Source organism: Motacilla alba, chromosome 3 (assembly GCF_015832195.1).
Source record: "Motacilla alba alba isolate MOTALB_02 chromosome 3, Motacilla_alba_V1.0_pri, whole genome shotgun sequence".
NCBI lineage: Eukaryota > Metazoa > Chordata > Aves > Passeriformes > Motacillidae > Motacilla > Motacilla alba.
This window is the reverse complement of record NC_052018.1, coordinates 90,133,366-90,277,544: the sequence shown is the minus strand read 5'-3', so window position 1 is coordinate 90,277,544 and position 144,179 is coordinate 90,133,366. Positions and strand designations below refer to the sequence as shown.

The 144,179-nt window shown below is 41.5% G+C and overlaps 1 protein-coding gene and 1 long non-coding RNA gene across 3 annotated transcripts; both read left to right on the top strand.

Moving 5' to 3' along the window:
• The first annotated feature begins 15,113 nt into the window (after positions 1 to 15,113).
• PKDCC (protein kinase domain containing, cytoplasmic) lies at positions 15,114 to 51,259 on the top strand. Of its 2 annotated transcripts, none has more exons than XM_038132496.1 (7): positions 15,114 to 16,418; positions 30,389 to 30,511; positions 33,553 to 33,824; positions 37,648 to 37,697; positions 38,532 to 38,639; positions 48,270 to 48,443; positions 50,002 to 51,259. In XM_038132496.1, exons 1-7 carry the CDS (start codon positions 15,756 to 15,758, stop codon positions 50,085 to 50,087), a joined length of 1,476 nt encoding a protein of 491 aa, XP_037988424.1. In that variant the 5' UTR covers positions 15,114 to 15,755; the 3' UTR covers positions 50,088 to 51,259. The 2 variants fall into 2 exon arrangements, with proteins under 2 accessions (XP_037988424.1, XP_037988423.1); XM_038132495.1 differs by having other exon boundaries at positions 15,124 to 16,418; positions 37,618 to 37,697.
• A 16,234-nt stretch (positions 51,260 to 67,493) lies between these two features.
• Positions 67,494 to 111,952, top strand: LOC119699858. The gene is made up of 3 exons (XR_005256569.1): positions 67,494 to 67,659; positions 89,266 to 89,417; positions 111,155 to 111,952. It is a non-coding gene; the product is annotated as an uncharacterized LOC119699858 (long non-coding RNA).
• The last annotated feature ends 32,227 nt before the right edge of the window (positions 111,953 to 144,179 follow it).

The following is a 144,179-nucleotide window of genomic DNA, read 5'->3' as shown; positions in this document are numbered from 1 at the left end:
GTCATTACAGAAGCACAAAATGAACCCAGTCTGTTCAGAAAGGGCAAAAATCTGTGCATAGATCAACTTTCAATAAGCAATGGAACTAATTTAAGCCTGCTTAATGGTGTTATCTTGAAGTTCCAAAAAGTTGCAAGAGGCCTTTAGTGTCAGATGGGTATAAGGAGAGAGTACAGGGTGCTGTTTCAAGGCTAAATCCTCTATGCCTGTCTCTGAAAAATCAGGTCTGAAGAGTCTCAGGTGGAGTATTAATCCTGATATGTTCATGGGGCACACTGGGCCAGTCTGGACCCATTTGCTGGTGTCCTGACAGGTCCTCTGGAACATACACATTGGGAGTTTTTATTATCCAGACTAACAAGAGTTTGCTGACTCCATTAGTCTTTCATCTTACCAGCTTTACAGTAGCCTGTCAGAAAGGAGCTTTTGACTTGCAGAAACTTTAGGCTAAGCTGGGGCCACCAGCCCTGGTTGGTATTTGCCTGTGTTGGCTCTCTGTACGCTCTACCAACGCTCGTGCTGGTGGGGAGAGCAGCAGTGAGGTGGGGTGGCTGGGACAAGGGAAGGAATTGCTGCCTCAGGCTAGGCTCATCTGTGCCATTTACAGAGCTTACAAACATGCTGCCTCGATGCAACTCGATGGAGTTCTTTCCATTGACAGAAGACTTTTGGAGCAGGTCTTTGTCCAGGATCAGCAGGGAAACTGCCAATTTACTTGTGCTGTCTGACTGCCCTGCCTATTGCATGAATCCTGCATATAAAAAAGAGATCATACCCGAGTGGTGGTTTCCTCCTCTTGTTTAAATGAATTCAACTGCTCCGCTTCCATTTCCCAATCGGAGCTTCGCATCAGCCAGCCCTGTTTGTGCAAAAGCCAGCAAGAATGTTTCAGCCGGTGTGGGGTATTAATGCAGGAAGCCAGCACTGGGTTGGTTCTCCTTGTTCCTCTTGCTATAGAGTTTCACAGCCTGGGATATTAGTAAATATTTATGTTTAATTACTTTCACTTAAGGAAAACAACCACAGCCAAGAAAACTACAGAGCAATTTAATGGGTTTTAACTTGCCACACTAAACTGCCTTCTTAAACGTAATGAATTATATGAAGTCATCCGGTTTCAGACTCTCTTAAAGAGGTAATTTAATTCAAATAAGGTTGCATATTACTAGCTTCAGTGTCTGAAAACATTTACAGCGCCAGTAACTATTCCATTGCCCTGAGTTGTTCTGCAGCCTGAGAGACAATAGCAACCTAAGCTTAGAAAAGCGTGCTGTGGTTTGGTGCAACTGGCAGATGAAATTGCTCCTTTCATTGCCTCAGGCAAGAAGTGCCAGGTGAGTGTGTTGGAGTCTCCTTTTACATAAGACAGTCTGTGTTAAAACAAAACCAGGAAAGTAAATATGACATTAGCTGCTCAACAGCATTGTTAAAAATCTTTTCCATGAGAAAACATCTTACAAAAGGGCTTCTTCCTTCTGGCTCCTAGACACCAGGCTGCCTTTCTCACATATGGTGATTCAGGTATATGTCCTTTGGTCCATTGTTGCAATAGAACATAAAGATGTTTCTGTTCCCTGGCAGCCCTACAGAGCTCATATTCAGGTAGAAAAGAAGGGGAATGTTGGGTTACTTACACAACTCTTTTTATTCCCCCTGACGAGTACCTACTAGAAAGAACTAAAGAAATACCTGCACTATTCCACCCACAGACCCCCACCTGCTGAACTATGTGTAGGATTAGAAATCAGGGCCTTTTTCCCCTCAGAAGACATATAGTTATCATTGGATTGAGTTTGGCAGTTAAGAGTCAGAAGGTCTTGCCACAAAAGCTTTAAAATTTTGTGAGGCTTTCAGTGTCCTTTAAATGGTCTTCCTTTAAAGTAATTGCATACTCTAAAGCTCCTTATGGGGCTTAAGGGCTTTATTTGCCAGGACAATTGCGCACCTTGTGAAAAAACTGTAATCCAAATCCCAAACTTGGTTCTGCCAACTTTCCAGATGTTGATAGCTAAACCTGCAAAAGCTCCTGGACGGTGATTACTAAGTATGTAGCCTGCATGTATGCCTGTCAACAGGGTAGGCAGAAGATACTCACAGAGAGCCCCTGCATATATCTCCAAAGTCGGATACACAACTCACACTGCAACTTTGCTCCTCTGTTAAAAGCACATGTAACGACTGCAACACTGAGCAAAGATTACTGTACTAGAAGGTGCTGCACGTGCAACAGTCCCCCCACAAAAACATTGCCATCATCCTTTAGCTGCCCACCATGATCAGCTGTGGAGATAATACTTTGCCAGATTTTGAATAGGACTTGTGAGATCGCACAACCTTCAGTGGAACCAGCCTTGGTTTCAGAGCTTTTGAGATCCCAGTGAAATCACATCCAAGGTTATTTAACACCATGTTTTCCAGTCATCTCCTAGTTCAGACACCACTTCCCATCTATTATCTGAGAACACAGTAATTCCTCTTGATTCATACTCCAGCCTTGGAGCAATTCAATGCCTTTCAGACAACTGATTGAAGAGTGAACCATTGATCAGTCTTTGTACGGATAAAAAATACTAGCTTTTGGATGGCTTAAAATCCTGGAAAATCACAGAATGGTGAAGGGTTTCCTTCCAATACTTGTGGGATAGGGACTGTATCCTTCCTGGAGTCACACAGCATCTGCCTGAACCAAACTGTAAGGTGTGCAGGCACTGCAAACTACATGCCTGTTAATTTGTTCTGATTGCAAGCTCTTCATGTCCATTCACATTCAGCTAGCTCTGACTGCTGATTAATTATGTGCTTCAACTTTTGCTCTCATAATACAAAAGTCATTCCTGGGAGAGCACTGCTGAACATGCCTGATGAATGTACAATATCTTCTTTAAAAGAAGCCATGTATGAAGTTGCTCAGGTGTTCTTATAGAAGACTTCTGATAGGATTATAAGTGAGCATACAGCAACGGAAAAAAATATTCATTAGAAAGGATTACATTTAAACCTTTCAAGATGACTGATGTATTTTCCCTTTTAACTCTGACTTGAGTGAGCTGTTGAATGGAGCTCAGAGATTATTTCTTGTCAGAACCTATCAAAAAAACCTGAGATCATAAAGGCATTTGAGCATGTTGAGCATGAAATTTTCATTGCCCTCTATGGTGCATTTTAACAATGTCTAAAAACCAGTATTCACTGCTAAGGGTACTTAGTCATCTTTTAGGAGAACTAATTTCATTTAAGCTCATGGTCAGTAATCAGTCTGGAAATGAAACCATTAATTTTAATGCAGTAAGTGCATGTATACATTAAATTTTATTGCTTTGTCTGAATTTAAAAGGGCAAAAGTAGGGCAATTTCAGGTCAGTGTAAAGTTGCAGGTGCCTATAATTTACTGTTCACTTCTTAAGAAAGGAGAGCTCAATGTTTCAAACTTTTAGTCCTGCATATCAGTGAAATAAACTTCCATGCTGCATATTTCAGGAAGATTTGGATCAAGCTTTTGGACTGTACCATTTGTGTGCGAGGACACTCTCACCTAAAGACACAACGTGTGTAAAGTGCACAACAGACATGACTGTGTGCTGCCATTACAACCAGGAACAACACAGATTTCATGAGTCCTGAAACTTGCTACCCGAGCTTGATATACCTAAAGATCTACTGAGCCAACTATAAAGACATTAAAGAAAGCATAATAATAAGAGTGCAACCAAAGCCAAGAATATTTCCATTTTTTCAAAGGCTTCCAAACGTTTTATATGTAGCAAGATCATGTGCAGACTCAAGGCATCACATTTCAAGTTAGAGTCAGGCATTCATCTGTAACTTTGAATATATGGGTTGGAATCAAACACAATATTTTCACGTTACTTGAGTTTAGGCTTTCTTTGTGTTTTTATGTTCCTGTTCAAAAGAAAGGAAATCCCTGATACCAAGACAAGTAATCTATGTTCTGAGCCAATAAATCCTCAGGGAATTTGAAACAGGTAGATTGTAAGAGGCCCTTTTTGGAGTCGGAAAAGCAATGGGTGACATTGGACTGATCTTAATGAGAGTTGCAGGTGCTCAGCTTTTAGGAAGAGGTTGTGTGTTGGCACAATGACAAAGATGGAAGATTGAATGGTTCTTCTGATTCACAGCTCAGTAATACAGACTTCTTAACTGGAAACGGCTGGAAAGACACCCTTGGAATGCTCTTGGTGCCCAAACACATCCTAAACACTTAAGGTACATCTCAACATTATTAAAATAATAGATGCAAATAAGGTGCTGGCTGGTAATCAACAACAGCTCCTCTCCCAGTCCTTATTGATCGGCTTCATGTTCAATACAGATATCCTGTGGCTTTGTTGTCATCCTGACTGCAGGAAAAAATAGAAATAAACCCAAAAAACCCCCCCAACCACCAGCGCAAATGCATATCTTTGCATCTATTTTTAAGAAGAACAATTGATCAGGGAGAGCCTGAGATATTTCTCTTAGCCTGCTGGGAAAGCACAACTTTGACAACACATCCAGCTATGGGCTGGGCCTAAAACAGTATCTAAAATCACCTAAACTTTCTTGTTTGTCTCTTGACTTCTGTTTTCAGTCACAGCCGAGTGATTCAATACAAGTTCCCTCGAATAAGCATGCAAGTAAAACCAGGTATTTACATTTGAAGTGGATTGTCATTAAGGTTTCAAGCTGTCAATAGGACCAGCACAGGAAAATGTTATTATTAGACCCAAAAGTCTTTAAGGGGATGTGTGAGAAGAAAGGCTAATATCAGGGGACCAGTAATCTGTTCCCAGCTGGCTTTTAATTCCACTTAGCAAACATGAGTGATTTTGACTGTTGAATGAAGAAGCAAGCTACAGAACCTGCACCAGGCATTTAAACTACAGCTGGCTGGAACACGATTTGCCTGAAGGCAACATTTTTAAGTTCAAAGGTAAACATTTGGCTTTTTATAGAGAAAATTAGTTGTACAACATACTTGATTGAGTATACTGCTACCCAGTCCAACTTTAAATATATTAAAAAAATAACCCTTCTTTCACTGACAGTGTGCAGTTTCCTAGAGAGCTGCATAGTTGCTAGTAAACATCGGTCCTCTGGGCCAGGTCTAGAAGACAGAGGTCAGAGCTTCTATAACTTAATATTTTCCAAGGCACTCTAAAGGCTTCCTATTACCTTTCCATGTAAATTGTTTACAGCCAGCTCCAAAGAGGAGCTCTCCTGCAAGACTTTGACCATGCTCATAAACTGATAAAAAAACCTCCCCCTGGAAAATTCCCCTGGTGAACCTCATCATAATATTTTATTCTCTTCGATCTTAAGCATATGCACAGGGATCCTTTCTGGCAAAAGCACAGGCAATAAATAATACTGAGCAAGGAGAGGTCTATACATTGAACTTATTAAGCAGTGATGGTGGCATTTTGTAGCTCTTCCTGCTGTTGGACTAAATGGAGCTTTCTAAGGCTGCTCCAATGTCAGCACACACTTTCCTGCAAAGCTGTCACATAGCATTTGCATGCAATTTTGGGCCTTTTAGTATGGCCTGCTTAGGTTTTATTTCTCATAATTGTGGGACTTTTTTTTTGTTTAAGTAAACTTTTTTAAAGTGAGGAAAGCCTATGCTTTACAATGGGGTATTGAGAACCATGTGTTCCATGGTACAGAAAGATATGTTATGATTCTTATCTTCGTGAGACTGTGAAAAAATAGTTCTTTGTCCTCAAACTCATTAAAAAGTTATTTAATAAAGAACTTGAAACCATTATCAATATTTACAAAAGAAATGCTTGAGAGCTGAGTTATGTGTTTTGAAATTCACAGAAGGCTCAGTGCATTGAAGCAACAATATATGTGATAGGAAGTATAGCTGACATTTTCCAAATATAAAAACCAGATGATGGAAGGTTTAATTTCTGTGAATTGGGGCAGTAGCTGAGAGCCTAATAATCTCTCAGGAATATTTTCAAACTATTGGGGTGCTCAAAGAATATAAAATTCTCAGCATTTCTGTCAAAGCAGTTGAGATCAGTGTGGTTTTGCCAGATTCAGAGGTGGCTCCAGAATTAACCTAGATTTGAGGATTAAAACATTTTTTAATTTTTTGGGGGGGTTGGAGTGGGGGTGTGTTGTTTTATTTTTACCCTGAATAACAGTCCATAATGTGAAGAATCCTCAGAAATCTCTTTAACCCTTGACCCAGGGGTGCCCAATCCCTATTGGCAGGTCAGTCCCCACTAGCCAAGGCTGCAGGGTGCTCCTGTTCCCGTGGCCATGTGCTGAGCCATGCAGGTGTGAGCATCCTCACTCTGCAGCCAATTCGGGGAATGACTGGCCAGGCAGAAACCCACTGGGCATCTCTCCCATCTATAAGTCCATGCATTAACTGTCCTAAGGTTGAGACGAGCAAAATGGGCTTTAAGGCCACCTTCTGTGTCGTTAAACCTTCCCCAGCTGCTGGAAATGAGGGTGCTGTGTGTCTGTTTCTTTCATACATATTGAATCAGGGACTGACTAAATGCTTTTATGCAGCAACTGATAAAAAGTACTGCAGGACAGAATAATTTCTGTAATAATTTGTAATACTCAGCCCATTATGAGTATTCATGGTGGAGGAAAACTCATAATGTAGTCTCCTGCCAGAGTACTCCAGTAAGAAATGAGGGACAAGGGATAACTCTGGTCCCTCCGGGATTCAGATATGTAGGTCTCCTGGATTGCAGGACATTCCTAACCACCAGGATTGGAATCAGGACCAGAAATACTAAGCACCAAGTTAGGCAGTAATAATTACAGCCTCAGGCATCAGGTCTGTACATGTGATGCCTTTTACCCATATACTCACTATTACTGAAGGCAGACTTATGTCTGAGAAATTCCCATCCGGGGTCCAACCACACACACAAATATTCAATTAGTAAAAGCAGTTTTGTGGGATATTCATCCACATGATGCATGAAAATCCCAAACTGTTTGTGAGGTTGTTTAACATGATGCAATTGGTTTTTATCAATAATGAAGTGTTCATGTAAGTGTACTTCACTGCTTATGCTAACAGGGCTATATGTTCCCTAAACTATGCCAACAGTTGATTTAAAAATATTCCAGCAAAAGACAGAAAAACCCCACACAATTTATTTATAATTTTTAATTATCCAACAGGGACTTTAAATTTATATTTTAGCAGGCTTGAAAATGGTCTAATTGGAATGAAGAGATGGCAAAAGGGTCACGAAGTAGATGCACTGACCAATAGTCAAAGACAGGAGCCTGACCACTGAGTGCTTTAGTTTCCCCAGAAGTTTCCAACTTGGTCAATATATCCTCTCAGGCTGAGCTTTCAGCAGTAGTTGGATGAAATCTAATCCATACATCTGGAAACAGCCTGTGTATCACAGTGAATCCGTGCAGAGGGGGCTGCTCTTGTATTTGTGTCCCATGTGTTTGCTTTTATTTGATTTTGTATTTGGGTGGGAAAGGGAAAGAGGAAATTCTCTGACATTTTCACATGCCTTTTTTTTTTAAGTGACTCTGAGAAACAATTCAAACATCTTGTCTATTCAAAGGAAAGGCTGTAAAGGGACCTGACATCTTTCCTTTTCTCTCACAGAAAGTACTGTATTCCCATCTCTAGAAACCACTACTGCAATTATCCTGCCTGCCAGCATCCTTGGAGGCAGATACCAAAGGCACAGGAATAAACTACAGATCTAGGCCTTCCTCTTTGCCATGTCTTTGTGAACTGGTAGATAGCAAGAAATCTTCCGAGTACAAAATACTCAAAATGATCAGAAGGCACGACTGGAGAGGCTTGATGAAGGAAAAATGGGGTGTGCTGGGAGCAGCAGGCTCAGAGGTGAAGATGGGAAAGACAAGAAGACCTTAAGCAGAGCCTGAAGAGACAAGGGGTGAAGACACCGTGGAGGCAGCCATACCTCCTCCCACATCAGGGCAGCGAGGCAGGCAGAGGGCAGCCACTTCCAAGGAATGCTAGGGCTCTGCCTCAGTGGTCTGAAGTCCCATACTTGAGTTGTAGCCTTTCTTGCTTTAATTCTGCAGCTGCCCAGGGCCACAGGTTGCCCTAGACTCCGGCCTATCCCAATTCCCAGAACAAGCTCCCAAAGTTTATCTTTGTATGGAGAAAAGTGATGGTGGTAATCATGAAATGTACAAATTTTAAGCTGTAAATCCCAAGACATTTAGCGACCTCCATGTTTGCACACTGTGCTTGTGTAGTATCATAATCACTGCAAATATTACCATGATGTTGCCTGAACATTTTGCCTCCCATAACACTGTGTGAGCCATGGCCACAGAGAATTGTGGCTTAGGAGTCAGAGGCTTAGGAGCACACATAGCACCCATCCCTGGCCTGTATAATTGCTCCTGCCTCAGCAGAACCCTGGTTCCACATGCTGAGCGATTAGACCAGCGCTTCTGAAGGTGTTTCTTCACTTCTGAGCAGGTCCCTATTTGATGTCAATTCATAGAGCTCCACAAAGGAAGCCCATTAACACTGGGAGCCCACCCCTGCATTAAAGTATTAGGTTATTGTTTATTAGGCTGACCAGATGCTATGTGCATGTGTGTGTGTGGTTTTCCATTTCAGACCATGAAAAAAAAGAAGTAAAGGTAAGAATCCCCAGAGTGCCTACAAGCCATGGAGAGCTTGGCTTGAACTACAAACGTGGGGATAAGGCAAGGCAGTGTGATTCACTGGGAGAGGAGAGCCTTGGGGTGTCTCCTGGGTGCTGCAGGATCAGAGGAGTCACTTCCGTGTGCATGTGGACTTCCCACTTCCCACCTGGGGTGCGACACCTTCCAGTTCCCCTTGGGTATTGAGCCCCACCTACTCCTTTGGGGGGGGGACACAGGGCAGTTTTAATGTAATATAAATCATCAAATGAAAGAGGGGATTTAAAAATAATTTCTTTTGTTGCTGGTACTTCAAAATACTTTACAAGCCATATCAAGAGGATTTAAAAAAAATCTTTCTTTATGAGTTGCTTTCTTTTCCAGAATAGTATCCTTGGAAATGACCCGCTGGGTAAAAACAAAACAATACTAAATCCCTGTGAAAACCAGCCGTTTGAACTTCCATGAATGTCATTACCTTCAAAAGCCTGGGCTGTGTTTGGGTGGCACTGTGGAGACAGAGCAGTTGGGACTGAGGACTGGCAGCACTCAGGTGGCAGAAGGTGCCACGGAGCGCCATGCAGGGTGCCATGAGTACATTTGTCTGCGTAGCAGGCTCAAACACAGACCTTGCAGTGTGAGCCCAGGCCTGTGCCAGCTCAGGGTGCTGCATTGCACATCAGCACAGCTCAGTTAAGGAACAGTCACACAGAAATCAGTGGGAAGAAGCCACAGAGTAAACAACTCTAAGCAACAACTCTCCCAGTCGTCCAGGTAGCTCCTTGTGCCTTTGCCTCTTATTTTAAGCACCAGATAAAGAGACCACTATGTTCACATAGATATTTGCACCCCAGCTGTGCTGGCAGGTTTTGTTTTTCCAGGTGCCAGGCACCACTCAGGAGCTTACATCCTCAGACTAAGTGGACTTGAGGTTCGTTACCATGCCATGCTAGTCAGACTGAACACATAGTTTTTTATATGTCTGTGAGAGGTGACCTCCAGAGTTTTTGGCATGTCCTTAGGGAATGATCAGTTGTGGAAACTCACAATGGTTTTTTTTTTTTTAAACAATTACTGGAGGAGCTCGTGGGGATACTGCTCAGAGACTGGTAGAGGGGCCATGTGGGAGCTCACTCTTTCTTCCTGGCATAACTAACTAGGGGAGCTGAAAAGAGCAACTGAAAAGAATCAGAAAGTACTTGAGATGGTTGGAAATGTCTGCCTGTCCTCTGACTACCTACCCTCAGCTTTGTTGAGAACAGACCCATGTGCCAGAAGGAGCAAGAGAGCTGCTGTAGGTTTTGAAGGCACTTCCCAAGCTGCCCTCATACTTCTGCATATGTTCCTGCCATTTTATTAAATTCTTCTGGAGTTGCTCCTGACCTAAGCTAAGTACTTTTCTATTGACATCAACTTTTGCCACTTCACTATTCACCCCCAGGTTATTAATAAAGCATTAAACAATATTGGTCTGAGTCTCACTCTCTAGGGCACCTCATTATTAATCTCTTTTCCTACTAGAATTGGCCATTTATTCCACACCCATTTATAACCAGATTTTAATCCATGACAGGACTTTACCTCTCACTTTGTGGTTACCAAATTTCCTTAACAGTTTCTTGTATGGATGTTTATCAAAAGGCTTTTGAATGTCCAAATAAATTATTTTCTCTGGTTGTTCTTTACTCACTATTTTATTAACTCTTAAAAGTGTAAAAGGTTTGACTGGCAAGATTTATTCTTATAGCAGCTATGTTTCTTTTTCTCTTTTGCCTGAGACTTGATATTTCCCTGCAGATTGTAAAATATTTAAAAGAGTGACCCTCTAAATCTAGTGGCTTGAAGCAGCACCAGATGTGTTGTCAATGTTTAATTAAAAAAAAAAACCAAATGTAATATACTACTGACTTTCTCAACTACTTCCTTGTAATGAAGTTAAGCTAATAATGTAAAATTTCCATGAGCTCGTCTGTCTGTGTAAATATTTACAGGGTCTTTATCGCTGCAGTACCAGATTTCCACATACATTAACAGAGTTATCCTTATAACACCTCTCTGATATAGGAAAGCTTTAATCCCAACTGCCTGAAGAACCAGGACACACTGACATCTGGCACATAAAACCTGAACTGCTGTGCTTTGAGAATAACAGGTTAGGAGATAAAACACTTTCTCCCACTTACAGATGCCGTATTCACGAAAAATGCAAGAATCATCACAATTCACAAACATAATGAAAAAGGCTCGGTACTCCAGCATCTCTTCCCAAGCTCTCTAAACTCCAAAGTACATTTTTCCCTTTGGAAAAATGCAGAGCACTGCAGGTAAAATCCAAGCTTTTCTTTTTTTTTTTTGCAGGCTATCTGAGCTTGTAGGTTTTTGCTGGCTCTGCTAGTGACCATTTATTTTGGACTCATACCACACATCCAGTGTTTCATTATGCATTTTTGCTCCAGCCAGAACTAATACAATTGGCTGCATCTCAGCTCGTTTCAAATATACAAGGGAGTGGGTTTCCTCAGAGAAAAGAATGAACATCAGAAAAAGAGATCCTGTTTAAAGTAAAGAACACTGTAGAGATTGTAAAAAAACTTAAAGAAGGCTACAAAATGTACATGTGCAAGGGTCCACTGCTGGCCCCACATCCCTGAGGAAAGAGAGGCTTTCCACTCTGCCCTGAAAGCTGACAAGTCCTTGGCAAAGCAGGGAATGGAGGAGAGGTTGGCCATGGAAGACCACTCAGCAAAAGGTCATGCAGTCTGTAGACTCTGTTTTCAAGAGACTTCTGGCCTCATGTCTGAGGATGGACTTTACAAAAAACTCTTCTTCCACATAAGCAGCCAGAATAGATGGCCAGGAATTCAAAAGGTTATGCTCTAATAAAAAATTTAAGATAAAATTAATTCCTTAAGTGTCAAAGAAGAATCATGTGAGCACGGGACAGTTCTGAAAGAACAAGCTTCCTCAGCAGAAACTGTATTATTCCAGCTATAAGCTTCCATTTTTGTTTTTTTTAAAGTGAGATCTTGAAGCTACCTATGCTTGAAAATGTGGGACTTCTTTTTTTGGGGCCTGGAGTCAAAATCCCTTGAGAGCAACAGTGGGACTCACTTGAAGATGCCTGCTGGTGAGAGTAAAACAGGGATAATGGAGCTCAGCCGACAAATTTCTTTGACTCCTTAGGGAAGTAATGCCCAAGCAGCTGGGCTGGGACCAGAAGGGCACAGGCGCATGGGCATTTGAGGTGGGTCCTGGTTGGGTTTGGAGGCAACTCCCAACTGTCTTTCCCATCACCCATTCCTGAAACACAAGCTTTGCCTGCAGGATGGCCATGGCTCCTGCAGCAACAAAATTATTTCCCCAAGGAGCAGCAAATGTATTGCCACGATCTTAATCTTATTTAGTGTGGTAGCATGGTTTTAATTTTTCCGTGTTTGATCTCTCAGCTCTTGGAATATTGATAGAAATAGGGGCTGTGAGGATTAAATAAAGAGCAGCTTGTTGCATATGAAAAAATACCCCTCAGTCCTCACTTTCTCCGGGTGATTCAGCTTTTCCAACAGCGCTGCCGAGATAAAAGACTCGCATGTGAGCAGAAGTGTTAGCAAGGGCTGTAATGCTTTCAGCGCAGCCTCTTGGAAAAGGGCCTTGGCTGCGGGAGCAGATCCCGCCTGCTCCCAAACCTCCTCCCGCGGCGGGGAGGCGCTGGGCATGCAGCAAAGGCTGCTGCCCCCTTCTCACGCCAGCACGGGCTGATGGCCGCGCTTCGGATGCACCCAGATCGTTCTCCCTGGCCAGCGGATGGAGGAGCCGGATCGCCCCTCCCCGCGCAGCCGGGCCGAGCCGGGCCGTGCCCCCGCGGGCCGCCCGCCTCGGCATCACCCCGGCACCGCCACCCTAATCAGTGGCAGGCCCCGGGCGCGGGGTAATTAGAAACATCGAAGGGGCTTTCTATCTTTTGAAATCTGTCTCTCAACATCAAAGTGCTCCGCGCAAGTCGTCCTCCAGAGGCCGGCTCCCATATCTAAATGAGTGATGTATTTCATGGTATCTGTCGGGAAGGATATAATGAAGAAAACCGGCTTTGAGACCGGGCATGATGTGAAAAACAGGTGACCCGCTGTTGCGGAGCATCTGTTTTGCAGTCCGGTTGTCTTCCTGTAAACTGCGCAAACACGGAGGGTGCGCAAGCTCCGGGGCTGCGCCCGGGGATGCTCACGGGAGAACCCCCGTGTCGCTGCGGATCCTCTTTTCCTCCCGGCCTGCCGGAAACGCGGGCACTGCCCCCGCCTCGGTGAGATGCGCACCTCCTCCAAACACGCGGGGCTGCGGGTACCGTGCGAGGTGCGCGGCAAAGCAAGATCTCTCTTCTCTCCGCGCTGGCGCTGCCGGGGCCTTCAGCCGCCCCCACGGGGCTGCAGCATTCCCAGGGCCACACTCTGCTCTCATTGCGGGCACGGCCCCTCGGAGAAGCCGGCTGCTCGCTCCATGAGACCGCTGGCCTCGGGTCACCCCCGGTCTGGCCTGTAAACAATATTCCGCTGAGCTCTAAGCGCTCGCTCGAAACGATCCCAGTGCCGCCGCCTCCGGCTTGCACAACCGCTCCGCCGGAGCGCGGCTACATTCTGACTCTTATCTGTGCAATAATAAAAAAGTGTTGGCTCGTATCAACCAAGCCGTAAATCCAGTCGAGCGGGCACGTTTCAAAGGCACGGACAAATCGCCGTGATTTCCCCGGAGGACGCGCAGGACGGCGGGCAGCGGGAAGAGCGCACCGCTGGCCACTCCGCGCTGGCTTGGCCTCAGCGCTGGGTATGGGCTGACCGGCTGGGTAACAACGCACCGAGCCTCTCCAGGAGCCCTGTGCCCTGACAGGGGCCGGCGGAGGAAGGGCTCGGCAGCGTGGGGCGCGGGGGTCCGGTGCGTTCAGATCTCCCGCACCTACCGCGGGAAGGCAACCCGAGCCTCCTGCGGGGGCTGGGGGGATCCCGCTCAAAACAGGGAGGGCTGCAGGTGTCACAACATCTTTGGAAACGCATTTCCTGTCGTTATGAACGCCTTTACTTTGGAAAGAAACCCATAAAAATGGCCTGCTACCCGTCTTCTACACCCGTGAAAATCCCACTCATCGCAGCGGGACGGGCTGCCTCTGGAGGGTAAAACGCTGCTCCCGATAGGTAAGAACAGAAACGATGAAGGAAAGGAAAAAACTCAAACCCCAAGAAGAAACAGGAGAAGACCCGAACCCCCAACCAAACAAAAACCCCACCCCGTCCATGAAAGCTTCCCCCCGAGCCGTGGTCCTCACCCGCGGGGAGGGCAGGTGGCACCGCCCCGGCGGGCGGAGCGAGTTCCGCGGGGCAGCGCGCAGCGGGATGCGGGAGCGGCGCGCCTGCGGAGGCTGGGCTGGGTGCCCGGGAGCCTGCTGTCCCTTCGGGGGCAGATAGCCCCCCCTTCCTACAGTTGTTATTTTTGTTTTAATTGGTGATTACGCTCCCTCCCGTCACTTTTCTGCGGTGGTTGGTGTCAGGCCCCCCCGGGAGTCCCGCGGGCATGGGGCGCCTGGTCCGGCAGCAGTCCGAGCCTCTGCCCGCGCCGTGTGCGGGGCCGCGGGTGGGCCGTGCTCCCGGTGCCTGCGCAGGGCTCTCGGGAAGCGGCGACAGAAAGGCTCTGGGGCTGCTGGAGAGACGGTCGGTCTCCACATCTCCTGCCGAGGCTGCCTCCTCCCGGTCTCGCCGCTGCCTCCGGTTCCCGGGCGCCGGCAGCGGACGGGCGGAGTCTGGGGGCTGAGTTACCCCGAGTTACTCCGGTTTTTGTCAGTGCTGGAGGAAAGGCAGACGATCACTGATCGCGAGTTCCCAGGAACCGCGGCTGCTATTTTGGTGTTTTTAAATTTTTTTCTTTCTTTCTTTTTCTTTTTTTTTTTTTTTTTTTTGTGTGTGTTGTTTTTTTTCCCTACGGTCTCTCCGATGTGTATTACCGAAATGTCTCGTCCCTTTCCCTTATTGGAAATGATTTCCCACTTCTATTGTGGTGAACTTTGCCTCGCCTGACTCTTTACGGCTTTTCTGTTGTTGATGGTCTCTCCTTTGTGGAAGTTTCGCGGACTGATTGTATTTGTTAATTAGTTGCTAACAGCATCGTAATGTGGGCTTGATGGATAACCATGTCATTAGCGCTTACCCCTGCAATTCACATTTCCAACGGGGCAGGGGCTACCCCCTGCCGAGCCCGTGATTTGTGGCTGTTCTTTCCCGTGGGTGACACGCAGCCCCATCCCCTCTCTGCTCTCCTCCGCGCTGTGCCGCAGCTGGAGGGGGCGCGACCGCTGCAATTTTCACTCCCAATGACGAACCGACATCTCCGGGCGGCAGCCGCCTCCTTTCGCTTTATTTTGGTGTGGAAAAGACATCGAACCCCTCTCCTTTGTGTGGCTCGGTGGTGGTAAGTGGATGCCCGTACAACACACCACCCCAAACCCCTTGGCTGCCGGGGAGGGGGATAAGGGCATCCCGCCCACACCGCTGCCGGCGCGACATTCCCCGGGCTGCGCGGCCACGCGTGGGAAGAGCCACAGCCATACAGCTCCCTCCCTCCCCGCCCGGCGGCAGCGCCCAGGGCCCGCCCTGCCCGGTAGCGCCCGTCGGGGGGGTCCGCCCGCCCGTCCCGCCCCTCTCCGCGCCTTCCCCGCCGGGGGGCTCGGCCGAGCCTGGGAGATGTAGTCCCGGCTCCCGGGCTCGCCGGCGGCCGGCGGGGCTTCTGCGGGGGACTACGTTTCCCAGGCCCCCCTGCTGCTCGGCCGGGCCGCGGGAAGGGCCGGGCTGTCAATCAGCGCGCGTCGGCGGGGGCAGCGGGACGGGGATCCCCCCGCCCGCCCCGTGTCCCGCTAATAATAAGTGCTTCAGAGCCTTAAAAGCAGGGAGGCAAGTGTCATGCGGGCGCGTCGTAAGGGGCTGAGCTCCGGCTGAGCGCCCGGGGCCGTTTTGCCGCCGGCATAGCCGGGAGGGGGAAAAAAAAGGGGGAGAAAAAAAGGAGAAAAAGAAAAAAGCCTCGGAGCTGGTTCCCGGGGAAGGGGCGAGAGGAGAGAAGCCCGAAAGGCTGGACAAGCCGTCAGCGAAGTGGCGATGAGGCGCAGGAAGACGGCGGTGGCGGCCGGCTGCTGCCTCGCCTTCCTCCTGGGCACCCTGCTCAACCTCCTCTTCATCCCCGGCTCCGAGCACCCGCCGCCGCCCCGCGAGGAGCTGCCCCCCTCCCCGCCCGGCGCCCCCCTCTACCCGCCGGAGGAGGAGATCGGCGGCGGCCAGGCCGCCCTGGCGCGGCAGATCCGCGAGCGCTACGAGGAGGTGCTGCGCTACCGGCAGCACCGGGCGGCGGCGGCGGGGCGGCGGCCGCTGCGGCCGCGGGAGCGGCGCCTGATGGACCTGGCGCCGCCGCGCACCTCGGCGGAGCAGCCGCGGCCGCCGGGGCCGCGGGGCCGAGAGGCGGCGGAGCCGTGGGCCGGCGCCTCGGCCGAACTCTCGCTGGAGCCGCCGCTGCTGGGCTGCCGCGACATCCGCGATGTCAGCGGCGTGCAGTACCTGGGCTCGGGCTACACCAAGGCGGTCTACAAGGCGGTCCTCAACCGCACGCTGGCCGTGGCCCTGAAGGCGGTGGACTTCGGCGGGCACGACATCGCCCACTGCGTGCGGCAGTTCTCCGCCCTGGGGGACTGCTACCGCCTAGCCGCCTACAAGATCGTCAAAGAGATGATCCTGCTGCAGCGGCTGCGCCACGCCAACGTCCTGCAGGTACGCGGGTGCGGCCCCGGAGCCCCGCCGGGGCGGGTGGGTCGCGCTGCTTTTCCCCGGCGCTCTCAGTTCCACCGCGGGCAACCTGTCGGAGCTACCGCCGCCACTCCCGGCGTGCGCGGGGAGCGGGCCGGGACCGTGCCCGGGGGAGCTCCCGAGAGTTCGCACACACACCCCCGTCCCCCGTTCCGCCGGCGCGGTGTGGGTCGCGGTCGCCGGGGCAGATGTCCCTGTCTCCGGCACGGCGGTCCCGTAGCACCCGTCCCCATCGCGTGTCCGCGGGAAGGCGCGTCGATGGGTAGCGGCGGTGCTCACCCCCCGGCGACAAGTGAATCGCCCCGGCGGGGCGCGCCGGGCCCCAGGCAAGGCCGGGAGCGGTGCGGGATGCGACGCGTTCCCCCTCCGGCCCCCTCCCACCACGGCATCCCCCCGCGGCGGCCGGCCCTGCGGCTTGCGCTCAGATCCCGCTTCCTCGTAAACAAAATTAATATTGAGGTGAGGAAGGGGGCGAGGGGGAGGCTGAGGAAGGACTCGGAAATCCACAAGTACTTCCCGAATGCGGGAAATAAGGGCCGGTTTGAATGCAAGCGCCGCTGGCTCCGGTACCCCCGAAGAAAAGGCAGCGGTGGGATCACCCCTGGCAGCCTCTGCTGGGACTCCCGGCGGACTCAGCTGGATCCGCGCAGCGCCGGCACACGGGTCAGCGTAGGGGGCTCACCCAGGACAGGCCGGGTGGGAGTCCTGCTGGCCGCTGCGCCGGCACCGCGGCACTTGCCAGAAGGGGCTGCATTGTAGGGCTGTTACACATCAGCGTGAATCTCAGCGGGTCCATTTGGATGTAAATGCTGGTATGGAAATTCCTATTGCGTTTCGCATAGCATGAGCGTTGCAGTAGAATAAAAAATGAACGTTAGACCAGACGGTCTCACAGTAGGTGCTTTTTGAACTGAATCGGGTAAAGGAGTTTTGTGTTTCTTCTTCAGCAGCTGCAGCAGGAGTACCAGCTCCCCCACGAGAACTTCAGATCCCAGCGATCAAAGCTCTCGAGTTTCATAAACTGTTCAAAGAAAGGCTAGTCTTGATTTATCCACAAGAAAATAGACATTTTCCTTCCTTTCCTTCCTTTCCTTCCTTTCCTTCCTTTCCTTCCTTTCCTTCCTTTCCTTCCTTTCCTTCCTTTCCTTCCTTCTTCCATACTCTTTCCTCTGTGGGGCCAGGTCTTAAGTATAATGCATAGGGAGAACAAACTACAAAACCTTGCACTCCTAGAAGGCTATTAGTTGTTCCTCTTAAGCTATGATGAATTCTGTTCGGAAAAGCCATGCTTCAGTGCAGCCATCGTTACTGGTTGCTCTGAGAGGATTTTGTTTCCCCCCAAGATTGGTTTTGTTTTGATTTTTTTCTTTTTTTTTTTTTCTTTTGGTGTAAGCGAGTTGGCCAGTGTGTGTTTTTTAAAGTTGAGTCATTTTGGTAGGCACTAGCATTCCTTTCCCGTTTTACTCATGTGTAGTTTTCTTCTCTGGAAAGATTAATTTGGCATTAATTTGGAGCCATCCCTCTCATGAAAAGGAAGTGGGGTGTGCTGTCTGTCCCGCAGGTGTGGGTGGGGGCTCCTCTGGCAGCGCTGCCGAAGTTGCCCAGCGCCCCCTTCCCCCCACAGCAAACTTTGGAGGAGCCGCAGGAATTCTCTTCTCCGGTTCGGGATGATGTGGAGGAACCACAGTAATTCGCTTCTCTGGTCCGGGATGTCAGGTGGACTCCGAAGGGGGGAAGCGCAGGCGAGATGCACGGTGTCCCTTGGCGGGGAGGCCGGGGCAGGAGGAGCTGGAGGATGAGTAGGCACTTCCACCAGCGCCAGGAGAAACACGCCCAGCCTTCGTGCTGGGAAAACGCTCTCATGGGCAAAAATCCCGTCTGTTAGTTAGGGCTTCATATTTACATGCCACCCCATTTAAAAATAGATTACATTTAAAGCAGAAACATGTTTTCAGATTCGTTCCGATTTTGTCACTGTGTTTCCCTTCGCCTGCCCTCCTGCTGCATCATCCCCCGCGGTGCTGCCAGGCCGGGAGGAGAAGCCGGCGGCCCCGGACGTCCCCGCTTTGCTGTTTAATGCCCCGCGGGGTGGGGGCGCACGGGGCCAGGGCGCTGCGGCCTGAGTCAGGGTGATAAGGCATTGCCTTGAAAGGAGACGGGAAATATCGACCTGACAGGCGCTATCTGGACACTGTCGGGACAGCTCTGTGGGCCAGGAGCAAGTCTCCGGTGTCACGCAGGAGTCGTAGAACCGATGTGGAAAACGGGGCGCCAGGGAATAACACGAAATATATTGGTTATGCCTCTGTTAAAATTTCACACAGGACAGGATCGGCTGACTTCATGATTTTTAACTTGTTTTCACCAAAAGTCGGCCCAGGGCTTAGAATTCACTGTCCAAGGTTTGCTGCCGAGGCAGAGGAATCAGTTCAATCAGCCTGGCTTTTGACAGGCGCTTCAGCTCCCATTGGAGCAGGAGGACCGCGCTGGCTACAGTCGCCAAAGGCACTATGCCACATATTCTAGGCCAGCGAGGCCCGGGAGCTTCCCTGCCTTTGCTTCTTACCTCTGTTTTGCTCCTTTTCCCCCTCCCCGGCCGTCCCCGGCATACCCAAATACGAGCCGGCTGCTATAATTAGCAGGAAGGACGTGCCACCCTCCTGTCACCCTGCCGTGCCGGGGGAGGGCTGGGGCGGGCGGGCGAGCCGGGAGGGATGGGGCAGGGCGCGGCACTCACCGGGGCGCTCCTTGGCGGCCGCCCGGGGCTGGAGGCGAAGCCGGGCCGCTTGAGGAGAGCGGGAGCTCTTCCTCCGCCTCCCCATGCCGCGGGCGTGGGAGGGAGCGACCCCAGGGACGCGGCCACGCAGGCGGCCGGCAGCCGCCCTGCCTCAGCGGAACCCTCCCGGGTATCCCCGGCCCCGGTCAGGGCCTGGTGGCGGTGAGTGCGTTCATGAGTTTCTTTTGCTGAAAATCAAGTTTCGTGTCCATTCAGTCCTAGGAAAGGGGGTTTTCCTGTAAATCTCTGGCAGCTGACAGCCTGAAGTGTAGTTTGTAAGATAACAGGCTTGTTCTTTACTGTCTCAGCAGTTCTCATTCTGGCCTGTCTCTTGTCAAAATCAGCTTTTTTTTTTTTTTTTTTTTTTTTTTTTTTTTTTTTTTTAAGCCATCCTTTTAAAAAGACTTGATTGTTGTACGATATATGATAGAAGGGAAAAGAGCTCTTTCCAGAAAGTACCAGTGCCTTTAGACAACATGCTGACATATCCACCGTGCCCTCCGCCCGGGGAAGGAGCCAGATGTGTCAGCTCTGGCAGATGTGGTGAATCAAGTCTAGCAAAAGAAACACGGAAAACTAGCAAGAGGAAGAGTGGTTTCACATTAGGCAATGCTGAGGCGAAGGCAGCTTGCCTTCCTGTTTTTCCTTCCACGCTCTGCTCCGTCACTTGCACGAAGGGCCAGCGCTGGGCTGTCATTCCCCCTTGCCCCCGCCGTCTGGGGCTGCCCGGGGCTCCCTGGGGCGGCAGCCGCTGGGAAGGGCAGGTGCAGGCTGCAGTGGAAATATATTTGCTTTGGAGTGGCGAAGAGAGGGGTAGTTCATTAAAGTTGATTTTATAATGAAGGGCACTGGGGAAGAGGGGGAACTGGGTCACTGGTTTGTTGTAACAGAGGATTTAGCGGCCCGCTAATTGCTTTGCAGTCGCTCTGTCGAATGCGGTGCCCGATCTCTTCCTTTCACTCCGTGCTGCGATTTCTTTTCTTGCAGAGTTCACATGCTGCTGTTTGAATCCTGGCTTTCTGAGCATTTTAGTGAGGGAGATGATTTAGAGTGCTTTAATTCCTCCCTGCCCATATTTGAGGAAGAAAAGAAAATCAAACCATTTGCAGTTAATTTCAAACAACGAGCACAATTGTAGTGACACAAAGGCAATGTTTGATTTACAGTAATAATGTAATTATAGCCTTGGAGTATCAGAATTAAGGGTGGTGCCGTTCTTTCTTCGTCTTTGCATTGCTGAAGAGAAGGGAGGGAAGGTCTGAAACTGCAGACGTTTGGAAAAGTGCAAGCTTATTTCTGTGACAACTATTTATCAGCACTTTCAGTGTGAGTTCACAATGATTCATTTAAGAAGAAGCTACCGCTCTCTTTAAAAACACACACAAAAGCTCAGGGATAAGGTTTGGTTTTGGCTGATGCTGGTGGAAGACACTTAGCTACTAACAGCACCAATGGCTTGCTGGCTGCCCGGACGAGTTCAGTTCATTTAGCTTATTTAGCTTTAGTGTGAAGTTAAAGTGTGTAGTTGAAATACTGAGATGGCATCTGCACTAGAAAAGTCACCATCCAAATATCAAAGCAGTTTCTATATGAATTGGGCGAGTTAGCTCTATTGTATTGGTAACTGATTTTTTTAAAGATGGTCATGATTTACAGGGAGAATATTTGTCTCTTGCAAAATTAGTTTATTAAAATAGACTGCAAATAGTACATCACTTACTGCTGACAAGTAGACTTAAGATGTGCCAGCCAATCACAATATTTTTAAATACCCATTTTTAAACAGGATTTTCTTTTCTTTACATGTGATAATTAAGAGATTTTTTTACCCTGATGGTTTTCCTATACATATGCATAGCCAATGGGATAGGGCAGTTTTAATTTCAATGCGAGAATTAAAATAATAAAGCTTTGTATATGGTTTGCTTATTCCAGGTGGAAGTAGACAATCTTTCCAAGTGTGAAGAGAGTCAATATACAATTAATTTCCAGGGCAAACTTATTTGCATAGGGATTGTATGGAGTCTTGAAGGTCTGGTCCTTCACCCTCCCTCTTGCAGGATTCTACTGTTGTTTTCACAGAAGGCAGGGGGAAGGGGAGATTGTGCTGTTGTGGAAACAGCTACTCAGGGACCTCTTCCCTGTTGCCAGCAGGTGGCCATTGAATCGTTTTTGTGGTGGCAGTGGTGCAGGATTCGCAGCAACAAGTCTTTTCTCTGTCTGGCTGCAGTTTGGCCATCAGGACTCTGGGAACTACTGACCTGAGGAAAGTGCTGCGCTTGCTGATAGCAGCTGGTGGGAGTGTATATGGAGAATTTGTCATTCTTAATTTGTAGATGGGGCAGCAGAGGTTCCCAGTTCTTGGGGATCTTTCAAAACCAAGTGCCTAGTGAGATTTAACCTTTGAGGCTGGAGCTGGATGGGCTCTGACTATGCACCCCAGATACAGGACTGCCACATTTAGGAAGGTTATCTTAGACTGGGAATGTTTTTCTCAATTACCTCAGTTGAGGTGCTCTTGGGACAGGTTTGTTAAAGATGAGTGAGGCCACCTCGTGGTGCAAGATAGTGGCTGTTTACCTGGTGTTGGGATCAGAGGAACCTCAGCTCCCAGACAGATGAGCCTGTCATACCTTGGCAGGGGAGGTTGGCACCTCTTGCTGGCCACCTCCTTCCTCTGGAAGTTGCTGCCACCACCACTGCCTGGGGAGCCGTGATGGAGTGGCTCCTTTGCCTCAGTCAATCCATTGCTTGACATTATTGTAGGTGCACCTTGAAGGAGATGAGGTATTTAGCTCTCTTGGGCACACTTCGAGGTGGCTAGTGGTGGTCGACAGAAGGTGTTGGGGATGGGCATTCATGTGGTAAGAGAAAAAAGCAGGCAGTGCCACCTACTGATGGCTCGGCAGAGACAGCCCGCTGCTGCTAGCAGATGTCCCCACAGCCCCACGGAGCTCGGCCTGGAGTGGAGAAGGGCAGGGAGAGCAGACAGATGCGGTTTGGCGAGGAAAGAAGAATTACACAAAGTGCTTCTTTATTGTGAGACTGCTTCCCAAAAGGCCCAGATGTTATCCTGCACTTTTAAGAGTGAAGAAAGGATCTGTTAACAAGAACACAAGAACTCCAGAGCTGCTGGAAGCATAGAGCTGATACAATTGCAATCCCACTCTTAACTGTTCCTGTCCCTGGAAGGCAAGCTGCACATCTTGATGCTGAAGTCACCAAATAGTATTTTTTTCCCATTGAATTCCTTGGGATGGCAGAGGGTGTTGAACTTGCAAAGCTGCTGGCAGGCATGACTTTCCATAAGGCACATGTCATCACGTAAGTTAGAAGGGCTACATTGTCCCTCCTTTTAAAAGTAGCATTCATAAAACTAATCCCAATCATTTGTTGAATGATTTCTATGGTTGTTTCTCAGTTTTATGTGCCATGTAAATCACTCCAGAAGACTGGTTTGAATTTCTGCCTCCTTTATGGGAGTTGATGACTTGCAACCTCATCTAGTTTCTTTGAGAAGAGCCCAGCACTGCTTCTTCTGCTCAGTGGCTTGGAGAGATCAGTGGTCACCACAGGATGCTGTGGGTATGATCAAGTTCTCCCTTGCTGCTTGCCGTTTTTCATGGGAGCAACAATGAATGAATGAGGTCATTCCGGGCCATCAATATCCTGGCCTGGAATTAGTTATGACCAGGACACAATTGCGGAGGGAAGCACATGGTTTTTATAACTTATCCTTTCATTCCCCCTGCCCCCCAGTGTGGGATAGCTAGGTAAATCTCTTCTCCCTGGTATCCAGTGATAAGGCACGTGGGAATTGTTCAAAGCTGCACTGGGGAAGGTTGAGAGTTGACACTAAGAAGGGTGGTCAAACACTGGAACAGGCTTCCTCAAGAGGTGGTCAATGCTCCCAGCCTATGAGTATTAAGGAAGCATTTGAACAATATCCTCAATAACATCCTTTAACTTTTAGTCAGCTCTGAAATGGTCAGGAAGTTGGACTACATGATTTCCTGTCCCTTCCAACAGACCAACTGAAATATCCTATCCAATCCTATCCCTGAATTGCATCATTGTGGCCCTTTTGCACATGCTCTGTCTTCTAGTTGCAGCTGTGTTTGGGAAGGCTAGGCAGGGGCATGGTGGTTGGCCAGGGAGGAGGAGAGGACCCCTGGAAGGGGACACCAGGGCTGGCATAGCTCTGCTCCTCTGTCTTTCTGCTCTCTGTATGGACACAGTGTTGGTGGATTCAGGCATCAGCTCAGACCATCCTTGGAAGTGTTGCAGTCCTGGTTTGTGAAGTGTCTGTGTCAAATATACTGGTCTTTTTAAAAGATATTTTTGATGGATTCTTGTGTCAACACAGTCATCTGGTGGTTCAGGTAGATGCCCCATGACATCTAACTTCTGTTGCCATTTTCATTTGAGTGATGGCCATGAAAAACTTGACAAAAACTAGTTCTCACAGGCACTCTGCTAATACTAATATTAACTCGACTAATTTTAAAGGTCTTGTTATTTTTCATCACACTCAGCTGAACTGCTCAGTTTGGGTAACAGACACCAGACATGGGTATTTTATATTGTTTTAGGCCAAATTTGGAGCAAGTTTGTTTGGATAGACTTGCCTTTTTTCTTGGACTGTGAAGCTTGAGATAGACTCCAAGCTTACTTTAAAGCTTACCACGATAAAGTTGAAAATGACTCATGCCTAAGAAAGAAAAATTATACAGATGGATTTATTACAATGAATCCAAGACAAGCGTTACTGAACATGTGATGCACAGAGCTTGCTTGACAGTTTTGTAATGCAAAATCATGTCATGACAAAGGGTTAAACTTGTGGTGCAGTGGAACTGAGTGATGTGAATGGAGGTCAGGGGAGCTTCTGATCTGGCTATTTACAAGATAATGAACTATGCCTCCAGTGATATCAGCCTGTTTCCATTGAAATCGTGGTTGTATGAGTGATCCATTTGTCTTCCTTGGAAGGCTTTACAAGAGGAGGCTGCTTGAGTGACTAAATATTTGCAGGGTTGGGCCTTGAGCTTGTGCAGTGCAATGCAAATTCAAAGAGCTGTAAATGTTTTTAGTAGAAGAATTTTCCACTTCAGAATATAAGGAAAGCAGGGAGAGTAAAAGGGAGATAAAGTTACTAAATCATAAGATTATAGCCAACATAATATGTGTCAGAACAGCAGGTATGTACGGATATGTATACACACATATACCTCTAAAATATATGGAGATATCTGTGGACCTTTATGGATATAGCAACAGATATGGGTAAATACACATAGTGTTCTGTTTCTGAGTACTACATTCCAATTTTTTCTATTAATGAAAACGTTTAGTAACATGTTTAGGAATGGTGCCAGGAATGAGATTCTTGTACCTTTTAGTTCTCCTGGAGTTTAGTGCTAATCATAATAATACATTTATAAATAAAGCCTAGGCAGAACTGTAAATTTAGAGTTTAATATTTTAATTACTCACTGCTTTCTCTCAGTCCCAAAATCCAGCAGACAAAATACTGCCTCACAGCTGTCAGCACACAGTTTGGGTCCCACTCTCAAAAAGTTCTTCATGGTGCTGAGGATGTTCTGTGTGAGTCTTTTTCCAGTGAAACTCAGCACTTTGTAGGGCTTGATTGCTGGATTTCTATGGGAGAAAATAAATTTACTTCTCGTTCACCATCTTGATATATTCTATAGCAGGAAAGTTGGATTGGTCTTTAGTAAATTTAGGCATTGAGTTCCCACGCATTTTCCCGGTTCCCTGCATGTTACAGGTTTCCATGTGCTTTTGGGCTGATTGGCAATATATACAAATATTGAGTATGTATTTTGAAAATATATAAACCATTTTAAAATACATATGCAAATATTGTGTGTATACATTAGATATCAAAACAGGCACATACATGTATGTCATATTTACAAAAATACGTGTATATATGTGCTTGTGTGTATATGTATGTATATTTATAGATGTATGTAGCATCAGCAAGGAGGGCAAAGTTTTAAAACACAAGTGATTAATAAACCTTAAACTGACAGAAATGTCTCAGATCATGTACTGGTAAACCATAGCTGTATCAGGCTGTGCTGGGGATTTCTGTTCTTGCAGGGATGTACTGTCTGAGTGCTTCAAGGATGAAAGGTGAATCCAAGGACTGGTTGCCTAGAAATGTTACATTAACTTAGCAATAAAGTAGCAAGAACTTCTAAAACGCACGGTTCTGGTTTTAAAGCATAGCAGCTTAAGCAAATAGCTCATTGAAAGGCCAGTAGGAGCTCCTTATTTCCCCTGGGCACCAAAACTCTACAAAATACAATCTCGACACAACCAGTTTTGATTAAGCAACTCTGTCTCCATGTATTTCTGAAAAGAAAGGCTGTGTCAAGTGTTGACTGCTGTCACTCTTCGTACATGTGAGATTGTATTTCATTGCACTTTTCTATTGTGGGCAGAAGCTGGGTCCTACTGTAGTCAAAATTAAAAGAGAATAGCAGTCCAAATTGAAAGAGAAGAGAGTTAGGTTTCTGAAATTTACTTCTGGTGTAATGCAGTTGAGCTTGTCACTTATATTACAGCTGGTAGCAGTGTGCTTGAAGTTCACATTCCAGGACTCACAGAAATCTCATGTTCATTAAAAAAAAAGGGGAAATTGCCAGTTTTTGTGGTTGTAGAGAGAGAAGAACATTCACAATGTGTTGTAACTTTTAGGGAAGTGGTATGATCTGTGCAGGGGCATTTTGCCCTGCAGCAGTCCTGCCCCAGCCTGGCAGCAGAGCCGAGCTGAGCCACCAGAGCCCCAGCTGGGGAAAGTGGCTGGAGTCCTGTTTGGAAAAGGTGGGTCCTACTGTTTGTGACTGAGCAACCTCCACAAAGGAAATGTAGCACTTTGGCAATGGTTCTAGTTTGACATTTATTTTTTGGAAAGTCCAGCTGGGGTGTCTACACCAATGCAGGAGGGCTAAATGTTTGCACAGACTTACCCTGCTGATGACAGCTTAATAAGCTTCTTTTTTTGTGTGTTTTTATTCAGTAAGCTTGTTGGCTTTTGTGTAGAGGCTGACCTCTGCTTTTGCTCTCCCCTGCTGCCCCAGCTCCTCTGAAAGAGGCACCTCTGTCCCCATAATTTGTAGTAAAAGGAAATTGTAAAGGGAGGTGAACTGGCCGGCTGTAAGGACATGGGCTCCTACAATGCAATATTACTTTCACAGGGCTGACCCTGTATGCCCAGTGTACCTAAAAGCTGTTGGGAGTCAGTGGGTATTTTGGGTGCAGAAAGACTAATGCAGGACTGAGCCTATACGAACAAGAAAATCCAAACGGCGAGGGAATAATTTGGTAAACGAGGCTACGCGAAAAAAATGAATTACAACACATGATGTGAGAACAGGTCAACATTTCATATCTGGCATACATTTTTCTAAACAGACAGAAAGGCATCCCAGTATCGTGACTGTTTGCTATTAGATTCTACACAAAAATATATTGGGGTGGCATTTAAATGCAGTGACTCGAGATAGCAAAAAGATGTGGGATTGTATTTCTTTCCATTCATTTAATTGGAACCATACTGAAAAAGCGTATGAAAACCATCACTCTTCAATATGTCTGAAGCGTAGCTTTGTGACGCTGAGAATGATGTCCAACCTAATAGAATTTCAGATAGAGGAGATATTTTGGCTCATCTTTTGCTTCCAGCTATATTCAGTTTCCCCGTGTGGTTATTTTTCTTGTTATTGTATGCACCAGCTATCTGCTTCTTACTTCACTGTCTGGGAATACAAACCATTCTGTCTCATTTCTGACCTTAAAATGGATTGGACAAAAACAAAAAGAAGTTAAAAAAATGTTTTGGGTAGTACCCTTGTACTTGTTTCTTGTGTTGTGTAAGTCAGCTTTTAAAATGGAAGGCCTCAGTATTGCTGCCTGGGAATATTTTGCATCTATATATTTCTGAACTTTGTACCATCTGTGTGCTGGGTCGTGGTTCATCAGGAGGGGATGAATGTAACCATTTCAGATGCTTAACTGGCTGTTGGGACTTGCCCAGTTTGTAATCATGGTAATTGCACATACAAATATGGCCATGTAATTACATGTGCATTTTTGCGTTTAGTTTCAGGAGTTCATTTAGAGAAGTATAAATGCGGCCCAATAAATCCTCTATATCTCAGACTTCTGTGCTTTTATAACCCAATATAATTATGTAGTAACACTGTATCTGGAGAGGTTTCTCTTAAGTAAAATCAATGAAGTGCTCAGGTTAGTTTGTAGATATAGTCAGATACTTGGGCAGTGAAGACTTTTGCCAAGGTACAAACTGGACAATAAAATGAAAGAATTGTGGGCAAAATTTCCAGCTGAGAGCAAACCTAACTTGTTATTATTACTATTGACATTCATAGATTGAGATACAATAGACAAAAAGAGGCACTGTAATGAATTTCTACTCCTGTGATCATATGCCATAAATAGATAGCGAAACTCATTTTTTGATATTTTTTGATGTAAATATATATATATGTATTATGTTTGTATAATCAAAAGGAATGGATAATAGTTGTTTGTCTTCTGTGTTTCTATTCCCAGAGCTGTTTTCCCAAATATTAACAATGTCTGATGGAGACTGATACCTTTTTTGTAATTAGTGTTACTGTGAACCAACAGTTACCGCAATACTGTCATTTCCCAGTCTGGATTGCTTGCTAATTTCCCCTATGGCTTTTTTTTCCCCAGTGGATAGTATTACTGTGCTAAAGACAAGAATTGAATTCTGCAGATGATACAGAAACAGATGCTAGATTTTGACACTCGGAAGTGAGGGTTTTCAAATCTGCCAAGCTTCAGCCCATCTCCTTAGTGTGCCCACACACAGGAGGGGTGGGAAGAAGCTGGTAAGGACTGCAGAATCCAACCTTCCCTGAGAAAATAATATATGTTGTACTAAATATTTTCATTTAAAGCAACTTTTGGTTTGCTTAAACAGTTGTGCTGATGTGATCCTCTAAGATTTAACTCCTGCAATAAACTGCACAAAAGTGGTGTCACAGATGATAAGGGAGAAACCCAAGTGTGGTCTGAATGGCTCTAGATGGAGAAATTATTGCTGTTAATATCTTTGTCATGGTTGTGGCAGTAAAGACAAACGTCCCTTTTCCTACTTCAAATGTTCATGTTGGCATCTATCACGAATCCTCTTTTTGGCTTGTTTTAAAATAAAATCTTTTAGCTCTTTTTTTTTTGTTTAAGTTAATGTCCATGTTTAAGCAGCTGTTTTGAAATACAGTGCCATTTTTACACCAAAAAGAAAAACTGTTTACTTCTTTTACATTTTTGGCACCCTTTTTTCCTTTAAATGTAGACAGCTACAGTCAAAACTAGCAGCATGGCTCATAACAAATCCCATATTTGCTGACTTTAGCCTGGTCTTTGCTTTTCTGCCTGGGGAGGTCACAAGCTTTAAGAATGTGCTGGATGCTGTAATCTGCTCGCAGGGGCTGTGTGCTGCCGCGGTTGCTCCCTCCGGCCATGGCACTCTGCTTTCCTCATGATTTGGGATCGGTCCCTGTCCTGGCTGCCTGAGCCTGACTTCTTCTGCAGTGCCCTCAGCACTGAGGAACTCCCTGTCATCTTCCCTGAGCTTTTTAAAACTAAAAGAGGTTTGAAAAATCAAATTTCTCAAGGCAAGGCAGCAGAGGAGTAGCAACAGGGCATTTTTTATAATGCTGCATTTTCACATCAAACCTTTTACTATATGTTTTATTTGACTGGGGACAGAGATTACATTTAATTTTATTTCATGTGCATGCTGTTCTGGCTGGAAAGTTGTGATCAGATTCTTATCTGGCTCATTTAATATCTTCTCTGCCAGGGCTTGGCAGGGAGTTCATAAAAAGCCTGTCCCCCAGCCTGTCAGACATTGTCCCACTCCATATAAAGCAAGACAGTCTCTCCTCCACAGTCTTTAAATATTCTTCTAGTGTAATTATTTGTGCAAGTAGAAATCATTCAAAAATCCTTGGGAAGCAAATAAAAGAAGAAGCTGGAGTATGGCTGAAATTGCCATTTAAATGCTTTTAAATTTTTATTTTTTAAATGCTTTAAATTTATTTTTAAATGCTTTTTAAATTTTGCCAGTAGAAGCTACTGGCAAATAATATTTTGGAGTATTTGCCCTGCTTTAATGATACTGTACACAGAAATTCATCAGGTATAGTGTGAGGCAATTTCTGGCTGGGAAAAGATAAATGTGGGCCTTTCAGATGCTTTTCGAAGTGCTGTGTCATTGAAATACATATTGCCACTCAAGGCACAAACAGTAAAATGTAATTTCAACTATTTTACGGTATTTTTTAAGCGTAAAGTGAGTATAATTTAGTCAGGTTAAATTACCTTTCCTTGTAATTTAGTTTTGTGTTTCTGCATTCATAGATATGTTACATTATTATTATTATTATTATTATTATTATTATTATTATTATTGTTATTTTTTGTAATATATTTTTCATGGGTTGACCCTATCTGGATGCAAGCCATTCTCTCACTCCCCTCCTCAGCTGGAGAGGGGAGAGAATATATTTTAAAAGGCTCATGGATTGAGTTAAGGAGAGAGAGAAATAATTCAGCAATTAATGTCATGGGAGAAATACTGGACTTGGGGAAAAATTAATTTAGCTTATCAAATCGTAGTAGGGTAATAAAAGATAAAACCAAATCTTAAAAACATGTTCTACTCACTCCTCCCTTCTTCCTGGGCTCTGCTTCCCTCCCAGTTTCCCTGCCTCCTTTCCTGAGCAGTGCAGGGGAGTGGGAATGAGGGCTGTGGTCAGTTAACCATATGCTGTTTCTCTGACTCTTTGCTCCTCAGGAGAGGACTCCTGAGAGTCTTCCCCTGCTCCAGTGTGGGGTCCCTCCCACGGGGGACAATCCTTCATGAACACCTCTGGTGTTGAGACCTTCCCTCAGGTTGCAGTTCTTCATGAACTGGTCCAGAGTGGGCTGGATGTAGCCCACTGGATGTAGTCCTTCAGCCTGTGTTCCCTGCAGGGTGACAAATCCTGCCAGAAGCACTGCTCACAGCCTCCTCTGGGAATCCTCCTGCCAAGGTGCCCTGCACTGATGTTGGTTGTGTTGTTTTCAGCTCTATGGCTACTGCTACCAAGACAGCAATGACATCCCAGACACACTGACCACCATCACTGAACTCGGCTCGCCTCTGGAGATGATTCAGCTTTTACAGACTTCCTGGGAAGACAGATTTCGGGTGAGTAACAGCTGTTTCATAAGGATCTTTAGGAGAGCGAGAAATAAATAATATTATGAAGCAGGGGTTGTGTACTCTTCAGCACAATTCACATTTATTAAATGTTTGTTTTGCATATGATTACATCTTGGTTTAGAAGCAGTATTCAGCACTCCCCTTCTGTAGTGTTTAAGACACGGTGTTATTTTGTCTGTCAGTGTTATCTAATTGTAACCAGTTATATGGTTTTTACATGATATCTTGAAACATTTCTTACTTGTTAAAGCTTGAGGCCCAGGAGTTTTGGCATTGTGCTCTGCAACCGGGATTTAAACAATAGAAGGATGTTACATTTCTCTCCTGATCCTTATCATAGGTTTTTTTTTTATAATTGTTTTCTACTGCTTCCTGCTCTGTTCATTTTTTCCTGGGGAAAGAGTGAAATAAACGTACACAAATCTCAAACCCAGTTTGTCCACCGCACTGGCAATTTACCAGGAGCACAAAGGTCACACTTAATTTGTCCAAAATGAAGCCAGACTGCAGCAATGCTTTGATCAAGACAGCTGTCTCGCTTGGTGTGTATGGGGATGTGTCGTTGTCTGAGGTTCACTCCCTAGGACGTTGAAAGGCAGCAGCAGTCTGCATCTGAAACACTTTGGATTGCTTGGCTACATCTGTGCCAGAAAATTAAAAGTGCGCCTGAGTGAGCTCTGGGTGGAGAGAGCAAGGTGCAGCCCACGGCTGTGCTCTTGCATTCCTGCTCTCTCTGAAGGCTGTGAGCAGGATTGGAACCTGCTGGAAATGGTCCCTAGGCCATGCTGCCTTCTGGATCCTGCCTGGGGACAGTGCAGGAGAACAGCCTTGGTGCAGGTCAGACCTGGCCAGAGGACCATGCTAGCCAGTGTGCATGTGGGATTAAGTTTCTGTGCCCAGGAATGTTCCCTGGCAGAGTTTATTTTACTCATACAGCTGGAGCAAGTGTGTTGCCTGCACTAAGCTGCAGCTCTCTTTTCCTGAAAGAATTGTGGTCTTGATAAGCGGCAGAGGTACTCAGCAAGGTTCCCAAAACACAGGGCCACCTGCTTTTAGCTCATCTCATCCAGGGAATGCAAATAATGGACTGTGATAGCAATTATGTATAAAATAAATGACCAAGAGATTATGGGAAATAAAAAGACAAGTTTCTTTCCAGTGTGGATATTTCTGAGTGAGCAGTTGCAAAGGGAGATAAAGGAGAATTAGATGAAAACCTTTACAGAGGTAGAATTACAGGTGAACATTCCTGTGACCACTGTAATGGAGTCCTAAATAATGGCATGCTCATTCCTTTGTTTAGGATGCAACTAATACAGAAAGGAAGAGAATAAAATTTTCTTCTTGATATGTGAGACTTGTTTGTGGTCCAGTCCTGAAAATGACTGCATAAATCCATGAGGTCATTCCTACAATTGACAATTTCCTTGTGTGGATGGACTGAGCAGTAAGCTGAGTAATCCATAGGTGTGTGACACAGAGCAGAGCCTTCAAAAAACTTGGGCGTAAAGCTTGTTGTAAGGAGGCATTTGCAGTCTCAGCCTGCAGCAGGTCTGCATGGCAGAGCCTGTTGGGGTTGGGCACAGAGGTTGCTGGTACAGGAGCAGGGGGCTTTTTGGCATTTGAGAAAAGGCAATAATTTTGGATGACAACCCGTGGGTTTGCTCAAGCTAAATTCTGGGTTTGTTGGCATTTGAAGATACCTATATTATAGGTTAGCTTGAGCTGGATGGGCTTTTTCTCTACAGTGTATTGCAGGATAATACAGACATGAGTTCTGTGTCCTTCCAAGGGGAGGTAAGGGTGGTCAAGTTTAGCATCCCCTAACCACACTTGTATGCACTTACAAACATCTCCATATGAACTATGGTATCCTGCAAGTAGGAGAGAAATGTTCTTGTCTGGTCAGCCAGGAGAAGGTTTAGGTAGAAGAATGAGATGGTTCTAATGTCCCACAAGTGAGGGATAACTTCAGCTGTGCTCAGCTTTCTTATCAAGGATGTGTTGAGGTGCACCCTTGAGTGTAATGTTTAAGCTCCTAGACTGAATTTGGATTTGACTACTTCAATGCACATGCCCTTAACATTGTATTTTAATAGAAAACAAAGATTATATATAATCAGTAAAAAGCCTGCTAAACTGAATAAGACCTGTTATTTATTTAATACATAAAATAAAAGTTCCAGTATTTAAATGGAACTTTTCATGGTACTGCCACCTTTGGATTAATAGGTTACATAGTGGACTCTGAAGGAATGCATGAATTGAAAACAGGACTTTGGTAAGGGGGCTGAATTCAATGTTCATCAGGGTTGCTGCCTAGTAAGAGTTACTCAAGTTTCTAATCTGTAGTGGAAAAGTGAAACATCAGCACAGAGCTCCCACCTCAGCCTCGAAGTGGAGCATGAGGGTCCACCACAGGAGACATATCAAGGCAGACAGACATACACTAACTCTGAGGCATGGTACAGAGTTACACTGAACCTGTGGAGCTCCTCTTCCTGGGAATTTGCTTCCTTCTCTCCTGGAAAAAGGAAAAAATCAGAGCAAACAGTGGAAAAAATTATAAAAACAATAAAGAGGCAGGACCAGTACAGAGGCAATGCAGACACTGTCTGCAGTTGGAGCTCCAGGCATGGGTGCAGGGCAGTCCAGCCAATATTTCCAGACCTGGAGTTTGTAAAAGAGCAAGATCAGATTGTGTGGTCAATGCCTGTGCAAAAAGTGTTATTAAAAGTTAATGCTTTTATTTCTGTTAAAAGTAAGAATAGCAACAATGAACCCTGCTTCAAGAATAGTGTGGGAAAGCATAAAGAAGCTTATTTTTGTTTCAAGTCTCTCAGGGTTTTACAATCAGCTATACTAATCCTGTGAAAAATACCTTGGTTGCAACATTTAGTTTTGAGGGTAAGTTAAAATGCTTATATTAAGTCATAAATTTATGAGCATATCTTCAGCTAAAGTGGTTTTGTTGTACATTTTGCACTCAGAAAACAATGCGAGGTACCCATGGTTTTGTGTTTCAGATCTGTCTCAGCTTAGTTCGGCTTCTGCATTACTTGGCTCACTCTCCTCTTGGCTCGGTGACATTACTGGATTTTCGCCCTCGGCAGTTTGTGATCGTGGATGGGGAGCTGAAGGTGACAGATCTGGATGATGCCAGTGTTGAGGAGAGCTCTTGCACCAGTAACAGTGACTGCTTCATGGAATTCCCTGCGAGAAACTTCACCCTGCCCTGCTCAGTGGAGGGACGGTGTCAGAGCATGAATGAAAAGAGGAATCTCTATAATGCCTACAGGTCTGTGATCAGATAAAGCCATGGAGAGTTAAGGGTGGGCCTAGAGCTCCAGCATCCTTAATAGTTATTCACATCAATGAGCACATACTGTCTCAGAACCAATGCCCAGGAGTAAGTGAAGCCATGAATAATTGTTTCATTTGTGAAAATACATGGCTTTATAATGTTTGAAATATTTTGCATACTCTGAGTGTGATTCACTCAGTCTCATTCTGTGTTGGTTGAAGCCCACCGAATTCTTCACTCAAGCAGAGATTTTCATATGAGTGAAGCATAAGCACATTTGGAGCTTGGGGCCCACAAGTTCTGTGGTGTGACAATTCCAGTAGCTCTTTTGTGTGAGTTAAGAGGGGTCATCACATGTTTTGCACCACCAGCTGAGCAAAGGGCTGGCTTCAGAGGGAGACTTAGAGCTCAGTTCACATCCTGCCCTCTGGCTTAGCTCTCTCTGCCTTACTGGAGCCTGTTGTGGTATGGTGATAACAGCCCCAGTGTGTCCCTGGAGCTGCTGGGACCACCCTCAGCTGCTGATATTCTGGGGTCTAAGCCCAAACCTCTTAAAGCAAGGGTCGTCTTTTCACCCTTCCCTCCCAGCCCCGGGTCTGTGTGAGCAGGTGCTGTGGGACTGACTCCCAGTGCTATGCCTACAGTGGGGTACACGTGAGCAATGGGCCATGCTGGACCAGTTGGCCAGCTGGAGGAAGCGTTCAGCTATTGCAAATCTTCCAAATTTGATTCTAAAGCTGTGTCCAGATTTACAGCTGGGTCCTTCTGGGCAATGGCTTTGTGTTTGTGGTCTTGGCTCTCCCCCATCAACTATCACACCCCCAGAGGATTGTGTGGGGTGCTGGGGGAGCCATGTCACTGCTTTCCAGGGAGCTAGTAGTGGATGCTTAGTGCCGTGCTCATCCTGCCATTGCTGCTCCGTCTGACAGGCGCTGCTGGGACGGGCGGCCACTCTGGCTGATCCAGATGGGAGGATGGAGATCTCAGAGCAGTGCCATAATGGTGTGCTCATTTCTTAGGCTTCCCTTTCAAGTGCCATGCCATTCACTGCCTTCCAGACCACAGCAAGGAGAGGCTGCTCCAAGAGAGCCTTCTGCTTTGGTCGCAGGGCGCTCACCAGCATGTGTGTCGCATTAGCTGACCACACTGAAATGGGCTGCACCACATGACAGCCATCTGCAGTTGTGCAGCACAGTATTTAGCGTGTCCTGCAAGATTTTCCATTTCCATTTGCTTGGCTTAAAGATCTTGCTTAGGTTGCTAGCTTTTGGTTAAGACTGTTTTACTGTTTCTGGATAAGAAGCCTTTAATAGGCGCCCATCCATCTCGGTTGTAAGTGGGGACATATCTGTGGTGTGGTGGGCTTGTGGCAGGTTGCTGGTCACGCTGAAGGAAGTGGTCTTTTTCTAATACAGTTTTTAGTATTGCCTTTGAACTGCTCTCAAGTGTGTATTTCATGCACAATGCCCCAGTGTTCTCAGCCCCTGCTTTGCCTTAATTCCATAGAGACATGGGGTTTTGTTGAATGGCGGATTCATGCCGTGGGAGGCTGTGACCACCCATGCTAAGGAGTTACTTCGAGCCCTCTGCACTTGTCTCAGAAGGTGAAATCCTCACTTCATTAGGGATAGGCTGCTAAATTTGTTATTTTCATAGGTGTACTTTGTTGCTGTAGGCTTAGAGGTTGCCCTCTGAAGCTGTTAGATAGAAGTCAAAAGCAGCAATATGTCAAACAATACATAAACCCCTTGTAATTCTAAAACAGAGCACACCCTAACCTTGAGAGCATATTTGAGCCTATCTTGCTGCTTTCTTTATGAGGTAAATAATTAAAGGAGAGAAAGCATTTAGGAGAAACCTCTACAAGAACTGGCCTGTTTTGACTTTCAGATGGTTACCCCCTGTCACAAATGTATCTCACTGTGTTTTCCTCCAAGTTTTTGGGGGAACAGTGCTTTTCAAAGCACTGGACAGTTTTGAAAGTAAACAAAATTAATATTTTGAGCTATTAACCAATGGCTGAGATGAATTCTCCATCACTGAGAATTCTTAAATTAGGATCAAATCGTTCTCAAAAAGAAACAATTTGTAGGAACGAATGTAAAAGGATCTGACAGTCTGTGTTATGCAGATCACAGGGGATACCACTGGCCCTGGAATCGATGAATAACAAATGTTCTTGCAGTTAAGTTGTGCAGACTGCAGTGTCTGTACATGTCAGGATTTCACATGTGGGTGTTTGCAGTAGAACAGTCGCATGTTTCTGTGGCCCTGTAGCTACGGAAAAACAATAACCTCCGTGACTTGCTTCCAGCCAGCATTGAGCAAACTTAGTGACAGCTACTGAATTTTTGCAAAGAACTATTCACAATCAGTTGGACTCTGCTTTAGGGATAATCTCTAAGCAAAAACAATGAGCTCAAGTTTACCAGACAAATTATTTGTTACAAATGCTGTGCTGGTCTTCAGATTTCTGTATGTATTTACATTGGCTGTTTTGTACTCATCGTCAGGAAAACCTACGGGTGGATTATCTCACTTGGGAAAACCATAAACATTATTTTTGTTTGGGATGGAAAAGGGAGTTACATTTTCAGAGCAATATTCATTGTATAAATAGTGTCAGCTCAATAAAACCTGCCTCCATTATCAATTTTTGGTATCAGTAACTAAATTTTCTAATGTGTGTTTGTAAAGCATCTGCTGGTCTCCCTCCTGAGCATGAGTCCCTGGGGGTTTCCATTTGACAATGTGGTCTCTGTATTTGAAAAACTGTTTACTTTGCTTTGCAAGTTAGATGTGAAGCAGGGCAATTTCCCAGTTGTGTTCCTGTTCTTTTCATTAGCTAATATCTATGTCCAGTAGTTCTGTTTGTACTGTCAGATCCTGATCTGCCCATCTCCATCTTTGGTTTTTGTGACACTGAGTTAGTTGCAATAGGTAGTAGTATTGGCATAGCAGTGGAAGTCTGAAGGAGGAATATGAAAATTAAATGTACTTCAAGGGATGGTAATGGCACAGTTCTTTTTCTTTTGTAGTGAAAAACATTAAAATGGAGTTGTGGAATCTCCTTCTCTGTAGATATTTAAAAGCCATGAGGACACAATCCTAAGTAACTTGTTCTAGGGAGCCCTGCTTGAGCAGGGAGGCTGGACTAGCTGGCCTCCAGTGGTGCTTTCCAGCCTCTCCCATTCTGTGATTCTACCTCCATCAGTGAATATCTACATGAATGCATCTTGATTATAGATAAATGATAGGAACAGAGAGGATATTCTGTATTCCAGCAGCGTTAAAACAATAGAAGGTGGCTTTCTCCTGGCCCTTAATTTGAAAGTCTAAGAAATCTATAGTAAAGAAAATAGTAATTTCATTTATTAGAAATTAACAGAAATCTAATTTATGCACTTTCAAGGTTTGAAAAAAAAGCAAGCCCAAGATTTATGGGGTTGATGGCACCCTTTTAGTTTGTTGAAGTACAGACAGCTTTGCAAATAGTCACAATCCATGAGGCTTCACAGCAAATTGCTGTATTAATGGAACATTTACACGTAGGTACAAGGCAGCCTTGTATGTAGCAGCTTGGTCTAGGTATGCCAGACAGCTGTGTGTGAATGTCTCAGCTATGTATTCATTTGAGTATAGAATGCCATTATATTTCCTGAATAGGTCAGTGGCATATAAGCAATAGGAATCTTATTCTTTATGATGTTCAGGAGTATACCAGATGTTTGTAAACTCTTGTTTAAAAAAAAAAAAAAAGTCAATATTGGTTACTTTTCTATTGCAGGTTTTTTTTTACCTATCTTCTTCCACACAGTGCTCCATCCTCACTGAGGCCATTGCTGGATAAGATAGTCAATGCAACAGGTAATCACAATAAACATGGTAATGCCAAGTAGTTGCTTTTTTAGTGTATCTATTATGGTTGGGAGGGAGGGGGCTGCTTTTGTGCTTACTGCAATAGAACTGGATTGTTTTTTTATCCAGGATAAAATTGCTTCCATACCAAGAAGGCAAGAATGGGCCCACACATGGGAGAAATCCCATTTTTAGAGTTCATCTAGGCTTCACAGAGATATTTGTTTCATCCTGACACTTCAGGGTGAATTGCATCAGAATGCAATTCCTTGTGGGGTCCAGAAAAACTTCTGTCCTGGGAAGGAGAAATTTTAATGATAAAGCCCAGGCTCTTTCTCATTGTCAATGATATCACTGTTGTTTTATGCCTCAGAGGCACAAATGGCATTTCCATAGATCCTTACTGATTACCAAGGTAGTGGCTTTGAGAGAAGAGTAGTTGCCTGTGACACTGATTTGAGGGTTTTTCAGTGCCTTGCCCCAGTGTGCATCTGAAGGGAAAATAATTGATACTGGGCTATAGCTAATGAGCAAGCAAAGCTTTGGAGTTTCCTGTATTGGCTGATGTTGATCTCTTGTGGGGAGTTCTCCTCAGTGTTTTGAGCCTGCAGGCCTGGGGCTACCAGCTGGATGTGCCAGCCTCTGGAATGCCTGGGCCATGTCAGGTAGGAAACTTGTAGGAACTTGTAGGAACTCAGGGATTTCCTGCCCACGTCACCACCCTGCCATGGAGCAGGGCACCACGGGGCTCCCAAGCTTAGGGCTTCATTCAAATAAAACCTTCTTTTGTCCTGTGCAGGATGCTCCTCATCTAAGTCATTATTTTCCTCTGCTTTTTTAAAGGAGAACTTCACTGGGGAATAGATGAAACAGCTGCTCAGCTGGAGAGAGTTTTGAATCTGTATAAGAGTGGGGAGTACCTGCAAAACACAACCCGGGTGCCGAAAGCCGGTAAAGTCATCTTCCTTGAAACTTAAAAACTGAGATTTTGTCATTGTTGTGAGGTTTGCACGGGCTAATGTGCAGAAAACAAAGCTCAGTGGTCCTTCAAGTCATGCATGTGATATTTTATCTGCTTTTTGCTTCCTGGGAGCCTCCTGTAACTCTTCTCACTCTGTGATGTAGCTGGACGTCCATAAGTGTGAGCAGGCTGTAATGGGAATAAGGAAATCCAAAGGGAGTTCTCCATGACAGATTTATGGAAAACGTGTTTCATCACATCCACACATTGCTGTTGTAGTATCAAAACCTGCCTGAACATATACTGGGGAGAATCCAGTCATGAGGCTGTAACCCCCCATGGGCTTCCTGGAACTTAAAATGAATTTCTTGTAACATAAATGTTTATAGGTTGGAAGACTAAGAGGAAGTAAAGTTTTACTTCCTTTGCGAGGGAAAAATAGTGTGTCCCTCATCTTCTGCTAGCAATAGAATGAAAAAAATAGAAAAAAAAGAACAGGATGAGAACAAGGCTGAACAACTATCTTTTTCATAATATGTCTGTATGCTATTCAAGCTGTGGTACGAAGTGGTGCATGTTCTTCCTAGAAGGATAGCTGTGGAATTGTACATGTCAAAGAATATTATGTGTGCTGGAAATGACTGTTAAGCCCAACAATTGTAAAAGCTGTTTTGCAAATTATTTTTGTGTACGTACAATGTTCACGTCAAACTGTCAACATAATTGACTGCAAGTTGATAGGAAAATTATGGCTTTGCTGCAAAACTCAGTAAAGAGGGAAAGATGGGTTCTAAATGAAGATGAATGTTGGCACAGGGGGTTTGAAAAGTTCAGTGAAGCATTTGCTCAGTGAAAGAGACACAAGAGCCAAATTCATTCTGGTTGTGGCTCCGTTAACCTCAAAGGGCCATGATACCAGGGATGAATTTGACCCACTTATCAGAATAATTCAATATTTATTTTGTTGTAAATTTGGCAGGAAAATTGTTGCAGGTGTTCATTTAACTTTCTAATTTTCAGCTTTTCATAACATCTGTGCTGAGTGATACCTGTCAACACAGCAAAATTATTTTCAGCAGTACAATCAATAGTACAAACATGTCCTTTGTTGAAGAAGTGCCAGTAGAGCTGAAGTTGTTCTATGATGCTGGTTGATTCCAGGTCTAACTGATGTATCAGGACAAGATGAAGTTTCTGAATTTTAGAGATCTGTCATATTTGTAAAGACTCACAAGGAGAGAAGCTTTGGACAGCAGCAGTCAATGTATCAGTGCAGGTTTCCACAGATACAAAGCAGAGCTCTGTGTACATTTAGCTACTGTAATAATTACACATTTTTGTGCTCCTTTAATTCTGTAGAGTCCTGGACAGCATAACACAGAGTCCACTACCCCCATGTTCATGGTTGGTAACGCCCTGCTCTGTAAGGTGCCTGCTTTACCTGCAGGACACTGCTAATGCACTTAGGCACTTCACAGTGTGACCAAAGATGTTGAAAATCTGTAGATGCTTTGTGTAACGTATTGGATACTGTACATTAAATACCGAGAGTGTAATATTTAATTCCTTGATAGGAAAATGTTCTCAACCAGGGACAAGCATGAGGAATTGAGTATCTTACTAGAAATTACACTTAGATTAGTTGTGTTCTCAGGCTTAGCTGCCATGCCTTTAAGATGTGCAGGCCTGTTTCTAGTTTGTTCTAAGGCCACTTTAACCAAACAGAAAAGGTGCTGTAATCTATTTCTATTTTAAGACTCTCTTTCCTTGCCAGCCAAATATGAAGAAGTCATATCACGAGGGCTAAAATGTGTCTATATACCCACTTTTATAATTTTAATTCAAACCATAATCTTTCCTCATCTGATATTTGACTGATATCTGATACTAATATTGTGTGGGAATTAATTTTTAAAATTTTCAATCCAGAGATTATGGAATTAGAAATTATTAATTAGGAATTTATTTGGAGATAATGGAATGAGGAACTCTCCTGTGGTACAGTGGAGTTGCAGGAGAGGGTGACAGGTGTCCTGGAAGGGAGTGTTGTCCAGGGAATCAGCCTCTTCTACTGGCAGGATGTTCCCACCTGAGATTGCATCCTCACTACTGAAATCAAGGCTGAACAGCTCAGCAGATAGAATATTGTGTATAGGTCTTGGTAGAGGGGTAGACAGGGATGACAAGGAACAACTGGGATATTTTCCCAAGCTGCAGGTTGAGGTCCTGCTTTGGCCCTGTTTGTACAAAAAATATTTTTAAGATTGCATGATTTTATAAAATGTTTTCTGTGTGGCTCTGCAGCATAGACAAAGTTCAAGAAGGATGTTTTTCAGCCCAGTGCCAAGTTAAGGTAAAATTAAAGGTGATCATTTGGTACTCAGGCCTGATTGGAGTTAATCAGCTTTGCATTCATACCCTAATGGGTGCCAAGATGGGGGAAGCACAAGTTTGCATCCATTTTGCTCCAGATGATAGAACTCTCAGAAGGTGAGTCACTCTTGGTGACTCACTCTCACAAATAGTAGAAATGACAGGAATCTGTGGTGCCAATCTCCTGGCATCTAAAGGTTTAATGAGGAGATAAGAACTTTCTGGTGTATGACCTATTTTGAAATCCTAAAAAAAAGGAGGATAATTCAGATCCAAGAATTATAAGGTTTTGTTTTGGTTTGTTTTTGAAAAGAAACTACAGAAGGTTCAGGTAATGGAGCTTCAGAATTTGTCTTAGGTCTTAAATGCTTGGAATTAGGCATTATCTTGGATAGACCATTGTAAATTCGTAGTAGGAAGGACAAGATCATGATCTTGGGTATGTCATGTAAGGCCATAACTAAAACATTAATGTTGAGGAAACAGTGTGTTATCTATGTGAACTTATGTTTTTGAAAGGAAGACCTCCTCCTATGAACACCACAAAGTGAGAAAGGTGATATTGATAAGCAGTCGGGAAGTGGCATGAAGAAAGTTCTTGTCAGCCCTAGTGTTCCCATAAATAAAGTTTAACAAGATGACATAGTCATATTACAGAAGGTCTTGGATATTAAGCTTTCACTGTGCTTCAGTTGTAAAGATTTTATAGTGCTGTAAATTATATTATGCTCTGGACTTTGGTTTAGTATCCTAGAGTAGAGGCGTGGGAGACATTTGATAGCTGTGTATGTGTTCTGCAGTCATAAATCACACTGCTGTTCATGTTGATATGGGAACATTGCAGCGTTTAAAACAACACCAGGAACAAATGCTTTTATATTCCATTGGCTCTTGGCCTCTCCTGCTGGAATCCAGAAGAATGTGAATTAAAACTGGAATCTTGTATTTCTTCTGACATATGTTATCTAAAAATGATTAAATCATTCCATTAATTATCCAGATTAAGGAGACTATAAAAAAACTACTGATGTTCATCAGTAAAGTCATGCCCCAGTATCAAGGTTTTTATTACTTCAATCAAGTGACATTGATTTGTACCGAGTGTCTGGCCCTTGAGCTAAGCTCCAGCCCTTCAGTTAACTCAGAATTTACTCAGAAATGCGTGAAATCAGCTAACACTCATAAATCGGATAGCTTTGTTATTCATTAAAGCTAATAAATGACCCATTATTAGGTCTGGGAGTGTGCAAGCCCACAGAAAGCTGTAATTAGCTGCTGTTAGCTGAAAGCACATTCTCAAAGCTAAAAAAGCTGGAAGGCTGGGCACAAAGCAAAGACACGTTGTGTTTTCCTTTGTCTCAAGACAATTTGGCAGGATTATGCTGTATGTAAATATTTACAGTACAACAGTGTTTTGAAAAAAATATTCTGCAGGGTCACTATAGCAACCTGCTTAGGAATCTGTAAATCTACCCAAGAATTATTGAAATCAAGAACAAACTGCAGCCCAGATTCCTGCTCTATCATAATATATTATAATAAATCTTATCAGCTTTATATTTTTTTAAATTATTTTTATACATGTGCCTTTGGTGTCCCTTTCCCAGAGCCCTCAGGGCTGAGGGGGAAAGGTGCACAGGGCAGAAAGTCTCCTTTGCGCTCTGCCTGGCTGGAAGGGCTCTCCCATCAGGCAATCCCAGCACACAGGAACACAGGAGCAGGTTCCTTTGCACCCGTGTGGTGCTGGCAGCTCAGTGGGTCTGTGGAGCTCTGCAGTGACCACAAATAATTGCTTGTTGCTCACTTGTATTTCCACCACTGTGCAAGCCATTTACCCTTTTCCCTGAGCAATGTGTTCTGCTGTTCCTAAATTCTCCCTGTCCAGCTTGGCACTGCACAGCAAAATACTTTCTGCTGAGGTCTCCAGCTCCCTTCCAGAACAGTAAAGAAGTCACTGAATGTCTTTTATAAATCCTGTGGGCCTCTATCTTCAAGCTTAAATGCCCCAACACGTGACCCTAGGCAACTTCTGGGTTGTCCATCATCAGCATCCTTGTTTTTACGATCAGGTGGACCACATGCAACATTTAAGCATCTGTAGGACATTTTGGGCTTGTTGCCTTTGGTAAATTGGTGTGTACCACAGAGGTGGCTGTGGGTATGGAACAGCTCCCTGGGATGTGGGGCATGAGGCAGGAAAAATGCTCCAGCTGTGTCATGTTAGCAGGAATAAAATGTAAGGGAACACGTCGTTCCTCTCGTTATTTATTTGTGTTTCGGCGACAGCCTGCATAGCGATTTAAATACGGCTCTGCTGCCAGCACGATGGGAGCGCGCGCACAAAAAGCGACGAGGCCGCGCTCCCGGCCCGCGCGCAGCAAGCGGAAACGCTCCCCAAAGGAGCAGGGCTGTCTCCTGCTCTGGGGCAAAGCCGTGCCCTGCCAGGCCAGCCTGTCTTTCCCAGCAGCTGGGATGCGTCAGGCCTGATTGAAAGCAGAGGCCCGCGGGACAGGCCTGCCCTCGCTCCTCAGGCGCACCAAAAAGGGGCTCTCTGTAGCAAACGGTGCAGGGTGCTTCGCGGGGCCTGTTGTCAGAAGCATGTTTAAATGTGAGGTATTGGAACATGAGGAAAAGTTCAGAGTAAAATGAAGCATACCAAAAACATCAGTGTATTATTGTCTATTTTGGATCCAATGCTGTTCTCCAAGAGCTCCCTGGGAATCAGAATGGACTGTTTGTAGAGCTAAACACTGCTCAATACTACTTTTTGCTGATATTGGCAAGATCAGGCTCTTTCTGCTTACTTGTGAGCAAAGCAATTAAAAGCAATTCCAGAGTTGACTGCCAGTGTTCCTCTTGAGACTGGAGGAAAAAAGGAGGGAGAAAAAGGAGCAACATGATTTTTCTCTCAAGGATGAACATGGCTGTGTCTCTGTCATTGACCCACAGTGTATTGGCAGGTGATAAGAGAACTGGGCAAATCTCCAACAAGTAGCTGTAGTTGGTAGTAAAAATGCAGTCTGGCTGCTGTGGCTGAAATAAACGGTCATTAGGACTGATTAAAGTCAGATTTAGGGTGATTCAGACAGGCGAAAAGGGGGAAACCACAGGCGGTTTCACATAGTTTATTATATACTTGTGGAGCTCTTTATATGATTCAGTCTAGTACAGTGAAAATGAGTATGTTTATAGATTGTAGTTGGCTTTGGGACAATGCAGGTGGTTTTTGATGGAAAGAAAGATAGAATAAGAATTTAAAGCATTGGCTTTTTTTTTTTAATAGCACTTGCACTGGTCAGTGATGCTACAGATTGCTTTTAAAGATGCCTCTCTTGTCACAACAAGTGGGTGATCTTGGTTTGAGGAACAGTGTGGCCATCATAGGGATGTAGCTAACATGCTAAGAAACTTCTAAGATTTTGGCCTGATCAAAGCAGCATGTTTTGACTGATCAGAACAAGAGTGTAAAAATATTTAAGACTATAAAAGCTATCACAAAACAAAACTTCTGAGGACTGCCTGGCTTCAGCATAGCAACGTATCTTGAAGCTTAAAGATGTTTACAGGAAAAAAATGCTTTGGAGTAGAATCTATCTGTGTAGCTGTGAGCTCTTATATTACTTCCCCTGTGTTAAACTGTGGAGTAAACCCATTGTAAGTGACATTAAGATCAGGCTTACTGCACTGCATTTATTTGCTTCTGTTCTCACAAAATTAGTAGATGGAGGAAAGGATTCTTTTTCTGCTGATACCAGTAGGGATGCCTTGCATTTCTCTGATCTATTCCTTGATAGACTTTATGTACTTTCTGTCAAGCTATGCGTATGTACACAAAAGTGTAAATTTATGGCTGCATTTATAGTATTAGGCAAGCATTTATTGGTTTTAAACACCATTAGTCTGGAAATTGACCAGAACTTTGACCTTTTTATGATGTGATTTACTGCTGTGAGCCTTCAAATTCCAAGGACTCCATTTAAGCAAGTTCCAGGTCTTGGCAGGACAAAAACTTGAGCTGGAGCTGTCTTTAAACCATTGGAGTACTGCTTAATTGAGTAGCTGCACTGTGGCGTCCAATTTAAAGATGTAGGGGAACCCCAACTCTCCTGAGGGCTGGACCTAATGTCATTTCTGGGACACATGTCAGTGGAGGACCATCCTTTAGGAGGGTCCTTCCAGTTCATGTGAGAGGAGTGCATTTCTTCACAACTCATACAAATAAGGGCTGAAGGGTAAGCTCCCTAAATCAATACTATGCAAGCAAAGATTCCAGGGATACTTGCCTTTACCATGCAAATGGACAAATGCCTTGCTCTGCTGGAGATGGAGTGAGTTTTGAAGAGAAGTGCAGTTTGCTTAGACCACCGCTTGGTTGGTGTTGCAATGAGTTTCTCATCAGTTCTGACTGTAATAGTTTAAGAGGAGGTCCCATGTTTGTTTCCCAGGGTGAGCAGGAGTGCCTGGCTGGTGTGGGAGCAGGAACCAAGGTGCAGGACCATCACGTGTCCTGCTCTCCAGTCCTTGTGGCTGCCTTCCATTGGGATGCTCCTAAGGGAAGGCACTCCCAGGCAGCCACTGCTGCTGCTTGCTATGCGAGGGGGGACAGGGGCTGCCTTCCTGCCTTTCCCCTCACTGCATCCTCCCCTCCCTGTGGGCAGCACAGGCTCAGTCCCCAGATTGAGTGGATATCCAGTGGCTGCTGCCAGTGGGAGGTTCTGCCAGAAGCTGCCCTGGTGGAGCCCGTGTGACTCTGTGCCTTACCTCAGATTCCAGTGGCAGTGTTTCCACCTGCGTGGTGCTTGGTGATCTCCCAGCCAAAGGAAAATGCTCTTTGCATCTGTGCCACACTGCCGTGTGCCTGTTACCTGTTCCTACGAGTTACTGGAGATGGTTATGGCTTTCCCTCATGTCAGAACTGACAGGGAACAGCGAGAAGGGACAGCCACAGGGCTCTGCTGCGTGGTGACACTACCCTTGCATGGCTGTTTCCATCCTCGCTTGCAGACTCAAACCAGGACCTTGACCTTGCCATCGCAGTTACTGCTGGCCCAACTCTGTTGATTAATATGTCTGAGCTGCCCAGATGATTTACCAGGCTTGGTCACCTTGAAAAAGGCAATGGAAAGGGAGAAGTTTATCTCCTACCTCTGAATCACTGCTGCTCTTTTGAAGTCTGTGTATGTCAGCTGAGAGCCTAATCCCTGAGAACTGTATTGGGAGCAATGCTGAGGAAAAGGGAGGTTCCTTAGGCCTATTAAGAAGCATGTCTGTGCTCAGAGAAGTTTAAATATTTTAAATATTAAATAAGGGTCCTCAAGGCCGGCTTCTCCCTTGCGTGAAGAAAAACACATGATGTGATGTAGGACTGCTCTCTTAGTGCGGTGATGGTGGGCTGAGGGATGCTGCAGCTTCCTCCCAGCCCCAGCGTGGAGCCTGTCAGACTCTCAAAGTGCCCTGCAGAAGGGCTGGGGCACACTCCCTGCTGTCTAGGAGAATCAGGCAGATGCTTCATCTCCTGCTGCCACAGCAAAGACCATCCTTCTGTGAATGCCTCCTGTGGCATAGGGCTTGGCACAGCGCAGTGTGAGGTGGCTGCTCTGTGGTGTGCAAAGAGGAGCTGTGGATAATCACATTTTATATCCGGTCAACACAGCATGTGTGCTGATACAAATGGTTACATAGGGTGCTAACGACAGGGAATTGATTTTTTTTTCGCTTTTAATTTGTGCACATCATTTTACTGTCATAGGCTGTGAGGCAGCTCAGCAGTTGCCACGTGAACATAAGAAAATATTCTGTTACATTCAATTATTGTTACACTACAGTTGATACAGAAACTGGGAAAAAAGGGACTTTTACCTAGCCAACAGTTTGATTTGTGCTCTGACTTCTCTTCAGAAGAAATGCATAAATATTTTTGATGGAGAAATGACCAGTCATAATATAGAACTACATTTTGAATTTTTTTTCTTGTGCATGAATCTGCATTTCCTGAATTAAGAAAGCTTTTTTGTTTTTGATTTAACTGGGACATGATCAGCTCTGATTTTGCTTCTTATTTGGGAATGTTTCTTATGATACTTTAAATGAGCTAGGGCTTAAAATAGAATGTATTTGCTACATTTGTTTCCCACTATTTCAGACTGTGTGGTGAGAATGAGCACTCTGAATGCACACTTCTTTTCCCAGTTGAAATATTGACAGTTTGGAGCAGCAGACACGCTTGCCTTTGACTCAGTGGTGTTCATACAATGTGCTGTATGAAATATTAGCAGGCTGAATCAGCAGAGCAGGCAGAAAATGCCTGAACCAAGCTGACTTAAGAATAGACTGTGAGTCAGGGCAGGCAGCTCTGGTTTCCATAATAGATACAATTAGAAGAAATATAGAATGTATTTAGTTTTTTTGAATAGGACGTGGGGAGGAGAGACAGGAGGGAACCATTAATTTGTGTGTCTGGAGGCTAAACAGAAATGTTTATAAATGATCAGTTGAATTTGCTGATGCATTCATTAGAGAAAGCCCTGTTAGTGGCTGGGAAAGTGAGAGGAGCTGTGAACAGAGAACAAGAGGCAGCTCATAAAGGCAAGTGAGACTGAACGGCAGCCAAGGGAGAGGAGCAGGCGGTGGGGCAGAGCGGAGGCGCTGGGCAGGACCATGCTGACATGCTCCCGCTATTTTCCCCCCTCCCTTCTCTTCAGAGGCCCATCAAGCGACTCCTCTTTTGTCCTAATCTGAGCAAGCAAAAAAAGTTTGCTTAATTAAAAGCCTGTCTTTTCTTCCTTCTCTAAAGAAGCCAGAGAAAAATAGCATGCTCTTCTGAGGGAGAGGGAGGGCTGGGAACGCCTGGTCAGGTCTCACCCCGACAATCCTGCTCACTGTTGAGAAGTAGGACAGTGAGTCAGTTCATTCAAGTGGATGCTGTTTATTCAATGGGACATTCTTCCTGTAAAACTCCTAATAAAACCAAAGCCTCGCCTCCGCAGTGGGGAAGGGGAAGGGGTTTTGTGCACAGACTGTTTATTTACAGACGCTTTCTGGAGAAAAAGGTGAGAAGAAGAAAGAAGGAAAAGGAAAGGAAAGTGCAGAGCTATAAACACGTTTGGGAGTAAACTAGAGCTGGTATGGCCTAAACCGTCAGCTTTTCCATCATATATCCTGCTCCTAAGCTGCTCTAATAAACCTTGCCTGTTAAAAACAACCAGTTTACTGGAGCTTTCCAACCACTGCTTTGCTCTGATTTGCAGAGTACAGACGGGTGCCTGAAGCCTTTATTCCTGACGAGAACTACAGATGCTGGCCATCCTACCATCACAAGGGCTGCCTCCTCTCCGTGTTTGATGTCAACGAAGCCATTGAGATCTGTGACAGCTACTCCCAGTGCAAAGCTTTTGTCCTGACTAACCAGACAACTTGGACAGGTAGGTCCTGGATGGTGTGGAGAAGAACTGAGTCACCTATTCTGGCTGCCCTAAGTGTTTTAATACAGCTTGGGGAGTGTGTTGTGCTGGCCTGTGGGAGCCACCAGCAGGATCTAGAAGTGAGGTAGTTTTTGAAGGTTCAGCTGAGGCAGCTTCTTTTTGGTGAGGCTTCTCTTTGCCAGCTGTCAGGGGAGCAGAAACTACAGACCGACTCCCAGGAGCTGGCACTAGAGGGCTAAGCATGCAGACCTCAGGTTACCAAACCACAGGATCTGAAAAGGTTTTTTTTTTGCATTTTTGTGCTTCTGGTAGGTGTGAACAGGCACTTCCATGGAACCGAGAAAAATCTAATTCCTGTTAACCTTATCTATGGCTAACCAGTGACTACTAGGTCATCATGTCAGACTATCTATAGTTGGAATATTGAAGTTAATTGATATACTAAAAAAGTATTTATTCTGGCACAGGCAAATTCATAGGAAGTTTAGAGCGGCTCCTATCTCATGTTACAATATTAAAAGCAAATGGGACAGCGATATTTATAGTCTTATTTGTCATTCCCTTTGCCATACCATTCCTGAGGCATGAGCACCTGAGTCCCTGAAACCTGCAGCTCGGAAATTTGCTCAGTAGTTGAGGCATCCTGTTTGCCATGTAATACTTTCAAAGAAAATAGTGCTATGGGAGCCCCCTACAGAGGCAGGCTGGGAGCAAATAGCATTTGATTTTCTCAAGTTCACAGAGGGAAGGCAGAAGTACAGCAGACTTGGAATGTATCTCTGTGCTGCAAAGAAAGGCAGTGATTTTGCAGGTCTGGGGGGCAGCAGGAGCTCGTTGGGAGGCAGGAATGTGAATAAGGTGCCAGGTCAGTGAGTGTGGGGAGATAGAGAAGCTGTGCTGTGGCTCCCACAGACACCAGACAAAGAAACCTTGACAAATTCAGCCCCCACTGGCCTTGGATATACATGCGGCAGGTGCCTTATGCTACCCAGGCAGGCTGTTGTCACTTGCTGCTGCTTTTTGTCTGAGGACTAGAAACCTTGTTGCAGCTTGTTTAAAGCCCAGAGCTACAAAGTGATCAGCAAGAGCTGTTTCAGGGAAAGTCACGTTTAATACACATTGCACTGATCAGTTTTGTAAAGATCAAGCATGCAAATATGATTCTGCTTCTGTACAATCAAATGAATGTCCTTCATTTAAGCCCTGAACCCAAGCCTGTTTTTATTAGTGGGAGTCTCAAAACACTTTTTTAAAGACTGCATGGAATTTGTATTAAAGTCTTAAGACCTTTCTTTCATGTACTGTGCTAGCTGTGCACAGCTCTATCTTGACTATAATTAGGTAAGGGTAAAGATACTGAAACCAGGGAAACTTTGGTGTCATTTCAGACAAAAACAGTTCAGGTTTGTACTAGCTGAAGTTAAGAGAGAGTTCACGTCTCGCATGGCCTGAAGAATGCATAGGTTGAAGTCGCATTTGAAATGTCAGCATTTTAAGCAATGTTTTGCTCATCACATCTAAATATTTTCCCCTTCCCCCTCTTTCCTATTTAATGCAGGTCGGCAGCTTGTCTTCTTCAAGATGGCTTCAAATCATATTGTGCCTGATCCTGACAAGATAACATATGTGAAGGTGACAGACTGACACCTAAAGTGGCTCAGTCTGACACGTGAGTGATAAGAGCTGTTTGTGTATAAATATAGGCAGCTGTTAGGTAGAAGGCGGCTGTGGCCAGAGAATAATTGCACTATTACTCATTCTAATCTATAGAGTGCTAAAGGAAACTTTAAAGAAATAACCTGCATGACCAGGATGAATGTGCAATAGAACAAGATTTTGAAAATGTGATTTAAAAACAAAGCAAAACAACCCAAAGTACAAGAGATGATACACTGTTAGAGTATAATTTTGGTTATAAATCAGCTGGCAGCTCTGGCTTTTCTAAGCAAGGTTAGCATAACATTTCTGACCTATACATGTGCGTCCAGGGATGAAAGCTGATCATTTCTCTGGGAAGCCTGTATCCTCCACACTGGTATTTATTTGGGCACGTACAATCACAACAGAGGAACTGAAGCGTATCAGTTTGTCTGCTGAATAGCAAACATTACTGAGGACAATCAGCATTTGTGTTCAACCTATGGAATATGCAATGCCGGCTTATTTGTCAAACGGAAGGAATTGCTTATGTTTAGAATTGCAAGACTGCAACTAATTTTCATTTTTGCTTCCAATGTTATCATAAAGTTTCATTTTTAATTTGAAAGAGCCATTTTGTGGATCTAGCAAATCACATAAGCATATGAATAGTCCCACTGAAAGGGCAGGGACTTACCCAAGTGCCGAGTGCTTTGCTGGATAGGTCTGAGCATATGCTTACAATTAAGCCTGTGCTTAAGACTTTTGTTGAATCAATTTGAATTGTTCAGGAAGCCACATCTTTGACAGACTGGCAAAGCAGTCCAGCTGGTTGAACAGTGCTAATTTAATGACTATCTTGCAGTTATTCGTACCTTTTATCATCATGTCCTTGGTTTTCTGAGGCATCGCTTGCTGATTCTTAGAGTGAATGAAGTAAATGACCTTAATGATGTCAAATGAATGCTAGCCTTAATTCTATATAAAATGCATCTTAAAGGCAAGGTGTGTCTAGAGAATTTGCTTTCAATGAAAGCAATGAAGTAAATGCTAAAGTGACCAATGTCATACTGTTTTGTAGTTTGTACAGTCAGGAAAAAATGTGCTTTTGTTTCTCAAATTGTTTATTTTTGTAAAAAAATAAAAATAAAAGATAAATAAAATTTCTTTTATTCTTGGTTTTTGTGTCTTTGTGTTTCAAATAAATGCCTCAATCCAGTGTATTGTATGTAAACTTAAACTTGGGATATTTTTTCCCAAAAGGACTGAGGTTGTTCCAGGGTCTCCCAGGGACAGGTCTGTTGGTGCCTGGAGTACTTGGTGGCTTTGCCTATGTGGTTGCCTGTCACAAAGTGAGTCACGGCTAGCAGACAGTGGTTGAGCAGCCTTTGCTGCTCTGTGCTTTGCCTTGTGCTGGTATCAGCCTTTTAGCACTTGGTAGGGGCAAAGGTGAGAGCAGGACTTGATGAAATTGCTCCTTGGGCCAAAAGGGAAGCTGGGCAGCAGCCAGGGAGGGCAGGGAAGGAGAGCAGGGGAGCCGGGGAAGTCGGGCAGCAGTGTGGGGTGCAGGAGGGCAGGCCTGACAGTGGCACCAGGGGCAGCGGGTCTCGCCTCGCCGCGGTTTCTCTGAGGTCACCCATGCCCTAATGGCTCTGGCAATTGGCTGAAGTGACGTCCTGTAATGGCTGTAACTCACAAATTATCGAACTCCCAGCCCTAATAGCTCAGCTGATTGTGTCACCATGCACTTAGGAACCCATCAATCATACTGTGGTAATAAACAAACACTATGGATTCTTTTAAAATTGCTGCATAAATCATGCCAACACATACTGCACAGTTCATTGAAGTGATATGGGTTGTTGGCACTGAGGTGCTGGTATGTATTTTGAAAGTCTTTAACCTCCCGTGATTTCCTTCCCATTAAGCACCGCACAGTTCCAAAAATACTCAGCATTTAAAAATGTTCTTTAAATTTAAATCCTTGAGTTGCATTCCTATGTAAAAAATGCCAACATTTAAAAGAAAAAAAAAAACATTCAGTGTAATACTTAAAAGCTGTAGTAGGTAACTTCAATAATTTCATTCCATCACTTTCTGCACACTGGAAAAAAATGCTTCTTTAGTCAGGAATTGTTTATCCCTAGAATTAAACAAAGTTGCCAAACCAATTTATATCAGCTTTTGCAAACAGAGATCATGTAAGCAAGAAAGAAACATAGCTGTGAGCCAAGAAGCTGGATTTTAAATTTCAGTGGTAATCAACTTTATACAGGCAGGTTTTATAACTCTGAAAGTAAGGCTTTCCAGTGGAAATGCTGATTAAAATCTTAGTAAGAGAGGTGTGATACTACAACAAGAGAATTTACTAGCCGTAGTAAGCACTGGCAAAATTCTGAATTTATGTGGAGAAAGTGATTTTTGCAGCAGTGGGTCTGATTCAGCAGTGCCTGTCTGGCACATGTGGCATGGAAACCCCTGAGAAGCCACAGAAGAGGAAGAAGAGGAGGAAGCAAGGCACAAAGCGAGTTGGCAGGTCTGGGCCAGTCAGCCTGGGACCTGCTTCATGTTTTCTGTGGAAAAGGCATTTCTATCTGTTTTTTCCCCTAACTTTTTGACTGCTTTTTACATTTCCTGGCTTCCTCAAGCCACAAGGTAGAAATATGAAAGAAGACACCCACAGGGCTTTAAACGGCTGCTGTCTGTGTGTGCACATGCACGTGTGTGTATGTGTATACGTATTTATGTACGTGTCATGCTGCACAGGGAGAGCTTATTTCCTCAGTGAAAAACCAATTGCCTGTGCACAAAATGAAGTGCTAAACAGGATGTTGAGTTCATCTGGAGAAGTGAGAGCTGTGTGAGGCTATGGGTGCTGCAGCTCTGCAAGAGGCTGTGCTGAGTGTTTGGCCCAGTCCAGCACCATGTTGTGCTGGCTGGTCTGAGGCTCAGAGCACCTCCAAGAGCTGCCCACTGTCTCCTGATGGTTTGGTGAGGAGGTGATTCTAGCCCCACCACTGGGAACAAACTCCAGGCAATAAACCAAGCACTGACCAGCATCACGTTCAGCCTTATGTCCTGAGGGTTGCAGGGGAGACATGCCAAGAGCTTTCATCTTTGCTTAGACCAAAATAAAAATGTGTTCTCTTATTTTTCTTTGTTTTCTCTGAGCCTACTGCTTTATCTCAGCTCATTTTTCTGAGCTTTCTCCCCAACTTCAGTGTGTCTTTTTAAGTAGAAAGCTGAGGTCTCCTGTAATCAGCTTCAAACAGGTGGTCATAACTCACATCACATCTGGGAGAAATCTGTGGTGGAATTAGTAATGCTGCCATGGAGCATTCATTGCCATGAGACAAAGCCTGAAAACAAGTGGGCCCTGTTTCCAGCTGAGAGGTCCAGGTAATTTTGTATAAGGAGTGAAGGGGGTTGGATGGGCAGTGAGATGCTGGCAAAGAATGTCAGAGAGGTACTTTCAACATGAGATAAAGGAGTTCAGTGTGGTACAATTATTTGTGATTTGCCCTGCCTCTCACTGCTTCACTGACGGATTTTTCTTAGTCCTTCTGCCAGCCATGATCAAGTTTTCCATAGCATTTGTGAGATCTGTGGGAATGGTGGAGTGGGGTGCAGGGAGGACAGCAACTTGGCATGAAGGCAGCTCTTCCTGTTGCAGTTACTGTCTGTGGTGTGGCAACCACAGGGCACACCACAGGACACCCGGGGCAGGACTTGACCATGGCAAGTGCACAGTGAAGCCATTGTCCCTGCCTCTGAAATTCACCTGGTCAACTTTTACCAAGAGGATTTGTAATTCAAAGCATATGGAAGATGGCAGTGAATATCCAGAGATCATATTATGTTACCTGTCAGGAAATAATAATATGAACAGTGATGATGGGAACACTGATGTTCAGATTTAGTAGGGAGAGCTTGCATTGTATTCTTTAGCATGAAATTCTGTGAAGGCTTAACTACAAACTACTATGGGGGGTGGGGGGAAGAAAAAATGGAGAAATGGAGCGGCAAGACTGTTCACAAATTTTTTTGAGGGAAACATATCCCTAAACTTTTGGTCAAAATGTGAAATGGTGTTGAAAGAAGTAAACAGATTTGGGTTGAAAAGACTCATCTGAAGTTTTCATCAATCTACTGCAGAAACAGAAAATGGGACTCAAAGAAAAGAGGAACATTGGTGGAAAAGGTGCAGTATATGAAGACTTCACAGTCATAGTCTGCTAAAGGTTTTTTTTTTTTGAGATGTTATCATCGAATCTCTTTTTCTTTTGGTCATGAAAATATATTTTTTTCCTCTCCGTGTTTTAAGCAGGAGTGAAACACGTTGGGCTGCCCTCCTCTAGAGCTCCCAGGGCATGCAGAGTCCCTGTCCTTTCTTCAGCACAGACACGGGCCTTGGCATTTGAACTCTAACAAGCAGGTTTCTTGCAAGTAAGTATAAGCAATGTTTTTTCTAATTGGAATGGATGCTTTTAAGAGGTGCATTTAAAAAATGTGAAGGAAACAAGGCGTTGTGTTGCTTCCCTTTGTGCTTGTGTACAGTAAACGATTGCCTTTGTGTAATAGGTGCCCCACTTTTCTGCAAACTGATGGGAAATATAATTCAGCAGGAGCCACCCTCATTATGAAACTGTCTTTGATGTCAAGCCAGAGAGCAAACAACACATTTATTGGAAATTGTGGCTTTTAAACAAAAAAATCCCTGCTAACCACAGTTTTTCAGCAAATGACGGGGAGGCTGAGAAGGAAGACTAAACTATCCAGTGGCTACTTGAAATGATAAAGTCAGAATCTGATCTTACTTAGCTTCATTTTACCAGTGTAAAATCAGTTAATCCTTGATTTATGTTTACGTAAAACAGTATCAGACTGGTAGATTTTCAAGTATCTACAAAGAAAGAACTCAGTAAAACCTACCTCTTGGACCTAAATGTTTGAGCCACATAAGTGAGGAAAAATACGCTGATTTTCCATTTTCATAGTACATGACTGCAAGCACGTGTAGGTTCCTGTGAAATTTAGACAATGACAACATGAAGGCTTATCTTCCTTTTAGATGGAAGTTTTAACAAGATACAGAAAATTAAAGACATATTATTTAATAAATAATGCCAGGGAGGCAATATGAATTCTACACATTTACACTCATTGTTTAATAGGGATAATGCCATTCCTATTCATCATACTCCTGCCAACTTCAAGTATGCCCTAAGAACAAGTTGCAGTTTTCAATACTACAAGTACCTGGCATGTATGAAGATAATGGTACAAATTGGTATTTATGAATTACAGCTTTCCATAAATAGAGTAGAAGGAATGCAGAGCAGCCAGTCAGACAAATAGATGACCAGGGGCACAGTGGCACTTTGAGAAGAGGGTGTATATAATGTTTTATACTAGACCTTGGGTTTGTACAAGTTCATGACCTATGAAGAGCCCCATATGACTTACTGGCAGGTACTGCCTCATTCTTGGGCACAAGCTGTTGATCATCATGCATGCTACTATTTCTACATCTGTTTTACCATCCTGTCCTTTAACCCCCACGAGATACAAATCTAAAGCCTGTTTAAAAAATGGAAACACTTCAATTAAATGTTAGGTTTTCATTTGTACATGGCTCTGATTTGTGATTCGTTATAGAACTTTGGTCAATGACAGCTCTTAAGCAGAAAGAATATTACAGAGGCAAAAAATAGTGTGCATTCATGCAGTGAATTTGTGAAGAGACTCTGCACTGTCTACTTGGAGAACTGAAATTTTAATGACTTGGATTGTGGGTCAAAGTGGCAGATGTGAAAAGAAATCACCATTTTACTGCCTTACATTGCAACACATGTTCCATGGCCTATAATTATTATGATATACAGTCCATTTCTTAGAGACTGAGCTCTTGGAATTGTGTATTCATAGGTGAACAAACTCCTCTTTGCCTCTTTTTACCACCTACTAAAGAGTAGGAGTAAAAGAGAACTCTATGAGTATAAAAATACTCTTGCAATTCAGAAACCAGGGTAGCTGTGGTGCAGTGGACTCTGCATGGCTTCTGTGCAGTAACAATCAATGGGCAGGAATCAGTGGCTAAAGTTAGCAGTAATTCCAAAGTGGATGTTGAAGCTAACCAAAAAATATCACTGGATGGCAAACATGTCTCATTCTAAAAATAACAGGACAGTGACATGAGAACTATATAGTAGAAAAGGTGTAAGAAAACCAGAAATACTCTTTTTATAATAATTGTATAATTTGCTGTGGGGGAAAAACAAACATGCAGTCCAAAAATTCCACCCTACATTTCAAGGGGATATTAACTCGTACCTCTCCAAAGTCACCAGCCCATGTAACACCAGTTCACAATTTCTTCAGTATCCTTTGCAATTTATTTCTCTCCAGGTTTCAGTCATCCCATGAGGTTGCGGGCTCCTTGTGTGTGACAGAAGGAAACTGCAGCAATGCTGTCACTGCTCAGCCAGCCTTGGTTTTTGCCTCATGTTGCAATTCCCTCACCATAGAGCATGTCTTCAGCTTGCCTGGGATAAATTCAGTGTGTAAACTTAGTGTTCCTGATAAAAATTACTACAGACTGTTTTCTTATGATGAGATAAAGCACCCTCCAATGCCATCTAGTGATGCTGATAGAATCTTATTTAGAACCCCAAACCTCGTGCATTCCAAGTAAATGTTACATGGGTCTATACTGTATAATTATGCTTTCAGAGCAAACCAAGAACAGGTTTTTCTTCAATTAATTTCAACAGTTTTTACTAATTTACTTAGGTAACTTCCTATACACTTGTATATGGCATTTTTTTTCCTTCTAAATTGCTTGGTGATGTAAGAGGCAACTGAATCTGCTCCAGCTGTCACCTGGGACCTTGGTGCCATATGCCATGTTGACTGCCCTTTATTCAAACTCTCCCACAGAACAATGTGAAGCTGCCTGTTCAGTACCTTTCAAGGGGCACAAAGCTTGCTTTAAAGCAGAGCTCCAAATGCAAAATCCTACAGAAAAATGCTAATAATTAAAAAAATGCACATTGTTTATTGCAGCAAACCATATACGAATGGCATCAAATTTCTGTTGCCATGTCCTTTCCAAGCTGAGGCTGATAAGATTTCATGCAGCTACAGAAAATCTGGGGAGGGGAACACAGAGGGGATGGAGAAGGGAATGGCAAATTTGCTGTGTTTAATGTATTGGACACCATCTGTATTTTATTCAAATAGGGTTATATATTTTGTGAAAATAAAAACCAGCCTCATGAGTCAGTGTGTGCAAGGCAGTCACTTGAATATATATAATAGGAAACATGTTTTAGGCTGGAAGTTGCAAAGGGAAATCAAATGTTTGAAGTGTCAAAGTTGGAAAAATATAAAATACGCCTGACACCGTAGCTATTGAAGCCAAAATGAATAAATCATCATCTCAGGAAAGAAAACCCCACCAAGTTCTTGGCTATAACCTTCATTTTCCTACACTCAAATAAAATTACATACAACCTGATAATTTAACCAGACTTGTCAATAAGAACTGATGGCTTCAGCAGACACTATCACTTCATGCTTCAGTGTAGACTTCAGAAGCATCCAGTAATTTATCCAAGAAATAAATTTAATGTCAAACTTGTCTCTTCAAGTTGATAGATAGAAGAACCTTACGCAGTGGAGCTGATGTGAAATATACCATATTGCAGAACACTAGAGTAAAATTAAATTAATGCCAGCTCAGTAGTTTATTCCCCATGTACAGCTTTTCCTGCGCAGTTATATAAGAAGCATTTTAGTATCTTTCTAAGTAGTGCAAGCACGACTTCCAAGAAGGAATTCGAGAGGAACTTTGAGGTTACAATATTAGGAGCCCGAGTTTACACTCCAATTTCTTTTGCAGTCTCAGTATTGATTCAGGTCAAGTTTTAAGCCATTTTCTTTACACAATAGGCCCTGTGTCAGAAATGTGATTTGCAAACACAGTAAGACCTATCTGTGCCTATCTGGGGAGAATTACTGGGACATGGTGTTTTCTGGCTTTGTGTGCATCTAAGTTTTATTTATAACAAACAAAGAAGCCTGATGGAGAACTGAGCCATATTTTAGCTTCAATTTGACATGCAATTATTTGGGCAAACTGAAGCCAATAATTTACTGTTTTAGATGCATTCGTACCTCTTTATGTATTGCTCAGAAGAAATAGTACCTGAAAATTGCCACTCAAACTAATGATTCATCTTTATTTGCTGAAACTATCCTAGCTGGCCTTTTACTTGCTGAAAATATGTAAGTTGGCCTAAAGCTTCTGCTGTGTAAAGCATGAACTGAATGAACCAACTGAATGAACTGAGTGATCAGCCCTGGATATGGCATCCCAAATCTCCCTTTCCCTCTGGCCCCACATGCGTGTTGCAAAAGGCTTTTCTTACTTGTTTAGGCTTTGTACACGTCTCAGAAGACCATGGTCCCCTGGAGAGCTGTCACAGGGCTTCACCTACTCTGTTCTCTCTAATGTCTGTCCCTTTCCCAGCTGTGACCCACAGTGAGCAGTGCAGATTCTCAGCCCTAGCTTCACCCTGTGAGAAGAGCCCAGCTTTGCCTCATGGGTTACGTGTAGGTGTGCATTGGACTTGTCCTGAATGGTGCCAGGGAAGCAAACTGGGCTGGGAGCACAAACTCCAGTTCCTTACCCTGCACTAAGCAGCAACTGGATTTTGAAAGGTCACGTGAAGTTTGAGAAGCAAAGCTGTGGTGACACTGACAGTCTGTCATGCATGCAACTTTCATCTGCTCAAAAATGGCCTTGCTGGGGCTGACTAATCAGCCAGTGACCCTGGCTGCAGTGTCTGACAGTGTCCAGCAATTGACCTCGAGGGGAAGAGTAAGTACAGACCTGACCTTTCCTCTCACAGTCTCCTCCTCTCTGTCAAGCAGCCGATCAGGATTTCCACAAGCTTAAATTATTAAACCATCTCCAGACATTGTCTGTAAGAGTGCTATTTCACTTCTCTTGGCAGCTGTGGCAGGACCAGTATCTCCCACTTTGAAAATAAGTTCTTCAGCTTAGTCGCAGAACAACAATTTTTTGCTGCTGTGTATGCACCAAGACGTAGTATTTTTCTATTGGCATGATATCTTAATTAAATCTACAAATGGAGCACATCTTTGGTGTTTGTTTTCAAAAATTTTTTTCCTCTGTGAATTGCTTTCAAAATTTGTTTGTCTGTCAGCCAGAAATGCTGTCCAAAGGAAGTTGGAAACCCTCCTCAGCTTAGAATCTTGAAACTAGCAGGTACAGTCCACAGAAAGCCATTCAAAACATTTGTTTAGCAAAACCTCATCCCTCCCACCAAGAAAGTTTTTTCACCATCCTGGAAGATTAATTTTAATGTCTATCAGTGCATATTTCTACAGGCAGATTGGAATTGCTCATTGCTCCCTCCAACAGTTTTTTCAGAAAGTCTCTGAAAGCACCTCTGCTACTGGAACTAAAAAAGAGTGCGCTACTGTAATCCTTTTGGCATATGTTACTACTACATAGACCTGGACTAAGCAGTGAGTTTCTGATTTTTCTGGGCATAGTTTGTAAAAACAACTGAGGCAGATTCAATGTGATCTGACACTGTAGTGCAGGATCTCCAATCTCAGTTTTTGAGTTTTTGTCCACAATCACCTTGTTGAATGCATAGGCTTATAGGTTGAACTAATTCAGGAATTATGGTGAGGTAACTGAACACTGAATTTGGACTATTAACTTCATATGACTGTGTGGAAATGAGATGTCTACCGTGTATATGTTTTTTACAGTAATGCTGTTAAATTCCCTGTTTGGAAGGCCATGTTTAAAAGCATGTCCAAAACTTTCTCTTTTGAGGTCGCTCACTATTTAAATGGACTTACTGGAACACATTTATATACATGAAATTGTTTTCCAATCTCTAGTGGCACTTAATGAGATGAACTTGAGAAGCTCAGCAATCAAAAGTATTAGTTACCCTGCTTCATATGCTGAATATCTTTGCTGTAAATGAGCATAAGAGATCTGATACCCTTTTCAATCTGGGTGAAGATTTTCTAAACAATTCTTTATCTCTAAATGTCTAAGTTTCACAGATATAGTTATCCAGCTTTCTGGTAAATGTAGAAGACTACTAAGAGCTAAATACAAAGGAATTGGACGAGATACCCTTACCCTTGAAAGTAACCCTTGAGAACAACCTGCATCCTATGTCCAAGCCAGAAAAATACTTGTGAAAAACTGCAGGGGTGCAGAAAAGAGATGAGGAGGAGAGAGAAAAGCCTGCCTACTTTCCCTAAACTGTTGTGTTCCCTAGTGGAGCTCTACTCAAAAATCTTACCTCTGTCATGTGAGGTGCATGAGAGGCAACGGAGGCTTAAGATATTTACATTCCAGCTCCTTTAACTTGCCTTTCTTCCTCTTTTTGATTTCTTTCACTCTATCAAATTAACACTATCATTTCTATACAGCAGTTGTATGTGAATCGATGACTTAAATTGGAGTTGCATGTGAATTAATGACTTAAATTGGTTTTGTCATAGAAAGGTCAAATTCCTCCTGCAGCTCACCCTTTCTGAACAGCACTGCAAAATGCGAGCTCCTCATGCAGCCTTTGCGCTCAGGCGAGTCCCAGCCCAATACAAACAAAGCTTTTGACTTCAGCGTGCCTGCTCTTATGAATAAGGCCAGTAAGATACAGCCTGTACATTCCAAATTGCCTCTTTTTTTGTGCCATTCACACCAGGGATTAATATCTATGGGAGGCTTTTGTGAAGCCTTCACCCTCTTGCCCTTCCACAGCCCAGCAGTAGCTATGATTTCAAGGATGCAGATAGATTTTTTTCTCTGTACTGCCCTTTGTAAAACAGCTCTTTAGCTGAGCTTGGGGAAACTGAAAATTTGCTTCCAGCCTGTAATTTAAAGTCCTGAATTGCCTTTATTGGAATTCTGATGGAAGGTCTGAGAGCCAGTGCTTTTCAGTTCCCACTGCCTGTTGATACTTCTCTGCCCTCTGTCAAAATTTCAAAATTAGAGAATGGCAGTGGCTGCAGAATACAAGCTGTCCATTATCTCACCTAAGAAATGATGCATTGAATATTCATTGTTCCCTCTTGCAAAATGTCATTTTTCCATGAGTACAGCTTAAAGCAGTTCAGAGAATACATTTGCATAAACCATTTGTCAGAAACAGAAGACTCTTTGTGAAGAACTATTAAGAAACCACATAATCTACTTTTCTGTTCTTATGTAAGTTCCAGGGAGAAGACAGAGCTCCTTTGTAAACAGAATCTAAATACAAGTGCTGGGTATGTTTTTTCTGCAATCAAAATTCCATAAATAATAAAATTGGAGTTCAAAACCAGAAGTACCTGAAATTGTTAAATGTAATGTTAATGATTTCCTGGCAGTATATGAGATTCAGAAAGTTTAACACTATTAACATCCACGCTGTCTTGACTGAGCCGAACTCCCCCTCTGCCGTCCTGCTAAATAAAGCTGTAATTAATATGCAATACAAATTTGGATATCTCCAGTTCCTGGGGAAAGGCATTTTTATAATACCTCATGGGAAGCTGATTCTTTAAATTCAGTTGTGGGTTTTAATAGCCTTCATAATTCATTGCTGTCTCAATGATGTTCTGCATTTATTGCCTGTCTGACCACTTTTGTCGAGATAGGTGGCCTTGAAGGTTCCTTTTTTAATGGTACCACCTTTCTTCTTTAATGTTTCATTGCTCTATCCCAGTAGCTGATCTCGTGCACACTTAAAGAGGCCCTCCAGCACCTCCATGATCACACGGATTGGGGTAAGTAAGCCAGATAAGTAAAGGCAAACAAAGCCCAAGTGTGGCACACTGAGCAGCCAAAGAGATTACTGCTCATGCGATTAACATCTTTTCATGCCCCTTCTCCCACTGCAAGATGGTCTTGTTTCCTTTTCACTGGACAACACAGTTCAAGTATTTACTTGTTTCATTTCCCCACAGTGAATTACTCAGGCGTTTCTGCCACTCCCTGGGAGCCCCTCCAGTGCCTGGCTGTGCTGCAGAGGGAGGCGCAGAGGCAGTGCTGCTCAGCAGGGAGGCACTGCCAAAAAAGCTCTGCATGTGCTCTGCTAGGCAGTCTTGGCAGAGAGCACGTTTGTGTAACGGCCTTCTGTTTTTATTAATGGATAACTCCTTGCTTGAAATGAAATATGAAACCTCTGCAGATAACATGTGCCCTCAGCGCATGGTGACAGTCATTTGGACTAGCGGAATGCAGCCAGTTACCTGCAATTATTATCAGCAGAAGGCATATGGACTAATTATATGTCACCTTTACTCCCAGAATACAGGTCTGCTGCCAGCGTTCATTTACACTGGCCAGCTGTGCAGGTGCTGAGTGCCTCCTGATACCCGGCAAAGTCACGGTGCCCTGGTGTTTCCTGGGGCGCTGCTGGGCCTGGCTGGAAGCCCCACAACACTGTTTTCTCTGTGCCTGCTTGTCCAGCTGATTACATTCCAGAAGCCAAAGAGAAAATAAATAAGTTGATAAAGTTAAAAAGAAGAAAAAAGAAAGGGAAAAATATTGGAATTACCCAACGCAGGAGGTCTAGTTTAAATCCCCCACATTTAAATGATTGTATGATATTTTATAATTGTATAACAGTTCTAGATCCAGCACAGCAGCCATACAGCAAATGTTCCATGTGACTGCACTGCACTGCAGGCTAAGCCCAAGCTTAAGTAGATAGAAATATTCCACACTATTCACCCCTTACAGTATCTCCCAGATTTGGGCCTCAAATCCTTGATACATCAACTTCTTAGTTAATTGCAGCAAATAATACACATTCAGCAAGAGAAACTGAGATCCCTTTTCCTTGGGAACTAAGGATAATGGTTCCTATTGAATTCTGCAAATGTCCTCCCTGGATTTGAAATTGATTTTTTTGGCTCACAGCTGTTTGGTGTTTGCTTTCCATAATGTTTGTATGATCAGACTTGACCATCTGAAATATCTGCAGAAAGTGGGTTACTGGAAAACTTGAGGAAACACATTTTGACTTACACTTTAAATGATACCTTCTGGATGTATTGGTTCACAGATCCAGTGCTGAAGCAGAGCCAAATCAACCCTAGGCCTTTTCACCAATCTCTACATGGCACAACCCAAATGCACTTGTCAGTGACTCCAGTAAAAAATTATAAGTGTTCTTGAGAGAGTGGAATGAGTTATGATTGAAATGCACGCATTGAGAAAAGAGGCAAATTTCATCCAAATCTTACGGGCTTGCTGCAATCCTAACTTAGGCTGCAGGTAATTTTTCCTGTGGGATTTTGCCCTCCAAGGTGGGGTGTGCATCCCATGCCTTCTTCTGTCTCTGTCCCCCACTTCCTCTCCTCCCTCAGGTTGCTACTGCCCCTGGTGGGATGTGCCAGCTTGTGGTAAGAGCAGATTTAAAACTGTCCACCAACCTTCTTTACCAAGCCAACCAAGGAACAAACCAGTGCAAATCAAAATAGCATTTGGTGGAAATAGGAATTCTTTAATTTTAGCTTATATTGTTTAACATCTTTGTTAGGAACATGGAGAGTGGGGTTGAGTGTACCCTCAGCAAGTTTCCCAACGCCACCAAGCTGTGTGGTGTGGTCAGCATGCTGCAGGAAGGGGATGCCATCGAGAAAGACCTCGACAAGCTTGAGAGGTGTGCCCATGAGAACTCCATGAAGTTCAGCAAGGCCCAGTGCAAGGTCCTGCCCCTGGGTGGACAGCAATCCCAAGCACAGACAGAGGCTGGGCAGAGAGTGGATTAAGAACAAGCTCTGAGGAGAAGGTTGTAGATTGTGTTGGTTGATAAGAAGCTCAACACGACCCAGCAGCTGTGTTCAGGGCTGCACCAAATGCAGCGGGCAGCAGCATGAGGGAGGGAGGGAGGGAGGGGATTCACCTCCTGCTCTGAGGTTTTCAACAGCAGATGAATCTTAAACTCACATTTTCTCTTATCAGCACACCTGTCTTTTGAGCTCTGATACATAACAGCTCATCTAGTACTAGTCAACAAATTTGGTTTGATAACTGATGGTGCAGGTAGAAAACAGAACAATTAACTCTGAGGTTAATGACAGAAGTATATCCCACATACCTATTCTATCTATAAATCTGAGAGCTTGAAAACGGCTATGGGCTTTAAGCAGATTATTTACTTTTGATTAGAAACAATTTTTAGCTTAACATCCATGGATTCAACAGATAGCATCCTTGCTGGAATGCAGAATTGTGCGAGATAATAATCTTTTCTTGTACAGTGTTAGTGCTCATGGCTGGGGTGGATCAGGTGGCTTCAAACTCCATTGCTCTGTGGTGATGTGTGAGCTTTATGTTTGAAAAGTTTATGAAATAAACTGGCTGTACTCACAGCCAGAGTACTCACTTTCATCAACAGCAATGTTTTTTTTCTGATTTTAAATGTTCCTTAACTGTGGTTTTCTGGCTTCCTCTGCAAAGTCCCAGCAAGAATACAATTTTTCTGCTAGATTCTTGAACTGATAGTTATCACATGGGATTTCTGGGCTGTGATTTTTTGAAGAGTTTATTGCAGCCAGACAATAACTATCACCTATATTTAGCAAAAGTCAATCCCTAAACTCTTCTGAAAAATCTCAGCCTTTCCAATGAAGTTGAAATTTGGGTTTCTGAACCATCCAACTGAAATTATTTTACAGAATAACTGTGCATGACAATGTATAAAGGGCAAGCCTATGTATATTTTGTGCACTATTGGTCTTCTGGCTGCAGAAGCATGGTATTGGTGCAGAGAATTTGGGCAGCCAGCTGGAAAATGTAATTCTGTATATTTTTATAAAAATTAATGTTTGTTCTTTAGAGACATAGAATTAAACATTATGAAAATAATTCTTATCTTGAAAGTATGTCCTTCTATGCCCCTTTTCAGGGATTTTCTTCTGATTTTTACATTATATTCCCTATTTATATGATTTAAAATTGTACATGCATATTCCTCCTCTCATAAATATGTTAATTGGACATAAATTTGTATTGTGTTACCAAAGAACAAATACTCCAAATGAATGGTCTGTTTTGTGTCTTGCTGCAGAGAGGGGATCAATATGGCCCCCAAATGAAAGAGGTTCTGGCAAATAGAATTACAAAATCCAGACTGGGTCTGTTGAAATCTTTTTACGGAATGAAGGCCTGCCCAGAACCACAGGTTTTTGCAAGCTCTTGCGCCCATTCTCTCCTTTTAGTCTGACTTGTGTCCAAAATAAGGTGCCAGCAGTCAGCAAGTTCTGTGTATCTTGCAGAAGCACTAACTTGTTGGCTGAGTGATGACTCCAGACTCAGCATTCCCTCAGCTCTCACTTGTGACAGGGATTGCCAAAGCTAGTGGGGAACCAGATAAGGGCGGAGGAACAAGCACCAAGTACTCCTTTGGATTCCTTTTGAATATTTGAACAGTGACACATCATATGGCCTTGTGTTCCTGAGATAGCCTAAGGCTGGGCCTCTGCTGAGGGAGAATGCAGAGTCATTATTTCTCACTCTGCTTTCAAGCATGAAATTATAATCTCCCATGTTGTGCCAGCATTTAAGAGTTTATTACTGCAGCAGGAATCACGATTACCAAGATCACCTTTTTTCAGGACCTGGTGGAATACTAGGTGAGCAGACTGGCTATGGCCTGGGCATCTTCTGGGTTTTAAAAGAAGAGGCAGGATGAGAACATCAGGATTATGGTTCTGTTTTTAGAGAAGGTTACGACATTGCTCTGGCACAAAGGGAGGGAGCATGATCTCCTAGAGACATCTCTGCCCAAGCACTTAGGGGGGCAATTTCTTAGGTGCTGCCTGAGCCTCCCCATTTCTGCTGGCTCTGCTGGTGCCACAGGGAAGTGTCTAAAGCTGCATCCAAACCAGCCTGGTCAGCTGGGATTGCAGATGAAAGCTTGGGAAAAAGCAACCCACTTTAAACGAATTCCTCCATGACAGATGCAGGGTGGGTGGAAGCTTCCCAGGAAAGCGGTGGATATGTTTGTATGGCAAGAATTCATTCTAATAGTCCCAAGACACCCACGATACTTAAAATCCAAGCAGAAGAGTAACTGTCACGTGTAATACCATCACCTAGGACATCCCTCCAACCTGCTAAATTTACTGCTTTTCCGGTCATTGATCTATCTGGGAATCCTTTTCAAATTCATGTGAGTTTTATTAAATGTTGGGTAATATGTGACCCCATCAAGTGAAGGCAGCGTCCACTTGGGAGACTTTTGTTCTATTCAAACCTTTGTTGACAACGCAGTGAGCTCTGCTCTGGGCTGCCAGGGGGGCGGGCAGCTGGGGCCGAGTGCGCTTTGATTGATTTGCACAATAGGAACGAAAATATTCCCGAAACTCTTGAGATCACTCAACTCTTCCTGCCAGACTTCCATGAAATATAACATGCAATCAATTTAGCTTACAGCCAAATTCTCCCCTTTCGGCCCCCTCTTTCCTTTGGTGTGTCAGCGAAGATAAATGAAAGAAGCAATAAGGAGTACAAACAGCAGTAGCCACGAAAGCAGCAATTGCTTGTGTAGAGGGGACTCATGGTGCCAGGCCAGAGCAGAACCCACAACAACTTGACCAAACACAGGAATGAATGAAAGGTCCTTTTGAAAGGGCAAAAGAAAGACCGCGTTGACCTCTTTGCAGAAAGAGGAAACTTCAAAGGCTTTACAAGAGTTAAAAGACCCAGTTACACGCAGCAAAAATGACTTGCATTGGATGCTAACACAGCAAAACTAAACAACCTCACAGTAAGAGATAGAGCAGAAGGTGGGGTGGAGGGGGCATGTTTCCCTTAGCCACTGGAAAAATGTGGAAAAGGCTAATTCTGTCCATTTGGTGTTAGGTGTAAGATTCATTTGAAAGCCATACATGACAGGAAAACAGAAATTTAGACAGAACTCCTAACAGGCTTTGGGAAGGTCAGGCACATATTTTATTTTCATTTTTCTCATCAAGAAGTATTCTCATCGTGTGCTTCTTTTGGAAACATTTGGCAGTTCCTTAGGTATGACAGAAAATATGTCTGAGGAAGTTAGAACTAATGAAACTGAGTATTTAACAGAAAAACCTTCTGAATGATCCAAGCACTGCATATGATTTATGAAAACTGCATTGAAAGGGGCAAAAAAGCGCTAATAGACTGAGATTGTTGCATTCTGCTGCTTTTCCTTACGCAAAGTATTTTACTTGCTCAGCACAGCTTGGAATGCATTTGGTCACACGTGTAGTTTTAAGTGAGAGAGAGGGCTGCTGGCTGCAGGGACATTGTTTGTGCTGGGGTTAAGCGAGTGGGTAAAACCTTTTGCTAGACAGCAAGGTCTGTCTCCGAATTCCAAGGATTTGAGAGCAAGTAAGTCACAGCACTTCAATGAACAAAGACTTTCCTCTTTAATCTGCTCTAGTTGGGAAAGATAAGACCTCAAATGGAATCTACTTCAAGACTAGATTACACATTAAGATAAGCATAATGCGATAAGCACCAACTGACACAGCTTCTGTAAGGGTAAGTTGTGCTGCTTCATCTTTCAAGAATTCTGTACTAAAAGTGCATGAAGTAAGAGATGAAATGTATCTTTTGAACATAATTTACATGGAATTTCAAGAGACTTCTAACAGAACCCTTTGTGAGAGGTTTTGAAATAAAATAAATAGCAAGCCATGTGGTCAGCCTGTCGGAAGCTTGAAATTCATAGCAAATAGCCAATCTTAAACCAAAAGAGAACATATAGGATTTCTGTTTATTGTTTGAAATACTTTGAAAAAGGACTTTTATGGCAATTTGTTAACAAATTATTTTGGATCAGTAACAACTAAAAAGGACCATTAGACACTCCTAAAAATACTTGTATTTGCCCAAAATGTTCATTCTTCCATCCATCAGCTTTCTGGCAGCTGAAAATTACTATGTGTTAGAAAATATAATAAAAATTTCATTATCATAATGGACTTTGATCTAACATGGTTCCCTGAGGAACCAGATATGAATCACTGAGAGTATTACAGCTTAATGAATATGCCTTTCCAAAATAAACTAACAAAGAGATGGATTAGAGAAATACTGTACAAAAGTAATACCTCGCTGTAATAATGATTTAATAGAAAACTACAAATGATAGATTCCCTGTTGCACCACAGTTCAGTTTTGGATGCCTCGATTTAAATGAAGATGCTATGCAGAGAAAGCCTCTGGAGAAGAATGACAAACCCAGTCAAAGTTGTGTGAAGATTTGCTTGACTGATCACTCCAGCTATGGGCATTTGACATGCAATGTTGAGGTTAGCAAAGTAGCAGGCAAAATACACTTTCATAAATGAAGCTTTAGAGTGCCAACATTCAGAATTGTGGGTTACCAGATGAAGGGTCAGTTTTTTTCAGTATGAGAGATGGGAGCCCATTTTCTTGAGAGCAATTGATGTTGTCTTTTGCAGCTACCTTCTGCAGACTTTTTACAAAGTAGTCCACGTATCCCTTTATCCATGGCCCATGACCTGAAAATGACAGGCTTAATGAGACTAAAAATGTGATTTCAAACGCAAAATAATGAATGTCAATGAGAAGAGTAGCCATCCATTTCTTTCTTCTTTGCCCCACTGTATAAACATTTCAAGGCAACTGATTAAACTCAGATTCAATACATCCAGGACATCTCAGTTAAAGGAAATATTACTTTATGTAGTTTTAGTAGTAGCCAATTTTTCATTCATTGCCACATGTCCTCCGTGGCTCTTGCGTAGAAGAAGGTTTCAATCCAGGTTTTCAAATCTACATAGGAACTTTCAGTTTTAGGGCAATTTCTCAGTTTGGTAAGGATTCAACCTTTTATTTTTTGAGTGGCAAATAAAAATCTCTAAATCTATTAAAAATCTATAAAATCTCTAAATCTGTATACATGTAAAAATCATGCCCCTAAATATTTTGCCAGGGATACAAATTCCATAATATTATTTAGCAGAACTTTGTCCTTTGGTCAGCAATATAAGTGCTCTGAGGAATTTATACTCCTGTCTTTACTGGTATATAAGACTGGTATATAAATATGTTTGGAATAAAATATCTGTTTATAAATCACCATTTTTCTAGAATGCCACTGATAGCAAAGTCCAGGATGACTAAGACATTAACGCAATATTGTCTGTTGGGGTGGTTTAATTTTTCTCTGAATATATCAAACCAATAAAATGAGATGAATATCTAAGGTAAAGCTTTGTGAATGCCCTGTATTAAACTACTGTATTCGTATTAAATGTGGTATGAAAATAAGAAGCTACTGCCTTCTTTTCTACCTCAGTGAGTTGTTATTTTGATACTTTCAAGTGGATAGGAATAAATGGTACATGCTTCAGCCTGTTGACTCACAGCCACTGACTATTCTGACATGGATATCTGCAGCAGCATGAAGATTGATTGCCCTGGTGCATAGGCAGCAGCTGCCATTTACAAATGCCAGCCAGTGCTACTCGTGGGGATTTGTGATAGAATACAGAAATAAGGCAGAATTACTTCCATTAGCTGAATACCTGCCTTTTTTTCCTTATTTTGCAGTCACACTGTGTGTCCCCACAATAATCTTTTTTAAAACACTAGCTGATTTTAAGTAAATTTGGCAGAGGCAGCTGATATTTAAAAGGCAATTAAGTTCTTACAAATAGTGTCAAAATCAGTGATCAAATAGAAGAGAGAGAAAGAGGTTTTTCAAGTGTCCTGTCTAAAGGAGAGGTTGTCACATATATTTATTATACATCAAGGGATGTATACAACCAAGAAATCTAAATGCTCAAAACCACCAGGATTTTGTAATTGTTAGATGCAAGAAATGCTTCCTGTAGCCAGCCTGGCATATGTGTGTCAACTCCTGTCATGTATCATCTTGTGATCACAGAGTTGTGCTATTTCTGTGGCAGCCTGGCACTGAAGAGGCAAGCTGTAAACAAATTTCTCTCTTTTCATACAGTTGCAGTTCACTTGATTAAAAATTAACAGTGAAATAATAACTTGGTGTTTTATTTAACAAGGTGAGGTCATGCTGGAGCCATCATCCAAGCAGTTCTACTTAGCTTGGAAGCTGCTGCAGGGTTTTTAACAGTGTGGGTATCTGTGTTCCTATTGATATATGTGTGTGTTTGTGTGTATGTGCATACATTTTATATGGTGTATATCCTTTAACCAAGACTCTCAGGCTGGGAGCTTTCTTCAGCATGTTTTCTTTTAAACAGCACATATTTCTGCTAGCTTTACTCACAGTGAATGCTATCTATTGGTGACTTACTCCATTGGTTTTATATCAGATTGCTCATAGATTAAAGAGCTAATCAACAGGAGGCAAAAGGGCTGCCAAGTTTTTCAATTTTATCACAAAGTCTTGAGATATTTGTTGGTTTTTTTTTTTCTGTGCCTTAGCTGCTGGGATAGTGGAAGTTTGTGAAAATCTAAGCTTCCATTAAAACTAGGGGCTCTTAATGGCAACTTAGACTTGCTAGCCTTCCAGGCTGTGGATCTAAGTTGAAAATATGAAGCAAGTAACCTCAGAGGGTCAAGATATGAGAAGTCAAATATAAACATTTTTCTTTCTTGAGACATTCTCATAATGTCTCATAATTTTCCAGTGTCAGTGATGAATGAATAGGAATGTCAGAATTTCTTCCTCAGCTTTAAAATGCTATGGAGTGACTTCAGCAAAGATGAAATGTAGACATTTGGTTTTCTTCATGAGGAGATGGATCAGCATAAACAATATGTGGGGCTGAAACAACAACAAAAAGTACTTTTATGCACTGAGCAGAAATATGGCCCTTCATCTACGATACCTTTCAGAACTATTAATCTCCTGTCTGGAATCAGATTCCTGAGACTGTATCAGTATCCTCAGCAAGTACAAGCACATGTCTCTCCTCATTCAAGACAAGCTCTGGTGTATGGTTTTCCTGATGGTGGTTTTACAAAGCTTTGTATTTCAGTGAAAGAAAAAGAAAAAGATTGAAAAGCTAGAAGGATCTATAAAACAAGGACATACCTTGTGTGCAGCCTGGAGAATAATAAAATGGCAAAGCACTGATGGGAAAAGGGATTCATAACTTCGAAAGGAGTTCTTCATTTTCTTTGGGTTTGGGGAAGGTCTAATCAAATTGCACAACAAATAGAGTTGCATCAGACAAACTTTACTCCATCAAGTGTAGAGGAAACTGAGTAAAAATTAATAGTGCCAAATTTGTTATTTAAATGGTTAACATACCGTCATAATCCTATGCAAAGTGATAGTGGCTTGCTAAACAATTCACTGCTTTCTTTCTCTGTTCTTGTTTGTGTGTACTCCCATTCCTCATGAAATTAAGAAGACAAGCTACACTTTAAGAAACAGTGTAATAAATTTCAGCAATCTAAGAACCTCCAGGACTGTGCCATCAGAAGTAATAGCCTAAGAGAGACAACATGTATTTTAAGAAACACAATTAATCAAAATCACAGTCAGAAAACCAAGTTTAATGTAGTCAGCTTTAACTTGCCAGGAGTAACAGTTTTCTTCTGCTGTGAAGGGTATTCTGGATGAAGCCACCTAAAAAGCCTTGGAGCCAAACCATTAAACAGAAGGTAATCAGCTAGTGAAAAATTCCCCAGAAACTCTCCGTCATTTCCCTCTCACTTGTTATTCTGCCTTTGGCTAGTCCCCAAAATAAGCCATGTTTCCTGAGATATAGCTCTCCATGGCTCCTGATGTTGTCTCTCCCTCTCTCCCCCATGGATACTCTCCCCAGTGAGAGTATCACATGGATATCCTCTTTTGCATTTTTTATAGCATTTCACTCTCTAGCTGTAAAAGATTAAATTAAAAGATTATTTGACCTGCCTTTTGTGGTCAGTGCCACTCTAGCAAGCAATACATCACTGGAGGAATGTCAACTTCATGACCCATTACTCAAATGAGGCGCCAACTAGGAAGAGTGAGCTGAGAGATCCAAGAGTTCTAAATTTATTGTCATGATACAGTTAAAAATAAAAAACCCACCCCTCTAGTAGTATGTGGAGTGGGAGGCAGAGGCAAGAAAGAGTAGGAAGTCTCTCAGGTCAATCAAAAGCTTTAAATAATGTGACTCTGGCAAGCAGGGCCTCTTTGCACATGAGATAGCTAATTCTGCTATTTTGATTTTCCTCCTGAAAAAGACAAAATGTTTTATATCCCCTCTTAATGCAGCCTTTAGATTTCTGGGCAGATTTGCAGCATGAGATTGGATTTGGATGGACGAGGATATACCATTCACTGTGCTTTTGTGTGCTGAATTGTTAGGAATAGGTTCTTCACCCAAAGGGTGTTTGGGCACCGGCACAGGTTATCAAGAATATGGTCACAGCGCCAAGCCTGAACAGAGCCCAGGAAGTGTTTGGACAATGCTCTCAGGCACATGGTGTGACTCCTGAGGTGTTCTATGCAGGGCCAGGAGTTGGATTCAAGGATTCTTGTGGCTTGCTTCCAACACAGAATATTCTGTGACTCTGTGGTTATCCTGAAGTAAGGAGACCAGTTTGTGACTCAGCTGCTAACCTGCTGCAGTTGCTGTGGACAGCTTAAGTTGGCTCTCATTTCAAGGCAAACAGTTGGGGCAGGGTTAGCTTCAGAAGTTTAATTTGACTGTCCTATACCTAGCACAGTGTGGCCATTCTTCTTGCTTCCATACTCTTTTCAGCCTCAGATCTTCCTCATGTCTTTCCTGCAGCCTCACTCTCCCTTGTGGTCTTTGTTCCTCTTTCATTCTTATTTCCATTTGGCTTTTTCATAAAGGTTTCCCTTTTTTCCCCTATATAAAAAATGCATATCCTAGTGACTCATCTCTTCTGGGCTACTCCTTCAAGTATTCATATCCTTAGAAAAAAAATAGGAAGGGAAAGAAAACAACTACATTCATGGCAGACATGGACTCTGCTGTCTCACTTTAACCCTCTTGCCCCACTCAGTCTGATACATCTTCATACACTTCATACACCTGCAGAATGGGTATTTTTAAGGATTTCTGTAGCTAATGGTAAGAGAAATGGGTATTAAAAGAGCCCCAAGACTGCCTTGTGCTTCAGGATGCTACTAGAAGATAGGGAGGAGGGGGAAATAGTAACTGTAAGCCAGGGCACAGAGTTTCAAGCTTAAATGTAGAACCTGAAGCAGCTGGTTCTGATGGAAAAAGGCTGAAATATAACATTTGATGTAGTCAGGCAATAGATCTGCTTGTGCCATTGACAATCCTCTTTTGCGGGGCCTGATGAAAAAAAGTACAAGCACAGGAGACTCAAAAATAAGGCAGCAAAAGGATGAGCAAAGGACAAGATTTCAGTCCATTCTCTGGCACGTGACATGCAGTGTTATGGAATGTTCTAGCATGGAAAAAATTCCAGAAACCCTCCAGGACTTTTAAAAAAAATATTAATGTGTTCAGAGCTGCTCTGTGCTACAATATTCTCTTTTAACTATGTAGAGTTTCACAGCTTCTGCAGTGCCAAATATTTTTTCATAAACTTTGTATTTGATGTTATGAAATTATAACAATGTATTATATCACATTAATACAGGACAATATAGCTACACAGGGCATTTAGAAATTAGCTGATTCGACTTTTGAGGGACCCCAGCCTGGTGGAATGGAGAAATATGCTGTCTGTGCCAAATTATGCCCAAAATTGTACACATAAGGCTCTGCTGCTACCTGAGGCAGTTTTGATAGGATTTTGAGGGTAGGAGTGAGCTGAATTCAGACTACTGACAGAAATGTCTTCTTGTACATGCATAAGTATTCCCATCTCTTATTGCTCATCAGTTCTCTTATGGCCCTTGCTTGGATCCCAGTCCTGATGCTGCCATTGCTGGGCCATTCTCCTGAACTGCCAAGGACTCCTCTGGGCTCACTTGGGATTTGCCTGTGTGGAGTTTCCTGTAAGGCTGAGGCTTTTGCTGCTCGGGAAAAAAAAGAATCCAATTCATTATGTTTGACTGGCATCTAGAAAACTTTAACTATGAGAGTACTATTCTACTAGTAATAATGATAATAGTAATGATAATATTATTGGTAGTACATTTTCCTATTACATTATAGTACTAAAATATGTTATTTTTTTATTATTACAATAATACATATAGTTTCACTGCAGTGAAACCAATTCATATATAAATGTATATAAAGGGGGAAACACTTTTTCAAACCGAGTTTCATAACTGCTGAAAATGGCTCATTTTTCCAGGCTCTGTTTTTCTGGAGGGATAATCCTCAGCACAGTAGTAAGCCAAGACACCATAGACTGGAAACAAAAGTATATGACTCAAAAGAAAGGCTCTCATTCATGGCAGAATTACTGCAGCAGCTCACACTTCTGTGCTGGGACACAGCAATCTCCAGAAGGGTGTGATCTTGGCTGAGAAGAAACAGTTTAAGTCCAGTCCTCCCCCAGGTTTGGTTTGTGGTGTCTCGGGGCTGACAGAAGGTCAGTCCCTACGCAATAGCTCACCCTTCCCCCAGGAGCTGTGAAAAGCTGCTCAGGGATCACTCCCCCAGCCACAGCCATGGAGGAACAGGCTGTTCACTCACAGGCTCGCTAAGGCAGAGCTCCCAAAGCAGCTGCCAATGCTCCTTGCTCTTTTGGCACCTAGAATCCATTTTTTTAGCAGTACCCTGTAGCAGGTATGAAGTGTATCTGAGCATTGCAATTTATAATGCCACAGAAGGGGAAAAAACTCTTATAAGTGATGGCAAGCAGTGGAATACTTAGCCTAAACCTTAACAAAATAATTGCCTTTGTGCACTATATGTAGTGTGATTTATAGGACGGCTTCATGAGAGACCAAATGAAACCCTGGAGTGAATTTTACTCAAAAAGATCAAAAGTAAGATTAATGAACTAAAATTCTTTACCTATACCATTTATAGGATTCAACTGGACTGAGAGGTCCCTTTTGATGCTAGGAGTCTGACCTATATATTTATATTTTAATCCATTATTTTTTACATATTTTGTATGATGCAATTTGCATATTTATACACAATTACTATTATGGTTTATTACAGTACCCCCCCAAACATGCCAAATGCTTTAGGTACAGTTCCACTTACACATAGTTCTCTGTTTCAAAGAGTTTAGTAGCTGGAAACTTAAGTTTGGAAATGTCTGCACTCAGGTATGGCTCTCCTCACTTTATGTGCAGGAGTGTTTGCAGGGTTGGGCCCTGTGCAAACAGCTGGAGTATGGATATTGCAGTCCTGAAAATCACGACTCTCAGGCTTATTTCAAGACCATTTTTGTTACCATTTTGGAATCAAATATCAATAGATTGTAATACTTTTGAAATTGAACTTTGCTTGGGGATTACTCAGGGATGTAAACCTGAGGGGGCGGGTACTCTGGAAATACTTAAATTTTTCCTCTACAAAAACCATATCAAAATGCAGTAGTATGAAGGGACCTGAAACTCCTTGTGCAAGAAATTATTTTGGCAGGAGTGTGCTGGAATATGGCCATACATGTTTCTGTGGGGAGCCTTCTCTATGGAGGTTGCGGCAGGACTGAGCAAGGATTTACAAGAAATTCCCATTAGTGCTTTTATCACTACGTCTGGGGCAAAAGGGATGTTTCTCCAGTCCTAAGGTAATTTTGGGGGCAATCGTCTTCAATTTATCTTCCTCAGAGTGTGATGTGGCTCCACAAAATGCAACGCCAACAGCCACATGCCATTTTTCACCGGAAACCCCTCTTTGTTCCCCACCCAGAGAGCCGAGACATGCTGTGGGCTATCCACAGAGGCCACCCATCCCTTCACTGGGTCAGTCCACTCCAAGAGTGCCAATAGACCAAAGCTGCTGCTCCTGTACCCCATAATTGCTCTGCAGAAATGCTTTTTGGACAGGCCTAATGGGTTTTTGAGGGGGAGGGCACAGCTGGTCCCCCAGGCAGTGGCTCTGCGATGGCAGCTGGTGATTGCAGGGGCACCCCGCCCCGCCCTGCCCACCCTCGCTGGGCCTTTCTAAATGTTCCTTTTTCCCCAGCACTAACCCAAATAAACACAAGTATCCATAATGATGATGAATGCCCACCAAAGGCTAAAATAATGTGCAAGTTTCTAATTTGTTTTTAAATATAGCGATTTTATTTGTAAGGTTTTTTGTGCAAGCCTCTCAAACACCATTAAACTCATACTCAAATATTTACAATGTGTTTATACTTACCGTGTTCACCTCTGAACAAATTGTTTGACCTTATTTGCAAATGTGTTACGAGAGCCCCCAATGACAGATGATCTTTCATAGGAAATCACAACATGTAAGTGAAATTGAAGCTATGCTGCTGCCCTGTGCAGTATATCAAAGCGCTCTGATCTCCCCAAAACATAAATTTGTGGTGCAGCCACCCTGGCAGAGCCTGGGTGGGGATGGAGGAGGGTCCTCCTTTAACCTCTGGTGCACAGACCCACACTTCAGGGGTCAGTTTACGCCATGCGAGATGAGGGCATTTGACGTCCAAAACTTGCGGGGCTGATGCTACCCAGTCACTCAAATCACATAATTAATGTGCTTCTGGGTTCCAATAATAAACAATTCTGATGCCTACTCGCTACAGCCAAACTTCCCGGCCTAAATAAACAGCTTTTGGCTTAAAAATGGCTCTTATCCAAAATGAAGTTTTCCATTGATCAACCAATCCTGCTATGAGTTTGTACTTTCATGATTGGCGGGGGGACTAGAGCAACTGCTCTAGTTTCCCACTGATTATGTTAAGATTGAAAGGACTTATTAAAGAATTATTTATGTTTCTGTACATATAAATTTTATGCTGATGCTTGCTCACATAATCTCCGGACACAGTAGTCACACTTAAACCACGTCATTTCAGCTAACTAAATATTATCCTACTTATAGAACTAACAGAAGGTATGGAAAACATGAAGTAAGAATTAAAGGAAAATTAGGATAATTCAAATTACATCCCATTTTAACTGAATGGCTAAAGAACAGTCATCAAAGAGCAAAAGGGAGCATACTCACCATTGTGTGTCTTACCCCAATGAGGGATTTGAAAGAACAACAGTAAAACTTTCCCCTTTGCCAATAAAATGTTTTTTTTCAGACTCTTCTTTTGTTGCTCAACAGCTCTTACTAAGAGAATTGCACTGCAGGGAACCATCTTCTTTCTCAGGTGACACCAAGGCAGCTTATTGGGTGAGAAAAATTGAGAAGAGATCCTTCTAACCCAGTGACCCAACCCAGCCCTTCCACCCACAGATTTCATGTTGAGCTGTTTCCGTGGATATCACTGAAGCTGCTCTAAGTCAGCAATCCTGATTTACAATATCTGTGTCCAATAAAAGAATCAGGGCAATTACAGTTCTTCAAACGGGAGCCTAAGCAATGTCTGTTCCCAGTTTAGACACAGCCTAGATATCATTCCTCAGCCATCCTGAGGCCTTTCTGGAAGGACAATATTTCATAGTCATGTAATCATCGGCCCTTTGCTGACACGACCAATAAGAAAGTCAATTGGTGTCAGCTGTAGTGGTGATTTTGTGATGGCAACATCTGTCCTTTCTATTCCTGATGAGACTTAGTCTTGGTCACTGTTAATTGGGCGAGGATGAAAGCTCCAGATCCTGTTACAGGTCCTTTGAGTAAACTAGTTACTCATGATTTTTTCACATAGTTTATCTCCTTTGATTTGTAAAATTGTTTCCACTTGATGCTTTGGGCCCAGGTGCCTTTTGAGTAATAATAAAACTTTGCAGCAAGCCCCTGACAAATTCAAGTGTTCATTTCTACCTATCCTGGTAGTTTAGATGACGCTGTATCTGCCTCAGCCCTTCACGGTCCTTTAGTTTTTCATGTCTGTTAATTAATCATTCTGACACAGATTTCTGCCATGCCAAAAATGTTGTAAATATCCTATATATAGATCTCAACTAGGACTAGCAACTAGGGATTTCTGCTTTGTTCTTTTATCACACATATGTTTCACTTTGATGTAAACATTGTTTCAAAAACAGTAAAAAGAGCTTTTTCATGCTATGCATAGATTATTCCATAAACATATGCATCCTGTCAGACACAGTAATAATTAGAAATAGCTGTAGTTTCATTGCTAACTCCGTAATACTTCAAACTGCTTAGATTTTTAAAAAGTAAAAATAAGATGCACATCTTTGGTTCTGGGTAGAAAATGTTTAAATTTCAATTCCTTTCCCTGTCACTAGGACTCATTTAATGTTTCTAAGAAATAAATAGTAAGCCTAATAAACTCACTACAATTTTATAATTTTACAACAGTAAAATTTCACATACAAAATTCATCTGGATGGAGAAGTTAAAGTTATTTTAAGAGTGAAATTCAGAAATGTTCTTACAACATAATTGGTTTTTTGTTGTTCATGAATATCTTTTACTATCCAGACAAATTGATGGCATATATATACTTCTGTTGTATCATACAGTTCTAGTCAAAGAAAAATTTACAAATTAAAAAAAGAACTGAAAAACCTTTCAGAGGGAGGGTGCATTTAAATGAGTCTTATATCCCATGCAGATAGCTGTGGGGATAAAGGGATTGGAGAGCTCTTATTTTATTTATAAAAATAAATATACATTTATTTTTAATTAAACATCTCTCAGGCTGTGCCAGATGGTCTCTTGATAATAAAGGCAATGTTTAAAGGTGTTATTTGCTCTTACACCTGTTCATGCATTGAACTTGACTCATCTTTCCACCTCAGCTAGTACATGCAACAAGAGCACTAATCATGAAGGAAAAAAGTGAGGTTTATTTAAACCTGGCTGTCACAGGCACAGCAGCAGATTAATTTTCATCATATTTTAATGGATGGGACTCAAAACTCAATGAACTCAACAAAAATATCCATGATGTACACAAGATGGATTGGGCATTTGTACAGTCTGGTGCTAAAGTTCAGTCTGGCTGCAGGGAAATCCGCTTGTGCACCCTTGAGACCTGCGCCAGACTCTGCAGTGCCACATTGCACTTGTCCCTTCTGGCTGCCCAGCTCAGGGAAGGGCTGTGCCTCAGCACCAAGGCAGGCAGAGCTGAGCTCCTGGCCCTGAGCTGGCTCCTCGCGGGCGTTCCGCGGTGCAGGAGGGCGCTGTCAATGGCCAATTGTGCCGCCAGCTCTGCATCCTCCACCTCCAGCCCCCCGCTTTCCCCCACCTCTTCTACAAACAAGCTTTTCACGAAAATTCTGCTTTGCAAGGAGTGGAGCCAAGTGACATGCTTAGTGAACTGTGTTACCCTGGATGATTAAGAAGAGCTAAACCCTAGGTTTGTTACAACAGCTTTACTACAGAGCTATTACTGTGCAACAAAATCATTGCCCACCAATCATACTCCAACTTTTATTTTTGAAATACATTAAATGAACTATTGCTAATGCTAATGTCTCTGAAGATTAATTAAGAGTGTTGGAGAGGAAATTTTTTTAAGTACAGATCAAGAAGTAACATTTTCCACCAGATGTTTCTAATGTAGCTCTAGGAAATCAAGTGTCACATCATCTGAAAATTAGATTTGGCTCACTGGGAATTTCCACCACAATTTTATTTATATATCCAAAATTATACCTGTTATTAAAGAACACACAAAAAATAAGCTTTTTTTTTGACAGCAATGCAGCTACAGTTTTCATTAGATAGATAGCAGATAATCTGACTTTTATGAATCTTGCAGTGTGCCTTTGACTTTGGTGTATCTGAGATAACATCACATCCATCACAAAGAGCCTGGCAGAGATGCTTTCTCTTTAATTCTACCTTGACAAACACAAGATCTGATCTACTTCCTCTTTTCCCCTCTGAGGCCAAGGAAATTCTTTTTGTTCAATCTACCCTATCTTTCAAGTAAAAAAACAAGCGTTTCTGCTATCGGGTATGCACTGACATTTCCCCGAATCAGCATTTTGTGCTAGGAAAATTAAATATTGTTAAAATGAATCGTGATCTCAGGATTCCTTCTGTTTTTTAGCCCTCCACTGCAAGCGGTGCCAAGCCTGAAAGGGCAAACTAGAGTTTTCCCAACTTGCTAAGCTGAGTCCTCTGACTCAGCAGGATAAAAAGTACTCCACCTCTCCAAACTCTTGTGCTTTTATGTCCAAGTGGAGCTGTGATTCAAATACAAACAGGCAATGGGACCCCAAAATTTAACTAAGTATCTTAATAGATAAGTGGATAAACTCCTGATTACATGTTGCTCACAGCCCATTGTTCATTGTTCAGAAATAAATGGCCCTAGCAATCCTTCAGCAGTAATGATATCAGCAATACTTATCAGAAGCAGACTGATGCCTTTGTACAAATGGCACTGATAAAGGACTTGCAGAGCAGAGAACAATTCAAACAAGTGGAGCGAACAAAGAAGTGCATGGCTTATCTTTTGTGGCATTTTCCATGGCTTCGGAGTATCTGACAGCGGAGCCAATGGGAATATATATTTTCCATGATTACAACTGCATATGTGGCTTGCACTTTCGATGTCTGTGCTGGAGCACCCTCAGTCTCTTGTCTGCTGATGCAGGGCAGGGCAGCTCTGGCACATGGGAACAGGCACCACTTCAGCTATCCTGGCCTCAGAGTGACAGGTGATTTAAGGTGCTCTCTTAGGATGGTTGTTTTCCACAGCTGTACCTATTTGTATATATATATATATATATATATATATATATAAAATTTTTAATTTCTTTTTAATTTGTTGTTAATAGTCACCACAGTTTCCAGTCCCAAAATAGGAGCCATAGCAGAAACCCCCAGGATCACCATTTGTCACAATTTCATTTGCTGGACCATTGTTTTACTTCAATCACACCATGCTGTACATTTCCTACAAGGAAATACTGGACTTTATTTTAATCTTCATTTTTATGTGATTGCCCCCATATTATGTGCATCAGTATCCCTCTGCCTGCCTTTCCATCACCAGTTTGTAAAGACAGACTCAGGACTAGAGCCTATATTGCTGAAACCTTAAATAATCCTGCCTCATTTTCTTTGTTTACAACAAAAACATTGAGATCACTGGGCATGATTCTGACTTCAGTTACACTACCTTGAAACAGTGGAGCTTTTATCTTTTTTTGTTTATCAAAACATATTCTTGCTCTTTCTCCTTCTACATTTGCTGCCTTTTATCTCAACCTCTTTTACTTTTTGTCAGAGGAAGTTCTTTGCTATGTTCACTAACACCATATTTGAACCTGTGATAGCTTGCTTTTTCTGCCATCAAAATAATTGAATCAAATTTACTGTAAATGCTCTCTGAATTTAAGTTTGCGCCAGTTCCAGAAGGATCTTTCTGAATGTTACATTGTAGTAAAGCAGTTTCAGAAGCGCAAAGACAGCAGAGTGAAAAGCCAAGAAGCATTCTATAAGAGAGCCTGGACTGAAAAAATAATGATTCTTTACTCTTAGTTGTAATCTTTATAACAAAACACCAAAGAAAATGCAGCACAAGGAACAGCCTTCTAGTGTTCATTGAGTGGCCACTCGTGAAAGTTAAAGAATTGGAAATACTCTGAGAATATTTAAAGTTTTCCTCTCCAAAAGCCATATCAAAACGCAATGGTATGAAGGGGACCTGAAACCCCTGGTGAAAGAAATTGCTTTGGCAGGAGTGTGCTGGAATATGGCCATACATGTTTCTGTGGGGAGCCTTCTGTGTGGAGCTTGTGGCAGGACTGAGGATGTTAAACTGAGAGTCGAGTGGAAAGCTCTGACAGAGCCTGTGTGTGATCTCTCTATGGTTGATCTGTTCATCCCCCAGCCTGGATAGGTACGGGGGGTTGCCTCACCCCAGGTGCAGCTCCTGGCACTCGGCTTCGTTGAGCACCGTGAACTTCCCATGGTGCGACTTGTCAGGATTGTCCCAATCCCTCTGGATGACATCCTGGTTCTCAAACTTGTCAGCCACATTCTATGAAAATGGGGAGCCTCACTGCTGCCTGTGACTGTGTGAACTATGACTTCTATCTCCAGTTTGACTCCATACAATGTGTTGCCATCTTTTATATTTGGATCAGGAATTTAAAGTGCAGTTAATATATATGGAGGTAAATGGAGGGTATCTCTGGTTAGTCTTCCAGGTATGCTTCTCGCTTTGCTGAAAGGAATGAGCTGTGGAAACTTCATCCCTTTTGCTTTTTCAGGTGGGTCTTAACTTTTCCAAGCAGCTGTCTGCAATATGTGTGGCCCCATATCTCATGAGAGGCATTTTTGATACCCTCTGAAGTTAAGGTTTCAAAAAATGTTATTGAAAAAACGTCCCTACTAAGAATATTTTTTCTTCGAATAGTTATAAAAAGGGAAACCCATGCCCCGAGTTTGAAATCCACATGTTACTTTCCATGTGGTACACACATGTGTAACATAGGCATGTTTTTATGAATCGTTTGTATATTCCTCAGCCAGACTCCTGTGTTTAAACAAATGTGGAAACAACACAATACAGCTGTATAAGGAATTTTTTTGTTCCTAAGTAGGATCTATAGATTTTTAAAGCTACATTTTCAGCAATAAAGAAATTGTCCATATTACTGGAATGTACTTCATATCTTGATAAAACCTTTCATTCTTTTGGTCTGGAAAAAAAAAGACCTATGAAGTTTACAATGATGCCAACTTAGCATTGCAAGGGGTAGTAATAGTCAGGGGTGAAGGTGCTATTCATTACTAAGCTATCAAAACAGGCCTGTCTACTTGACAAGAAGGTTAGTTCTGATGTTGTTTCCAAAATTATTAACATCTTATTAAATGAAATGTTTCAGAACTTGGGACAGTTGAATACCAAAAAAAGCCTGTAAAGGGAAATACAAAATAAATGGCCTTTATTGGCAGTTCCATTCAAACTTTTTTTCTATTCTTCTCTTTTCTTTTAGACCATGAAAGGAATAGGATGGTTGCAATAGCATATGAGAAAATGGCCTCACTTGTACTGGATGATGTAAAATATTGCTTCCTGAATTACTGTACTCTGAATCATCCAAGAAGCAAATACCAAAAATCTGAACACATAACTGCTTGCCAAAATAAAGTGCTGAATTTGGACAGTGTGAATTTCAGGTGTCAGATGTAAGATGGTCTACAAGATAAATGGTCTACTGTCTGCTCCACTACTAATTTGATGAAAAGATGAGTCAAGTTCACATTCTATATTGCCAATACAAAGAAAATTAACTGCCTTTTACTGGCACATCATTCAGTCTTATTGCTGCCTCTCAGACACAATGAAAAATGGTGTCTGCTCCCACTATGACTGCCTGGAAAAGAGTAATTTCTAACCCTCTCAAAGTAATTTCTAACCCTCTCAAAGGGGTGCCACACACTACCTTCCCTACACTGCCTCTGTACTGATGACCCTAATGTTTCTTCTCTGCCTAATTCATATATAAAGCAAGATACCAAATATGTTTATCTCCAGGTTTGGTGTCTAGGAAAAAAAAAACTTTGTATTCCCTTTTCATTTTATTTTCTCACTGGGAAGATAGTACTGAATTTATTCTCCTGTGGGATCCCTCATGAAAACTATTACAGAAACATCTTGCACAGACATTGCCATTTTTGTTTAAGTGACATCTTAAAAATCTGGTTAGGACCAGATTTTCAGAAAAGTAGAAGTATTTTTTCCACGGTGTATTAAGTCAACTGGAAATATAAGTGCCAATGTGAGCCCAGTTAATGAGTTTCTATCACTAAATAAATTGGTAGTTATTCTAGGTGATGGAGGATTAAACATTCTTTTATTGAAAATTTTGTTTAACTAAGATGACCCTATACTCTATAGAAAGAAAAGAGAAGACTCCTCTCACAAAATTGCTTACAAAGTCAGAAATAAAGCAACTGAAGCTAAAATTAGAGTTTGCATTTACTTTCCACAAACTGAGCTTAAACAATGGTAAGCATTGTGTCTGTAGGATGTGTTTGATGCTCTTCTACCATGCAGCACACCCTGCATTTCACCAAAATTATCACCGACAGCTTTAGGAATGTGCAATTAACTGAAGGCATGAATAAGATGAATCCCATCCAATTGTGTGGAATTCGAATCTGCATTAAAATTATTCTAGAAAAAATAATATGACTGGTTCAGTGGAAGAATTCTAGCCTTGCATGTGAATAATGGATTTTTCCATTCCATAGCTTCAATATGAAAAAAAGGAAATAGAGGAAAAAGGAATGGAGAAAATTTTAAGACATCCAACAATTTTAAGATGTAGAAGCCCTCCCTATGTTACTTAACTCCCTCTTTTACTCTACTTTAAAGATTTAGGTCAGTTAAAAAAAAAAAAAGTAGAGGAAAAGCCAAAGCATGTGATTTTAGAAATGTTCTGATTAAGTGTTTTAACTTTTGTGGATAATTTTTGGTTTTTTTTTTTTATTTTTTTTGCTGAGCTGCTGCCAAAGGTGATTGAGATTTTGTATTTCTTAGCCTGCATGTTTAGCCTGTGTTTTTATGTGTATTTATGCCATATAGTTTTCTTTTTATCCAGCATTATCAAGAGATGGAAAAGTGCAATGTATCAATAGAGGCAAAAAAGTGTACTGGCATTGATACCAAATGAGAATAAAGGAGAGAACTCCCCAGTGTTTGACCCAAAGAAGTAAATTTTCTGATTTCTTCAAAGGAACCTAGATCAGAAAGGGTGAAGAAGAAGTTTTATGTCAACTGACAGAATTATCTTCTAATATAGCTTAGTTTTGATTTGCTAACTTTTTAGCAAGGACTTACATTGCTGAAAAAAACCTGTTAGCATGAAAAGCATCACTTCATGATGCACCATTTCCCCCTTTGTTTGTGCTAAGAAAAGATAAATATAAAAGTTCTGAGAGCTGGAAAAATAAAGGGCTCTGTCTGTCTTCACCTACAGCAAATTCAGGGATGAGGCAAACAATGAAGTCATCAAATGCAGGTCTGACTTCAGCCATCCTGCGCTGCTGAGGCGGCCGCAGCAGCCGGAGCTAATCACTTGCTCTGGCCTGGGGTCTGTATAAACACCAGGAGAACAGTCTCATATAGTTCTGGGGCTGGGACTGATTCAACAGAAAATGTAGTAAGAGACATCTTGTTGGATTGCTGGCAGGATGCACAGAGTCAATATTTGTAATAGCAATTAGTTCTGGAACTGAGACAAGCGACTTGATGCGCAAGTTATGGCATTGTCCTTTAGCTCTTTCCTTTTTGAAGTAAATAGTTATGTTAATCTAATCTTGCACAAAGTCACTTTCTCACAGTTCTAAGTTTCTTTTAAAAGGGAATTTGTCTAATTTACCAGCTGTTCAGAGGACAGCTTCTTCCTAACAACTATTTCTGCTACAGACAATCTAAACTAATAAAGACTAATTGTAATTGTCAAAATTTAGTAGTAAGATTGGAAAATCATAACTTTGCTGTGGACTACCAGTGAAGAATGCATTTTGTCAATCAGAACCAAGCACTTAAAATAATTGCTAGCTAGATATGTTAGGAGGCAGCTTCTTCCCATTGGAAGCTTCTTCTGAGGCTCCTACTTGGAGATGACAAAACCAGATGGAGAGGGAGTATCATCATTTACTCTGACCTCCAGCATAACTTAGACACGGGACTTTCGTAAGCTGTGTCTCCTTCCAAAAAAGCATCTGATTTAGAAAACTTTCTAGTTCTGGTTTAAAATGGCCTACGATAGGAATTCACTACAACCTTATTAAGCTGTCCTACTGGCTAATCTGTCACTGTTCAGAATTTGTCTAGCTCCAGTGCTCAGACAGTTAAGCTTCTTATAATTTGATCTTTTGCAACTCTGAAGAATTACATTTTTGTTGCCAAGCAAATTGCCTTTTTATATTCTCCTTGACACAGGAATCTGTTGAGTTCCTGAGTGTTCCAGTATAAAGCAAAATTTTCATTCCTTTGTTTCATTTTCCAAGTATTTTCTGCACTCTTTATGGCTCTTCTATACTCAGTACAGAGTTGGGCACCAGCTCCCAAAGTAAATGTTTGGTGACTTTCCTTGTCCTGTTTATTAGTATCACATTTCTTCATCTAACCCTGAAATAAATGAACTCTTTCAGCTGTAGCACAGCATCAGGGACACCTCCAGACCCCAAGTATTTCCAGAGCTACAACTTGCCAGATGTAGTCTGCTGTCTTGGCAGCACTCACTTTGCATAGCTGGGTGTCCTGCACTTGGCCGTGCTGGAGCTCTGATTTATAGCTGTGCCTTTTCACACAGCAGTCCAGGTGACTCTGGATCTGTGACCTGCTTTCCTCAGTACTGCCTTTCTGTGTCATCCCCAACACTCCCAGGAAGTAAGCAGGCAGGGACACGGCTGCTCGAGTTTATTTCAGCTCTGTAGAGCTAGAATGGATTTTCCTTTTCTCATTTCTCTTTGCAGACCTATTCAATTATCCAGCTTTGGGCTATTTCATAAGGCTGTATACATTTATCAGAGTGTTCATTTCTTATTTGAAATGTCATTAATGGTATTAACTCAAAATGTCTTTCATAAATCTTGCTGAAAGTACACTATTAATTTTATCAGCCAAATTTGTTGCTTCTTGCCTCTATCTTTAGAAGAGGATCTTAGTCTCTGGCTTTTCGTCTAACTAGCTGACACTAATTAAATAATTTTCCTTTACTTCTCTGTCTGTAAAGTCCAATGCCAATTATTCAGACCCATTTCTGCTGCACCTCTCTCACATTGTTTAAATATTTGCATAGTAGTGGCTCGGTCCATCTCCAAGTAATTTCTGGAAAGTTTCACTATTTCATGAAAGTCTAGTGTTGTGCTGAAGAGAGTTCACTTACCCTTTCTGTTTTTAATGTTGTAGGAGGTTGCACTGATAAAAAAATTCAACTATTGTAACTTCTATTTATCATGTTTCTCGTTTACTTGTGTAAGGAGTGTTATTTTGCTTTCATGGAACGATAACAGTTAAAACAAACCCTAAGACAGAACTCTCTAAATGTAACATAACTGAAATGTAGTTACAGGGCAACTGTTTGTTTTACTCACTTTATCTGTTCCTTTATGTCATAACCCCCACAATAGAGATTATCATCTCAAACCCCCATATCTTTAGGATCAATTGCACCTTTCAAATTAAAATGCTACCTCTGTGGTTTTAAGATGGAATTAACTGAGTGCTTAATTTTATCTTAAGTACATAGGTTCAAAATTGTTTTCCAGACATACATACTGTCTCTGGAAAAAGAAAAAACAAAACAAAACAAAACAAAAAACCAACACTGATAATTCTCAACTTCTGCCATGAGCTTCACCCCAGGCCTTCCACTGGAATAGGCAGCATAAATCTCATGCCCATTGATTTGGCCAGAAATTCATAGATCTATGTTTTGTTTTCTGTTCCAAAGCTGTCAAAACAGGGAATCCCAGCAAAGACATTCCTGATGTGGCAATCCAGCTGACATTTAGTGTCACAAGATTTCTCTTTGGATGCTTGAGGGCATCCTGGGTAAGATGGAGCCCCATGGGCCTGTCAGCCTTCCGTGTCTATTGTAACCTGTGTGGTGGCCATGGGGTCTGCATGGACCCAGCACCGCAGCTGTGGAACAAATCCAGAGGTGTGGAACTCCTGGGAGCAGGGACTGCAGCACCCAGGAGCCGCTGAGCCCCTTGTTTGAGGTCTGTGCAGTCTTCAGCCCAAAGAGCAGAACTCCTCCCTTTCTGCAAGAGCTGTGATTGTATAAACATGCAGCAGGCTCTGGACAGGCTATTCAAGAGGGAAATACTCTTCTATGACTTATTTATACACTTTTGCTTTGGGCTGGTGATGGTTTGGGTCAGAGTTCTGTGTGGTAACAACCAAAGGAAAGTTGGATGATGGTTGGGAAATAGGATGGACCATCCATTTCTCTAGGTACCTTTACTCTCAGATATTTGATCATAACAACTTTAGTCCTCAGCAGGAATTCATATTGCTTATCAATCTGCTGCAAGGAAACCAAGAAAAATAGAAATAAGAAAATAGGAAAAACGAACAATTCAATAAGCTGTAGATAAAACTCGCAACTAGACTTCTTTCCAAATTGATTCCATATGGTGAGTCAGATTCTGCTTTCCATTACATGAATATAAATCTGGAGTCACTCAGCTGATTTCACTGGGGTAACTGCATTGAAAACAGGCAGCAGAATTTGGCCCAATGAGTAGAGATACAGCTTATCCTATTGCTGTTGATGTTCTTGCAGTGCACCAATATACTTGCAAATATGCAGCTCTGTCGCCACATGTTAAATGTTCTAAAGCCCTTATTTTGCACTTGTTAGCTTCACAATATTTGGGAGCCTGGAATACAGAGTCAAGGTGCTCCTGGAACCTGCTCCTTTTCTTGCTAAATAAGAACAGTGTCTGTAATGAGCTGAGGATAAGTGCCTTTTGGAAAGTGAGTGTGGGAGCCATTTGATAGCAATCAGGAAAACAAGAAGAAACTCTAACCCCTGATTTTTCTCTATGCATGAGAAGAAGTTTAATAACTTCCTTCTCCTTCTAAAGCCCAGCAGCCACATTCAAAAACTCAAACTGAATGCTTTTAATAGAAATCTCAGCATGGTTAAAAAAAAAAATTACTGAGTGTTCATTAACTGAATGTGCTGGGGTTCAGACAGACAGCTGAGTTATAGCAACTTAATAAGTTACTGCCTGGCAGCAGAACTGCAGGAACTGTTGGTTACTGGCCATATCTGTCTTAAGTCTGTCCCAGTTTTAAACTGATGTAATGTAGATTAAAAGTAAGAGAGTTTCAGTTTTGGTTTTTCTGCCTCCAGCTCCCCCAGTTGTGAAGCATCAATGCTACTCTGCAGCTCATCAGTGGTAACAAAATAGATATCTCTGGTCCTTCTAGTGACCAAAACATGGCAGCTTTATGAATTTGATACTACAGCCAAACAAAGTGCTGATTGCTGAGCTATGACTCAGTTCCTTGCAGAGCTGGAATTAGCCACCAGAGCCTTGTATATTCCTGATGAGTGAGATTCTGTGAGTTTTTACTCACATAATTAATGTAATTATTTATTTACACTGAAGGCAGAGGCGTTTCAGAGTAGAAGTCCATGTGCATGCACTAGCCATGAGATCTATTGAACCTGTACCATCCCTTTGCCAGCAAAGCTTAACACGAGGTGCTTTATCCATCATGAGTGGTTCCACACCAGCAGAGGGAAGCTCTCCAAATGATTGCTGGAAGATAGAAGATAATGCTGCGCTGAAGCTGTAGAATGGTGAAATGGCTCATCTGAAACATGTCAGAAGCTGCTGGTAAGTTTTTTACACTCAGAAATAAAAAAAGAAAGAAAGCTGGAAATCAAAAAGTGATCTGAAAAGGTAGCAGGCAGTGTCTCACCCTGAGGTTGAATGACAGCCGATGGTGCCTTTCAATGAATGTTTTATTTCCTCAGCTTCTCCTTCTCATCCTGCCTCTAAGCTGAGGTTGTTCTTTGTTGTCCAGAGATCAAAGGATGTACCATGTAGAGACACTGATTTTAGATAAAGGAACTTTAGAGAGTGTCTTTTCTCTTGTTCTGTAGTTTTAACTAGCTCTAAACCAAGAAGTTTGTGTTCTACTAAAATAGCTCATACTGAAATTCAAATGCAATTGAAGAAACTGAATTTGCAGTATCTCTTTAGACATAACTCCAGATGCCATTAAAAGAGACCAGATGTCAGGCATTTTGTTTTATATTCTGAAACAAGGGGCAATAAAAGTTTCTATTCGAATTTGCTCATTTTAACCTAATGGTGAATTACTGTGCAGATATGCCCACATTTTTTAGAGATAAAATCATGACAAAGGAGATATGGATGCTCTACAGAACCATGATAATACCAGCATGTCCAAGACAGTGTTGAGGGAAATGATCTCCAGATTCTCTGCCTTCATTGTTCTGGTCACAGACGAAGACTTGGCTTGACAGATACACAGGACTGAATTTTCCCACAGTTTCCACCAGAAGGGAATGGGAGCCGTGTGCAGTGGGGGTGGGGGACACAGGGGATGGGGGACAGAATTGCTCTTGTTGATTATTTTATGTCACAGATTTGATTTTGATGGGGCTAAGAAGGTCATTTATATGCTCATTTTTATTACTAAGAAAATTGCTGAAAAGGAAAGGTTTGGGCCTATACTTTATGCAAGAATGGGCTTCAGCTTTGCCTCCTACTTGCCTCTTAACATAGGTACAGATCCTGTGAAGCACTAAAGAGAGTTCTTCATATAAAATATATGAACATTTTATATGAAAGTTCTTCATAGAAAACATTTGAACCCTTGCAGGAGATTGCTGTTTTGCTTTGAGACAATACTTGCCTAAAGATTGCTCTGGACCAGATTCTAAATGAATTGACAGCGACATTCTGTCAGATGGTGCAAATCTGGTTAATCAGGGTTTTTCTGGGACACATCTTATTTTGCAAGTTTTCCATAACTGCCAATATTCCATTTCTATATTAAAAAAATAAATTTGTGAAGTGAAATCACAGAGGCCCACATTTGACAGCTTTCCACAATTGTGCTGAAAACATATATCTGGCCTGTCACCCTGTGGCAGGTGATTCAGATTCTGCTTTTGTTGGGAGCCTTCCTTAATTTCCAGCTGATACCAGGAATGTGCCACATACACTTCAGGTGGAACTTTACTGATACTGTATATTTCTGAAGTAGATCAAACAGAAATTAGAGAACTTGGAAGTTTTGTAGAAAGAAATAAGCATTTCCAGAAGATGACGTTTTCCATGTGTTTAATCTTTTTTTGTGGTGTATGGTCTTATCCGTGGTTTTCTGGAGCTTGCTTTGTGGCACTGCTAAGAAAGTTGGTGTTTCAGATTTCCTGGGTTTCACGAAAACTTTTGTTTTGGCTTTGGTTTGAATGAGTTCATACTGAGGAATTCTGCACTGAGGGTTAGGGTTCAAACCCCAGGTCTCAAAGCAATTCTGTGCTAAAATGATTGAGCTTTAGGCTGTTTATTTGCTGGAATCGGGGGACTTTCACCCAAACTAGAGCCTTGCTGAGGGCTCAATAGAAATCTGACCCTAGTTTTGCTAAAAAGCAGTTCATTTTTCTAGCTAGGTTTATAAATGAGCAGCACAAGCCTATTTGAACACTTCTCACAGATAAATTTATCTCATTGCACATCACCAAGGTATGAAAACATTTTTTCTGTCTCATACAGAGCTTGAAATGTTGGTCTGACAGTAGATCAAGAGTCAGTTTATGCATGTGGATACACATGGACAGAAACTAGCCCATGCACTGACCTGAGCAGCTAATGCAAGTTTGGATTTAAAAGCCATAAAGTTGAATTTTCCCAATGTCAGAGTTGTCCTGAATGGACAGGTGTTATTCAAATAAAATGCTATGGTAACATAGCTGTAGGAATTTTACCCAAGATCTGCCTTGTGCCTCAGCATCTCAAAGGAGGATTTTGTTTGTCTGCCTGTTATTGTGTGGTGCCTCACAGAAAACAAATGGTCAGGCTGGGAGTCAAACAGAGGCTTCCCGTCCTGAGCTGCTGCCTTCTGACATTACATCCACACAGTCATCCTGTCCTCCTCCTCCTCTCTACTGCTCAGCTATGGAAACCTGAAGTCTGAAACCTGAAACTCCTGGGCCAGCCATTTTTGCACAGCTCCCTTCCTTCACAATCCATCCATTTGGGGAAGGAATGAAAGCTTGCAGTCTGCCTCCTCCTCAAAACATTTCAAACTTTCACTTATCTTCACTTAGAATAACTTGCCTGACCGGAGCGGGAGTCCAGGCAGTCCTAATTTGTCCATTTGCCAGAACACTTTGTAAGCAGTCAGCCTCTTATCTTTTGTGTGAGGAGGGGGAAAAAAAATGACCTTACTGTGCTAGCAGGTCATGTCATAGGTCATCCTTTCATTCTCCTCACAATCAACTACATTTGCAATCAAAGAGACAGCACATTTTCCACTAGCAAAACGCTCCTTTCAAAAGCAATTGGAATGCTTAGTGCGTGCCACGCTTGTCTCCAGTCCATGAATTTTTAGGGGGAGAAGAGAATTAGAAAAACCGAAAGATACAGCGGATTTTAATCTCCCCATTTCGCAGAAGGATATAATATTATATTGCACAACAAGATGCTTTTTCCTAACAAACATTCAGTGATTTCCTCTTTTTCTTTTTTGTTTCGCAATTGTCAGAGCCATCATGAAGAGTGGGGGTCAAGTTTGTTTGCTTTTTTGTCTTGTAATTTAAGCATTCCGTCCTGTCAGGGTTCACTTTCCAGTGACCTCTGAATTCATGTAAAATTGCCCAAAAGAACCCAAGTGCACACAAGTGTGGGAACTCATCTGTTTGCCATCTCCACCCAGAGCAGACCCGCAGCTCAGGTTGCCGTTGAGCTGGAGTGGGAAGGGTGAGCGTGTCTGTGCTGGCCGTGAAAGCGCGCAGGCTCTCGGAACTGTAAAAAGTTTTGGTTGTTAGGTTCCATACTGACAATGAATCTGAGAGCAGCCATTTTTATTACCCCGAGTTTCTTAGAAGAGGAGAGGGTTTTGGTGCCTTTGGTTTTATATGTTTGAGTGGAGACATGATGCAGCTGCTTTCTGTAGAGCCAAGGAGATCCCTAGGTACTTTTGAAAACATGAGGATGTGCTTTTGTTTTAGAAAATACACCTGCATTACCTGACACTGAAAATAGAGCAAGACCAGAACCAGAAAAAGATGTGCCTCTAATTATTTTCTTCTGGAATTTTCTTTAAGCTGTTTCAAAATATGTGATTTGATTTCTTTTTTTTTTTTTTTTTTTGCTAGGTGAAGGCTTACATCTTTTTATTCCGCAGTCTGTGGAACTGGATGATCTGTTTCTCTTGTATCTTTTTAGCTAGCATGAATAGAAAAACTGTATTTTTCCATTTCTTTTTTATCATTTATTAATGAACTGACTGTGTATTTAGAACATTTGGGTCTGTTTTAGTCAGTTTGTAAACCTGCATACATGGTGAATGTATTAATGGAAAAATGGTAGAAGTAAACTAAGTAGTAAAATCCTCATATGTTAAACAGCTGTTTTAAATATTAATATAGTGTATGTGTAGCATATAAAACCTTCAAAAGGAACTCCATGGAATGCTGGAATTCAGTGTTACTCCATTTAGTTTACAGTGTAGGTTTGCAGATATTATACAGAAGTTTTGAGGCAAACTAGGTAAGCACTGGATTTAAGGCACATAATTTATGACAAAATATTTATTTGATTAACATAGTTCCTATATATAAGTGAAAATTTTGCAAACAAACTTATATTTTATGAAATTACTGATTTTCAGGTACAGCTAGGTTCACTGAAGTCTGTGAATGACTCACACTGACTCCAATGGGCCGGACCTTGAACCAGGGAGTCATCCAAGCTCTCACTAAAGGCAGGAGGAGATGGACTGGCTCCTCAGTCAGTATATCTCAAACTCTATTTTTTTAATAAACTATTTGATTATGGTTTATTTCAGTGATTTTCAAATATTTTCCATGTCTGCTTCTCTAGCATTCATGTTGTTAAGGTATAGAACTCTGTGTTTAAGTCTGTGGACATTTTTTTCTTGCTTTTTTTGCTAGCTCTCACAGCCTCACAGAGCAGGTAGTTTATAGAATTCTATGGCTCTGCAGATCACAATATACTAAAAAAACCCCTTATTAATGGGTTAAAAGCCACTATTTATGAGAAATGAGTCATCACTCAGTTATACAGACTTCACTTCTTGACTCCCCCCCAAATATTTCTTTGAAAATACTCTTAGTCCAAATACTGGTGTGATTGTATATCCACGATGCAATAACAAAATATTTTCTTTCTGGGAAAGAAAGAGAAGGAAGGAAGGAAGGAAGGAAGGAAGGAAGGAAGGAAGGAAGGAAGGAAGGAAGGAAGGAAGGAAGGAAGGAAGGAAGGAAGGAAGGAAGGAAGGAAGAAAGAAAGAAAGAAAGAAAGAAAGAAAGAAAGAAAGAAAGAAAGAAAGAAAGAAAGAAAGAAAGAAAGAAAGAAAGAAAGAAAGAAAGAAAGAAAGAAAGAAAGAAAGAAAAAGAAAGAAAGAAAGAAAGAAAGAAAGAAAGAAAGAAAGAAAGAAAGAAAGAAAGAAAGAAAGAAAAGTTTTCATGACTTTCACATGAGTATTCATTTCAGTTCTACACACCAATCAGTCTCATAAAGCTCTCCAATGTGCTGGTTGGTATTTACTCAATTCCTTATTTTTTATGTATTTTTTTGTATGACTCACAAACAAGCAATCAGCTGTAAAAAAATAGCCTTTGACCCTTTTCCCAGACTGACAGCTAGCAGTTTTGTATTTATTTAGACAGATCCTGTAGGGAACAATCCTCCCTGGTGCTCATTACTCGGTGGAGTGACATTTGCACCCACTTTGGAAAGCTTTAAGATCACTGATCCATGCTAAACCAGCACATTCCAGCAAACTTTTGTGCCAAGGGGCATTAGTTCTAACACATATCACCTTTCAGGACAGGAAAGAAATGAAATGTTATCATTTAACATCAGTACATCTTCTTTGCCCTTGGCTATTTTCACAATAGGTAGATTCAATGAACTTCTTAATTTCCTTGCCAAATTTTTAGATTTCTCTAAAAAAAGGGACATGCTAATAAGAAGTTCAGTGGAAGTCCATAATTTTGCAATGCTTCTCAAAGTGTTTAGTTTAAATTATATCCACCATACACCAAATGGTGATATGTGGAAAGGAGGAAGGGAATTGTGCACCATTTACTTCTATTAAAGACCTGATTAATTAATTTATTCAATATTTTTTCTTTATTGGTTATCTAAGAAAAAGTGAACAATACCCAGCTTGATCTAGGAGTGTTTTCCTGGAAAACTTACTTGGTCTCAGTAGAATTTCTTTTCAACTTTCCAGATCAAAATGAGTAGGACCATTTTTTTGGCATTTCTATTGAAAAGACACCAAGAAAACCAAGCACCAAATTATCCAACAGGAAAGATAAAATTAAATTTTCCCCATTGAGTGGCTTACACTAGTTTACTTAGGTCTCTGATTCCAGTTCCACAAATCACTACTCAGATAATTTCAGCCACTGCATAATAGAGAAAGCCTGAAACAATAACTGAAAGCCAACAGGAAACAGAATTATCTAGACACTTTGAGCTTTTTTTTTGCACATTATTAACAAATACTAAAGTACTCTACATCACTCCTTAATTGCAAACTTTGTTTAACTGCACTACAAATCACTTCTTGCAGTAGTTTGTTTTTGATGTGGCACGAACTTATCCATTTGACATTCAGCAGGAATGGTACACTACAAAATCAGATCCTTTTATATTATAGCTATTTATGAGATTTCTTTCATTAGATTGTCTCAATATAAAAGGTTTTTCTTATAAAGTTATCTTCATTGGAAATTGTCCAGAAGCTAAAGAGTAACCTAAATCTACACTGTTGTTACTTAGATTCATTATTTTCTTCTGTCCTAGTCATTGTTAGACTGTTGCTACTATGTATATATTTAAAGATTACTATAATTTCTCTTCCATTCTGTCTTTATGTGAGTTTACCTCTTCTTGTAAGTCCAGTACCTAAAACTGGGAATGGAACTTCACTTACAGTTTTGGCATCACAAGTCAAAAAAAAGGATTGTTAATTGTTTCTGTTAGAAGTGTTTATAAAATGCAGCATGATTTTTCCTTTTTTTCTTTTCTTTTCCCTCTTTTTTTTTTTTTAATTCTAACTGCATGACACCATAACTAGTTTATAAAGTATTATCTCAAAAACCTCTTTTGCAGAAATGATCATTACCTGTTCTGAATTTGTGTACATGGTTATTTCTGTCTAGAGCCCTGCCGCTATGCACATTAAATCACATCCTACTACTGTACTTTCAAGAGCATTTGACCACTTCCAGTGTTTTTTCTGAAGACTGGTCATCATCTTCAATGTGCCTCCAGGCCCTGAAGACTTCCTCATTGTTTGAAAATGTGAGAAGCAATTTTATTAATGAAAATATTAAACTGGCCCAGGAAGGATGTCTGGGAAATACCACATTATAGAGCCCTGTAGTCTGACAATGAGCCACTGCTCATTTCTTTTTATTTTTTTTTTTCAGCAGATTCTATAGTTTTGAATCATATAGGCACCTGTCTTGGTCAATTGTTATTTTGTTTGCCTAATTTGCTAATGGTAATATTGTCTGGGATGATATAAAAAAACTTTCTCAAGCAAAATGTAGAGACAGGACAATGGGTGATGGCTTTAAACTGAAAGAGAGAAGGTTTAGATTAGAAGTTAGGAGGAAAGTCTGGACTGTGAGGATGGTGAGGTGCTGGAACAGGCTGCCCAGAAAAGCTGTGGATACTCCATCCCTGGCAGTGTTCAAGGCCAGGATAGAGGGGCCTTTGAGCAACCTGATCCACTGGAAGCTGCCCCTACCCATGGCAGAGAGTTGGAAATAAATAATCTTAAAATTCCCTTCCAACCCAGACAATTCTATGGTTCAATAATTTTATGAAGTTGAAATATAGCATTTTATGCTGTTTTTCTGCCCACAACATCTCTGCCTGACTAGAATAGGAAATAGAATTGTTTGATATGAATTGCTCTTGACTAATTCATGTTGGCAGCTACATACAAAGCTAAGCCTTATAACAGTTTTATGGGAAAAGATATTTTGCACACAGAGGAATTACTATCTCCTATGAGGGTTCCTGAAGCTGCCATTAATTGCAGTAACGATCACACTGTTAATGTTGCCACATCTCAGGATTTTATTGTGAGTCTCACAAGTAAATCCTTATTTCCTGTACTCAAATGATTACCTGTGAAACCCAGATTTCTTTTCTTTCTAAGGCTATATTTCCAGACTTGCAAGTGGATGAGCACTTGGTAATGTAACCTCAAATGGATTTCAAATGCAGGAGACAAATAGTAAGAAGTCAATGGTGACAAAGTGTTTTTAAAATCTCATGATTTTGAGAGACTTGAGATGTTTCTCAGCATGACATTTGGGATGGCTGCCATGACACACATAAATTTAAAAGGCAGTGCTACAGAAAGCTATATTCTCCTTGCTTAGCATTCTTCACAAAGAAAATGTTCTAATGAGACCCTTAGAGTAGTGGAGATGAACAATTGCAGCAAAACTATTATACCCAAGTGCAGTTCTTTAAAAAATGTAGAGCTGGCTAGCAGGGTAGAACCAATAATCTTTTCTTTGCCAGGTCCACTCAAACCTATTTGTCTAGTCCATTCTGGCCTATTTCTGATGTAAATTACATAAAATAGGGTATGAATGTAAGAGACCCCTGAAGAGGCAAAAACTCTATTTCTGTCTGCACAGGTTAGGCTACTGCTCTGTTAGCAACTTGCAAGTAATTGCTCTTCCTAATTTTTGTGTGTCATCAGTTCTAGTCAGGGGAATAGAGAAGAGAGGAATGCAGGGCCCCAGCATACAACTAGTTTATTGAAAGACCTCACATCCAGTTAAATATATGTTAGATCTAGCAAGTATATTCAAAACCCAGCAATCTCAAACTATTGAGATCCTGGCAGGTATTTGAGAACTCGATGGAAGCTCAACTCTCCAGAAAACCTGGCTGTAAATTAGTTTATCTTGCAGTTTACAAGAGTCCTTTGCTCCTAAGCAGCAGGGGAAGGAAAGATATGTTAAAGGGGAGAAATATGACTGCAAAGGAAATTGAAATGTGAGGGAGTGAGGGGTTAGAAGGGAGGAAGAGAAGCACCCGAAGAAATCTAAAACTGTGGATTTCAAGCTTCCATTGACATTAGATCCCTCCTTTGCCATCTATTCTTTCCACTGTATGGGATCAGCCTTATGGAAGACAGAAATAAATTAATAAAGTAAATTTACATAAGCCACAGCCCAGACCCAAGGCAAGCTTTGGGTTGCTCAGGCCAGACGAGGGAGGACTACAAGGAAGGAGGTGGGGGACAGGGCTGCCTTTGGGATTGCTATTTGCAGCAGTCTCCCTGCAGGTTTCAAAGCTCAGATGGTGGAAATTCAGCTACAAAACACTTTCATTACCAAATACAAAAGTCAAAATAAGACTAAGCTTGTAGGCATTTCTGTACTGGAGAAGAGGCTAGAAATACACCTACTTATGTACAGGGCACCATCACAAATAAGATGTTATGGGCATAAGTGTGGGCAGAACCTGCAATGGCACAGATCCTGCCTTTCCTCCATGCCCCAACTGACACTGAACTGCACACTCTGTCCACTTGAGAGTTCCTTTTTTAGTATCCCCAAGCACAACACATCAGAGTGCTGCAGAGGTTAATCAGGTAGGCACAGGAAAGTCCATAAGGGTCTTTGTGGAGGTTTTGTTCTTAGCTTCCTGTTTATATAGTGGTGTACCTTGTGCATATTTGTTCTGTGGGGTCTTTTTTTCTTCCCTGATAGAATATTAACCAAAAAGCCTCTCAAAGTGCTCAAACTCTGGATTAATTTGCTCTCTGGAAACATATCCACAGCCAAGCATCTTTGAATTTGAGCACTCTCTCAATGCAGCTTTTGTCAGCTGGGTTAGGAAGAAAAGAGCATTCGTCTTACTAGGGCATACATAAAGATATACTTCCTAACGGTTTAGTTCAGATTTTTAAAGCATGTTTGATTTTGGTGGGAACCTAGATATTATTTCGGAGGTGTATTAGGAGCCTGGCAAGTAGTACCAATGGCTTGACAGAGCAGATTTAGGGATACTTGACTGCTGTGAATTTTCATGCAAGCAGGCTGCATTGGCCTGGGACAGAATGGTGGCACCATAAACCAACAGGCCTGAGTTCTGATTAGTTTATGCTTTGTTGATGTTGAAATAATTTTTTATTTCCTTTTTTCTTTCCTATTATCCCTGTGCAGACATATAAAGGGGATAGGAAGGACTACTGTATTAAAGGAAATTTCAATCAGATCATAGGCAACAATTTTTTGAAGGAACCCAGTCTGATTCCTCCACACCACTGAGAATAGCTGAGTGAGCTGGAACTCTTGGGGCAAAATATGATGGTACAAACCTGTCATTGCAGGCCCCCAGCCAGGTAAGAATTAGCATTGACTCCATGATTCACAGAAGGCTGATCAATAATCTTTATTCTATTATACCATTATTAAGAAACCCATTGCTTTTATAGACAGTCACGATACAGGTGGACCTAATTGGTCCTCCAATCCAAACACCACCACCACTGGCTAATTAAGAAACCACCCTTTGGTAGACAAATCTCCATAACACATTCCACAAGTTCACAACAACAGGTGCAGCAAGTGAAGATAAGAATTGTTTCTCATTCTTTTCTCTGATCTTCTCACAGACTTTTCCCCAGGACAATGCCTGGGAAAGTTGTTTCTCTCTGTGGCCAGAGAGCTGCTGCCACACACGCCATGACGTTGCTGGTAGAGAAGAGAGGCATGCTGAGCTCCAGCATTTCATCTGAGATCTCAAGAGAGCAAGGGCTCCTAGGTTTCTATAGGAATTGGGGGTGGAATTAGTAGTCTAGAATGGACTACAACAGCAGATTTGAGTGTCCTCCTCATAGAGAGAACCAGAATTACAGCAGTAACCAGCTCTCTTTCTCATAAGCATCTGCAAAGTAGAGACAATGAGATCTCTTCCCTATAAAGCCTAGATTTATCTGTATTAGGTTTAGCCACAGTCTAGTTACAGTCCTAGGTAGTCTATATTATTTTACACAGATGAAAAGAACTTTAAAATGCCCTTAGAGTACAACATAATGATGCATTTTATGTCTTTGTTCATTGGTCCCTGTGCATGAAATTTTACTGTATTGTATTTAGTAATATGGGAGATGTAAAGAGGCAAGAGACACTGCAGATCTCAGTAGTTCATTAGTCCTGCACTTTATGGTGTTTTAAAATTTCTCCTTCTCCAGACCACAAAATAGCTTCCTCCTGTATCAAATGTATTAAGTGCAAATCCATAGAGGGAACTTTTAAATGCTGTTGCCCCAGAAATAATGATTCCTCTATCTCTCTTCTAATATAATTTATTATTCAGGAGGAACTTCCCTGTGTAAATTCCTCGTCCTCAATACTTACATCCAGTGCTTATATGTAAGTAATTTTGTCTCAGATGCAAGGGCAGAGCTAATGAAATAGTTTCAGAAATAGTGGTGAGAACTGTTTCCTGTTGTAAAGACACATCTTCATTAGCAGGTACAGAAGATTACGACCAAAAATCCAGGGATATTTTCAGAAAATCCTTAGTGAACCAGTCTAGACAGGCATTTACTCCTAAGATAATAGAGATGAAATGTCACCAAAAAAGGAATCGTAATAAGCAGTCCCCCAAAAACTGCAAAAAAACATTGCTGAGGGCTTGGTGCCATTCCTCTCAGAGGGAGGCCTTCCTTCTCCTGGTGGAAAGCAGCCAGATACTAAGTTGGAAAGAAAAGAATATGAAATAATATTTTTCCTAGCATGGTTCCAGTACCTGAATTTTGATCTGATGGCTTGGATGGAAGTTAACCCAGTTTTTTTACTGGACTGACTTTTTTGATAGCTTGGATGGGAGTTGGTCCAGGGTTTTTTTTTTACTAGACTGGGGGGTTTTTTAGGAGAAAAAGTAGAGAGATTTCTTTGCCAGCAGGGGACAAATTTTCATGCTGTCAAGTTAAGCTGCTTCTCACACCTAGTTTTCATTTGAGACTATGCCACCAATTTAATCTTGATGAGATAGGCTCATAAATCTCAGCCAAAAAAATTATGTGAGCTATTCATTTTCCTTCTGCGCCAGTCACCGGCATCCTCAGCTATCCTATTCCAGAGGCAGAAACTTGTGAAGCACTGCAGCAACAAAGACTGTGCTCATTCCAAATTTTACCCTGCCCAAGGACTGAGGGTACCAGAGCCCCAACTACCCCTGGCAGTGTGCGACTGAATCAGCTCTCACTTGCCCTGAGGTTAAAATGATGAGGCACTGACAGGCTGCAAACAGGCTGCTGTGGCTTCTGATGTTGTCTAGCCTCTTGTGGTGTTGAAATGCTGGGCTGCCATGACACCTCCCAGGAGAGCACTGCTTCTGCTGGGTGAAAACTGACCCCTAAACCTCATCCTCATCCTTCCAAACCAGCCAGTGGTTCCTTGGTGCCTCTTCAGCCCATGGCATCTCTGCATGGACCAGCTTACAGATGTGGAAAATATTCTCACTGGCTTGAGTGTGGCTGATCAGGGAAGCAGATGTGGCCATGAAAGGCAAAAAAGAGCTTTGTGTGAACAGTGGTCCTGTAATCTGAGGTTGCTCAAGTCATTTGCAGCTGCAGGATTGGCCCCTGGAGCATTAAAATGCAGCCTGGAGGAACCTCTGCTCTTCGCTTGTAGGACCTGAAGTCCAACAGAATTATCAAGTAACAGGCTGAACATGGAAGTTCATGACACCATGAAAATAGGTACACTTGGAGTGGGTTTTATCAATCTGAAAAAGTTTTATACCTCTCATTTGGGTTAGAGTAATTGCCTTATTATCCTCCAGGGTGCTGCACATTTCATACTTGAGCAACACACCTCAATTCACGTGCCCAGGTAGGCTTCCATCTTGTTTTCCAGAGCTGCTAAGTTCAGTGTTCATGAGTGCTGGGTTAACCTTTACTTCCCCAGAAGTCATTTACCAGTTCTTGTTGCTGTGTGACTTTCCCTAGACTCCATGGCTCGTACGAGTCCACTGTTTTATCTTTCAGCACAGAGGAACAGTTACTGCTGGACTCAGGAGACATTTATCAAAGACGTGACTGCTGATTTACTACAAAGGGCTGCTGGATTCCTCTAGGAACTGTCTTTTGACCTGTTGCTACAAATTTTGCACTGCAGAATTGGCAGACTCTAATAGCTTTTTGTAAGTGAGTTCTGCAAAGAGAAGCCTAACCTCAAAGGACCTAAATATTTTAAAGTAAGAAGTTGTGCAGTTGTTTGGATGTTAGGTTAAAATGTAGACTTAAAAAATGTAATTTCTCAGATATATACCAAGATACATGAATTGTCTTTTTTCCATTAAAAATCAATCTATGACTGTACTTCTTAAAACAAATTTTTAAATTTAGTGACGGGGTATTATGCCTATGTAGCCAAATGCACAACCACGTGTTACATGACCCCACATCAGAGTATATATTATATTGAATAAAGAAGCAGAAGTGCTACCTGATTTTTGTTGTTTTCAGTATGCTTGTATTCCAGACCAGGAACAGTATTAAAGATGCAGGTGTAATCTGGAGAACAGCTGAAGATGTTTGCAACAGGGACAGCTTCTACCTTCCTATTTTACCAGAGAAATAGTCTGGATACAGGAGAGGAAGCTCTAAATCAATGGTACAGAGTACTTGCAACCACCAGCATTTGCATGTGGACAAATACAGAGCATGCCTGGGAATTCATGGAGGGGCAGGTGTCTGAACCCACCCAGTTAAGGCCAGAATTTGCCTTTGCAGCACACTGGAGATGCCAGTGGAAAATCTGGGACATTGTGGAACAGCCTGGTGTAGGTATCAGTGTTCAAACCTATTTAAATACTTTATAGGCAGTGATCTATGACCAAGAAAAGCAGATGTAGGTAAATTCCTCTTCATTCTGTCTCTCTTACTCCCTGCTCCACCATACCATAGAATATTGCAGAGGTGTTTCTGCAGTTACCTTGATATTCTTGCATGGAGCTTGGATGATCTATATAGCTGGGGAGGAAGCCCTGAAGTGAATTTCCATTTTATAAGTTGTACTGGGAACAGGAGAGATGTTTCAGCTTTTACATATGGGGCAACTGGCCAGATAGGGCAGACTGATGACACAAAGGAGTGAAGATGAAGGGAGTGCATCTGGAGACAAAAGATAGTCAAAACCACAGAGAAGCTAGTAGCTGCAGGAGAGAAAGAGAAAAATATGAATCAGTAGGGAGTGAAATGTGAGGAGTCTTAGTGGAAAGAGAAACTATGAGAAGAAAGAACAAAGAAACAAAAAGACTGATAGAAGATGCAGCAAATTTAAAGTATGTGAAAAGAGAGGAGTAAAAAAACCCACCAAAAACAACATCCCAGAATATTTCACATCTGCTCATGGGGTTCAGATGACATTTCCTGCTTAAATTCATGGTACATGTGTGAACACACAGGTTCCCTAGGTGACTGAAAATTTCAGCCAGGAAATCCAGTGAGCCAGAAACAGTACCTCAGACAGGAAGCATTACCTCCAGAAAAGCCAGGTCAGGAGCTGAATCACATCAACTGGCCAATTTTTTTTTTCTTTTTTAATGGAAAAAAATGAGGTTAGAAGAAGAGAAGTGGCTGCTGCTTGTCTAATAAGGGCACTCCAGACTGTGCTCATGCTCTAATATTTTCCACTGGAGGAATACAGAGCCTTTCCTCATTTCCCATCACCTTTTAGGACTTGTATTCTGCTCTGAACTCAGCTTGTTCTCTTGGCATCTCCTTCTGCTTGCTTTTCTCTTTCTTCTCTGTCTCTATTGCACATGGAGATGAAGCCCCTGGGTGCTGGGAAGTAGCCTGCTGGCTGCCCTTTTCCTGGAGACCTCAATCAGAGATCCAGGGAGGCTGGTTGCACGCTGCTCTTGCCATCAGCTGCGACCTGCTCAGATTTCTGTGGTATTTGCAGTGAGATGAGTAGATGTGGCTGTGCCTCTTTTACTGCAGAGCTTGTGTAAAGCTCAGGTTCGTATTACAATCAGGTGCAGTGTCTGCCTGTGTTTCTACCCTTCCTAAGAAATGGTGATTATTCCTTTGCTTTCCATGGCCATGGAAGCACAGAAAAGGGAGGTGCTGCAGAGAAGGACTGCTCCCTGCACACATCTCTCCCACTTTGGAATCAGTGCCTACCCTCAGATTGATATGATGCTAACACAGAGCAGTTTTTTGACTGCTACTTAACATAAACTCTCCTTCCTTTAATAATATAATTCCCATCTCATTTAAGATAATACCAAATTTGGTTTGTGAATTTTCCCAGTTACACTTCTTCTACTCTATACAGATAAATGGGAGGTAGGACTCACCAAAATGAGCAACCAACAAAGTTCATCAGCTGGAGCTTTTAAGGGCAGCTTATTTAACACATGTGGCTAAAATTAAATGTGCACTAGTTGATGGATGAAATCACACAATGTTTTCATAAAAATACAGTTCTGGAGGTGCTCTTCATTCCTGCCTCGCTGGCTTGCACATTGCAATTGAATCCCCAAATCCAGAATTTGGCACTCTTTCTATACTGTAACTAGAAACCTGGTTCTTTGTGTTTCCTTAATTTGTATTATTTATAATAACAGTAAGTCTCCTGAGCTGGTAGTGGAAGTCAAATGACAGATCCTTCACCTATTATGCCACGTTTTTTATCAATTATCTTGCTGAATATTCCAGATGAAAACAGTGTTTATATTGGCCAGAATCTGGGCTGTGCCTGAAGAAATATTTTAGTGAAATGAGCATTAGGAAAGCTTTAGAATATTAAGCCAAAAATAGAATTTTGTGCTTTTCTCCTCAGCCTGTTGTATACACAGTATACTATTAAGCTGTTATTTCTAAGAGTGGCCTATTTTCAGACTTTCAGGATCTGTAAAAAAATTTATAATGATAAAGAGGGAATTCATATTTTCAGGCTTTTAAAAAGCCAATTGTGAAAGTCAACAGCTTTCACAATAGGCATCTGTCTGAAAAATATTCCTCAAATTTTCGCATGAAGTGGTGCTGTGTTCATTAAACACCCTGCTTTTGTAGTGCCCTCTGGTCAAAGATAAAATGCTTCTGAAGAGCCTTCCAAAGGAGATTTGTAAAATAAAATATATTTCTGTCTTGAGGACATCCAACCTAGATGCTCATGAACCAGAGAGAAACAGAGTTTATTGATGGCTGTGTCAAGAGCTGAGCAAATTTATTTCCCATGAGTGACTATTTCAGATGAGATGAAGGATGGCAATTCTCTTCCAGGAGATAACTCCTACTATATACCCATATGCATTTTACAGAACTAGGCTAAGGAGCTGCTGAGTCTGTTAGGACTGCAGACGCCTTTTGTGTTTTCTTTCCTTTTTAGGACTTACTAGAGCTGTATAATTAAATGGAGATTATTTGCAACATTATTTAGCAGTCATTGTAGAGTCATTAGGGTTCTGCTTGGGCAAGAAGATAAGTCCCCTTCCTCTCTCACACTTGATGCTTCTATCAACAGCTTAGAAAAGTGGTTCACAATGAATTGCTACTTAAGTAGTCCTATCTCCCTCTGCAATCTCCCTCCTGTTGTTCTTCCCTGTGGGCTGGCTCGGAAGGTCAGTACACTCAGCTTGCTGATGTAACGCAGGCTTCCCGATAGCTTTTGGCACTTTGCAACTGCTCCTGTGAAAAAAAGAAAATAAGAGGGCTCCCAGGGGATGGAGCCACTGCTGATCCAAACAGTGATGCTTTTCCTGTACTTTGGTCTGTCAGCCACGGGCTGTGGCTCTCTGTGGGCTACTCAGACACATCAGTGCTCTCCTTCCTTCACAGCAGATGCTCCACATTGTGACATGGCACAAAGCCCCGTGTTGCTCCATGAAGGAGTATGGCACCTAACTCTTTCCCAGTCTCTGTGGCTCTCTGGTGGCTGCTCTAACATGGGAATTAGAAGGCTGGATTCCCTCCACACCACACAGTGGAAGTGGGCATACAGTCTGGTGTAATTACATAGCAGTTAATAATTCTGCAAGAGTGTGTGTGTATGTGTGTGTGTGTAGGTTGAGCTGGCCAGAAAAGGAAACATCTGTTTTCTGGGAAATTCCAGGTTGTCAACATTTCATTTTGTTTGCCCTGGAATGAAACATCAACATTTCCGAATAGTTGTCACAAGGAGACAGATAGCCTGTGGGACCCTGTAGCTGCTGGACAGCTGGGCAGCGCTGTGTGGAGCTGGGCACCAGTGCCAAGGGCATCAAGTAGCCAGGCAGGGGCAAAGGGCTGCCAGCTGGCCAGGGTGCCGGGGGAGCTTCCAAAGAAAGTTTAATGAAATCAGCATGCTGCTTCTGACAGGGAAACAGCTCTGTCATTTCAAAGCAGATCGTTACCATGGGGGTTTTTTTTCCTATCCTTTAATCTGAAATTTTGCTTTAGACGGGGAGGATAAAAAGTCCTTTCCTTTTCAGTTGATCACATGGTAAAGTCCAAATCTCAGAGGCCCAAGACATGCACTGGCTGTGAAGCAGAAGACCCTGCACACATCCACAAAAGAAGTAGCGGCATTTTCTGGTCTTCCAAGATAAAACTCTCTTTCAGAGTTATGGGCTCTGGTGGGGAATGTGGCTAAGCAGAACACAGAAGTTTCCAGGATAAGTCCTTTAAAACAGGGAAACAAGAAGTAAAGAGTTTTAATTATGCCCTAATTTTCCTACCGAAGCATAACTGCGGATTTGATTTTATAGGCTTCATTGCTGAGCACTCCAACACTTTGCAACTGTTTAATGAGTATGGGTGTGGAGGTGAGGGTAAGAAATGCTGTATGTCAGCATGGAGTCAGCACAGGCTAAACTGCAAACTGCAGTCAGTTTTGATGCTGGCAGGATCAGATTGCAGAGCTAACAGAAGCTGAGAGGGCAAATATTCTGGGACTGCCAAAGCTCCATAGATGACTGCAATCTAGAGTGTGCATCTCAAAATACACTTTATTCTCTAGAAATAAAGTCTCTCTTTTTTTCTAAAAACCTCTTCTTTTTTTCCCCTCAAATGAAAGCAGTGCTATACCTCTCACTAAACTGTTGGATATTTTCTTCCAAGTAGATGTGTATATGCTGTTGCAGACACCTGCCTAAATGTTATTTCCGTTATACCTCAGAGATACTTAACAGTTAAGCAGTGACAAAGCTTTGAGACAGATAGGGTACTGGTAGTATTTATGAAAAGGTGACATTAAATTTGAATGGCAACCTACCATAGGCCTTTAATTTTAATAGGAAAATTAATATGAAGCAGCAGGAAATCTGATCTGCAGAGCCAGTAACTTCTCAAAATGTTTTAAATCCTGCAGCCCATCTTGTGAGCCAGTTGATCTCACCAAGTATGTTGAGGTCTGGTTTGCATTGCAAATGGAGCTCACCCTGGCAACTCTGTTATTTTGGAAACAGCAGCTGGCTGAATGGCATGCAGGGCCCACAAAGCCCCAGTAAGGCACGTGTGGAGGCCTGAGCAGAAGTGGCAGAATTTCATAGTCATTACTGCAAACTTTTTCACTATTATGCATGAGCAGTGACAGGCTTGCATTGTTAATCAGAGTAATTAGGATTTAGTTGAGGCATGACAATAACCTGTGCCTCATAAAGGCCTGAAGGCGATCCATTTTCTCCCCTTTTCCTAGGAGTCTCCTATTGTGATTCATAGATAGCTCAGCAGGAATGCAATCAGGAAATCTCCAGTGAATCAGTGTCCCTAAATCTTCAGGCTTGACAGGTTGAAGTCTGACAAGCTATTAGAAAAAACTGCTGATCTTTAGGCTGTCTAAAATAGACTTAGCTTGTTTCTGTCCGTGTTCATTGATTTATCTGCAGAATGATATTGTTTGAAGCTTAGATTACCCATGCTGCCGCCAGCTGACATGATCTGGATGATAAAATGACAAAGCATGGCTCTGGCTAAGCACACGGGTCTGTCTGCCTTTGCTCTTTCATTGCTTTTGACTCATTCTGTAGTAACCACAAGTTGGTTCAATATTATTGTAAGAAACAAAACCAGAAATAGACCAAATGGTTTAAAGCCATTTTTGATCACCCCAAATGCTACTATCACTGACAAATAATGTCAGCTCTCCCTGGATCATTTCAGAGCAGTGATTTCTATGTCAGCTGCTGTGGGCTATGCACTTTGCTTCCCAGAGTTCACAACTTTGAGCAGGCTTATTACAAAAAGTCTGGTTAAAGTTCTCCCTTATGCATGTATTTTCCAATGTTTTAATTAAAAAAAACAAAAAAAAAAACCCCAAAAACCACTAACATTTAAATTAAATTTAAAATAAACCGATTGAATCTATAATACAGTATTTGAGTTGTGAGACTTACTTCTAAGTTATTCTTACACTCTATTCAAGGTTCCATACAAAAAGAAAATCACATCTGATTGGAAAAATTCTGAAGAGACTTTTTAAAAACAGGATTGTATTCTTATTTGTCATTTACAATGACATCTGTTTTTCCAGTCTTCTGGCTTATTTCTTCTGTTTTTAAAAAATGACTGGCTTTCTTACAGGATTCAAAATATCAACGTGGAAAATAAAAACTAAATTCAGCTCTTCTTTCCCATTGGCAGGGATTTTTTGCTCTTAAAAATGAAAAAAAGCATCTGTTTTACACCATTAGGCATGCAGAACATGAGCAAGCTTCAAAATGTATATTTATATACTTGCATAAACTTATACATATAGTATGTATAGAGTATGTTATCTGCATAAATTCTCCTGTTTGTCAAAGACTTGTAACAAGACTTCTAAAAAGAGACATATATTTACTCGTTATTTAAAGCAGATCAAAATATGGAGGGAAATAATAGTTTAATAAATACTTATTTACATTTACAGATATTAAAGAAGAGAAATTTTGTATGGCACAAACATGCTCGTATTCCTGTGAAAAGTAGAATGAGATACTTAACCACATAGTAAGTCCCAAGTTTCATGTGAAAATGACTCCCTTTCCATTTATTACTTTAAGAAGATTCTTGTAAACTTTGCTAAGAGAGAGAGAGCACAAAAACTCTCAGAGGTTTTCCTAAGACTCTGCCCAAAGTCCTGGAGCTGTAGTTAGGACCCATTGTGGCTTAATTTATAGTCTTCACATACAGATTTGCTGAAGGAAGGATGTTTACCGTGCTGAAATATTTGCAACCAAACTGATGTTTCCATTAAGCCATGCATCAGGATCTAACTACACTTCGAGGTTATGGCAAAGATAATTTTAAAGCATTTTGTGGACAACAAAGAATTCAGTGTAGTACCTTTAGGATAAATTTTCCTCTCCTCCCTTGCTTAACCGCCACGATGCCATGGATGATGTTAATGTAGACATGTGCAAATTTATGAAGCAAACACTGATGGAGCATTAACCTCTGCATTTAATACGTGGATCAAATGGAGAAAGCTTTTAATGACAACTTACCTTTCATTATTTTGCTTTGTTGTCTGATTGCTATCCTTAGTAAACACTTAAAAAGCAATTCAGAGACTTGGGTTTGTTGTAACATTTAAGTCACCGCCAAAATACTTCAGATAAATAGTTGGGAAATTGAATGAAAGTGACAAAACTCTCCGAGGCAGGTGTGGAAATAGTAGTTAAAAGAATTAAATATTTGCAAGTGGCATGCATGCTTTTAAAAGAGTAAATGTGTGCTAGTCATTGATAACATCAATAAAAATGTACTCTGAACGAGCCATATCCAGAAGCAGCTGGCAGAGTTAAAGAGCAGGGTAACAGACAATATTCAAAATGACAACACATTTTCCAAAATATGGATGTGGTGTCCAAAGGAAGAAACAAAAGAAGAGTATAATCCTCAGCAAAATAAATGTTAAACCACAGCAAAGCTAGCTAAAATATTAGCGAAAGCAACTTGCAGAAGTAATGGAAGCTAAGAGTAAAGTCTTTTGTACCTACATCAGAAGCAGAATGGTTGGACAGCTAGCAGGATGAGAAGAAGCAGCAAAGGAAGATAAAGACATTATAGAACAGCCAAATGAATTATTTGCACTGTAAATGAGGTGGGAGTCTTTCACACTGGGGTCGTTCTTTACACCAAATAAGTCTGTGCAAACTTCCATTTTGGAGTGTCAGAGATTTTAGAGTAAATCAGTAGCACCACACATCAGTAACAATTGGCAGTATTCACACAGGAGATTTGAAACAGTTCAAATATGAATTTGTCAAGTAATCAACTGTGATTGTGATGGATGAAAGCAGCACCAGTATCAGGAAAACATGAAAAGTATAGATAAGGGGAACAAGAACAGTCAGAGGAGTTTTCTGTGAAGAAGTCTAAAAATTAATGCCCTTCCATTCGCAAAAGTGGTGACTGAAAGGTTAGTGTGCTGAAAATATCTGAAATTAACAAGATACGAATTTTTTGCAATAGTATAGGAGCTAAGGACCATGTTTCCAGACAACAGGAAAACACAGGAAAAGGAAGAGATTTTTAGTTCAGCATATCATTTAATCATCCTTGTTGTAGGATGGATGCTGTGAAGGACAAACAGGTAATTTTTTTCACTCTGAAATTATTGGATTAGGAAAATTTACAAATATGAGATGCTTTCTATGGGTGATTTACATGCTCTCTCCAGCTCAGAAAGTTCATATGTAGCTAAGTGCTGGAAGATGGGAAGTAGCTGAAGGGCACAGCTCTCAGAAGGGCACAGCTGAAGGACAGACTCTCAGAAGGATATAGGATGAATCCTGCCTTAATTGAATCTGCTGCCAAAGATAAAACATCATCAACGACACATTGGCCTGGGCCTGTGTTATATTACTTATGCTTTCACTCTGTGAACCAGACATTTTATCTATATAATTCTCCTCATTTCCAGGGATGCTCACTTTTGTGATGGTTTTTCTCTTCTGACTGGATGACAGGACACAGCCTGGGCAGGAGAAAAGGAGGAGCTCTTTGCAACATTTGAATAAAAATCTGTTAAATAATGTCATAATCTTAAGTATATTTTAAAAAATGTGATTCAGAAAAAAACAAAACAAAACAAAAACCCAAAACCAAACAACCACAGTCAGCTTTTTCCATAATGTTTTTTGTTTTACTGTGTAAAATAAAGAATACTATCACTTCTTATCACCTCAGCATATATATAGTGGTCTTTGCTTTTGGGGACATGAATGGTCCCGTTCAGGTAAGTTCTGGTAGGTAAGTTCTAGCAGGTAAGTTCTCCCATTTTTGTTTCTTTTGACTTGAAAAAATCAGAATATCATCTATTTTCTTTAGCTATGGGACCACAACACAACACAGTGAAAGTGTTTTGCTCCTGTGTATGCAGGAAAACCCGCAGCCGAGCCAGAAACCAGATCCAGTATGTGTGAGTTCCATTTCCCACCCTCATCATTGGAATGTAATCAGTAAGTGTTCAAATCATGAGGTATCACTTCAGAATCTATTCAGGGCATGTTTGACTGTGATACTTTTTTTTTTTTTTTAAATGTTTTCCATGTGCTATCGTGAAGAAATTCAGCTTGAACACAGTTAACTCAGCCCAAGTTTTGGAAACAAGATTTAGGCCCTTCAGGGGATTGTCCTTCCCTGGTGTTGTTAATCCTGTGGTTTTTAAGGCATTTTTTTCATGAAAAGGAAATGTGTTTTGTTTTACTTCAATGTTTACAAGTGTTTGTCTGGGAAATATAGGATTATAAAGGAACACATTTCAAGCATCATGCTGGGTGTGTTACTGCTTTGTATTCTGCTACCACATCTGAACTTCCTTCATGTTGTATTTCATAATGTCCCAGACAAATAAGGATGAGATCATGTTTGCTAGAATTGTTTAATCACCAGTGGTCTGACCCTGAAAAAGACAGGGCGCATTAGCTTTCTGTCACCCTGGATGAGAACTGAGGTTGCACAGCATCTGGCAGGATATTCTCAGCACCCCACAGAATTTGTGCTTTTAACTTAACTTCCAGACCACATCTATTTTCTTCAATATACTGCAAACATATAACTGCAGTTAGTACAACTGGTACTTTCACTTTTAGCTGAAATGCCTCTACCCAGCAGGCAAACTAATAACCATGAGATGACATTGTGATGAATGACAATGCCTCCAACAAAGTGCTTGAACCATAAATGGAAAGAGACAGTAAGCTTCATCCTATTTTTTGAAATTGCATACGCTGCAAATCCGTTTCAAATGAAAATTAAATAATGCTTTTTAAGCTACAAATTACAATAGGCCTCATGCAATAAGGCACCGACTTCTCTTGTCCTCAGTTCAAGTTGTGGTTGGGAATTTCAAGACAATGCCTAATAAAAGACACATTGATTTGAGGGCATTTCTCTGTGATAAGACTGTTTCCAGTTGCATCTCTTAATAATCTTTCATTTTAAGGAAAAAAATAGAAGGAGGTGAGGGCAGGAAAATGAGTAAAGAAAGATAAAATGTGCAAAACACAATGAGTTTGGGGCACCCTCGTCCTGCTATCTGTACAGTTGAACAGCCCATTGATTAGAGTGGTGTTTCTCCTGACTCAAATTTACAAAAATGGAACACCATCAGCCCTTCAGATAACCATGATTTATGCCTTTCCTGGAAGTCACAGCAGATAACACTGCTGTTCTCCTGTTGAAACACCTTGACGTGACACAAGATATTCTCCTGGGAGTGATAGATAGGATAATTTTGTATCATGTCTTACAAATGGATTTTAAAAACTTGAAAACAATTGCATGTATAAGTTTGTAATTTTTCAGTTTTCCAGGGTTCAAACTGGACTAATTTTCTATTCTAACCACACAATGTTAATGAAATAATTTACGGACTGATAGAAATGTTGCTGTTTTTCAAAGGCTTTTTGTCAAAATCCTATCTTTTCAGTAAATGGAAATACTCAAGAAGTAGTTCATACTGTTTCAGAAATACTTAAAAAAATTAAAACCCCATCAGAAAAAAAATCCTAATCCTGACTTTGCAATGAACATCCAGTATGTTATCCATTTGCATGTTCATCTTTTGAACAGCTCTAAATCTATTACCTAGTCATTATCTAAAGAAGATAATATTGACAATAATTTCATCATCTGATTTTCCTTAATCTTTAGACAAAAAAAAAAAAAGTATTTTTTTCTTCACAGACAAATAGAAAATCTTCCGGGGGAGGAATCCTCTTGTGGGGTTACTTCTCAGAGTTCACCACTCCTATCATTGGGCAGTTCCTGACCTGTGAAGGAAGAGGATAAAGCCCATGCAAGCTGCCTTTCCATACAGCTGACATGTTCTGATCCCCAGAACCACAGCAGTAATACAGCTGAATTAACAGAGGGTTTGTCTATACCACAGGCACAGAAATTCCTTTACGGATTATGGAAAAAGTGGTTTCAGGGAATCTGTGCTGTCTGCTGAAAAAAAAGATTTAATGAAGAATCAATGACCAAATTGAGCACTAGTCTCTTCTCAATGAAAGCCTTGTTTGAGTCAAAATTCCCCTCCGTGTTTGTAGCCAACTTGAGTAAGTTTAGAAGAGCGGCACCAGCTGAGGGGTAACTGCAGGACCATGTTTGGAGAATGCCTCCTGTTTGCTCATGCTTCCTAACATTCCTGAGCATGGTAAGCACTTGAGATTGCCACTGCTGGCCATGCCAGCTGGCTCGCCTTCCTTCTTCTGTTTTGCAGAAGAATCTTGGCGAGTGAAACATTTTCAAAATGTGTTTCTGACACAGTGGTGGAAGACTTACAGCTATTGTTTGAAACAGGCAAGAAGAAATAGCTATATGTGTTCTCCTTGTTGGGAGGAATCACATGGTAATAAAAAAGTTCTGGATTTTCACCGCAGAAGGTCGGTGTGTTTTGAATCTTTGCAATGGAGACAACCTTAGCAGACCAATTTTAGTGGAAATGCTTGTTTTGACAAGTGAGGAAACATAGCAATTACTAATGCATTTTGCCACTTGAGTCTTCCTTGACAAACATACCCAAGGATTGTAATATAAATACATAACTGCTTTTCCTCATTTCACCATGCCACTTGTGAACGATTTTGTCATAACAAAACCCATCTTCCCTGCTTTTCATTTATCTCCCTAAAATAGAAATGGTCTTTTTCCATTTACCCTGCTAGAATAAACATCTATTAATTCTCCCAGGTCACAAAACCTTCAGCTTCTGAAGGTTAGAAATGTCTGCACAGTATGCAACTTCTTTGGTTTAGTTCTGCCTTGAATCAACTCTACAGAAAATGTCCAAATATTTGCCTGGTAATGGGAAAAATGAATGTAATTGATCCACAGCTCTTATGTACAACATCAAAGTACTTAGAGACAAGAAGCTATTGTAAGACAGTGACTAATAACTGTATTGAAGGGATTTCCATTAGCAGGCCCACAAGGAAGATGATTCTAGTCTGTGAATGCCTTGAGAAAAGTTAAAACTGGCATGAACTATACAAGGAGTTTTTAATAAAATAAAAGTTGTGGAAAAGGGCATCACATTTTATATGTATGTCTTCGAGATACATCAATTACGGTCAGATGCAATCATAAATTATATAAATTCACTAAAACCTCTGTAAAATCCTCCTGTAACACAGTTTAAAGTCTTCTACCCCAAATCTTTCAAATCACGGTATTTGTGATAGCTGTGTGGATAGCAATTAGCAAAACTGAGTTACAATGAATTGTTCCAAAATCTCATGGGATGAAGTGATTCTTTCCCTTTCTCCAGAAGATGCAACCTGATGGAAGTGTAGCAGTTCCCAGCACAGTGCATCTTGTGAGGCTGCCATAGGTGAACCTGATACTGATAACTAGACAGCATATTTAAGATGATAGAAAAGATAAATAGAAGACTGACCAGGGAGCTGATTCTGCCATCTTTGACTTTACTTTCACTTTGCTTAAAATATTTAAACAGTGGCAGCAAATATTTGGCTCTGCAGAATCTTCTTCTCAGGAGTTGTATTTTCAAATTATTCCCAGATGCAAGTTGTATTTCCAATTTTATTCTGGTTTAGAAAGCCTGTGCTGTTGTCAGCCTCTACTTAGATTATTATCTTAGACCCTTACAGACAATAGTTCATCTTTACTTTTGTAATCATACTTACATATGCAAGGAACATACAATAATTTCATCATACTAACATATGCAAGGAACATGCACACATAGGTGCCTTGCTTCCATATGACCCCCCCTAGTCATCAGAGTATTCACTGCTAAACCAGGTTTGGATTTTTTTCCCCCACAAGGTAAACTGTTCATCACAGAAGCACACATACAGTGGAAGGGAGAGGAGAGAGTAAGACCATTCTTGTCTTTTCACAGTCTTTGTGGATAGCTGATGTGTGGGACCCAGGGACCAGGCCCAGTCTTTGCCTGGAATCAGTGTGAAGAGAGAGGTAAAGAGCATATTAAATCATTCATTTCTTCTCATTGCCTGAATTTCACTGGGCCTGTCTGGAAGGAAGGAGATAGCTTGCTCCCTGAAAAGGCACATCACAAATTCTTCCCCATTTGAGCCAAATGCTCACAGTACAAAGGATTGCATTTTTCTGAGACAGTGCTTTGGATGTGCTCCCTAATGTGGTTCAGCTTCCTTGCTGCCCCTTATTTCAGCCCATGTCTTAATGGTACAATTTAACCTTAAATTAGAGGCATATTTTACCCTTGTTTTGTATGCAGAAATTCCTTTGATGTAATTGGGAGCCCGTGCAAAGATGGAGGGTTTATCATGGCCCTTTGAATGCATGTGACATGGCAATTTGTCCAAGACATATTCTCATGCAAGAAGAATGGGATCCCATTGTGGGAAAATCCAGGGCCAAACACTGCACAGAACTGACATCAATAGGATTGAACACAGTGTGAAGTTATGGCAAAGTCTGATGTATTGGCTGGGGGTTTTTTTATACATCCACTACTCTTAGTGTTGCTGATGAAGAGTGGATATCATATTGTCTGGAGAAACCCTAACTTCTGTTGCAAGAGGATGAAAGGGAGATGATCTCAAGAATCTGAGTGACCATTTTAATTGCATACATGTGGGCAGAGTCCAATCCAAATCTCACAGGAAACTGTAGAAATGATTCTGACGGCTTTTGGATGAGACCCACTACGAAATCTCAAAATTAGGATTTGAAATAGAGTCAGTGAGCACAGAAGTGACTGTCTCACCAGATAAAAAGACATGATATAATTTTGAAATTGAACATGCTCTTTTCAATCAAATAATCTCCGGGCTCTTTTGATTTTTTCCCCCCATTCTTTCTTAATAGGGCAAGTTTTGCTGACCTTTATGCAGCCTCTCACAAGAAACTCACCTAAAGAGTAAAGTTCTAAGCCCAAATTTATCTACAGAACTCTACAGAAACCTATAAGTAGAGACACAAAACTTACCACATCTTATTTAGGCAGCAATTTAAACAGTGTTGTTCCAGCCTTTTGAGTGGTCACATCTCCTTTATGAGCTCTCCATGGGATCTTAATTTATAGATAATTGTGTTACCTATTTCTATTTAATTGTATTAATTAAATTGTGTTTTTTCTTTTAGCACAATCCAGGATAATGCAATGGAAAACAGGAGGGACCGGCTTGAAAGTTCTGAGGTTTATGAACGGCATGTGAGATAAGAAAATGTCAAGGAAAACAGATCATGGGCAGAAGCAGATGTTCAGCTTATGGCCACATCTTTGATCCTTTCTTCTTTGCATGTCTCTTACATGATGTGTATACAAAGAGAGCATAGAGCCTACATTGCTAATGTGCAGAAGTGAGGGTCATCATGAACCCATAGGAGGATGGGTCTCTAAGTGGATTGAAAGGGGTCATAGAGTCAATATTTGCACCATTTTCTCATGAGAAAATAGGTCCCATGTCAGCTAGAGCACAATCAGCACATAGCTTCTAGCCCGTATGTATAGCTAAATCTGGGTCAATAGCACTGCTAACCCTGAAGAAATATTTCAGTGTGTGCATGAGAGGCTCACTAGGAACAATACCTGTGCCAGAGCCACAGAACTATGCAGCAAACACCTATCTGAGGAACGTGAACAATGCGGCTGGATGATTTATATCAGGATGAGGATCTGGCTTTAAATGGGTAGAAGAAGAGAATTTTGAACATAACATAAACATTTAAAATTGGTTCAGACTTTTATTAGAAAAGCAACACTTAAATTTTTGCAGAGAGCATGTGAACCTCCTTGTACCTGTGTATCAGCTTTCTGGATAATGTCTTTGGTATCTCACAGGTACTGAAGTTTGCCATCTGCATGTTTCTGCAGCTGCTTTTTATTGAAAGACACAATAAACACTACAGTTGTGTAAATCCTATATAAATAGCTGCAGCAAAAGCCATCCCTGAGCCCTGTTCAAAGTTAAACACCCTACTAACTTTCTAGCCCCTCTCTACTAGCTTGTAAATTGAGTACCATACTAATAGTAACCCTTTTCTAAGTGATTTGTGATCATCTAATGAGAAGCACTATGTACTAGTGAAGTCCAAAACATTGAAAATAGTTACTTATTTTTTTCTCATAATTTCTGAACCATTATTTCCAATCCACCTCTATTGTTCCCAGCAAGCAACTAAAATAATTAACAGCAGACAGCCTATTAAGAAATAGAAAGTGTTTTGGTTACTTGCTATTTGTGGGTATGCATTGTTCCAGCATGGGAGCAGCCAACTGCAGTTGGGAGTATGTTTTGTATACTACAGACATTTTAGCTCCAATGTTTACCATGTTCTGGATCTGCAAAAGTTCTGAGATTGTTCAACTTCTCTAAAGTTCAATGTCCCAAATTATGTCACTTACATTATGTCTGGCTAAATAAGCTCTGTTTAAATGCCATAATTTTATGCCAGTTTAAGCCAACCTTTTTTCCTCCAACAGAATCTTTATCCCCAAATCTTTCTTTTACCCAATGTAGCCCTTCAGTTCTTTCCAGAACTTTTAGATCTATCACTTTTCAGAGATGGAGATCACTCTGATGCAGGACATATACAGAGCAACCAAAATACCAAAAAGTTAGCGTTTATAGAATTTTTTTTTAAATAAAAAGGTAAAACAAAGGACAGCCTGAGTTGTCCTAAACACAAATAAAATGTAAGACTTGTCTGAGACACTACAAGTAAGGCACTACAAAGCAGAGAAAGGACAGCAGATAGAGCAGTCACCTGGCTCTAGACAGGAAGAATAATAATTTTCTCCCAGGTGTCTTACAGGTTAAGATATCACAATGAATCAAAATTATGTTGCCTTCATTTTGAAATTGTTTTTCAGACCTGAATAAAAGCTACTTGTGCCTGCAAGTTTGCATTTGTTCTGAGGATATTAGTTGTTCTAATAAAACATATTATTTTTACTCGTGGTTATTTCCTATTTTTCTAAGCAGAAAAGTTACCATTGCTGGGGACAGGGTTTGAGTGGTCTTACTTAAAGGAAATTTATGGCTTTGGGAATGGGGTGATATTTGGCATGGATATCTAGGAGGACAGAAAAGAATAGACCATCCTAGGAAGACTTTTTACGGGAAAGATAGGAGAATGACTAAAATACTTTATCTTCTGGGACCAACACCATCCTTTCCCCTGACAAATTTCAGACCAGAACTGCTTAAAATTAGAATCACACAAAACTGTTTTCTTGTAGAGTCTTAATGTCATCTCTGGACACCATTTTGTTGAGGCTTGAGGCCTAGCCAAACTGCCTTCGTGCTCTGCTTCCCTCAGCACTGCTGTTATTCTCTGCACATCTCAATGCTGTGTTTGGACAAATCTATTTAACGATGTTAAAAAGAGACAGAGAACAGTGGTGGACTTGTAGGAGAACAGTGTAGCACAGACAGAGAATGCTTTTCATGAGGTTTCAGCTGTTCTTTTAATAAACCAAGAGCTAAGTGGATTCCTACCCAACCTGAGAGCAGCACCTTCACAGATACTCCAGCAGCTAATCTCATGCTAACAAGGATGGTAGGCATCCTGGTTCAGTGCCTGAGGAGCCTGGCAGGAGGTTATTATAGGATAACTGCTAACTTTTCTCTTGCAATACCCTTGAAATGCCTCTTGGAGACCCAAGGTATCTGTTTGCTTGATCCATGGCTATGACATCTTGTAGTCCATCCCGCAGCGCCTTGTCAGTGCTCCTCAGCCCCAGCCACCTGTGACTTCAGGCCACTCAGGTCCTGCAGGAGGTGGTTGCTCTCCTCACTTATTTTGCCTTTGGGCTCTTTTCTGGAGCAGTTAACAAGGCACCCGGCTGGGACTGCCTGTCTCCTGGCAGATGTCTGAAGAGCACTAGCTCAGTTTGCCAAAACTGTCCCCGAGGACCACAATGACACTTTATTGCTCTGACAGCTTTTGGGGATAATGACTTGAGCTAAGGGATACCCTTGATTAGTCACTATGTCAAGGATTGATAACATAATTGATACAAGAAGAAAAATATTCAAGGCATCAAATATATGGTTCCAACTTAATTTTTTTATAGTTCTTTCCATTTCATTGTCTAGATCATCAGTTAAAAGTAGGAGGATTTGAATTGGACTATATAATTCGGCAAGACACAGTCCCTTCCCTGTTGCTTTTTTTTCCTTTTCTATTCATCGCCAGCACGGTAGAGAGGATGATTTCTCCCTAGGGAGAAATAATAAATGAATTATAAAAGCATGCATTGTAATTTTTTAGAGATGGAATATGCTTCACACACCTACTGAGTGATCTGCATGAAAATCCATGTAGTGTACATGTTACAGAAGAAGGCTTTTTTGTAAGATTTTTTTTTAATGACCTGTGCCTAGAATACTAAAATTGAAACCTTGCTCTGGGTGGTCTTTATTTTTGGCTGAAGCCTCGTAATAGTTCCATAAATATTAATTTATGAAGAATGCAGAACACAAGTGAATGTAGAACTGACCACTTTCTTGGTGCTCTCATATTACTTAAGCTGTATTATTATTATTATTTTCTTACAGAACAGTGGGAATACTGTTAAAAAAATTAAATGGGACTTCTATCATTGAAAAAGTTTGTGGTTTGCTTATTTAGATGAAAAAAAAAATCAACTGAGCACATGCAAATAACTTCAGAAGTAAAGTTCAACAGTACTAGTTTTGACACCAGCCCTGTTTGTTTCCTCTGAAATGTTTAGCCAGTCCAGCAGCCAGATATTTCAAGAACAGCCTCACAAGTGAAGATTAAATGTGTGTGTTTTTATAAAACAATGACATCTTGTTTTCAAAGTCCTGCAAGCTTAAAATGGATATTAGAGCAGTCACATATAAACTGCAGTTCCCAAGGACAACTGTTTAGCTTAAGTGCCATTTAATGTTCTCCTAAATGGTTCTGCTGTTTAGTGTGCAATATATCTTCTAGATTAGACCTTTAATCCTTTACATTGTGCTTGCTGTGTTAAAGAGGGCTTCATGCCAACTTCTTCCTATTGGTGGGTCTCATTCTCTTTCTTTCAACAGGCAATGAAGAACATCAAAGTCTTATGTTTTGCCTCTTTGAATCCAAACAAGAAATCCAGATAGAACTAAAAGTTTTTGTGAACAAAAAACTTTAAACAGTTTAATGTGTTTCCCCCTTTGCTTTTGCTTTAATTTTAGTACTTTTATGAGCACAAAGAAGTAGAAGAAAAACCAAAAATAGTTTATAAAGTGTTGGGTTTTTTATAAATGTAAAGAAATTGATATAGATTAGTAGGATCCTTATGATGCTAATGAGGACTTCAAAGTGCTATGGCTTTCACACCTCAATGCCTTAAGGTGAAGAGACACAATGCCATAGAGAAATTACCTGGTGCACCATGTTTAAACAGAACAGGGTATAAAAGTAAGCCCAGCTTTGATGCTTAAGGCGCATCAGTTTCTGCTGAGCCAGCAGTTCCACGTACTAACCAGAAGACCCTCATTACTGATGGATCTTAAGTGTAAGTCCTGCTTTGCAGCATACGTCAATAGTGGGTTTCCAGAAACTAGCTCTGAATTTCTTAGTCTTGGCTATTCTCATATTTGCTCCTGAGAGGAAAATAAATTTGCCCTGTACAGCCTCAAAAGCAAAAACATCTGCTGGTATTATGAGCAGCCCTATTGTCCAAGCTCAGCAGCAGGGAGGTCTGCACTTGTTCAGTTCTGTTTTCCTGCTAAGCATCGAGAAAGCCTGTGGGAATCATTATCAAGGCTCCTAAGGGCAGCTGGGGAATGAATTCACCTTTTTGGTGCAGCCAAACATCCTGGCAAGTAGCAACTTATGCTATGGCTATGTACCGTGCAGGAGACCCACGTCTGGGAAAAGGTTTGGGAAACTTGCTCCAAAGCCAGTGATGGACAGCAGCCGTGGGCTAAGGGAAGGACATGGCTCTGGGAAGGTTTGCTGTGGTAGCTGGCAGCTGGAGGACATGGAAAGCTAAGACTCAGTGGGTGGTGGGGATAAAAAAATAATGGTGCAGCCAGCGCCCTTGGTTAGAAGAAATCCCAACTCACTTGGGCTGATTCACCAACCTGAACATCTGACTAAAGGAAGAGAGCATTTTCCACTTGCCACGCACTCTAGTTGCTTAATCAGTTACAAAATGTCTACACTCAGAGACCTGGGGACTCACATTGTTATTTTTGTTATCCTTACCCATAAACAGGTACCTTTGCTTTGTAATTAGGAGCAAAATTGAGAAAAGGAATATATTTCACTTCTTCTCTTTTTTATTTTTTTTAACTTGCATTTCTGTTATTCAGTTTGGAGCTTATGAGTAAGAATTACATTTCATATTTGGGACCAGGTGTACGCACACCCAGAAGCTGAAGTTTATCTCAAATTTTTTAATTATCAGATGTTATTCACATTTGGACTTGAATATTAACAAAATCTGTGACCAGATGTCAGCTATCTAAGAAGAAACAAAGTCCAAGTAGCACTGACTAGGAAAGCAAACAAATCTCTTCCTGTAAGCACAGAACTTCCAGGTTTCCATCCAAGCTGATGTTTCTGCCAGCATTGACAAGGAATCTATTTAGTCCTCAAGCTTCTTGGTGGTCCTTTAATTCTTTTCTTTTTAGACTTATGAGTGAAAAATAGCATCAGCTGTGTTCTCTCAATCCCATTCACCTTGTACTTTGGTTTTACCAAGCACTGAAAGCTTTCCAAACCTGCCTGGCAGGTCCGTAAGAGAAGACCTTCCAAACTTAAGCCTTTCCATTCAGAACCAAGCCTCAAGACTCAAGCCTACTCTAATGGCAATTTTCAGCCTCTGTTTGAAAATATTTCCACAAATGTAAGTGTAATTTTCTTGATATACTCAGCTGTATGGTGATTTTTTTTGACACGGTATTGTTGTGAAGATGTTCATATAAGACAGTTTAATTGTTGATGTGGCAGATGTCCTGTCAAAGGGAGGACAAGTAATGGTTGAGTTTGTTGTCAGGGTGTGTTCTTCTGTCCCTAGAAAGTTGTGTAACTCCTTGCAGCTGCAGCCACAAAGCAACCAAAAATCAAGGATTAGCCAAGGTAACTCTGGTGACTTCCCTAAGGAACTGCTGGCAGATAGGGTCGCTGATCTCCAGCTAGACGTATACACAGCCCCCTGGTGATAAGGGACTGCAACAAAAATAGACCTGTCAGGAACCGTGAGGCAGGATAAAGCATTCCCATTTCACTCCAGAAAGAGGTTTTGCTTACCTGTCTTTAAAGATCTCCATGAAGTGACTCCACAGTTGCTTTAGGCAATCTTTCCCTGCACTTGTGTTCCCTCAGTGAACATGCTGTCCCAAAAACATTAATCTTTCTTCCCACAGTGTTTGATGCTCCTACTTGAAACACATCATTTTTTCCCCTATCTCCCTTGCATGTAGGAATTAACTGTTGTTCCCTTCCTCTTTGCAACAACCTTTCATATCCTTGCATACTGTTTATCAGAGCTCCACTCAGTCTTCCTTGCCTGTGCTAACAGACGGAGGAAATCTCCAGTTAACAGGAAGATGGTGTAGCTGCCTTCCTATCAGCCCACCCTCGACTTCAGTGAGATAAGTAGGATTTGGAGCTCTGGTGAATTTTGACGAGCACAACAGCCCCTTGAGGGGCTTTCTGAGATAAAGTAGCGGTGAAGTTGTTCTAATTTATCTTGAGGATATAACTGGATAGCACTCATAATCAGAGTGGGGGGCATATAAAGATAGCTGGGCTGTTCCTCCTAGGCCTCTGATTTGTGCTGCATGCAGCTCAGAAAATCCAGAGTATTTACTGACAGTAAGGTGGTGATTTGACAAGTCCTGCCCAAAGAATTGTACATAATATCCACAGACTTGGGCTGTGGAAAACCAACCAGGCTGATATCTTTCACATTCTTTTCACAAGTTATTTAGCTATTCATTAAATTTTCCATAAGATAATCCATATATTTTTTAAAAAAAGAAAGTACCACTACAGAAATAACTTTTCATATACCACCAAAATCAAATAGTGTTTAAGACTTCTAACTTGACAGACTTTTAATTCAGTACTAACCAATTTATGTATTATGTAAAATTGATAAGTTAGCAAAGTTGCATATTTATGAGAGTGTATTGGTATCAGTTTTCAAACACTGTTCTGAAATTTTACTTAAATACCTTGGGTTCAGCTCACTAATATAACTTGGCTCCTTTGTGGAGCTCTAGTGATGCAAACCAATTTAAATCATTGGTTAACCTCAGTTTATGACATCTTTGTGCTTCAGCAGTGGCGGAAAACAGCCAGGCTGTATCTGGTTCTCCATCTTTTGCTAATCAAAGGTATCCAATTGCCTCCCACTAAGGCATTTTGTGTGCTCTATAATACACTTTAATCATAATCTTTGTTATCTATATTCTGATATCTAATGATTTTAATTTATAGTGAGCTTCTGCCTTTAAAATTCTACAATGTGATGGAGACTATCATTTTATATTATATTTATATACCAGTGGGTATACTGAAGACAGACTTGAAAAGAGCAAACAATCTGTGTCTGAGGAAGCCTTTTAGATATCATTATTCATTGAAACAGCCCAGTTAAGTAGAAAACCCCATACTAAGCACTTGTTCATGTGTATATGAAGGCATAACTGTAATACTCTTCAAAATGAAAAAAAAAATAAAATTCAGATAACATCTTCATTAGTGCATAAGCTTCCCATCAGCTATAAAAAATGAAAGAGACAGATGCACCAGATGTGAGCATGGATCCATGTTAGTGGTAGCCATAACAGAGAAATGCATTCATGTGAAATACACCATTGTGTGCATTCTGAAGCCTAGAGAATTGTTGAAGTCTGTGCTTTCTTCCTACGCACAGCTGCAAAGATAACACTGTCTACTGTTCAAGAGCTCCATGGGGAATTCCTCGTAACAGTTCTGTTCTTTCAATTCTTATTAAGGCTTACATTCCCATTTCAGCTGATGATCAACTCACTATCTGGGTCAACTGCTGGCATAAATCCCATCAGCAATTATAATTTTAACTTGACAGTATCATTCCTATAGTGAGAGAGCAAGTTGGAGCTTTACAGGGAGTCTGGCTGGATCGTTTCTCTTTTTTCTGCCCCTGTGCTGCATGAAAGGGTTTCTACATGCTTACCTTTAGCTGCTAGAATTTCTGGGATGATGATATACTTTTATGGTGCCCTAAAATAATAAGGGCATGACACATGATAGCCTTGAACTCAAAATGCTTTGATGAAGAAATATAGATACATACGCCCTTATCCAAAACTTACTGAAATCACTGGGAGGCTTTTCCATAAATTTTAACAGACGTTGGATCTGACCTTAAGTTATTTATTAATGACAAAAACAGGTGATGTACTTTCTCCAGTTTAGACAAACCTTCTAAATTTGCCAATTAGAAATTTAACAGGAGTAATACCTTCTGGTTTCTTTCAGGAACAACTGCTCTTATTAATAAATGCTTGCACTTCCAGTCAGTAACATTTACACAGTTACCACACATTAAATTGAGTGTCACATTAAAAACAGTTTTTAGGTCACCTGAGCTGCAGTGATAGATGTTTTTGGAGATCAATTCTGTCAAATTGTGCTTCTCTAGATTCCACTTCAGTGCCTGAAGACTTGCAGCTAGTGCTTGGAAAACTCTTAGTAGACCAGCTACGAATGGGTTTCTAAAGACTTCTTAGTAGGGACCATACTTTGGACTATGCAGCTCAAGAGCATGATCAAAGTTTGGCAGGGAAGATCTCTCAGGTTTTAATGGAGCCTCCCCGTGTGGGGGTGGGCATTGAGATAAGTATAAAGCTTGTTTGGGAGTGTTAGTGGCCAGAACATCATTCCTGTAAAAAGGAGATTTTAAGAGGTTTAAACTTTGCAGTCTACATCTGAGTTAAAAAAAAAAAAAAAAAGAAAAAAAAAAAAAAAAAAAAGGCTGTCTCCCCAAGCTTCTGATAGGGGTATCTGCATTTTGTTTTTTTTTCAATCTGAGCAGTTGAAGATGTCAGCCTTGCATTGGTCTACCTTTATGTAAGAAACAGAAGTCCACATAGAGACTGTGGATTAGATTTTTCTGTCAATAACATTTATTTAAATTGAGATAATATTGCAAAAGAAGTATGTTCACCTTGGAAAGAGATGGTGGAAGTGAGAAGTGATTTAAGTTGTTTTTTTTCCTTTTTAAGGAAAATACGCAGAATGTCTGGGATGTGGAAGTGTACTACAGAAGAGTTTGCTGTTGGGTACTGCTGTAAATCTTTACTCTTTGAAACATTAGAGTCTATTAAAGTTAGCTTTGAAAATTCTTTTTATTATCTTAGTGCATTCACTAGTTTTATTCACTAGTTTTTTGTTACCCCAACAAAAATTAAGTAGCCCAATATTCTGCATATGAAGTGCTATGAAGAGTTTTGGACTGTAGTTCCTATGTAATTATTAGTGCTTGCCCTGAAAGGCCATGCAGGAAGAAGTCTGCCAGCCTATGAAAGCTATGCATGCTTCAGGAATAAATTTGTCAGCAGGAGTAAAGTAAGGATTTAAATGAAGAGAAGACAAAGAGATTTCCTCTTCATACACTAGCTATTCAAAGATGATTGGATTAAAATAACGACTAATTTTTTCCAAATGAATAATCTCTGCATGGCTTGAAATACTTCATTTGAGCCATTCATGCATTTGCTATTGAAGCATCTAGCAAAATCATCCAGTTAATCTAGAAATCATCTCCAGTGACCTACCTCACTATGGATTTGTACCCTTGATCCCCACCAGCACAGCTGCTCAGATAAGACTAGGAGTTCCATTTTTTCAGGAGTCCCTTGAGAGTTTTTGAGTGATGCTTCATCTGTATGAAAAGGAAAACAAACCAGGAAGGTCAGAGAGTCATTACAGGAGGATATGCTCCATTCATTCTTGACCACACTCTCTTCAGTGTGCTTCAGAATATTTGTCTCCTTGGTTGACAAAACTTAGATAAAACTAAGACACAATGCACAAAGACACCCTATCTCATAAAAATCACACAGCTGTAAGATGTCCTATATGCTTCAAGAACTGGGATTGCATAGAAAGGAATTATTTCTGCTGGGTTTTTTTAATTGATATCCAAATCTGGGATTTTTCTGGACAAGGGCCGAAATCTCTTCTTCAGATACCCTTGAGTTTGAGGGCAATTCTGAATTAAAATCCAAATGCAGATAGAAGAGTTAATCTTACTTCTTGATGTGAATAACTCACTGAAAAAATAAAATTCGGTAATCTAAATGTACCATAGTTTTTACAGTCAGCTGATATAGATTTCGTAATCAACTCTTTCATTTGGAAAACATTTCAGATACTGAATGGGGCTGTTTTTCAAACCTGCAACGCTGTATTTCAGAATATTCTTCCCTGTCAAATGTTTTTCACAAGATTTCTGAGTAGTATTCCTTGTTCTCAGGTAACATCAGCCTTTTTCTGAAATTTGTGTTACTTTCTTTGTTGGGTCATTGTAGGTCAAGAAAAAACACAAACAAAATGTGCCTTGCCTTAATCCCTCACCATCATTATCTAAAGGGAGGTAACGAGGTTATTCTGAGGACTATCCATCATTCCTCTGGTGGTCCAACCACTTCATTTAGTTTATGATTTGCTGCCAGTGGAGCTGTATCAGCACAACCTGAGGCGTTGCTTTCAGGTTGACAGTGACAGACTGTTCCCTGTGGGAACAGCAATACGCAATGCAAGGCATATATTGACTTAAAAGTCTGGCAAGAATTTAAATTAAATGGCAGTAAATGGAAATAAAACTTCCATTCAAGATCTGAATAAGAATTCATGGGGCATTAATAATTTTGTTGGCAGATCAGCAAAGGGTTTCTTAATATTGTGACATCATTTTGTTGATTTGAGAGGAAACATCTTGTAAATCAGATAAGAACTTTTCTCATCACTGTCCAAATGCATTTGAGGGAAATGACAATAGAACTGGAATCAGTTTTTCTTGTTTGTGTTCTGGCCATGCACACAGTATCTCTTCCGTTGCAGATGTCTGTCAACAGAGCTGAACAGAAGTCCTCACCCATGAAACATTACGGGAGGTAGACTACAGAAAATGGCTCACACAGCTGCTCACTCATGGCTCTCAGAGCCTCTCTTTTTCTGTTCTATAGTATTCTAAAACTATGGATTTTACTGAAGATTTTTTTTTAAACAAACTCTGTATCTTGAGTTCCAATGTTCTTCATAACTTTTATGCTCCCTTGATAATGAGTATATAAATGCAAACCACACAAATTCCTACTCCTGATGGTTTTGGAGCCCTACCTCTGTGCAAAATACAGCTGAGAAAACAGTTTAAGAAAATCTGGCACTCAATTGACCATAACAATTCCAAGTGTCTTTAAACAAGCCCAAATTGTTGGGCTAGGATGGGTCTTTGGGCCTAAATCTACAAGCCTACTAGCCAGCTCATGGGTCCAGACGTCCTTCAGTAAAGTTTAGCCATTTTAATCACTCTGTAACTGAAACATAGTGCACACAGGCTCAAACTTTGGGAAGTCAAACTTTGGGAAGTTCATAGTAACACCTGAGCTGAAAGTGCAATTTTTTCATCATGCATTGAAATGCTGGACAATGCATGGTCAACATCAAAAAGAAGTTTTCTTCTGTACTCAGGAATAGCCTCACTGTGAACTGGGGAGAGAGGGAAGAAGGGATTTTATGACCCACAGTACTACTGTGTGGCATGAGAATAGAAGCAAGGGTTACTGCGCAGGGTATAAAACTCTGCAGTACTTCCCCCCCTAAGCTTGCATGTCCTGTGAGCACACACAGGCATGTGCATGTGCTGACAAGCACGACTCGAGAGTATTTGAAAAAAGTTTGCGGACAGAGGGAATACTTTTTCTCCACTGTAATTTACATTTTTATGGGAAGAATGCCCTTTTATATGCTCTACACAGCTGAAAGAGTTGATGATGGACTCATCAATGGGTGTTCTCCTGCACTCATGGCTCCCAACTGTACCTAGCATGCACTGAGGAAAACATGATACACTTAATAAAAGAAGCAGAGGGCTTTCGTTTCCACAGAGGACTCCTGGCTTTACTGGTCAAACTGCTTCCAGAGATGTCAGCAATTGCAGAGCCCTTTCATATGCTGAAAATATGAACCCACACCATTCCAGGCAGCATTTGTGTTAGCAATGGAATTTTTAAATAGAAATAATTAGTTTTGCTGGCCACAGTTGTTACATCTGGCATACATTTGCCCCAGCGAACCCTATTTTTAAAACACAAAGCATCTGAATTGAGGTTCCAGATTATAATAGTTACTGATCTTTGCAAGCTTAATCCATTCTTATGAACAACGCCTCTGTGGTGTTTTCTTCCCCAAAGGATATAGTACGGGTGCAACCCAAGCTTTATTGTGTTTAATCTGAACCAGAAGTTTGAGCTGATTATTTTAAAAGGCATGCTGTTTCTTAAAAGTGATTTTCTTCCTGTATTCATGCTGTGCTGATAAGAAGTTATAAGTGGATCTCTTTAATGCTCCAGGCTGGAATGATACAGAAGAAGGCATTCGTGCATCTGGGGGCTACACAGCCCAAGGCTAAGCCAGTTGATGTAGCAACAGTATACAAAAAAATACACTTTTACTTTGAAGCATATATACCACAGCTTTTAATTTCTGGAATCAGTACATGTGGGGTGAAATTATGCCTGGTGCAAAAAGGTGCTAAAAAAGGACAGAGGGAAGGACCTTCCCCTTTCAGCACAATGACCTGGGAACCGTAGTGCTGTTGACAATGACAGTAAGCCCAAAGCACAGGGAGGGCAGGGGTCAAGAGATGTCCCCTGCAACATTTCAAAGGACCCTGCTGCCCAGAAGGCCAGTGAAGCCTCTATCAAATTGTCCTTCCCACCTCTGTCTTCTGACTGGTGTCCCAGTGAGGCCATGGAGCACACAGATCCAAGCTCTCGGGGACCATGTGCTCCTTTATCATACGCCTCCTCTATAGCATCCTCACTTTAGCTGCTGTGCCCTGCACATTGATCATTGCAAACGCTGGGTTTACTTCTGAGCTGATGTCTGTAAGAAATAATGGCATAGTTAATATATAGATAGCATGCATTCATACTTCAGTCAGTGCTGGATGTGGGACAGCAACCTCCAGCACTGAGAGAGTTGGATTCAAGGTACATTCCTGGCTCATTCCAAACTCCCACTGGCACAAATGCATTTAGGTTGCTGCAATGAATGGTCCTGTCTATTGATCTTCCTGTAATCAGTTCTCTCTGCTAGACAAATACAGGTACTATAAAACCTAATTAGGTGTTTTTACTGTTTAAATACATTTGTCAGCAGAGATGTGCCCTCTGTTCAACATACAATATTTACAAGTCATAAAAATCTCCTTTTGGTGATAAAAGTGCCATTTCATATAATACTCATATTTTTTAACTAACAAAAGCAGACAGAGCAGTCTTCACAAACCCTGGCTTGTCAGACTCCCTCTACTATCAGCAGGTACTGGAGCAATTTCATCAGCTGCCTTAGAAACCATTATTGATCCTCAAATCAGTAGCCAGGTCTATTTCTATTTGCAATCCAATAATATGCACGAGTGATAAATGAGTAGATATCAGGTAATTTCTTAAACTCTTGGCATCCCACAGCTTCATGTTCACATATCCAAAGTGACTCTAATGTATCTTGATTGTGCCTGCATTATATCATGATGTCAGAATCTTAGTAATTAAAGAGCTGGACTGAAATCGCAATATTGAGATCACATATGCACTGCATGTGCATATCCCTCCCTGCAGACCTGCAACCCCTATTATATCTTCACAAATGTTAAATGCACATTTATATATTCATGGGAATTAAACATGAGAATGTGAAATATCAAACTGCAGTCTCAATGTCATAATTATTTTGTTAATTATTTTTCATGCTAAATCACCTCTTTGAGAAATTTCTTTCATCATTCATTAGCCCTACATTTTATTCTAGTAGCTCCAAATTGCTAGGAAGCTGGCAATAGATTTTCTTGTGTCCAACTAGTTGAAGACAGGAATTAAGATAACCAAACTTAATCGAGTCTGATTTATCCACAGTTATGTAGTTTCTGTCACTTCTCCTGGTTTTTTTGGGGTTTTTTTTGTTTGTTTGTTTTGTTTGTTTTTGTGTGGGTTTTTTTTAGCCCCTGAGATATATAAAACCAAATGTTATAAGTAGAACAGAAAGCTAGTGCTGTCCTTTTCAACCTCAGACCAAATTTTCAATGATTAGCCAGTTTTAAGCAGAGCCAGATGAGACCTCCCAGTTTCCTGTTGGCCATGTCCTTGGTATCTTAGGAAAATACTGTCCTGTTACTTTAGAAACAGAAGCCAACAACAAACACTGAATAGAGGTGGCCAAGAAAAGTGACAGAGTTAAATGGCTGTGTCATAGCTGGCAGAGAACCAGATGAAATTATCCAGGCCTTAGATAGTTGAGATCGAATATGTTCTCAGGCGAGTTGCAAAGCAAGGGGAAATTCCAGTAAATCATTTACTTAATGAGATCAATGTGCAACAGATCTTTTTTCTCTCCTACAAAGCTAATATTAGTATTCTGTTACCATCCTTTTTTTTTTTCCTGTTTGCTAAGTTATCATGTAAGATGCCAACAGGGTCTGGCACTGATTGGGGTCTGACATTACTCATGAATATACTGTGTGAATTAGGAGCAACTGTTGCACCTGGCTGAAAAATGCAAGCTCTTCAGAGTTGTGACCAGCCTGTATAAGACACCTTGCTCCTGTCAGGGTTCCCTGGTCAGAAGAGTAGGAGTCAGGATTATCAGATTCCCAATTTGATCACATTCCTACCACTAAGAGCTTCAGAGGCGCCTTTTATTTATTCTTTAAAATATTTGGGTTTTGTGAAAAAACATAGAATTTCACTTCCATGAAACTGGTTTAGTGTTTTTTGCTTATTACTGCAATTTGAAAGGAACATCTCCTAAAATCCTGGGATTTTTCACATATGTACCATTTTGCCTCCTGGCCCTTTCAACAACCACACTGGAGTCTGTGGAATTATAGCTCCCTTGCCCAGTTAAAACTGCTCTACGTTTGTGGACAAATTCAAACCTTGTGTTAGGAAGCACAGTTCCAACCACACTTGTGGAGGTTTCAGAGTCTCAGATTCCACCTACTTTTTTGAAAGCATGTGGCAGGCAGAGGAGAGAAACCCTATTAATGCCACCAGTGAGAGATGGAGAGTAATGTGAGCTCAAATGTTGTTAGACACCAGAGAATCCACATGGAAGAGAGCCCAAATACATGCTCCAACCACCTGAAAAACTAAAGGACAAAGATCTATAAAACCTAACATGAGAATTTACAGGAAATCAGGGCTCTTTGGTCCCAGTGTTCTCTGAATTACTAATTTATAGGCTCAATTTTCTACATACACCCTCAACAGCAGTAACCAAGACAGTATCATTCTGTAGTCAAGGATATAGGAGGACCACAAGCACTTTGTACAACATCTCTCGACAGCACTGTCCTTTGCCCCCGTGTTCCACTGCACATGGTACTGCTTTGGAAATCAAGTACCAACTATAAAAACCTATGCAACCGGAAAGAAACCTCTGCCATCAACATGCAACTTCACAATGGCATCCCACACAAGTTCTTACCCCTTTGAAAGCATTTGTATTTGATTAGTCTGGTCAGCCATCTAAAGTTATCCACCAGGCAGTGGGAAGGGAATAAGCTGGTGATGGCGAATGCCTGGCACTTGCCAAGTTTGAGCAAAGCTTCTTGTGCAATTTGTACCAACTGCTTCTGAGATCTGAGTACTGCTATCCTTCCCCCACCTTCAGGCTTTTGCACTGTGAGTAAAATGGGATGGTGGGAGGCTTGTGTCCATGCATGTTTTTGCTTAGCACCAAGGACAAAGAAGCAGTGATATGGCTGAGAGACTCACACTGTTCTCCCTCAGAGCCCTGGAGCTACCAAGGGCTGATCCTGGAAAAGAAACCTTGCAGAAAACAGTGCCAGCCTCTGGCAAGGGACAGGAGGAAGCCTCACGGGGTAGGGGAAGGTATCATTCCACTTTATACTGGCTTCAGAATCTCATGGACCTGAAGGCTGGTGATATTTACAGAGTTCCCAATATACTCAGATGAAAACGAAGGAAGCAAGTGATTTGAAGCTGCCTGGCTATATGCACAAAATCTACAGGAGTAAGTCGTAAATGAGAAAAATATACTGAATATAAAGGATCATCAGGTCTTTTTTTTTTTCATTTTCTTACCCTTAAAATGCTTCTGTGGTTATTTTTATCCACTCAGTAAAATCTCTCAAAAATGTAATGATGTGCAAGAATTTGGAAGCTTTTTTTCTGGTTGTTTATTCACTATTTAGTGTAATCCCAGGCTGACTTTAAAGATACAGCTTTTTAGAAAATATTCAATTACCTAATATATTTCCTTTAAAATGACAGGATATAAACACATCTGCTTTGTAAAAAAATAATAATAAAAAAGGACGGCATTCTTTTGGAAATACACTTTATACATGAAAATAAAACTCATTAAATCAGTTCTTCAGCTGAAATTACTGTACTGTAGATATGTCAAAGACAGTGGGGTAACCCATGGGATGGAATTTCAGGGACAGCTAATTATTTGCTCTTTAAAAAAAAATACCATTTCCTTTCCTTAATGAGCCAGCTTTCAGGAAATGAGTCCAGAGAAGGGAGAAGAGAGGAAGAAATACAGTATTCTGGAAAGTCAAAATCTCGTTGGTGTTCCTTCTGCAATTTTTGTGGCTAAGACACTGAATGGATTCCATAAGTGGGATTTTGTCAGTATGCCAAATCTGCATGGTCTTCTATCTTTTAAAAAATGCCTTTGATTTTCACAGACTCCAGCCCAGCTTGGGACTTGCAGGGCTTTTTTTTTAAAAAGCATATCCTGCTGCTACAGGAAATATTTTTCTCAACACCAGTGTATTTTTTTTAAAATCATATTTAAAATGAATCTTACAGAAATCCCAACAGTACTCTTACGCATAACACAAAAGAGTTCATTTCACCTATTTGCAGGAGAAAAACTCATGGAGTTAACACATTTGGAAATGATGTGAAAATGCAAAATGGATTTAATTTTGTTTAAGGTGGTCAAGTACTGAATATGGTAGGATATGAAACTATGACTTTCCCTTACTTCTGGGGAAAGACCATACAACATTCTGAATACAGGGATTGGTTTATTTTACATGGGATTACAGAGGATACGACTTCATTTTTCTAGTAGAGAAACTTATTGACACTGGATAAGGCAATTCCAGAAAGCTTGAGAATTCAGTATTGAGCCAAAACTAAATCTCCATGTTTGCATATGACCACACACTGACAATATTCAGGTTTGAGCAGTTTAATAATCTTTACTTCTTATAGTGGGCCAAGTTCAGATGCAGAAAACCCTTTTTGCAGATGCAAACTTGTGAGCAAAGATCTGGAGTGAATGGTTTTGGTTTCTTTTAATACATCATCCCTATTGGGTTACTTACAAGTCATCTGCAAGAAACCCAAGTTTGCTGTTATTAATAAAGGGGTTTTGAAAAAGTATTACCAGGCAACCATCATTACTGAAGTGTGCTGGACTACTGAAGTATGGGGCTGCAGCAATAGAAGATTGTTAGAGAAAACCACAGTGGTAATCAGCTAGTGCAGTAGTTTGTAGGGAATGGTCTTAAATCAATGAGGTAGTTCCACATAAAATGTGAAGAAAAAAACCTGGATTATTGGTATTTTTATTGGTGACATGTGACCTGTTTTATGCACTGTATATTTTCATCCTGTAATCCTTTGCTTCACCAGGTCCCAGATCAGTAAATCACTCAAAAGTCATTGACTGCACTGGCAGAAAGTTACCAGCAAGAATGACCATCATTTAATCCTAGCAGCAAATTAAAACATTTTGCCTCTGATCTAGAGAAAAGTAGCCTCATTACATAAAGCCTACCAGATTACCAACCCAGCCCTCCATAAGTAATTCAAATTGAAAAATGAGAGAAAAGAGGCACTAAGCAGCTAGCCCACATTGCTCCTTTGTTTACTGTAAGCGACAGAAACAGAGCTGACTGGATGAACCTTTGGTTTTTGTTATCTCTTCTCTAGGAAGTCCTTGTTTTCATGGGTCAAAATCTCTCCTGACAGGGCCCATTCAACTGATAATCATCAGTGTGGGCCTCCATAAGCCATGGGGTATCTTAAACCCTAAAGGGATGCTTAGCATATTCTCAAAGACTAAGCCATCACAAAATGTTTTCGGCAAATGTCACTCAGGTTTCTCGAATATACCCAAACTGATCCTGATTCTGAAAATCAGGTATTTAAGAGATCCAAAGAAATAATGCATAGCCTTTTCAGAGCCAGGTTAACTTCATAAGGAAGAGATACTGCAGTTGATTGTTGATTTTGACGAAACTGCTTTGAAATAAACCAGATTTTTCATCACCAACTCCATCTAATTTGTTCAGTCCTAATCAAACATTAGAGTATAAGAATTTGAGCATGGAGAGATCCAAGACAGACTGTGAGTCTGGAGAAAGATGCTAAGACTGTTACAACTGAGTAAGCTCATGTAAACTTGGTTAGATTCAAAGAATAAATTTTTGTGCCAAGTTTTTCAAATTCCAATATATTTAACTGTCTTGTTTCAAATTTTTATTCTCCTTGAAGAAAATGCCATCTGTTTTTACTATATCAAATGCCACAGTCCATTCTTGGCAAAAATGGAGTCTGTGGCAAAATAACAGAGAAAAAATATTTTTAAGAATATCTGGTCAGCATATTTGCTTTATTCTCCTTATTACCTTTTTAAATCATTCTACCCTTAAGTTGATTTTAAGTGAAATCAGAAAACAGATCTGTCTAAATTTAATGAAGTAACCCCTCATGGATGGTGAAATGACTTCCTAAGTACATTTTATGTTCTTTTGGTTCTTGAGTTTTTCATTTTCCACGAATGGAACAGATTTTCATGAGCTCACATGACAGCTCTGGCTTGGCGAGAAGTGACCATGACTGCCAGAGAGACTACTTAGCCTTTAGGTTCCTCAGCAAGGTAGTACTGGATGTTTAATAGAACTAGGTGTAAAGTGATGGTCTTTTTTCACTGTTTATTGCTAAGCCAACCTACTATAAAACATTGATCTCTCAGATACAGGAGACACATGACTCCCATGCCACTAGGTCCAGCAGGCTTAACCTGCTGAACTCAAAGTGCTAAAAGGACTTAAAATGTAATCATTAGTAGATTTTTGCAAGCAGCTGGTAAAACAAGACTTCTAGGCAGTCAGGGTGCTTTAATTTATTTCTTAATCCTGCCAAATCAGCAGGAAAGTATTTTAACTTAGTTCCACTTGGCAGACAAAAGGTAGGATTCCAAGGGGACAGCACAAGAGAAAGCATCCATGCAGGTGGAAACCTCTGCGTAGTGGTGCTTATCAGCTCTGAGGTCCACAATTGTAATGTTTCTCTGGAGGCCAAAAAAGGAAAAAAAAAAAGAAAGAAAAAAAGAAAAGAAAAAAAAGTAGAAATATTACATCTTGTTTTGGCTCAACCCTGCTAGAAATAAACCATTACTTTTTTTCAAAGCAACAGCAGTGTTCTGCTCAGTCTTTCCAGCCTCTATTAAATCCAACACAATTGTACGGAGACAAAGGAGATCAGGGAATTTCCCCTTCTTTCCTCCCCATCCAACTCAGAGCTCATTTGTCAGCAAGAGTTATTGCCCTAACAAGCAACTTACAAGTCACCCGTTTGTAGCAGTTCTCTTTTCACATTAAGGGAAGACATGGCAATGGGCAGTCTTTACAACCAGTTTTCCCATTGTGTAAGCTTGACCCTGCCAGTGTTTGCACACAAGATGTCAGGGCAAATGATAAGGACTGCACCTTTGAAGGCAAACAAAAACCTTCCATCCATATAAGTATTTTTTTTTTCCTTGGTTACTGCTTCCTTTACAGGTTTTTGGGATATTGAAATACATAATGAACCCAATTCCTTGTCAGCTCATCCCTAAATTGATGGGAAAATTTGTGGTGCTTGTTAACTAGAGATATTGACTAGGCTGCAGTGCTTGCTGTATAAATACATGCCACACACTTATTTTCATAATCTCATTTAGATGACCTGTTTAATTGAATGCAAACTACAGACTTCATCTCTTGCCATGTAGAGCACACAGGAAATCCTGGAATAAGTCCAAAGACTGCATTGATCTGAAAGTGAAAACCTCTGGTTTAAGGTGCAGCTAAATCTTTTAAGGAAGCAAAACCACACCAAACCCCCCCCCCCCCCAAAAACCCCAAAAAACCAAAACCAAAACAATAAAAACAAAACAAAACAACCCCCAAAACCCCTTATTGCCCCTGAGATCATAATGTGCAACTCTGGCTGACTGGACTGATCTTACCTGACCAGATATTCAAGTTAATTCTCATTAATTAAATGAGCTATTACTTGATTGACTGGCACATAATATGAACCTAAAAAGCAACATTCAGTGACACATAAAGAACACTTATAAGAGGAGTGAGAGGGAGGATATGAGAATAAATATGTTGAAAGTATTCTCTAGGGAGGTTTTGTTAGATTCCTTTATTAAAACATTACAAAAGGTCTCCAAGCTATTTGCTTTCAACACTAAAAAAGCCCTGACCAAAATGCGTGTCATGCTTTTAACATCATCTGCAATGAAAGCCAAACTTGGAGTGGGGCTTAACTGCCAAAATTTCCTGAGTGGCTACAGAATTCATGGATGCAGGTTCATTAACTCTTATCTGTTACACCATACAATTTGTTCAGCTGGCAAAGAGAGGTTTCTCAGTTTCAAATCCACAAAGATCTGGCAGTCAAGCCAAGCCTTAGCATCTCATGTGCCCAACAAGCACACTGCAAACTAGTGTGGCTTTTCGGATGTTGCTGAAGGCATATTCTAACCACAGGTGATGTTACAGAGATAGAGGTACCAGTATAATTTGGCTCATGTTATTTATATTGTCAGTGATGATGCATGAAATAAAAGCTCTGGAGGGTTTGGGGAAGTTTTAGCTTGGAAAACAAAAAGTTTTCAGCTGAAAAGTGAGTAAATGCAGTAAGTATTCAGTGGGAAACAGTAAATACAGGCTCTAATAAAGTGATTATTAGAGTCACATTTTAAGGACAGAATTGTGTCTTCATGTCGTGTCACCTACTCATAGGTCTGCATAAACAGCTTTATTTATGGATTCAAAGCCACAAGCCACAGAGTATTTGAAGAAAAGTTTCCATACTTGGAAAATGCATGCAATATAAGATTACTGTACTGCTTATCAGGATTTTAGACTCTTAGACAAAAGAAATTGCTGCTATTACTGGAATATAATCTCATTATCTGTCAGAACAATTACCTATTCAGTAAGAAAGAGATACAAACAAAACCCAGAGTCTGCAGTGAAAGGGAATACAAAAAGCTCTTTTTTTCCATTCACATGTAGAATCTGAGTTCTAAACAGAAATGTACTTGCTAAAAAAATTACACTTTTTTAGAAGCACATTCTTCTAGTTCAGTCTTCTTTTTTAATTTTATAACAAGGAGCTACTCAGAATAGCTACCTTCTGTTTTAGTAAAAGCCATTATTTTGGAGTGTAGAAGTCACTCTGGTAAATTTTTGTAATTACAAGACTAACTGCGAAGAGTGGTGTTTAAATATGGACCACTTCAGATACAAGATTTTGTTTTTTAAACTACATTATCTAATGATTCCTTTTACTTTGCAGCAATGAACATGTCCCTGGACTTTGCTTCAGACCCTTCGCAGTCAGAAGGATTGTGATCCCAGGCTCAGAGGCAGATCAGTTCCTTCCTGAATGGCAGCAGGAACCTCCAAGGTCCCCAAGAGTGGTCTGCAGATGTTTTCCTGGACAGTGCAACTACTGCAGCAGTTAGTCAGGTCAGCCCTGTTTTCAAATTCTTTAATGTTCTATTTCCACACCTGAAAATGGCTTTTAATTAATCAAGTGCAGTGGGTTTGTTTTTCTCTGAGTAAGAAAGAAGAGAGGAAAAATCGGAACAGGAGCTGCTGAGTGATTGGAAGGCAACCTGAGCTGAAGGACATGAGAAATATAGCAGAGATGACAATGGACTAGTCCTAGGTTTGTCACACAAAAAAAGATGTAAGAACTTAAATTTTATAATACAGAGTGTACTAGATCTGATACCTTAACAACTGAAAATAATGTCAAAACTGGAATTTGTTAGGAAGCATAAAATTGCATTTAAAACAAATGTCTGTGGGCACATATGTGCAATTTATATACCCTAATACACATTTAATACAGAGCCTGCTTTTTTGCAGTTAGGATTATAAACAGTTCACTTAGAAGTGCCAGAAGTTAGCAGCAGAGAGAAAGCAGGAACAAAGTTCTGAACGTGTAGGACTTCAGGATTAATACCTTCTAAACCAGACCTGATTGATGCTCTCAGGTCAGTATACATAATTCCCATGCAGCACTTTTTAATGGGATGGGACATTCTTCAAGAATGTGAGAAAAATGAGGTAGTCATCAGGCTGGGCCAGACCAGTATTCTTTCATACAGAAATTAAGCAAAACTCAGCACAACTCTGACTACCACCTTTGTGAGCTACACAGTCATAATGACTGCATAAGAATTTGTGAGGAAGAAAATTAGACTGAATCTCCACGTAATAAAGTGGAGTTCAATGGCACAGGAAGCCTCAGGGAATTAATGTCTTAGAATGAAAATGATCACTTTTTAAATATTGCTAAACTCTTTCTATTAGCACTGCATATGATTTTCTACCAGTACAGCAAAAATTTTGACTACAAAAATGAAATGTGAAATTCCTCCTGCCCACCAATTTTAATAAAATATAGAGCTCAGCCTGAACCTATGCAAGGCTGAAATGATGCTGATGGAAGTGAACTGGCTGTCTCCCATTAAAGGCCTGCAAGCCTTTTTTTGTTAAGATTGTATGAAGGCTTGGAGTCTTATCTGACTCCTTACTGGGTCTGGATGACTGGGCACCTTCCCAAAAATACCTTCTCACATCTTTAGCTTTATGGGGAGTTTCATCCCTTCCTCCTGCTGAGGCCACAATATCCTCTGCATTTGTTACCTGATGGCTGTGTTATTAACAGCCTCCTGCTTCCCAAGCCAAAAGTAAGACAACGTGCCGGCTCCAGATGTGGCAGAAGGAGGCCATCTGCCCTGTGCCTGCCTTAGATCACTGTAATCACTTCAGGCCAGTGCTCAGGTCCTTTTTTCGGCTCCAGGTAATTCCTGATGCCAGTTTACAGCCTTTGGAGAATGAAGGCCTGCTGCAGTTGCAAACCACTGAGGCTCACAACAAAGCCTTTGAGATGCAGGTTCAAAAAAATTTTGAAGGCAATCCAGCATTGTAAAAACCTCTCTGTGAACATCAGCTCAGTAGAGACTCTGACCATCATTAGAAAACAAAGGAAATCGTCCTCCTGGAGAATGTTTAGAATCAGAATCACTGATTGCTTCAAGTTTCAAACTATTTAATTTGCCGTTTCAAAGAGCTGCTCAGACCAAGTTTTGACCTCCAAAAATTAAGCCAGAAATGCTAGATAGTAAAGAAATTCAGCAGTTCATTTGCTAGAACTTCAGACTCACATGCAGGGCAAATGGTGAAGGCTAGAACTCACCAGCTTCAGGCCATAGTTCAATGGTACAAGTTCAGCTTTTTATTTCTAACACCAAAGAGAGATGACAAAAATCACGGGTCTGGTGTAAGCTCACTTGCCCAATGCAACTTCTGATGGATTATCTTTGCTACAACAGGCTTCAAACTTAATCAGGTACCAACTTTCACCACACTGCCAGGCATAAAAATATCTGGAAAGCATACAGCCAGAGTAAACTCTGTATCATGTGCTCTGCCAAATTTCACAGAAAAGTGATCTTATGCCTTGATTTGGGTCCAAATTTCACTGCTAGATAACAGCAGTGTGCACAGTTCCAACAGTTATGTTTCTGGAACTACCACTTATCCTGCAATAATTTATTTTTTCACTATGATATAACTTCTGCTTAACTCTAATCTTGTTGTTACTGCCCAAGTGTTTTGCCCTGTGTACATCATTATGAGAGTCTTCCCCAGCCTTGTGTGGATTTATAGATACAAACATACACATGGGTGCCTGCATATATTGTGCCCTATCAATTGGGGAACAAAGGTCATGCTAATCCTTTTCTCTGTATCAGTTTAATTTTTTTTCTATGGAGTCACTGATCAAACCAAACACACCATCTCACTGATAAAATGGGTCATCAGATATAATTTGGAGATTCCTGCCATTTCTCCAAGATCTCTCCTGCCAGCTGCAAATCTTCATTCTTCTTTAAGACTTCTTTTCAAGCCAAATCCTTCATTTTCACCAAAGTTTTCTTCTAGATCCTACTGTTCAATCTGGCTGTTCTTCCCCTGTAACCCCATGGCCTGGGGACAAATGGTGGTCTTCCCCTGTAGCAACAGCAATTTGGGGCAAGGTCCTCCTCCTGAGAGCCACTCCATGTACGGTGGATCCCCATGTGCTGCAGGTGCTCACACCCCCTCAGGGTGTGGGGTAACCCCAGGGCAGACTGTGCAGCACTGGCTGTGACTGCCTTATGTCCCCCTCCCTGGTAACCCTCCTGAGGCCCTGAGGTTCAGGGTCCTGTGTTAGCTGAGCATTTGAGATCTTCAGATGAATGGAGTTTCAGGATGATGGTTATTTTTAGTATTTTTAAAATACTTATGGTACCAGTTCTGTGTAGCTGACTAATGTGGGCTTTGCAGTAATGCCTGGAAATGGCTAGAAGTGAGTAGCACTCTGTTCAGACTGCCAGACAGACAGAAATCCTGAAAAAGCATCAAAAGGAATCTGCAAATTTGCCCCCCCCCCAAAAAAAAATTCAGGTAGAAAAACAGGAAATGTCTGGGAAAAAACACATATGGGAGCTCTAGTTCTTCCCTAATCTTCCAGTAGATGAAGTCTGGGCAAAGAATTCAACTTCTCATAGGGTGGAGTTTTATCAATTTATTAAAAGAGTTTAATGATGTGTGAAACCTGGCCTGCTCCCACCTAGTCCTTCTCACCTAAAAGCTACTCATAGAACAGGCTCCCCTTGTATGTGTATAACAAAAAGATGGCTCATAGAAGAATGAGCAGAGAGCATTTATTTGTACCTGTGAATTCTTGATGTGAAGATACCGTATAAATACACATGCACACAGAGGTAAAAATTGCTATTGGTTATGGGTTTCTTCAAAAAAAACATAGCCAAACAACATTTATAGCTATGGGTCAACTCAGACGGATTTGAAAAAGAAATAAATCTATATGTTTGAAAAGATTGACTTCACCAGCAAAGGGGCTGGCTGAAGATACCTCTCTCACTCATTTTCCAAAGAACTGAAATAAATAAAATAATAAATAAAATATTTAATAAAGAGGACTGCAAAATTGACTTTTTACACTACTCATATTTCAGGGGAGATGTTGACAAAGCCTTTAACTTAGCGGCTAATTCATAATGTCAGTTTTAACAAAGTAAGATAGACACACACATTATAAAAGACTTCTAGTGGATAGACCAGAAGGTAGAACAGGTTATAGAGAAAAACAAATAGAAAATCTTGGTTTGTTGAACTTAGATTATGCCAGTTATTCAGTATTTCCTAGTATTGCAGGTTCTTCTTTATCCCTCCAGCAGCAAGAGTCCAGAATTCAAGAAATAATCCAAAATGGTAAAAGTAACATTTTTCTTTACCTCTACCTGGCAAATTTTCAGAGAGATACATTTACTGGATGGAAACTTCCTGCCTGGATTGGCTGTTCGTTAGTATGAGTAATGAGCAATCCATTCATCATTAGGGTTAGCAAGTTTTCCATTTCATCCTCTTCCCTCTTTAAGTGCATGATTTAATTCACAGCACATAAATATTTATGCAGAAACCTTGTAAAAGCAAACCCATGCCCAGTATTTTGGTCATATGTATACGAGAAAACTATAGGCAGGTGGAGAAACTGAGTTTAAAACAAACTCATATCCACTGTTTGTTCACAATATCGAATCTCTCTATTCTGTGTCTGTACAAAATTTACATTACTCTCCTTCCTTTTCTCCTTTTCACACATAGATATTTCACACTTGGCTCTGCTTAGGGATAGAGCTGCTATGTACCTCAGAAATTTGTTCCTTGGAGAAATATGAGCTCTAGGATAGGTTGCTTTATCAACTAGGTTGTCTAAAACTTGGTATGTCCCACCTTCAGGTCCCTGTGCTGCTTCCTACCCTGACCCACGTCACTTCAGGGATGCTGAGCTGCAAGAGCTGAGGGTGTATGGGCAAGAGCCGGCTCGTGGTATTTGAACATCCAGTATTTATCTCAATGCAGAAGCAACTGTCTTCCTGCAGGAGGATGCCTGAAATATTTTTAGCTTTCTTTAGCTTCTTTTCAATGAAGCTCTTGGGTTTCCTCTTGCTGCTTGGAGCTGAGGCTGTGGCATCTCATGGCAGCACTGCAATGACTGTGCAGACAGGTGCTTGCCCTTTCTGCTCTGCAAAAAGCCACAAGTTTTACAGTTCAGAAGGGGGGGAGCCCTTTGTGTATCTTGGAACATGAGTTTTCAGTCACCTTTCCTGGGCTTTTCCTTTGCCTCCTGATAGGTTAGCAACCTCATTCTACAGCAAGTGCCCTTGGGGCAGAGGTAGTCAAAATTCCAGCATTTGGGGAGCTTTCCATGCATTTTTAGTGACTGTTTTAGTTTACTGTGCAGCTAAACATGCAGCTAGTGAACACTTAAATGCTCACTCTCAACCTTTAAAAAATTCAACTGTTCCTTGCCATAAGTAAATGTGACTTCCTTTCCCATTCCCCAAAAACCTACCCACAAGGCTGATGCTACTTGGTGCAAGCAGAGGGTAGTGGCAGCAGAGCTCCCAGAGCTCGTATTTGTCCCTGAACTGCAGGCAGAGCAGTGAGGCAGAGCGAAGCAGCACTTTTTCAATGAATACTCACTGAGCCAAGAATAATTTAAACACTCCTCCTCCATCACCTTTCCTTAAAATTGAGATTATTAATGAGTCACACTGACATTCATATTCTTCAGAGCACTGCTGTAGAGAGAAACAATAGCCAGGTCTCCCTCTCCTTGCTCCTGGGTGGGCAGGCAGCACAATACTAAAGCATTATCACATCAACTGCTGGGCTAAGAAGCTTGACCCACAGCCCTGTGCCAGTGAATTATTTTCTCTTGACATATGGCTTAAGGCTGAAGGATTTGAACACTTAATTGGTGCATTTTCTGTAAGGCTTTAAAGGCTTGGCAAGGTGAGATTCCTGCTAATCAGTGATACAGCTGGAAAACAGCTCCTGCTGTGCATCACCAGCAGCCTCCACCTACACGAATTTATTGATCCCCTGGAGCTCAAGGGACTTGTATTATCTGAATGTGCTAAATTCATTTCTAAGTGAGGCTGTCCAAAGATTGTGTTTCAAACATCCTTAATAAGTTGTATTCACTGAGACATGTAACAGCACTGGTCTGTTAACGTATGTGAAAAAGAACACCACAACCTTCTCTCTCACATGAAGGTCTAGGTGGCTCTTTGTTAACTAAGAAAACAAAAAAAATTCCCTGCAACTTTTTGCCTTTTCTGACAGAAGTTACCTCAGCCCCTCATTACAATCAAGTATTCACAAAACTAACATTTTTACAGCACTTTTTTTGTCATTGAAATTATCATCTCCCTCCAAAAAATACTTCCATTCTAAAGGTGGGTCATTTGATGAGAAATCTGGTAAATTAAATCATTCATTATTGACACTTCTGTAAAACAAC

Bases quoted from the DNA above. Each gene is read 5' to 3' on its own strand.
- PKDCC (XM_038132495.1), top strand. From the start codon at position 15,756: ATGAGGCGCAGGAAGACGGCGGTGGCGGCCGGCTGCTGCCTCGCCTTC. The intron at 16,419-30,388 runs GTACGCGGGTGC...TGTTGTTTTCAG, and splicing joins GCCACGCCAACGTCCTGCAG to CTCTATGGCTACTGCTACCA. The intron at 48,444-50,001 runs GTAGGTCCTGGA...TATTTAATGCAG, and splicing joins TAACCAGACAACTTGGACAG to GTCGGCAGCTTGTCTTCTTC.